Consider the following 144,179-nt stretch of genomic DNA (forward strand, 5'->3'; position numbering starts at 1 on the left):
TTTGTCAGCAACATAAAACACTAAATACCTATAAAATAAGAATTCACAAAAAGAATGACAGAATAATACAGATAATACGTACAAGCCTATTAAATGCAAAGTGCTTCCAGGCTTCTTGGAGAAGCCTTAACATACATTAATGCTAATACAAGGGTAATAATGTGCCAACAAACGTTTCTGGAAAATGCAGCCATTCATATTAATTTAAAAGCTAAGGCGTATTATCTATTAAGAAATCGATATTGAAAGGGTAGATTTAACATGTGATATACGATCTAATTCAAAACCGTGTTTAGCAACGGAAAGCACCGATCGTGTGAAAGCGAACGTCAAATGATCTTACATTGATTCAGGGAAACAGCATGATTATGTCCTATTATATATAAGACGTGATCAATTTTAAGTTTGTATAATAAGTAATTGAGACTTGTAATTGTGACCCAGGGTCTAACACGAATAATACATCTTATAACATTCAATATTGCTTTCAGCATGATCAAAGGATTTGTTTTGAACCGCTTGGTATTTATGTTTTTAAATTCGTGGATGACTTCTTATTGACGACCTAGTCCCCTTATACGATTAGGTGTTATTTCTTTAGCATATTTACGCAGGTTTCAATATACTTTTATAATTGTTTGATTCTTTTTTAATGCTTCTTTTAGCTTCGAGTTCTTTGTTTCTTTATTAGTTTTCATGCAATTAAAAAATTAAAACTTTTCATTGTTGGTATATTGGTATATCTCAGTAACTTTATGACAAATATGAAGCAATTCATACGCTTAAAGCATGCAGAATAAAATAATGCTACATTCTGCACTGAGTAGCTTATGTAATAGAAACTTTAACTTTGATACATTGCTTAAGACATGTCGAAGTACATGAAAGGCTCTTTCGTGTATTGTTTGATGTGTTTGGTGTAGTGGATGTATTGTTTAATGAAATCTAGGTTCAAGAAAACACCCTCGTTTGTATCATAACAATAGATAGAAACCATACGCGTTTACCATTCCCTAGCACTTTCAAAATGACACTTCAGTTGAGTATCATGGTACTAAATATTCGTAATATTACAAACACTATGCATTGAAGTCAATATGTTTTATAGCAAGCTCCCGGTGCAAAATGTATTTGTAAATTTAATACTACCCAACTTCCACAAACATTGTTGCAAAATGCAATCTTACACAATGGATTAAGCATCAACAGATATTACTCTTTTAGTATCTTTATATAAATACCAAATAGAGCATGGTATCAATTACACTCTCTTAGAGCTTGATGCAGAACGTTAAAGACAGATGTAAGACTCTTTAAATGAACAGCGCTTGGGTTCAGAAATCTATTACATATACTGTTAACGAACTTGAAAGTCAAACTATGTACACTTAAGATAAAGAATTTCACTCTTAGTATAATATTACTAATACGATGGAATAGCTGAAAAGGTTGCTTGACAAAAGAATAAAATCATGTACACATTTCATAAAATTAATAAGACACCAAATCTAAATATTCTATAATGAACTATCATTTTCAAATGTTGCAAAAGCATTGAATGCTTTTATCTGTATGGATCTGACCACAAGTGCGATGGTGTAAATTCCTTATGACTCTGAATGATCTCTAAGAATAGATAACAAAACGTGGTTTCAGGGACCATGATATCCCCGGAATAGAGATTGCGTCTGCAGATAAATGTCATTTCAGGAAAAAACAGAATGCATATGTTTGGTTAGAGTTGAAACTTGTGAAGACTTGACTATTTATCCTTTTCAAATTCAAGTATTTGTCTACTTCTCATCTTGGTTTATTCTTTTAGTTCAAGCACACGTACTTCAAGTATAGGTTGTTTCATCTTTACACGTACTTCAACTGTAACGTCGTCTGAAAGCCGTGTGTTATGATGTTACATAAGTTATCTTTGCAGGCAATCTTGTCTATTGAGAATAGTACAAGATAAACAATATTCCTACTAATTATATTTCAGGATGTTTAAGTAACTTCATTTTCCTGTAAGAGCTTTGCTTTTTTATGGAATATCAAACAGAACTTATGAAATATCACATAAAAGATTGTGACCAATTTCATTCATAGTGTTTCACCTGGCTACTGATTAGTTTTCTCTCTTTTTTTTCTTTGAACAAGTTCATTAGGAATGTTGATTTTAACTGTAAATTGTGTTCATTTTGAACAATTCTTACAAGAAACGTAGGCCCTCGTCTTTGTTAGAGTGTTAACAACATCTTTGACCAACTCATCAAGTCCTCTACGATGCCTCCTGTTACCCATAAAAGGAAACAGTCAGATGTGATGAGTTGCCAGTCTGATGAAGCCACTATAGTAGTAGTGAAACGTTACTAAAACGTGAGTAAACAACTTGAACAAACTTTACAGTGATTAGTTTTCTTTTTAATTATTTCTGATCTTACAGTACAGGAAACCATTTCAAGACAGGACATTTTATACACATGATATTCCTTATTATCTTTATTATTTACGAGTGATTATGAATTTCGTTCCACCTCCCAGTTTAAACATTGTACGCATACAGAGTTTAAAATTTCTCAACAATATTTTGGAGCCGTAGGGCGCCATTGTTAAAGAAGCGCATATAAGAGAAGCAACGCGATATACCCCAAATTCCTAAGGCACTTACAGATCATAGATTGCTAATTAAGACATATTATTCTACATGCAAAAAGATCCTCACAATATTTATCCAACCACGTTCATAAAACAAAAGCAAATAAAAAAGCACTTATTAAAATCTAGAACTTAGCCCATTTCCGTAGCAGAAAACGATGTTTTCGTTTGAAATAATAAAGGGTTTAATCAGCGGCGCGATGTCAAACTTTTTCGTGTCGTACAAATTGAAATGTTCCACAATCATCTCTATTTTGGTGTTATATTTAAGTACGATGGCTTCAGGCTGCCATAGACTATTGTGTTAACCTATTTACCATATTTATCATATTCAAAGTTAGGAAAAATGCAAAGGAAACAAAAACCGTGTTATGTTTGTGATTCCTCAACGTATATGTATGGTGTGAATGATATATTCGGCTCAAGACAAAGCGGCGTACGAGCTTATTTTTTATTAAATAAAGCTGTAAGCAGAATGTATTTTACTTAAATCGAGATCAAATTAATATTCGCATTCCGTGTGATCCACCCATGTACTATTGAGTCTAGCATTGTCTTACACTCGGTCAGGGTGACGCATTAGGTTAAATACCACTAATTATGTATTACACGTGTTTCAATGGGAAAATGCCTAATTTCGGGTGGAATTTTCTCATATTCAGAACTCTCACAGTTCAATGTCACCAATATCAGGTGAAACTATATGATTTAGATGCCAAATGATCAAAAATTCAACATAGGTTGACCTGAGACTTTTCTTGTTTTAACGCACTGAACCGTAAACACCTTAAAATGACAGTGCGCTCTCGAAGCTGAAAGTTACAATATGATAGGGCGACTATTTACTAAAAACCGAAGCCGTGCGTATGAATTTTGGTACTATTGCATCAAAATGTCATATAATGAGAGAAAATGTACCATTTTGAAGCATCAAACTCTAAAAAGTACTTTTTTGGCTATATAACTTGATCAATTTCAGCGATTTTAATGCAGTCTTTTCGAATGCCATGAAAACAAATAGTTCCTCGTCGTATTTCAATGTATCGCCCAGGCCTATTGGTGGTCTTTAACCATTAGGTCCATTCACTTCTAATAATATAACTTAAAATTTAACCACTTGAAATAACCAGTATCTATTCCTTTAAAAGCCTACACAAGACATTTACACGAGACTGTAAATCAAATTGTGTTTGTGCCTGAATAAGAGCTGTAAATTGATACCGATATGTGCTTTATATTCTCGTCTGTATAGATTTCATGTTGTAATTCATAAGTTAGAAGACTTTTAATCCATTAACGTATTGATTATATCTATATAAATGTCATTTTATAAATTTTGCTCCAATCGTAACACAAAAAACCTCCGAGTTAGCAAGTGTAAATAAAATCGTACGTTACGCTCATCAGAGTCATCTGGACATCGCCACTTCCTCGGTGTACCAGTTTTGGTTCACTCTCCTTATCTATGTATTGTGTCAACATCTTTAATCCTTAGATTGATATTTGTATGCAGTTTTAGTTAAACCGGTACAAATTCTACATCTCAATGATGTTCTAGTTTTAAGAAGTAGAACAACATGTTGCTTTAAGTCGTGCTTAAATAATCTGCATAATGTTGAGTCATTACTATAGACAATCTTGCAGAATGATCTCTGGACAATAGCAACCTTAGTAATCATTTGCATGTTGAAGAGACAAAACAACGATCAGCATATAGCACAATAATTTGTACCTATTGTACTTGTACTCGCCAGCTGTCAATGATTACTTATAACCTACAAAGAGGCCTTTCTCTTTAACAAACCAAACCAAACAAACAAACAGCAGTGGCTCGTCTCACACTGTTTTAAAGCTAATTTAAACTTCAGTCTTTAGAGCGATATTTGACTGTAATCTGACCAATAAGCTAGCTGATTTCTTACTTTGTTTGGAAAATGGATCCAGTTCATACGTCAATCGTGCATACAGTTTCGGAGTATAAAACCCTTTCCGATTGTTGTTACTTACATTATTAGATTACAACGATGAGCCCTGTTATATTGGAATTGTAGTTTGTTAGCTAATGTAGAGGTTTGATCTTTTCAAGATAAAAACTCCCTTAAGTCTTGACGTGTAATAATATAATTAGACAATGTTGTATTCCAAAACAAACACAGCTGATACCCCGTGAGAATTACCAACAACAAAATCTATTAGACGAATATAGGTTAAAGTTTGGACGGAAGCTAATTTAGCTTACACGAGCAAAGAGCCTACAGCTAGAAACGGAAGCGTAAGAATTCAAACATTTGTGTTCTACTTTGTGTTCTACACTTTTGTCTGCTATATTCTTGTTATGGTGTTTATTGATTTCTAGCTAAATTTTCGTCATCTATCTTAGTAGAAGAATACTCGATATGTTATGCTTTTGTTTTTATTGTTAATATGTTAGTCCTAGTCCAACTCATAGTCTACACCAAATATGGGGCCTGCTTCAAGTGAATTCAGTTCTCTAAATGAATATTATCCTAATTGGTGCTCTAAGCTAGTAACTTTGTAACTTTGCTTTGTGAGAGTCTTTGTGAGACTCTACATAGAACTGTCTTCAGGGCACACACGAAAGGGCCGACCACTATTCCGCTTCTCTCTTCAAGGATGTTAAAGCGTGACATGAAAGCACTTGACATGAACTGGGTCACCTGGGAATCTACCGCTAGCGACAGGAAAACTTGGAAGCAAGATCTCTCTGTTTAGAGGGGTAGCCACTAGCCAGCTCTGTTGGTCAAGGGAGAGGAAAAGAAATAGCACAAAGCAACAGAGCGATTCTTAGGTGGGATCTCGCTTGGGTCTTATTGGTTCCAGGGGCGAAGCGCCATAATATAAGCTCTTTAGACGTATGCACTCCCGTTTCCAGTTTCCCTTCCCTTTTCTCAGCATTGGCATGTCGCCCGCCCTGCCCATCACTATATGCCACCGGTAGGTTGTAATGTTGGCAGTGCTATGTTTTGATAGTCCATATTTGATCGAACCTTTCAAAAAACAATAGAAACAAAGATTTTTTTTACTTATTTATTGATGTTTTTACTACCTGGCAATCAAGCGATAGGAACATGTTATATTTCATTTTAAATTAAAAGATCATTCCAACAGGTCTCAAATGTTTTGGACTACCCATTTTCAAGGCCACTGGGCAAATACAAAGAAGGGCCAAAGCCAACAAGTGATGATGGCTGTATAGAAGTTGGCATGACAAAGATCTGGGGCGCCAAGGCTAAAACTGAAATTCGAGCCCTGCGTGATAACCCTGAACTTCACATTTATCATAAAAACACATCTGTTGTCATTTTGGAGCTCTAATATTTTAATATCTAATGAACACGGATACTATGTGCGTGATGAGCTGGTTATTTAAGCTTGATGAGATGTAACAAGCGGCTCCTAATTTAGGCATAAAGAGACAGGATTTTCATTATCAAGAAATCAGAGCTGTAATATGACAAAAGTTGACTGCTATGATGAATTCGAAACACAAAACCTGCAATTAAACTTGTCAATCAAAAACAGCCTACCATGCATAGAAAGGTGCATTCACTTAAATCACTTTCCTCTAATGTACTTCTTTGTTTGTCTTCAGTACTTTCTATAGTTTCCTTCCTTTCCTCTTCAGGCTCCCATTTCTTATGATTTTAGCCCTATTGATTTTACTTTTCACTCCTTCTTTTCCCCTTTCAGGGGGATGATTTATATGTTGATAAAATAATGCCTACGTGTCACTTGCTTAGAATTGGACTCAATAATGCACGCGCTCTGAGATGTTGATGAACATGAGCCCTGTGACGGAAGGGCATTGGACGCATCAACATTCAGCGTATGTGTATAACTGTGTATAATTGTGTCCAATCCCTCAAACAACAAGGGCTGTGCATTTTCCCTCTGACAGCATTGAGTAAATTGAGAAACTATTTGAGATACTTTTTACATAGTTCATTACAGTTCGCAATATATTCGCAACCTGTTTTGCAAGCGCAATATGCATATTTTACCATATTTGTAATTACGAAAACATTGTCTAACAATCAGTTCACAATTATTGTATGTAATTTTAATAACAACATTACTTAAACAAATTATAACACCAAGATTATTTATGACTGTGTAAAGCTGGAGCCTTCCAAGAAATCATAATGAAAAACTCGTTTCGCGCGTAGTATAAAGGACATTTTATCCTTAACACACAACAAGTTTGCTATCTGTTGTCATTGAGTTCATTGTCAGACGGACTTTGTACGCTTTCCTCTTCTATACTATCACTTTCTCAGAAATTGTATTAAATGGTCACAACCGATCACAATGTCCCATAAATTGTAAGCAAGTGCGACATCTACTACAGCTCATAATAAATTGAAGATGAGATTAGCGTGTTCATACAGGTCAAGTAAAAATAATATGTGGTGAATTCAATCCAAATTGTGATATTTCTTCTAGTTTTATTTGTATGGATTTACTTCTCAAGACACATAATCTAAAAATATGGTAACTTACCGTCTGACAGCATTGAGTAATTTTCAGATTCTATTTGAGATACGGACTTTCATAGTTCATTTAAGTTCGTATATTCGCAATAATTTTTGCAAGCGCAATTATAAACATTATTATGTTTTGATCAGTCTAAGTGTGTAAAATTACTGGATCCAAAACATAATAATCATAAAATTGGATGCTTTACGCCCAATATTTATTGGTCTCGCTATGTGTTTTGAAATATTGGACTCGACTAAAACTCACTCGACCAATAAATAATTATATGGGCTCAATCGATCCAATTTTATATCAATATTATTTGGTAATTATATCACGCACACGATCTTTGAAATCAGTTGACAACAGATCATTATTGATAGTATGCAACTAGTATGCAATAACAACTTTACTTACATATTATAATACCAAGGTTATTTGTTACTGTGTAGAACTAGAGCCTTCCTAGGCTTAAAAAATTAAAAACTCGTTTCACGCGTAATATGAATGACATTATGTTGTAAACACGCAACACAGTTCAAGAACCCGATGTAAAGACAACAAGATGGTGGTTATGATGCATCAGTAATGCATTATTTGTTACCAAGTCTCTGCGTTCATTCTTAGCCAGACGGGCTTTCTACTTTTTCATTTTCCAGACTATCACTTTCTCAGAAATTGTATTAATCGGACCATCGTCACATACATAAGTTGCAATATAAACTTCTTCGCCAGTCACCTTGAACCTTTACTTTGAATTGGATGAGTTGATACTTGTGACTGAAACAATTCTGAAAACACGTGCGAGTATGCGGCCCATCTTCTGTTTGTTCCATCACTAGACCAATGGGATGTAACGATGATGTTGTGCTGAGTCGCGAGAGCCCGCCAATTACATCAACGCTTTCATTGAAAGTTCAGTGGCCTTCAAAATGAGTTCCGCACAATATAAGTTAAGCGTCAACCACTCTTTACAATTTACTCTGCACCTACTATTACCACTTAACTTAGCTTTCTACTGTCGATTTTGATATACCAAGCAGGAGAGAAAGTACTCAAAACGATGCGAGGATTACGTAGGATTGAGTTGGCAACATCTGTAGCACTGTTCAGTATCGTAGTGGCTATGTGTGGGGCTCCTTCGGAGACAAATGGAGGTAATACAATCCTCTTTTTAAAATATCGATGCTCTTGATCGGTTTTATTTTTCATTGTGAAAAGTTGATAGTTTGAATAGGAAGGTAATAATAGTGGACTATATCAGCGTTTGTATAACGCCATGGGTACTGCCAGACCCAGATGTTCAAGGTTAGCTATAGTTACGAAAATCTGTGTCTGTACAAAACGTTCACAACTGGAACCAAGCATCGCGTACATAAGGTTAACGTATACTTGGTATCGTCTGATGTGTTCCGATACTTTAGCTTCAGATTTAAAGTTGCAATAGTCTTAAATTTGGACTGTTGAGTGTGGCAGCTTATTCCAGCTCTATTATAGTTTGTGGGAAATAAGAATACATATATATCTGATATTTTCTGGCTACAAGAACTATTTGAATTTATTATTTCTGTTTACAAACCCCAGGAGTATGAATTTGTAGTTTTGTTTTGTTTTGACGACGCCTGATTCTGCGTTTTCACAAACAGCAAGGGAAATAATTGATTGTCAAGTAGATGTTCTGCAATTGAAAGTGTTCATTGCGAAAAGTATAATAGTCCCAACACATTCGTTAAAAGCAGTTTTAGTTTTGACGACGCCAGATTCTGCGTTTTCACAAATAACAAAAGAAATAATTGATTGTCAAGTAGATGTTCTGCAATTGTTTTCACAAACAGCAAGGGAAATAATTGATTTTCAAGTAGATGTTCTGCGATTGAAAAAAGTTCATTTCGAAAAGTTATAAAAGTCCTAACACATTCGTTACAGTTTTCATTTAAGTTCACATACCCTGTTGATGTGCAAGATATACATTTTTTTGCTTCTTATAGCCAATGTGAGTCTGAATTTAATTGCCCTTTAAACAAAAATAAAAGTAATGGTTTGATTAAAGCTCTACAGATGAAAGCGCGTAAAGCGATAATTGCATTCTATAAAATAAATGGAATAAAATAAAATTAATACAATGCAACAAAATATATCATAAATGAATATGCAATAATGGTTCCTGGGAAATCTAAACATGCGTAAATGTACATATCATTCAGGGAATAATGTTCCTCGAACTAGTATAATGTTGATAGGTATCGCCGCAATAAGCTATCTATTGTTGTTGATCCCAAGGAACATTTAGTCAAGTGGCAAAACGAATACACATCATCATACATTGTCCTTTTTGTAACGCGACCAAAGAAGGGGCTTCCCCTTTAGATTATCTATATTAGATGTCATACTTAAAATCTTATATTTAGTAGCAAATGTATGTCTAGTGATACCAAAATAAGTACAACAACTCCCCACTTAAAGGGCATCATAATGTAAGGGCGCCCTCTCATAATTTTAAAATTTCAGATAAAAGACAAAGTGAAGATTCATAATATATATTTGAAATACGCTCGTATAAGAATCTGAACACGTGATTGGTCATAATCAAACATAAACATTCATATTAGAATTCAATTGATTCTTTTATACGCATTAATCCCTGAATAACAATATGTATGCGCTGTGGATAAAGTTTGTTTAGAACATTGACGCACTACTGACAGTCTTAATAATGTCATGGTGCACACACGGGTGTAACTCTTGAGAGCTGGGCAGCTTTATTTAGAAATCCACGAATGTTTGGAATACAACACTTGTCTTAAGTTATAGATCAAATATTTCAAGATTCCAAAAATACTCTCCGTTGCTTACGTTTTTGCTGCGGCTACATTGATTATTACATGAACAGTATTAAAAGTAAATATTGGGTGACCGTGACACTTTCAGTGTATCATGAATTGCATGTTTCAGTAGTAATCGGGTCAATCTTGAAATTTAAGGGGGCTGAATTTTGCAACATTGTTCTGTAAATATCAAATATATTAGGATTTGAGGTGATTGCCGTTACTTAAACAGTAATTATCGTCAGAACTGAAGTGCACTGAATGCGATATATGCGAGTTTGAATGACTCCCTGGTATCAATGTTGTTGATCCCAAGGAGCATTTCTGGACATTAATACCCGTGACAGTGGAGCCCGCAGTAAGGGCAACTAAGATAAGATGTGATATTACAATAATGCGGAATTATGGTTGACCAACTTTGGTTACCGCAGAGCTCTCCGATAGAGTTTACAAAAAAATGTTCTTATTCTTCACAAGGCTATACATTTCAATATAAACCCCATACTTCGTCTACAATACCAAAGAACTGGACCTTTGTTCGAGCATGTTTATGTTATTCGTAGTTTTTGCTGTTGATATTGATATAGAATGTCCTTGTACCTTGCAAATATGCCTCGTCTATCATATCTGATCATTTGCTATGTGAGCAATATTGACATTTAAAATGGAATTCCAAAAGTGGAGTCGCGACCATCACATCTCAGCCTCTGTAAATGATACTCCTTTGATATTTTCCGTGTTTATTAAGTGTGTCTACTTTTTTTTTTAAATTTTTTTTTAGGCAAAACAAAAGTGAAACCACGATTTACTGCATCTGAAACGGACAGATATTTAAAGGGATTACGTAAGTATACTCAATTGAATTTACTTAAACTATACCATTTGGTACACTAAGATGGTTTGAATCAAACGAAAACCTTTAAGACACACTTGTTCCTGTCATCAAAACCACTGCAAAGAGTAGATCAGGATTGTTAGAAAATGCTCTTCTCGAAAATGGTCCAAATATATTTATGAAGAACTTGTCAGTAATCTTGGTATAAAAAGAATTGATTAAGTGATTCGTTGTCCGTTGAGTGCCAAGAAAACTAATTTGAAAGTAGGAAATATGTTGTTGGTGTCTTTATTAATTAAAAAACACCCGATATTTTATATAAAGGCCATAATTCAGAATGCCTATACAACACACATATCCCTTCCTAATAAGACTTTGTGAATTAAAATCCAAAAAAGTATATGGTTTCAACAAAGGCCGGCACAATGGGCCTGGCCATTTAAACAAACAAGTGAGATGAGAAGAATAAAGACCTTGTTTTGATGACAGATATATATAAAAGACTGACGACAATTGCCCTCTCAGATACTGTATTTTTGTAGCCTGATCCAATTTTATACCGTAGTTCTAGTGTAGTGCCTCGTCCAGAGCCCATGAATTGTTCATGAATGTGCACGTGTAATTTCCATGAGCTTTAGGTTTGTTTCTACACGGACAGAAAACTTGCCGTGACTGAGCTCACATATACCTAGCATGCAAAGCTCTGTGGTATTCTTTGAATGATGGACACTGTCCATTGGACAGGCATATGTAAGCTAAACTTTATATTATGAATATGGATTAAATAAGTATGCAAAACTATTTCAATCGGGCAGCATGTGTTATTCACTATTTTCACAGACAACTTAAAACCTTAGACTTGTTTTGCATCGAATACTTTGACATTTATCTTGTAAGCAGATGCTTCTGCTCCAGGGCGAAAAGTTCTTGTCATCGTCACCACAATTCTGTCTTCTGCAACGCATACACTTTGCCAATTAAAACTGATGTCTTTGCATACAAATTCATATTACAATATCTTAGAGGTCCGGTAAGTTCAGGAAGGTTACCTTGAACATGATTTGGAATTACTTATTAAGTCTTGTTGACTCGAATCACCTGCAAGTTAAATCCAATAAGGTGCGGACCCCTAAACTTGAACTTTTTGGCCGGCGAATTGGCTTTCGGAAATTCGATAAATAATGCATCATACTCACAGATTATCTTTATTGAAAGAACAAAATGAACGACAAGATCATGTTTAGTAACTGAGCTGAATATAAATAAGATAGCAAAAATGTTTTATTCAAAAAATATTCACGTTGAATTGGCTTATTGGGCAAAACTTCACTTTCTTACCGTACTCTCGTATCATCTTATAAACTTCTATGATAAAGGAACACGTAATGACAGTTTCACAACTTTTTCTCTTTTAAACGATAGTATGAAATCGACTGTACGTGACTTAAAGTTTAAACGAGATGCAAGTGTGATAGGTTCTTGACAGACTGACTCTTAAAATATCCCAGTTTACTAAAGGTAAAGAGCTCATGATAGGTTTCACCTGTTGTTAGCCAAATTCGTGACTTGTTCGATTTTTTTTTAGTAAAAGGAAAAGAGCTCATGACAGGTTTCACCTGTTGTTAGCCGAATTCGTGTCTTGTTATAATTTTTTATAAAATTGTCACTAGGGCTGGGATTGAGTGTTATAGGTTTTTCCGATGAACCAAAACGCTCTAACCTTGGAACCATCTCCTACGCGAATTTGTTTTGACCTACCACTTAACCCGGGGATAAGGGGAACCAGCGATACATGTTTCACTGTTACAAAATTATGGTCCAGCTGCAAAAGTATGTATTACCATTTCTTAAGAAAAATACTAAAAAAAACCACGTTGTGTATTATTAGTTCCAGAATATCATAAGAATAATTCGGTTTTTAATTTAACAATCTAACAAACAGGTACTGGTCAGGACGATAGGTCCAACCATAACCAAGTGATTGACAAGACTTGTTTTACTGAAAGATACAATAATGGATGTATTGACTGATGAATATAAACAAAAATTCAGATCGTTGGCTATCGGGGCAATATGTTTTATTCACAAACTGTATGATAGGTTTTAAATGTTTTGCATGGAATGTTTTGACATTCAACTTTGCTTAATACTCCAGGCAATACGGTCCTTGTCATCCACACTTTCAATCTGTCCTTTATGCATACTCTCTTCTCATTAAAATCTCATCTCTTGCATACAAATTCCTTGTAGATAAGATAAATGACACAGAATCACAGTTTCACAGCATGTGCAACACATTTCTGTAAGCGATAGCATGGAATTCACTAAACTTTATTTCAAGAGGCGCCCGGGAAGAGGCGGCTTAGATTTAGTGTAATACGCTTTTAACAAATTGGCTCTTAGTTTCATCGTTTCAGGAAGAAAGAAAAATGAATCATGACTATCACTACCCAGTGCCAGGTTAGACGGTGTTTATACCCAAGTTTAACATTTTGCAAGCTAAGCTCGTATTTAGATCATGTTGGGTATTGACCTATTGGGTTTGTCAGGCATAAAATCATTATTTCAAGGTCATAGCAAATTGATCCTGGAAGCCTCTAGAAATCGTTCGTATAGTTCCATTTCTCTACACTTACTTACGTACGGTACCCTTCGTAAGTGATAGGGATTTACTACAGGGACCCTTCGTAAAGTTACGTCTAGTATTTGGTATGCGCAACTTTACGAACGGTTACTTGATTTACGAAGGGTTTTAAAACGTTTAGTGAAATGGACCCCTGATCTTTGAAGGTCTAGGCTATATTTCTCTTTCGTCGAATGCTAACAATGTTTTCTACCTCCTACTTCTTCGCCTCTTGATCTTGGTTTTCTTCTTCTACTAATTCTTTTGGTTTTTAATCATGTTTAGTTTGTTCTTTGAAATTCTCATCAACTTCGAGCATCATATTCGAAATTGATGTGTAGATGGCACGAGAAGCGTCTAATGACTGTAATGATAGAAAGCATGTATTTGGGTCGTATGTGTGAGTTTCTTTTATTTCATTTATTTTCGTTCATTTATTACAAACCAAGAAGGTGACACAATAAACCAAACTATCAGGAAGACTTATAAAATTGATCAAGTTACTGATATGCTAGACATAAAAGGTGGAAACAGATTAATATTTCGTAATTGTTTCAAAGATCTGATTTTTGAATCGTATTGTCATAGTCGAAGGTGGCCGGACTATGTCTCACCAGACAATGTTAACTTTGATTATTCAGATAAATAATATAATAAACTCGTTTGTTATTTTGTGTTTTTTGCATTTGCGAACAATTATTTCTCAGGATGAATATTTGAATCTCTTTTTATTTTGACCGAGCTTGTGGTTTGGCGTTGCAATGATCTTTGTAAGACAATTTTACTTGAATAAGAATTTGAGCTAAAAACCAGGTTATAACTGGGTTAAGATTGATATAAAACAAGAGATAAAGAAGTACTGAGAGGGCAAGAGAAGTAATATTGTTAGTTTCCTTTTCAGTGACGTTCTTACTGATGTTGAGCAAATTGAATACATTTTGTTATTCCAAAACCAAACATGATTTCCAGTTGAACATGATGAAGTAAACCAAAATTCGGCGGTATTCTCCCCGATTGAACAAAATCAATAACTGTTTGAAACAAATATTTTGTCTAGATAAATCATTTTCATCAAACATCAAATGTTAAATAATGTCCAGCTTCCACAAACATCTGACTGATTAAAAGATATATTGCTAATATTTTCCAATCAAACCGTCAAACCTACAAGCAATCTGCATCTCAGTATCCATCAATAAAAGACATAAACATCATTTGAAAAGTATTCCCTTACTAGGAACATCCTATTATGTAAACACAAAACCATACAATACAAAAACATAATCACAGTTTCACAACAACCGTATTTCTGTAAGCGATTGACTGAAATCGACAAACGTTTTCTTCAAGAGGCGGCTCAGATTTCAAACAAGTTGCAAGCCTGATAAGCTCTTGACAAAATGGCTCTTACGCTTTATGTGTGCACTGTGCAATAAAGGAAAAAGACTCATGGCTATTACTTAGGGCCAGGTTGAGACAAAAGTTAACCTTTTGCAAGTCTGCGATCATTTTAAATTAACCCCGAGTTTTGACTAATCGACAAATCGTCATGTTTCGTGACTTTACCGAGGCACGTATACCAAGAAGAACTACTGTGCAACTAACTTTAAACACACAAACTCCAGATCATAGGCTTTTACTGTGCGTAAGATTCTGTGACGTTGCCGTAAAGATACCAAGGTCAAACATTGCGACCCATCAAAGAACTGCTGTATGTAAAATGCTTATCTCTGCTATTAAACTCGAGCCAGCTTTATCAAGAAGATTAGCAGGTATCTTTGCGCAAATATGTCAGCAAGATGCTAGTTTCATTCTGTTGTAAAGTGTTCTGAGGCCTGTGGATCAACGTCTAGGCGTTGTGCCTGTGCGTAGCGCACCATAAATCACTGCGCTTTTCTTTTTTTCTTTTTTTATATACCAAAATGACAGGTCCTCATTTATAGTCAATGAATTTGATGTAAAGATGAAACTTTTGTTTAGTCTTTTCAGTGTAACCTCATTTTTTTCAATTGAAGTGAAATCAAATATATGTAAATTTTGCATACATAAATTGTAGGTTAACTATATTCGTAATATTTAATTTCCGCCTTGTCGCATATAAAATATTTGCGTAAAGAAAATGTAGTAACCTAAATTATTCCTGTTATTTTCAGAACTCTTACGTAGTCAACTCCCGACAAAACCATTAGTTAGTTAGCAGTTTCCAATTTCAGAAATTTGACTCCCGACTGAGTTTGCATTTATACCTGCGGATGAACGTACATGTGACTTTATCAACAACGTTTTACCACTTTGAACATTAGTAATTCTTGTATATGTCACTTATCATCTCTTTTATTTCAGAATATTTTACATTGGAATAAAGATTGCCTCAATCTTTCACTTTTAACTACTTAAGATCGATTTTCTGAATTTAATATCGTTAACACTTATAATCCCTATCAAACACCAGCAGATTTCTTAATGTTCCCATGCTCGGTAAGTATAATCTTTCAAATAATTATGCAGTTAATTTAATAACTACTTTTACCACTTAAATGAAAAACAAGCAGTGCATTACGTCAAATCTACTGCCTACGAAGTGGGTTACATAACTTTTGGGTTACATGTGTGGCAATCATTTTGATCGTGGTTCAGGTTATGAGTTTTGTGATTGGTTTCGGTTTTGGTTACTTGGTTTTCTATTGTCCTACCTAAACTCTTGATGGATGTTATTACGATGCCTTTGTACCCTTTGTTATGAACCAAAAATTTGTAGTTTCGGTTTTCATTTGAGTTTCTTATGTAATCGTGTGACCGCAAACTTTCTTATTTTGAAGTCAACTGATCAAAGTAGACAAAATAAATCTTTAAATTTCGCAGTGCAATATTTACGAGTAGAGAAATCGACCAAGTCCATCTAAATTTAAAAGCGTTGTCTACATATTATGTCTCTGTGAAAAAATGAAACCATGGAATTATTTGCTTTCGCAATTAATACAAATATTTATTTCAACGTATACACTCAAGTGAAGATACCTATCTATTCATTATAGATATCGCATGCGGGATTTGCATTCGGGAAGGGTGAAGCTATTATGGGTATAATATAAGAGTTGAATTGCAAAACTGCTTACATCCATTTTTGACTTTTTGAGAAAAACATGTTTTTTTAACTGTGCAATAATTACTTGTTCGATTTGATTCATTTTGGTTTTGTAATGAAACTCATTTACCCTATTTCTAAAAACATCTTTAAAATCAGAGTTGAGCCCATCTGTTGGTATGGTATTATGTATCTTGATTAATGCTTTCAAAATCAAAAAAAAATTTAAATATCTCATTTACTTTTTTAATTATGATTTTTTAATTAAATTCGTCAAAATGTCACTTTCGGCCATTTTTTGAGTATTTCCGAAGTAACATCTTTTGTTAATTAAAATTAAATTTTTCAAACATGGCGACTCAAAAACAGCTAATTTTGGTTTTGAAAGTTAAAGACTATTGAATGCTACCGTAAAACATCAAAAAAGTAAAACAACATTATTTTTCGGAGATTTTATAGCCGTTATAAGTCCGAATTTCCAGAAATTCCCGAAGATTTCCGAAAGGGGAAATTTACGATATCTCAGGAACGGAAGGTGGTATGAAAGTCAAACAAGTACCAAAATGTGTATTTTTATCGGCATTATAACTTAACATCAAAAACTCAATTTTGAAATGGTCCCTAAGCAGTTTTGCAATTCAACTATGATATCCGACAGGGTGGAGAGAGAGTGTGTGTGTGTGTGTATGGGGGAGAGAAGGTTAGGGGAGGGCGAAAGAGAGGGAGAGGAAGGAAGGGGACGGGAGAGCTCGATAATGGAATGGTGTAGCGTGTAGGGGAGAAGGGTCGGTAGGAGGAGAGGCGAGGGGAAAGAGAAAGAGACAGAGGAGGAGAAGTAACAGGAGGAAAGTAGGTAATATAGGTGGGGAGAAGGTAGCTTAGTAAGTATGGGTTGTTCTTTTCAGGGACAAGAAACTAATTTATAATCAGATTATATGTATCATCATCGCTTTTGTCTCAGACAAACAAACAAATAAACAAACAAACAAAGCAATGTTTTTTATGAATGCATCAGTTGCCGCGTGTGATCGATCTACTACCTCTCTTTCTACCCGGGCTTTCTACCTTTCTCACAGTACTCTCTCCCTCCATCCTCTTTCTTTGTCTCCCTTTGTCTCTTTAAATGTTCGAATAATATCTTATATTTCAAACCCAAGGCAAATATGTTTGACAAACTTTTATCGGAAGGGAACCATTCAATATACATGATTGATGTAGGGATATTACATTGCATATTACTCATACGGTATTTAGCCGATTTTGTGTATATCTGTAACATACAAGTAGAGGCTTTGAAAAGGTTAGATTAAAAGACATTAATACCTGACACATTTACCACTTTGAAGTTGACAATAATGTTTCGTCTGGGAGATCACATGGAAGTTTTATATCGATGGATAACATTGAAATCTTGTTATCTGTTATCGTACACTTTGTAGTAGGTGTGTCTTGGTCCGAGGCTTTTGGAAACCTCAATGATCTGATTCAATTGCGCCATAATAGAACCGTGGTGTTGTTAACATGAAAATTTGAAAGGACAAACGTATGCCTCCAAATGAACAATCTTGATATATCTAATATATACACTAAATATAAAGGCTACGGCAATACGACACTTAATCCTACTTGTTGTAAAAATGTGGATGTGGAAAAAACATTCATTACTTCACATCAGAATAAAATGTAGGGCCGCCTGAGTTACATTTAAAGTAGAAATAACAGGTCAAATTCTACACGAACCTATTAAAGGACGGTAAGTCACGACCATAATGACAACGCGATTTGGACTATTGACTTAGGTTCCTGCCTGAACAGCAAAAGCGATCTCAAATGACAGCAATAACGCGCAGATCGTTTATTTCCGTTTGAGGCCAATTCAAGTGCACTTTGCCAATTTCAAACGGTTTACTTGGGACCTTTCTAGGCTAATGTTGCTTTGCCATTGACTTGTTGCATTTATTAGAGAAAAGTGTCAATGTCCAATAGAGTATACAATTTCTCAAAAACCGAATTAAAAATAAAGCAATTAGCTCAAAAACAGTAATATTCCAGCAACCAGGAATTAAATACAAAATGTAAAAGTGCACCTATTAGCTTTATTACTATATAGCCAGTGTTACTCAATTTTGAGGCTAGAGTAACAAATAGCCTTTGCGATATAATGCATTGTGTTGCCGTTTCATATCACGTATTCATAGAAGAACAAAGATGCTTAATACCAACGGATCAAGAAAATGATTGTGTACAAGAGGTAAAAAATAAAAATGAAAATCAGGCAGAACCGAATTTTGAGCCGTTTTAATCTTTGAAATGCAGTCCTCCGGACAATTTGTTTGAGATCTTTAGACGTGACTTAAACACCATACTTGTATGCTACAGTTTACTGCGGTTCAAACACACCCGCACAATTTTTTTTTAAACACCATTGGTATATGAGGACCATCAGTCTAACCAAACCTATGGCGCTGTATTTCTTGTACATTTTAGTCTTTTTCAGTTTGTCACTCTTCGATCAAATAAAATCTCTTTTCTCTACCCATTCCGCCTTTTTTCATCTCGCTATTCCATCTTCCATCTCTCTATCTTCCCCTTTCTGGCAAATGTTCTTCATTTTTTAGTACAAATAATTTTGAAAAAACGTTTGTCGTAGCATTGATGAACCGTGATTATGAAGTCGGTCATCCGTATTCACGGTAGCTGTCTTTCTGACAACTTTGAATTGAAAAGGTCTATCAAGAGGGAAGGGGGCTGTTTTATTATTGCACAACAGGGTTTTTGAAAGTTCATGCAGATTTGTTTTCAGGCTAAACAGTTACTCGTGTGTTACCGTTGATAAACCGTAATTGGGCTATTCCAGAAATTAACGGAACCTACCCTAAAGAAGACATGGGATTCCCAATAAGTTTGAGTTTTCCCATGTCTTCTTTAGGGGTAAAAAGCCGTCCTCAGCAATTGCGAGCACCAACATGCGAGGGGGGTATACACCCCCCCCCCTACACGCACACACACACTTGAACATGAGAGTCCGTGATCATTATTTTTAGAATCCAATTAAATATTCATAGCTGATTGATCATTGATTATCGGTTATCGACTATCGATTAACACCATCTCAAACGCTGCTTACCAGCGTGCTAAGGTAAGACTGTGATGAAATCCGTAGGCATGATACTCTATGTACTACTGCTGGCTATGATCTCTCCTTTGTTTTTTCTTATTTCATTTGTCTTATGATTTACGAGGTCAGATCTTAAAAAGATTAAGATTTTCCCATGTCTTCTTTAGGGGTTGAGCCAAAAATATCTGGATGCGCCCATTATAAACTGGGTCATCCATAAACAAACGGCAGCTGTCTTTTTACATTATATCAGGTTTCAGTGATTCTTTTTTCATATTTGGTCACCATACGTATAAATGCAAATATGAGAAGAAATTTATTAAGACAATGTAATGGTATCAACAATTCAAGAAAAACAAAACAAAACAAAAAACCAGAGCATGAAATTGAAATACATATCATTTGTCTGTTTATAATACTAAATAATATTTATTCTATATACCTTGCTTTAAGGTTTGCCAAACAGGTGAAACGCCTTTGTTCTTTTAATGATAAATTTAATAATTACTCTATTTCGCGCTACATTAGACTTTCATGCTCAGAGAGTAGTGTGTAGGGGAGAAGAGTCTGCAGGAGGAGAGACGAGGGGAAGGAGAAAGAGACAGAGGATGAGAGGGAATAGGTGAAGAGGAGGTAGTATAGGTGAGGGGAGAGGTTAGCCTGGTATGTATGGGTTGTTCTTTTCAGGGACAAGAAACTAATTTATAACTAATTCATTTCTATCATCATCTCTTTTTTCCCATACATTCTCATAATATTTATATCTTGAAATGCCAAAATGGTATGGCCCGAGTAATGTCAAATAAAGAGAAAAAGTAAAGAACATAATAAAAAAAAATTCCACACCAGGAGTGACACTCCTATAACACTAGGTAAATATTTCTATTTTGGGTCTATATCTCGAAATCCTAAAAAGTATGAGCAGAGGTATACCACAATATACTACCGCATTCCTATAGGTCAGCTATGCTGCGGTAACCGCTCTAGTTTCAATTGAAGCGAAATCATTTTACCAATACTGCAAATCAAAATTTTTAATGCCTAAATTGTAGGTTAAATATATTCGTAATATTTGAATATAATAACCTGAATTATTCCTGTTGTTTTCATAGTCAACTCCCTACAAAACCATTAGATAGTTAGCAGTTTCCAATTTCAGAAATTTGACTCCCGATTAGGTATGCATTTATGCTTGCGGATGAACGTACATGTGACTTGATCAATAACGTTTTAACACTTTGAACATTCTTGTATATGTCACTTATCAACGCTTTTATTTCGGAATATTTTACATTAAAATAAAGATCTTTCACCTACTTTTAAAATTGATTTTCTAAATTTGATATCGTTAACAGTCATAATCTTCATTTATCAAACATTAGAAGATTGCGTATTGTTCCAATGTCGATAAATATATTTTGTAATAATTATGCAGTCATTTAATACCTACTTTTACCACTCAAATAACAAACAAGCAGTGTATTATGTCAAATCTAGTGCCTACGAAGTGGGTTGCGTAACTTTTGTATTACATGTGTGGCAATCATTTTGATCGTGGTTCAATAGTGAAATCCAGTTGACATAGTGATAACCAGATTTCACCTTAAATTTCAAAGTAAATTTCTACATATCCACCTAACAGGTGACCCACTTCCATTCAAGATTTATTTAATAATTATCGAGAACATTATTTAACAGCTGGTGTTGTTTTGAATTTCACTTATTCGTTAACGTTTGAATAGCACAATACTTGTTTTGAATCTTCATCGAAATATGAAGCATGTTGTTTCATTGTCAATTAAAAGTATCTCTAAATGCTGCATATTTATGCCTTATATGTTAAATTGTTTACTGGGATGAGCTTTAACAACATCTAAACATCATGCAATAATCGACTTCCTCTCTCTCGGTACATTTCTCGCAACACTCTCTCCCTCCATCTTCTTTCTTTATCTTATTTTCCTCTTTAATTGTTTGAAAAACATCTAATATTTCAAACCAAAGGCAAGAATGTTAAACCTCGGCAATTTGACGCACTTTTATCGGAAGGGAATCTTTCAATATGCATGATTGATGTAAGGATATTACATTGCCTATCACTCATACAGTATTTAGCCGCGTTTTTGTACATCTGTAACATACAAGTCAGCAAGTAGAGGCTCTGACAAGGTTAAATTAAAAAACATTAATACATGAAACATTTACCAACTTGAAGTTGGTAGTAATGTTTCGTCTGGGAGATCACATGGAAGTTTTATATCGATTGATAACATTGAAATCTTGTTATCTGTTATCGTACACTTTGTAGTAGGTGTGTCTTGGTCCGAGGCTTTTGGAAACCTCAATGATCTGATTCAATTGCGCCATAATAGATCCGTGGTGTTGTTAACATGAAAATTTGAAAGGACAAACGTATGCCTCCAAATGAACAATCTTGATATATCTAATATATACACTAAATATAAAGACTACGGCAATACGACACTTAATCCTACTTGTTGTAAAAATGTGGATGTGGAAAAAACATTCATTACTTCACATCAGAATAAAATGCAGGGCCGCCTGAGTTACATTTAAAGTAGAAATAACAGGTCAAATTCTACACGAACCTATTAAAGGAAGGTAAGTCACGACCATAATGACAACGCGATTTGGACTATTGACTTAGGTTCCTGCCTGAACAGCAAAAGCGATCTCAAATGACAGCAATAACGCGCAGATCGTTTATTTCCGTTTGAGGCCAATTCAAGTGCACTTTGTCAATTTCAAACGATTTACTTGGCACCTTTCTAGGCTAATGTAGCTTTGCCATTGACTTGTTGCATTTATTAGAAGAAATTTTCAATGTCTTATAGTATAAAATCTCCCGAAAACAAAATTAAAAAATTAAAAAATAGCTAAAAAACGGTAATATTGTAGCAACCAAGAACTAAATACAAAATGTAAAAGTCATTAGCTTTATTACTTTATAGCTAGTGTTACTTAATTCTGAGGCTAGCGTAACAAACAGCCTTTGTGATATAATGCATTTTGTTGCCGTTTCATATTACGTACTCATACAAGAACAAAGATGCTTACCAACGGATCAAGAAAATGATTGTGTAAAAGAGGTAAAAAATAAACAAACGGCAGCTGTCTTCTGAATATTTTTTTTACAAACAAAATTTCGTTGATTCTTTTTTCATATTTGGTCACCATGATAGGTAAAAATGCAAATATGAGAAGAAGTTTGTTAAGACTATGTAATGGTATCAACAATTCAAGAAAGAGAAAAAAACAGAACATGAAATTGAAATACATAATCATTTATCTGTTTATACTCGATAACACTTACTCTAGCTTGCTTGAAGGTTTGACAGGTGAAACGCCTTTGTTCTTTTAATAATTACTATATTTGCGCTACATTAAACTTTCATGCTTAGAGAAAGAATAACAGAGGCGTAATCATGTAACATTTTTATGCCGAAAGTGTAGTTACTTATCTACATAATGCTGTTGACCATTTAACATCGTATTGAGCAATGTTAAATATAACTTCGTAATCTCTACAGTAGTGATTGGTCAAAATTTCCTGCACAAAAAACAAAACTTGTATTGCCATTTGATAATACCGATGTTGGGTGAATTACCTAAACACGTATATATCACTTTTGGTTAAATACCACTAATTATGTATTACACGTGTTTCAATGGGAAAATGCCTAATTTCGGGTGGAATTTTCTCATATTCAGAACTCTGACAGTTCAATGTCACCAATATCAGGTGAAACTATATGATTTAGATGCCAAATGATCAAAAATTCAACATAGGTTGACCTGAGACTTTTCTTGTTTTAACGCACTGAACCGTAAACACCTTAAAATGACAGTGCGCCCTCGAAGCTGAAAGTTACAATATGATAGGGCGACTATTTACTAAAAACCGAAGCCGTGCGTATGAATTTTGGTACTATTACATCAAAAATGTCATATAATGAGAGAAAATGTACCATTTTGAAGCATCAAACTCTAAAAAGTACTTTTTTGGCTATATAACTTGAGCAATTTCAGCGATTTTAATGCAGTCTTTTCGAATGCCATGAAAACAAATAGTTCCTCGTCGTATTTCAATGTATCGTCCAGGCCTATTAGTGGTCTTTAACCTATATAAGCACAAAGGTGCTCCAATCTCGGTAAAATGACATGAATGTAAACATTGACATTTGCAATACATGTTTTAACAAGAAAATTTCTGGAAAACAGCATGACGAGTAAAATATCAATGATTTTCGGACACCCTGTATGATGACTGTTTCGCTGTTTTGCTTCAACCTAGGACCATATCTGGAGATTCGTATCTGTAGCCTGTCCTAGCACGATCAGATCAGATTAAAATTGATTTAGGGTTAGTGTTCCGATTTAGGCTTGCTGTTTAGTGTTAGAATTGTTGATTAGGGTCAGGTTCGCATTAGGAATAGGGTTTTTATAGGGCTAGGCTCTTGGATAGGGATAGAGATACGGCTAGGTCCGAGGATTAGATATGGGTTTAAAATAGAGTTATAGATCAAGTTAGGGTTCCGGCTTGAGTTAGGATAGAGTGAGGCCACACAGGATGCTGTAGAGGCCCATAGACAACGTGTACACAAAGACTAGGTTTTATTTTACACGTGACTATAGGCCTTACATGCGCCTTAAAGCTTAAGCAAAATGCCTAGCCTAGGCCTATACTGTATTTACACGTATAGGTCTATGTACGTTATTTAGGGCAAGGAAATCACCAACAAAATGTGCATGTGGGTCTAATTAACAAAGTGGCATGTCTATATGATCATCAACATTGATTTTTCATCATCATTAAGCTTTCTATATGTATACGCAGGCAAGCGAAGGATGTTGAATTTAGAAGCCCTGAAATCACAGAAACCAGCCGTAATCCCAATACTAATGCCACAAGCCCCCCCCACTCAACCCGTTAGGGGCCTACTACCTCAACGGGTTCTAAAAACATACCTTAGTAGTCGAAGAAGATGCACGTTTTCTTGCCAGGGCAAATACAGTTAAATATTGAGAAATGTAAGCAAGAAATAGCTAGAAAAGTCTCCATGACGAATATCAGATCCATATAATTCAGTGTTTCTATAGGTTAAATACCACTAATTATGTATTACACGTGTTTCAATGGGAAAATGCCTAATTTCGGGTGGAATTTTCTCATATTCAGAACTCTGACAGTTCAATGTCACCAATATCAGGTGAAACTATATGATTTAGATGCCAAATGATCAAAAATTCAACATAGGTTGACCTGAGACTTTTCTTGTTTTAACGCACTGAACCGTAAACACCTTAAAATGACAGTGCGCCCTCGAAGCTGAAAGTTACAATATGATAGGGCGACTATTTACTAAAAACCGAAGCCGTGCGTATGAATTTTGGTACTATTACATCAAAATGTCATATAATGAGAGAAAATGTACCATTTTGAAGCATCAAACTCTAAAATGTACTTTTTTGGCTATATAACTTGAGCAATTTCAGCGATTTTAATGCAGTCTTTTCGAATGCCATGAAAACAAATAGTTCCTCGTCGTATTTCAATGTATCGTCCAGGCCTATTAGTGGTCTTTAACCTATATAAGCACAAAGGTGCTCCAATCTCGGGTAAAATGACATGAATGTAAACATTGACATTTGCAATACATGTTTTAACAAGAAAATTTCTGGAAAACAGCATGACGAGTAAAATATCAATGATTTTCGGACACCCTGTATGATGACTGTTTCGCTGTTTTTGCTTCAACCTAAGACTATATCTGGAGATTCGTATCTGTAGCCTGTCCTAGCACGATCAGATCAGATTAAAATTGATTTAGGGTTAGTGTTCCGATTTAGGCTTGCTGTTTAGTGTTAGAATTGTTGATTAGGGTCAGGTTCGCATTAGGAATAGGGTTTTTATAGGGCTAGGCTCTTGGATAGGGATAGAGATACGGCTAGGTCCGAGGATTAGATATGGGTTTAAAATAGAGTTATAGATCAAGTTAGGGTTCCGGCTTGAGTTAGGATAGAGTGAGGCCACACAGGATGCTGTAGAGGCCCATAGACAACGTGTACACAAAGACTAGGTTTTATTTTACACGTGACTATAGGCCTTACATGCGCCTTAAAGCTTAAGCAAAATGCCTAGCCTAGGCCTATACTGTATTTACACGTATAGGTCTATGTACGTTATTTAGGGCAAGGAAATCACCAACAAAATGTGCATGTGGGTCTAATTAACAAAGTGGCATGTCTATATGATCATCAACATTGATTTTTCATCATCATTAAGCTTTCTATATGTATACGCAGGCAAGCGAAGGATGTTGAATTTAGAAGCCCTGAAATCACAGAAACCAGCCGTAATCCCAATACTAATGCCACAAGCCCCCCCCCCCCCGTTAGGGGCCTACTACCTCAACGGGTTCTAAAACATACCTTAGTAGTCGAAGAAGATGCACGTTTTCTTGCCAGGGCAAATACAGTTAAATATTGAGAAATGTAAGCAAGAAATAGCTAGAAAAGTCTCCATGACGAATATCAGATCCATATAATTCAGTGTTTCTATAGGTTAAATACCACTAATTATGTATTACACGTGTTTCAATGGGAAAATGCCTAATTTCGGGTGGAATTTTCTCATATTCAGAACTCTGACAGTTCAATGTCACCAATATCAGGTGAAACTATATGATTTAGATGCCAAATGATCAAAAATTCAACATAGGTTGACCTGAGACTTTTCTTGTTTTAACGCACTGAACCGTAAACACCTTAAAATGACAGTGCGCCCTCGAAGCTGAAAGTTACAATATGATAGGGCGACTATTTACTAAAACCGAAGCCGTGCGTATGAATTTTGGTACTATTACATCAAAAATGTCATATAACGAGAGAAGATGTACCATTTTGCAGCATCAAACTCTAAACAGTACTAATTTGACTATATAACTTGAGCAATTTCAGCGATTTTAATGCAGTCTTTTCGAATGCCATGAAAACAAATAGTTCCTCGTCGTATTTCAATGTATCGTCCAGGCCTATTAGTGGTCTTTAACCTATATAAGCACAAAGGTGCTCCAATCTCGGGTAAAATGCCATGAATGTAAACATTGACATTTGCAATACATGTTTTAACAAGAAAATTTCTGGAAAACAGCATGACGAGTAAAATATCAATGATTTTCGGACACCCTGTATGATGACTGTTTCGCTGTTTTTGCTTCAACCTAAGACTATATCTGGAGATTCGTATCTGTAGCCTGTCCTAGCACGATCAGATCAGATTAAAATTGATTTAGGGTTAGTGTTCCGATTTAGGCTTGCTGTTTAGTGTTAGAATTGTTGATTAGGGTCAGGTTCGCATTAGGAATAGGGTTTTTATAGGGCTAGGCTCTTGGATAGGGATAGAGATACGGCTAGGTCCGAGGATTAGATATGGGTTTAAAATAGAGTTATAGATCAAGTTAGGGTTCCGGCTTGAGTTAGGATAGAGTGAGGCCACACAGGATGCTGTAGAGGCCCATAGACAACGTGTACACAAAGACTAGGTTTTATTTTACACGTGACTATAGGCCTTACATGCGCCTTAAAGCTTAAGCAAAATGCCTAGCCTAGGCCTATACTGTATTTACACGTATAGGTCTATGTACGTTATTTAGGGCAAGGAAATCACCAACAAAATGTGCATGTGGGTCTAATTAACAAAGTGGCATGTCTATATGATCATCAACATTGATTTTTCATCATCATTAAGCTTTCTATATGTATACGCAGGCAAGCGAAGGATGTTGAATTTAGAAGCCCTGAAATCACAGAAACCAGCCGTAATCCCAATACTAATGCCACAAGCCCCCCCCCCACTCAACCCGTTAGGGGCCTACTACCTCAACGGGTTCTAAAAACATACCTTAGTAGTCGAAGAAGATGCACGTTTTCTTGCCAGGGCAAATACAGTTAAATATTGAGAAATGTAAGCAAGAAATAGCTAGAAAAGTCTCCATGACGAATATCAGATCCATATAATTCAGTGTTTCTATAGGTTAAATACCACTAATTATGTATTACACGTGTTTCAATGGGAAAATGCCTAATTTCGGGTGGAATTTTCTCATATTCAGAACTCTCACAGTTCAATGTCACCAATATCAGGTGAAACTATATGATTTAGATGCCAAATGATCAAAAATTCAACATAGGTTGACCTGAGACTTTTCTTGTTTTAACGCACTGAACCGTAAACACCTTAAAATGACAGTGCGCCCTCGAAGCTGAAAGTTACAATATGATAGGGCGACTATTTACTAAAAACCGAAGCCGTGCGTATGAATTTTGGTACTATTACATCAAAATGTCATATAATGAGAGAAAATGTACCATTTTGAAGCATCAAACTCTAAAAAGTACTTTTTTGGCTATATAACTTGAGCAATTTCAGCGATTTTAATGCAGTCTTTTCGAATGCCATGAAAACAAATAGTTCCTCGTCGTATTTCAATGTATCGTCCAGGCCTATTAGTGGTCTTTAACCTTTTATGTCAAAGGGGTTATGGATTCAACCAGTAAAATCATGTATACTACCTACACCGAGACCGAAATTGATACCCGATGTTTACTGATTTAACGATAAAACTAACTTACCTCCCTTTATTGAATAATGCATCATTTCAATAAAGGTTTGTACCTATCAGTTTACATTTTGGCGTCAACTGTCTAACTGTAAGTGCCTCAGAATATGAGATGCAGGAAATGTCGATAATTATTACCTTTTATAAATATGTAATGGCAGACGAAAGAGGTATATTCCTTCAAAATACATCATTGACTTGTAAATGTGTTAATGGGCAGGATATCACAAGAGGTGTCTGGCAATTTGGATGCTTATCATATATTACAAATTGGGATGATTAATGTATTGGATAAGCACTGTTTTTACAAACAAACACAAAACTTCTAAAGATTAACCAATTGAAAAGATGAGAGAAATAAATATACAAAAGTATGTAATAAAAATAAGCTGCAGAAACGATTATAAAGTGAATATTCATAATACTCGTATATAATATTTGAAATATAACAATCGGAACACATGAAAGTCAGGAAATTCTATAGCTGCAAAATAAATCATGAAATTCTATGAAAAAAACACGATAAAAGAAAAATAGCTCAATATTCCGAGAGACAGGTTCCGAGAAACAGCAAACAAATACAAAGACATGAAATTACATTCATTACAAGGTTACCTCATCTTTTATTGAATTGTATGTTGAACTCAATGCACTTTACATGTTTTTAATATTTTAATTAATGCATCATAATTGGATTCTATAATTGTACGTGTACTTGACATCTGTAAACAAGACCTTAAAATGTCCTATTATTACAGATGTTCAATTTGTATTGTTACATTATCATAATCAAACACAAACATTAATTAAACTCAACTGATTTTTTTGTATACATGGATCTTTTAATAACAATCTGTATACGCTGTGGATAACATTTGTCTAGGACATTGACGCACTGCTGAAAGCCTGGATAAAATTCCGCATAAAGGCATGTTAATATCATAGCGCACCATAGATGTAGATCTTGAGACCTTGGCAGCTTTATTTGGAAATAAAAATAATTTTTGGAATACAACACTTGCCTCGAGTTATAAATCAAATATTTCAAGATTCCAAAATATTTTCCTGTTGTTCAGAGAATGCTTTATTTCGGCTGCATTACCGAACACTCCATGAAAGAAACACTGAAGAAAAATCACACAGTTGAAATAAATGACCAATTAGGCCTACATCATGGAAGCTTTAATTATTATAACAGAAAGACAATACCATTTACCAGCTACTTTTGATGTTGTTTGTTGATTAAAAACACTCAAGGTCACTTGTTTATTGGGGGAGAAGTGAAATGTATTATATAATTACTTTTTCACCGATCACACAACAATATTTTGACAGTAGGCACAAACAGATATTTAAAAAAATAAAGTAGAGACTTCAACAGAAACAAAACATATTCTTTAATGGACCATAATCTTTTATTTGCCAAAATATCGAGAAACACATGTAAATACTGCTCATGGTTATAGAGCAAATATGAAATGAGGTAGTTGTTAAAAATTGTTGTATTTGCTGCTCATGGCTATTTCAACGCGTTACGATAATTTGGTATCATAGCAGAGTGCTGAACCAAATTCGCCTTCGTACTCATATTCCTATATGCGATGTCTGGCTCTAATTAGATAGTATCTTTATTCTTTATGCTAGAGTTTCACCATAAGTATCCCGAACTGTGCGATAGTCCAGCGTAGTTTTATCCTAAACACTGTGGCTGTCTTTCATAATATCCTTCAACTTCGTCAGATATGGTAACGTGTACTGGTACATATTCTAACTCTCTCTCTCTCTCTCTCTCTCTGGGTCAGATGGCGCAGGATTGCGCTGCTGTGGTCTTCACAAGCCAAACATGATGCAGTCATGTCTACAGTAGAATTCATCTCGACCTTTGCAGGACTTAACCCCATTAAAAGCTATTAAACCAAGATAACACTCATTGAAACAGCTCAACTGATTAAATCGGATCTTCTCTGGTTGTGCACAAGTGACTGTTTTCATGTGCGATATCGCAATAAAGCTGGTATTCATAGCTTCAGTTGGGTAACCGATTATAAAGGAAACGAAAGGAAACAATGTTATGTGTGGCTTTGTTCACGAAATCAGACAATGGCGTGCTTTTTGTAAACCAGCATTCTTGAAAATGAGCAACATAATGATTTTTGACTTAACACGGTTTGGAAATAATTTCTTCATATTTTTGGTGTTATCTGTCGTTTACATGTCCTTCCTAAAACACAAAAGTACGACCCTCTCCAAACACCTAAATTAGCTAAAAATTTAGGACATGTTACAAAACTATATTGTCTAGAATTTTAGAAGAGTACTTTTAATATTGGCCGGTTATTTTTCACACAGCGACGTTAACTAGGCAATGTACTATTACCTATAACATTAACTAAAACACCAAAGTACGAATATTTCCAAACATCTAAATTAGCTAAAAATTTAGGACATGTTAAAAAACTATATTTTCTAGAACTTTAGAAGAGTACTTTTAATATTGGCCGGTTATTTTTCACACAGCGACGTTAACTAGTCATATCCCCATACTGTTAACGTAGGGCTATTTGTAAAGGTCACGCGTCAATGGGAAAGAGCACTGTGTATTGTGTATAGGAAAACGGACAGTAACTGCAGTATGACGTGTTGCACCATACATTCCGTGTGATGAAACGTTCTTCACATCATTTGTCCAAGATGTTGATGGACGTCCCCTTCCACGATGGCCTTCCACAGCTCCCTGAAGAATCTGCTTCTCAACTCCACCATCCTTTCTTACAACGTGGCCAAAGTAGCGCAATTTCCTCTCAATGATGGACTTTCTGATGTTTAAGTCTGTGCCAATCTTATTCAGGACCCAGATATGTGTCTTCTTGTCTTTCCAAGATACTCCCAACAGCCTCCTATAGCACCACATCTCTAATGCATCTATCTTCTTCCTGTCATTCTTTGTCATTGCCCAGGATTCGCACCCGTATGTAGCAATTGAGAAGACTGTTGCACGGAGTAACCGTACCTTGAGGTTGATTGATAAACCACGACTCTTCCAGATCTTTGACATACTCTGAGTTGTTGTCCTTGCCATAGCTAATCTTCTTTTGATCTCAGATGTGCTATCACCTTTGTTGTCTATCATTGAACCTAGGTATTCAAATTGTTTAACCTCCTCGATCTTTTGACCATCTATCACAAAGTCCTCTCCAGTTCCATTTCTATCAATAACCATTACTTTAGTCTTCATGGCATTTAGCAGAAGGCCTTTCTCCTCACTGGCTTCCTTGATGCATTTCAAAAGGGCCAGCAGTTCCTTTCTACTGCTGCATATTAGGGTGGTATCATCAGCATAGCGTAGATTTGTGATACTGCTACCGCCAAATTTGACTCCACCAGTAAACCCGTCCAAAGCTTCTCTCATGATGTCCTCTGAATAAATGTTAAACAGGTTTGGTGACAATATGCAGCCCTGTCTCAGCCCTCTTCCAATCTTGAACCATTCAGTATCTCCATTACTTGTCCTGACTGCAGATTCTAACACAAGGTGGTATTATCACAATCAATGATTCTGACAAAGCTGTTGATTTTGTTTCTACCAGTACCTACATTTCAGTTGCATGGGTTTCATTTCTGTGACATTGTGATAGTCCATGTAGGGTTTGGATCCATATGCTATACACAATCTATCCAGAGGTCAGCAGTAAGAATGACAGGTATCCTTGTATGTCTGTGATTCCTGGATTGTCCTGCAAATTAGACCTGACCACCTCGTTATCCTCTGCATTAACATTCCGCCACATCATCGTTGTCTTTGTGACTCTAGCAGAATCTTCAGGTACAACATCTAATTTGATCCTATAGCGCTATCGGTGCCACGATAGGTACCGATGGATCTTTGTATCGTACCCTGAACATTTGTATAGCGCTTTCGTTTTTTATTTGAATTGAAAAATAATAACACTCTATAAATGTTACTTGTTATGCTTGATACAATGTATTGTACATTTTAGGATGTGATGTTAAGAGTCATCTGCGAATTTCAATTGCTGGTAGGACTATCCTGAAATTTAAGAATTTTAGTTAAGAATGGGTTGCACTTTAACCTACGGGTTCTTGTCTTGACCTCTGAAACCACTATACATTTGTTTTAAGCCGTGTAATCTTTATCTCCCATAATATTAAAAATAGTTAATGTTGCAGAGCAAGTTCATAATCCTTATCACAAAAAAGCTAATCACTGGATAAACTGTTCAATCGAGAATTATGTGATACAGGCATATTTGAGTTACAAAGCATATTATAGTACTATTATAATATCATTTCTTTTAAAGGCAAATAAAAGGCTGTGTTGCAAACATTCCCGTCACGTTCTGTCACTCCCATAAGAACAACAAAGTAGTGAAAACTTTGCACTACCAACCGATTCCAATCATGCATGTTTCAGATGTCATTATACTGCGACAATTTGTTGACCCTATGGGACAGCGAAAAGTATTTTGTTTTGCGCCTTGCTGTTTGTTTTTGTTCTTGATGATTTTTTTTTCAAGAGAAAGCATTAGCTTAAACAATATCCTATACACAGACTTAGTAATTTTATTTAACAAGATCAAAGTCGGTTACATAACGGGCTTAAAGTTAAACGTAATCGTTCTTGTTTTATTGTTTTGTTTTGTTCGTCCACTTATTTGTTGGTTTATAGCTTCCTTTGTGTATCTGCAGCTATGATATATAGATCATGGATAGGTGTTACCAGGTGTTGTAAGTGGTTTAAACAAAATATTTACATCAAATTATGATACGGAGAGTTAACTCAGCCTTTATGAAAGACACCTGCTCGTACAAAAATGGTTTAAACATTCAAATCTTGTTTTAACGCATTTTAGTGTTTTTGATAACACACTTTGTATCCCTACGATTAGATATGAGTTTGTAAACCACAAAATTTTGCATTCAGCTAACATTCTTTATGAAATATAGTCGAATTTTCTTGCTCCGAGACAATGTCTATGCTCATTTATTTGGTTGTCAAAATGATCTATAACTAACATTACACGGTAAAATATTGTTCAGTATTATCACAACATGTCGATGCATTAATCTTTTAAATTAATTGCGCACTGGTAAACTGATGCATTACATATATCAAAATGTAGAAATATAGAACTTTGTGTCTCGTAATTCTAGCTGAGCGTAATCGTAGCTTACCTTTGTATGTGATTTGAATTCTGATCACGTTTTCATCTGCAGTCAAAAGTAATTTTTGAACATTGACTTGAATATCATATTTTGGCATTGACGAATACTTGTTTATAGTTGATATGAATATTTACCATGACGTGATGTAATTATAGAATAACATTAGTGGAACAGAATGTAGATAATGTAACACATGTAATGATTAATTTTTTATCATATTTATTTCTGACATATGCAGAGCAGGTTTTAAAAACAAGGCGCCATTCATCAGTCCCAAATAAATGATAGATGTTTTTGCAGAAGAAAAGATTTTGTGTGAAGAAAAATACTTTCTTCTCGGCATGGTCTTTTTTCTGATATATTTCCTTTGCTGTTTGGTGACATGTCATGCATGCTTTTCCAACGTCAAATAATCGAATGAAATATTACCATTCCGTGGTTAGTCCTGTAAGTTCTGAATAGAGGATCAACGGTTTTGTATTCTCCCCTTTTTGCGTCTTTCTTCTGTTCAAAGCAAATCTTTTAAACCTTGGAAAGTCTACCGAACGATAACATCAATGCGGTAGTGTTTTTACTTCTTTTTATCTCAGACATTTGTATTTGTTTTGCCAGCCACCGAAAAGTTTACATTTGTGAGTAAGGCGATATTCCTGTTTCTTTTTCATTTGCCCTCAAAACAATTGAGTCCTATCTTTCATAATGATGCAAGGGTGTATATATCAGTCAGTCGGGCGAAATGTACCCAGTCGGAGGAAAAAATGCGTGGACCGAATTGTTTTTTAGCAGTCGGGTGAATGGAGATCCCCATGGGCGCCCACTTTGAAAAACCTGCGGACGCAACTGGTGTATAATGGTGTATGTATGTTGGGTGGGGCGGGATGAAGGGTGAGTGTGCTTTGTGTAAGTGTTATTGTTTGCGGCAGACTAGCATTATAAAAGACAAGCATCGATTGACCGGGCCTAGTTTCTCCATGAAAAGAATGTACCATGGTCATTGTGTTCTCATGTATGCAAAACAAAGCAAAGCAAAACAAAACATTTCAGGACATAATCAACTTTGCTAGATTTTTCCAAAAATATCGCAGTATTTGACAAACGTAAATGCATTAGGTTGATGAAATGCCCTAAATATCGCCAGCAATACAACCTTAGCGATTAATTCAAAACCTCGGAGACTTATAGATGGAAGCAAAAATCAATCCTGCGGTATAACAATCTATGTACTCGGCTGGTGCATGTTATGCCGTCTACAAACCAAGCGAGCAAATCTTAAACAGAAAGCAGTTCAGGACATGCAAAGTAATGGCTAATAATGTTGAAGGGTGTTATGGGACAACTCGAGGACCATGTTATTACCTAGTTCCCATTAATGTTCTCCTTGGTGCTCTATTTGTTGTTTAATGCAAAGATTACTTCAAAATTTTATTTTCAGTGCTGAATTGGTCAATTTGGCGTCCCTAAGACGGCGCCTAGGGCACCTTTCCTCCCTGCCCTGCCCAACCCCTAGCTACGCCACTGTTTATGTACCATCGCCATATCAAAGCAGATCATTGGTAAAATGACTATGGGTTTACATCATTTTTCATCATATCATGTATGTCGTAGAAGCAATGATCTCAACAGTGACTAAGAATGATATTTGCAATAGTTCGCGTACATAATAGTCAACATTTTGTTTGATCTTGTAAGGCTTTGATTTTAACCCAACAGACACAAATGATGGTGATTGGTACATGTATTGATCTCATTACTTACAATGAGTGTATGCAATAATACTTATTGGCTTTTTTTTGGGGGGGGGGGGTCAGCAAGCCGCACGTTCTATAGAATATTAAAAATATGGGTCACATCAAATACTATCCTACCTAACAAGACAATGGTATTTCACATTCACAAGTTTTTGACACAAATGTAGCGTGCATGACACTTGTCACAGGTCGACATCACTGCTGGAATGATATTACAATTGGTTGTTTACCGAGGCTGACGTTCCAACAGATTGTTTGTTATTTGTCTACAGCTTCTAGAATGGATGTCAGGTTTTATTAAGCTCGAAAATAGAATAGGACTAATAAATGTACTTTCAAGGTATGCAGACATCTGTAAGTTCGAAGGTGTCTATAATAGTAGGGCGTAGATATCAACTATTCTCTCATAAGTTGTATAATCAATTTTGTACGTAATGTAAAACACATGATCATTTTATTCAGCTATTCGCTAAATCTGTAAATCATGGTATGTGCCTCCAAAATATTCTATAATATTAGTTAAAAGTTATGTATTTTGCCATCATACATTTAGTTTTCACTTGTTCTGATTATTATCTCTATTAGTTTGTACGTGGAATATTCTAGAAATGCAACTAGAAATGCAATGGAAAATGCTAGTAAACAATCATACATAGTGCAAACCACTAGAATGCTCATGAGAACACGGGATGAAGTGATGGCGCTATTACAGTAACAATGTACACAGGTGAATGATTCTGATTGGTTTGTGTTAAGGTAATGAGTTATTTTTAGAAATGATATAGTATGCTGTAATGTGCCATAAATAGTGATGATAATTCTAGAATGGTAACAAATTATATACAAGGCCTGGAAATTAATTAAACAAAGGGCAACAGTGTAGAGTTATAACAGGAAACTCTGTGAAACTTATATTAGCCAGTCGTGGTACAAAGTTGTGTCATGTAATTGATTTTTAAGTAGTTTGGAGAATAAAGACAATGAAAAGATCGAGAGTATGGGTTAACAGAACGAAAATGACAACAAAGTGGTTTATGGAGCTTATGTCATATTCATAAATCATGCATAACTCACAAACATAAAATCGAAATCAACTTAAATTTATGATTAAGCATTTTTTTTAAACATGCCAAAAAGACAATGCTGGAATCACAAAATACTCCTTTGAGATAAAACTCTTGCAAGGAAGAAAACAATTCTCGAAATATTTTCATTACTGTTGGAACTAAATCTCTTCCGCAATAAATAGCTCTAAATGCCTCGCGTATTTGGCCAGTCAAGTCAACAATGATGTCAATCAACAGATGCTTGCTGCAAAAATTGCACCATTATGGCATTATGGGCAATCGCTCCAGTGATGGGACCCACCCTCTTCCTAAGGCTAAAAAATTGTTATGTCTCAAAGCCCACGCGCACGTTCGTTTTTATTAGCGCGTCCATGTCAGCTGAAACGGCAATTTTTTCATGAGAATGTGCTTCTCACAAATTGAAATTGGAACTTTATCTTTAACTTCTTTTGGATGACGTTCGTTTGCTTTACACAATATACAGCCTGTCTCAAAAAAAGTTGTGCAAGTGAAAAGCGCCCGCTTTGGCAATTAGAAAATACCGTTGTGACACGATGCTTACATCAACGTGACGGGCATTGTCTTAGCTCTCAAATACCGTTTGTTCTGTTCAATTTGCTTTTTTTAATCTCGAGATATGCTTTATTAACGACGAAAGGGTAAAATCACAATTGTGCCACTTTTACTAGGGAAGAGAGCTTTGCATGTAAATAAGCGATAGCATCAAGTTTATCAAGAGTTCCTTCGTGAAATCAAAAGAATGCATCAATTACACAACACAAATGTTTTTTTACTGTTTTTACTATTTTATCATGATGCAGGAATAATGATTCTCTTTTTCCACAAAAAAGATAAATAAATATTTCACATTCTGCTGCAAAATTAAATATATGTGCATGTCAATGATTTTATCATGGTAAATACTGTTCTCTTAGAAGACATGTTAAAAGACAAACAAATATTGCACACTAAGGTCCGTATGCACAAAAGAGTTAGAGAGGGTCTAAAGTTAGACCTAGTCTAACTGGAATTAAGTTCCACCAGGAATGGTCCTTTACTCTTATTTCCTTCCTAGAGTAGCTAGCAAATTCTAAAGATTTTAATGCAACGTTCAAAAATAATACAAAATAACATAAATGTAAATGTAAAGGAAAATGTCCTTTCTCATGGTACTAAGTTCCACTTAGATCAGGTCTAACTTTTACCCGGTCTAACTCTTTTGTGCATACTGACCTTATAAGTTTATATTACTTGTTGGGAGAGAAATTAGACAAAATAATGCACGCGCGCTGATGTTGATGCGAATAATGCGTCTAATGCACGAGCCCCGAAGGGAGAGCGCGTCAACATCAGCTATATCATTGATTTACATGTACAGCTCTCTTCCCTAGTAAAAGTGGCACAATTGTGATTTTACCCTTTCGTTGTTAAATAAACATATCTCGAGATTGCAACAAGCAAATCGAACAGAACAAACGGCATTTGAGAGCTAAGACTGCGCCCTTGACGTTGATGTTAGCATAGTGTCACAACAATATTCTCTAATTGTCAAAGAGGGTGCTTTTCACTTGCACAACTTTTTTTGAGACAGGCTGTACATTAAAGTTATATTCAGAAACTTTTCATACAGTTAAAGTAATTTTCGGCATTAACTTATACTTATACTATCAATAAAACTTTTAAATTAGGCAAGTCACGTATGTCCAATCAAAGATTTATAATTACTATAGTCATTTGAATTTATCTAGCCACACTTTGTCGGTAATATAAATAGATTTTAAGCACTAAATTATTTAAGAATGTCCAAAAACTATGTCATAAGTTATTAAGTCTTTATACAAGCACATTACATGACAAGTTGGCGTTAATTTCCTTCCCGGTAGGCTTGGAGAAGCCTTAACATGCATTATAGAATGTTAATATATAATGGTACTAATGTGCCAACAACACTTCGGGAAATACAGCCATTAGATTAATATAAAAGTTGTCTACAAATAAATCGACATTAAAAGGGTGTATTTTACATCTGATCTGTGCGCAAATTCCAAATTGTGTTTAGCAGCGGAAAACACCGGATCGTGTAAAAGCGAACGCCAAAGGTTCTTGATTTGTTTAAGGGAAATGGCATAATTATGTCCTCTAAAACCGCATCTTTTTAAGTTTGTATAATAGGTAATTGGGACATATAATTGAGACCCAGAGTCTAACACGAATAATCATCCAAACGCGTGACCAAAATTGCATCTTATAATATTCAATATTGCTTTCAGCATAATCCAATTATCAAAGGATATGTTTTGAAGCGCTTAGCATTTATGTTTTGTAATATCTTGGAGGACCTTAACGACTACTTTGTGTCTCACCAATACGATTACCGCATTAAAAGTTTCCTTGTATGAAGATTTACTTTTTCATATACTTTTTTGTCAATTTTTAAGTAGGGAAGCAATACGATACTATTTTACTGTATAAATCTATATAGAGAAATCAGTAGGAACAACCTGGGAAAAGTAGGCATTCAGAAATAGCAAATAAGCTGGGATTGTGTGAAACTCTACTGCCTGGGTGAAACATGTTCCGATCTTATTGATATTTCAGCACAGTAGTGTTATGTACCCTATTAAAATTCTCCGAGAGCTCTAAGTCGATCAGAGAAAAAAGTGCTTTTCGCCATACCCTAATATACAGCTATTATGTCATAAGTAAGTAAATTTAACGTTAAATAGCTTCGAAGCTTATTGTTATGTTTTACTTATACAAAAATGGCTGAAGAAAATATGAATCCAAGATCTTTGTGCCTAAACAATGCATCTGTAAATGGCGGGGTAAAATAAAGTCTTGTTGTTGCTAAATGATAAAAAAAAAAATAGTATGCTAACTTTAATTCTGGTTAATCCTTGTAGGTTGCAACAGAACAGGTATAACCTCAAAGCTCACTCTTTTGTTATTAAAAATATTTTCAAATTTACGGTCAGATATTGTTTATTCTCGAAACGGAGTAATAAATATAAATTAAAAAGTTCAAAAGCGGAGACTTTGCTCTTGCGCAGAGTTTCTAATAGCCTTACATTGTAAATTTGCAGCATCGAAGATCCATACACTGACAGAAGTCCTAAGGGAAATATCTAAATTGCCCAGTTTAATTTCAATCTGCTTTTAAAATATCGTTAAAAATAAATCTTCGCGTTGTTTCTATAAATTTACTTTCTAGATACCGCAAAACACATGCGTTGATGTATCGCTTAAGGTAGTATGAACGGCTACGGTGTCATGCTCAGATTTGGTTGAAAATAATACAGAATGTGTAGATGGGTGAGAAATCTTTTTATTTTTTCCAAATGAGCGTTTTTGACTTACGTAATTGTTTGTGATTGAAAAACTCCATAGACTTTACACATGGAGTGTTTTGGCATGTTGCCAAGTTCATCAAATCAGCTTAATTTATGAAAACAGATAAATTGTTTAAATGTTATTTTTTCTGTATAAATCAAATCTGGTTTTTGATTTATGTTATTGCAAAAATGCTACTTAATAAGGACAGTGATTTTTTCCAAGATTTTAGTCTTAACAAAGGAGATATTTAATGGTAATGTTAGTACTTTTTTTAATTTTCTTGACTTTTTCTAGAAACACTAAATTACCTAAATTCTATAATTTTTTGAGCTAACTATATTTCCAATTTCAACAAACAAGGTGTCATATGAAAGGTAATCAAATTTAGAAAATTCTCTCGCCATCTCTTTTTAATTAAGTGTTTCTATTTTAAGTTATAGGTGTTTCTAAATTTCCATAAAATCAAAAATTTAAACATTAATTTTCTAACAAATTAAACACTTTATCTAAAAAAGCTGGCGAGAGAATTTAGATATTAAGCTTATACACCATCCCTGAAACTTTGGATACCATGGCACACTCCATGTAGGCTAAAAAAATTAAAATGTGGAAAATTTAGGTAATTTTCAAAAAATAAAGAAATACATAAGAAATGTTAGAATTTGTATGAAGCACTAAAAATAGATGGAATGAAGACTTATCTTTAGTTTGTTCTAAGTTTTAAATTAATACATAATTCTGATTTGCTACTGTGGCTATTTTGCTGCAAGCCTGATTAGCCGTTCCTGGAAGTCAAATATCAAACTGTAGTATATTGTTTAAAATGTCAGATTACAGGAAAATACAATGTTCCATGTATTCACTGTACAGGAAAACGCATTTTTGATGTCCCATACCGAAAACTGACCATTGTATTGAATTTGGTGGCGAGATTTGGTGTCAGGAAAAAGACACACTCTGCTTCAAGAGGTCCAGGTACAGGCAAATGAATCTTTGATGTGTTGTATACGGAGGTCCAGTTACGGGGATATATTGTTTCACGTGGTCCAAGTCTAGCTAAACACAATCTTTGAAGTATACTTTGAGGAAATCCTGGCGCAAAAGCACTCTTTGCTCTATTGTTTCGGGAGGCCCAATACCATGAATACAGGCAAATCCATTCTTTGTTGTATTGTGTAAGGAGATCTATGTGCGGGTATCTGTCGTTCATTGGTTGAGGTATACTTTAAGGAGGTTCAGGTGCAGAATAACGCACTATTTAACGTATTGCTTGAGGAGGTCCAGGTACAGGGAAACGCACTTTTGATTTATTGGTTAAGAAGGAAAATGCATTTCCATTTATTTATGTTTTTATTGTTTAAGGTTAGACTAAAGAAAGGTATAAAAACGTATAAAAGACGTATAAAGTTGTTCTCCAAAACCGAGTTTTCTCAGCAATCAAATATCGCAGTATGAGAAATGTTGGTGCATTGGATGTAGCTTTACATTATTTTTATGTGTTTATACAAATTTTTAGAATCCGTTCGTTTATATCCTTTTTACATACCATGTTCACAAGATCAAAAACGCGTTTCATGTTGTTGTTTTTTCAAATGTGCGCCCCGTATAAAACCACACCGAGTGATTGTTTTCTCCTTTTTCGTATTGTACTACAAATCGATCAAAGAAATAATGTTGCCATTTAACAGAACATAATGCAATACCGATTAAATTTTAGAAGCCCGTTTTTGAGAAACATTTTCGAGAATCTTGCACGACAAAAACTGTTTTGTTACATTATCGATATCTTGATTGTGGAACGTTAATTTTGACATCTAACTACCTACGTTGTTTCTCAATTGTCTGTCGCTCACTCCAAATTAAATAGAGCTACTTTTGCAAAAAACTAGGTTAAGAAATTGGTTAATTCTGTAATCAACTGATATATTATTATGAACAATACGATAAAAGTGTCAATGTCATCACGTTTAATTTGTATCTTGTCAACTACGAATTAAACTTATGTTATCTATATTTCATCTTGTCAACGTTGTATACTCGTATATATTATTTTCCCAGAGGTGTAGTTTGGATTATTCGTTATCAGATCAAGTCGTCGCTAGCTTAAAGCGGGATTAGAAATAGTTTGTTCTTTTGCATAAACTGCTTGTCATCAATACTTATCAGCAGCACATTATAACTGAATACGCGGATTTAGGGTTTCTCTACCGGAAGCGTCAATTCACTTCATTCCAAGTTTGAAAGAAAGATCATTCAACACAATGCGCACTAGTGGTTAACTGTCAATGGGCTTCATATTTTGTTATGTGAAAGCGCTTTCATTCTTTTTAAACAATCTGTTTCTTGTAAAACATTTAATTAGGTTTTGTTCAAATTTGAAAACCTGCACGATATTGAAAATAAAGGCTTGCATGTAAGATGATGCTCGGCACTTAATTTGTAAATATATTTTTTCGTTAATGTTGATATATATAAATGTTGTATAAGAATTCCAGCTGGCTTTAAAAATTTCTCACACACATTAATGTTTTTGGAATATTTCCAAGAAATTATAATGCAAAGTTTAAATCTTTTAAAACTTCAACATTAATGTTGCATGGTATCAAAATCACACGTAAAGCTGTAAGTACTTGATCATAATGTCATTCTTGGCTCAAATGTTCTAACATTTTTGCACAACATAAAGAATTAAAGTTGGAAAGCTTCCAATTGCAGAAGTCAAAGTTTTCTCGGACAAACTGTTATTCATCTTCAGTGAAAGCACGAATGACATAACACCGTCGGATTATAAAATATATAATGTGGACTAAATTTGATGAGATATACCAACTTTAGGAAGCGGTGAGCGAGTATGAAAAAAGCGCCTGTTGATCAAACTTGGAATGAACTGCATTGATGCACGCATTATGTAATCGTTCGTTTCTTCGCAACCAGTTTTTTTAAATTCTATTTCTCGACTTACGTTCAATTTTATTCGCTCGGTAATTTTTTCTGGGACACCCTGTATACAGAAGACCGAACTGGTAAAAACAAATCCATAGTTGATTTTCTTTTCCAGATATGGAATATTTATCAAAAAACTAGCGATACTACTTTTTTCAAATGACCTGGACCATTCTTTACAAAAAGTACATGAAAATGGCACTTCATGGGTCACACGGTAATCATCCACAGCTGGCGATTGCAGAGCAGTAAGTGTATTTTCCTGAAATTTACAGATCATTGATCTGTCGATGACTTCTGCAGATGATTTCAAATGGTTGTTTTTATTCAGGGTTATTCTACAAGATTGTCTATAGAGATGGCTTCCGGGTAATAGATTTACATTATGTATATGATTTGAGCACTACTTAACGAAAACAAACACTTGTTCTGTTTCTTTAATGCTCTGCATGCTAGCCATAGGTTTCAACATAAGAAGTCCCAAGTTTTGAGATATTTTCCTCAAAATATCAAAAGCTATCTCAAGAACCACTGAACCAATACTAGGCTTGTTTGTACTCATTTTAATGCATTTTTCATGCCGATTCCAAATATGGTCATGAAAATTCACATTTTTGGACTTTAAAAATATTTTTGAAACTTGTCGTCTGCATGCAGTCGACACCCGCGTGAAGAGAATTAAGCCTCTAAAACTAGGACTTACATCTCTGAGATGTAAAAATTGTACTAGTTTTACTACAACTGCACAACAACACCAATCTAGGGATTAAAGATGTTGACATATATAATGAGAGTGAACCAAAACTGGCACACCGTGGAGGTGTCGATGTCCATGTGACGATATGAGTGCTATGTAAGACGTGATATTTTGTATACACTGGTTAAGTGGGTTTTTGATTATAACTTATTTTATCAAATAAGCTTTGATGAAGATTGCTGACAAATGCAGGAACAAAAGCAACTTTGTCAGATAATTCAGGTCGCATATTCTTTGAGGAAACACAAAAATACGTTTTTTTCATTTGCATTTTTGTTCCCAACTTTGAATAAGATATCAAGTATGGTGAGTAAATTAAATAAAATAGTCTATGACAGCCTGAATCCATCGTGTCTAACTAACAATGTCACCATAATACAGATGATTATGGTATATTTCAATTTGTATTCACCACTGATTAAACTTTTTTTTTTTTTTAAGAAAACGTATTTCTTGATACGGAAATGTGTCCAGTTCTATATAAGTGTGCTGACGCTTGTGGATTAACGTCCAGATACTATGCCTGTGCGTAGCGCACTATAGATCACTGCGGTTATTGGTTAGAAAACTATTGCATTGTATTTGATTGAACTGAAAGCCTATAGAAAACAACATCACTGCTCTTCTGCATCTGACTCATTAGCTCAGTTGGTAGAGCATCGGTCCGGTGATTCGAAGGGCCCATATTCAAATCCTTGATGGTCAGTGATTTGTAAGAATTGTAAGGATATTTTAGACACTCTTGAATTAACTTCTTGTGGGGTTTCGGCACTTCTTCCGAACAATGCATCTGTTTCATCCCTGTTTGTGCTGGTACGCATTCGTATACCTGGGTCATCGCTCAAATCGGACACAACAGATAAATAGATGCTACAGTCCGTTGCTCGCATGAAGGTGACAAGCAACGCACTGAAGGGTCTATTGTTCTATTGTGTCCGATTTGAGCGCTGACATATTGGAAAATGTTGCCAATCAATATTCATGAGAGTGTACAGCGTCCAGTTATCGAAATTGGGTGACTTGTGTTTGGCAGGTGTGAAATATATCTGACTGGGTGTTCTAATTACGTAACGCACTAAGGTTTTGACATCATTGAATGGCTGCCTAGTGCTGTTATATGCTTAGATTCTATAATAATAATTATTATTTTCTTTATTCATTCCTTTCTTTTCCTTTCTCTGCACTTATTCTTTCTTATGCACACACTTAAGCAGTGGCGTAGATGTCTTTTTGGCATGGAGGGGGGGGGGGGTATTTTTTTTAAGTACCCGGTACAGTGAAACTTATGGTACAAATGCGCGCGAAATTTTAGCATAGGCCTATTGAAACTAAACTGGTGAAATATGGGACAAAAGTGGAATAAATTCGCGCGAAGCGCTAAAAATGGCATTTTGTGGCTGAAATGGCCAAATATGAGGTTAATTTCAACAGAAACCAATACACATGCGTCAATATTGGGGGGGAGATGATTACATCGACCACACCCCCCCCCCCCCGGCAAAATATTGGGTTTTTTTATCCCCCCCCCCCCATGCACCCCGATCTACGCCTATGTAATTTAGAGCCCTCTCCTTCTCCCCCTCCTCCTTTTTTTTTTGTCTCCCTCCCCTCCCGTACAATCTCGATCACCCATCCGCTTCTCCTCTTTTCACCTCTCGACCCCTCCCTCACTACCTCAATTGGCTCTGGCTTTTAAAATGGATATTCGTGATATTAAGAAATTCATTTGATTTTATTGAACAGACCTATAACCATGATAACAACATATAGCTGCGAAGTAGTTAATTATAGAAAGTGACACAGATAGACCTAATATACCTGGCAGCAATGACACGTTGTTACGGATAATCGATCAGCAACTCTATTGGATTTATTTAAATGAGGCGCCTAAATTAAGATGGGTGGTAAATAGTTCTATATCGACGGTAAAGTGTGCTTTTGTGTTTGTGCGACAACTCAAGCACACCCTTGGGTGGTATTATAACAAAAGGTACCTCTCGTTCGTATAGGCGCTTTCACGTGACTTTCATTTGATCACTTATTGACAGTAGCATGCCTATTATAGCGTTAATACGCTGTCAGGTCAGTAACCGATTTAATGGCGGAAGCCCTTTGTCCCGAACAAAAGGTACCTCTCGATGAATAGCTTGGCGCAAACTCTAATTGGCACAAAGGAACAATATGCGTTACGTAATCTATTTCCTCTCCTTTCTATATCTAAACCTCCTTGGTGACAAGTGTGTTTAATCTGAGACTAATATTGTTATAACCCTTGACATATTGAAAGCAGACTAGATCATACGTACGGTACTATATTGGTTGTCTTGTCACCAGTATGTAAGCTAGATGACTGTATTAGTAAACAATAAATGCTTATTGATCTTCGACCAATCCAATTTAAACAATGAATAGAACAAAAGAAAAACAACAAGGTCCATGGATACAAAGAAAGGACACAAATGCGCTACATGCATGCCACGCACAATAAGATTGTGCATTCCTAAACTGTGGTAACGTTAGTTGTGGTAGATGCTTCAATGCTTGGAATGTGCGCAACAGCCCAATCTACTATTTTCATAATTTATTTATTATTTATAAAAAAAAGTCACAGATCATATTTTTGATGTGGACAAATGTACCACCAATATTTGCAAATAGTACAGGTACTTACCTTTCAAGTGATGATATTGATTGAAATTCTGAATTTATCCCTCGTCTAACAAAAGTGGTAGATGTTCCCCTCTCCATGTCACAGTAAAAGCCCACACCAACCGCTAAACGTATACCTGTAATTGACTGACCATCCTTGGCGCTTATTTTAGCGAAGGGCAGGTGGGTTGTTGAGCCCAATGTAAACATTTTTGCCCATTTTCTTAAGATATATTAATATTAAAAATATATAGGGACTATGTCTATGTGTTTAAAATGCGCAAGTTTCTCATTAACGTTGTAGAGGTAAACTAGTGGCTAACCAATTGCAACTCGGTACCATAATTTGATTAAAGCAATAATGTGTGATTTGCTCAAAGCTACGCCTTAAATTTTCTCGAATTTCTACTTTTAGCACGATTGCAATAACCAATGGTGTGCTAAATTCCATCCTAAAATACCCTGTATAAAGCCTCAAGTACTTCGATTACAGTAAAACTCTGATTCCCCCATAGAGCTCCTCAGTTAAGCGGCTAAGTGTTGTTGTTATTTTTCTTTTATATTATCTCATTATTACTTTAAAATTTGACCGAAAACATGGTAGCTTTAAATATCATATACATGTAGTAGCATTACATTTTAAACAAATTAATGTTGTATTTAAGCTGCCAACCGCTTTACATGCCAATTTGCTAGTTTCACTAATCAAGATATGACCAAATAATCATCTTCTCACCTCAGATTGAGATAATGAATCCCAATAGGAAGTTAATCAAAGTTCAAATACTCTCAATAGTTTATGTGCATCGACATACTTTAGTTTTGATTATACGTAATGGTTGGTGGAAAGCACGGCATTCCTAGAAATCCAAATGACAAACTCATTTCATTCATGCTACCAGGTTCAATAACCCGATGTAAAAACACAATATGATGGAAGAGATGCATAGGTAATTCATTACTTTTTACCAAGTCCAATGGTTCGCGGTCAGACTTGCCCTCACTTTCTCAGAAATTGTATTCAACGGAACTTGAGCACATATGTCGCAAAGTGTGTTCGCCACTCATCTTTTAATTGATGTAATTCATTTACTCTGAATTGCCATGATATGATATAGGCTATGTAACCAAAACAATTCTGAAAACCACGTGCGAGTGTGCAGCCCATCTTCTGTTTATTCCATCACTAAACCAATGGGATGCAACCATGATGGCGTGCTGAGGCGTTAGAGCCCGCCAATAACATGAGCGTTCTTACTATAACTGAAAGTTCAGCGTCCTTTGAAATGAGTTCCATTTCGCACGATATAAGTTAAGCGTCAAACACTCTTTACAGTTTACTCTGCGCATTTTATGAGAACAGTTCAAGACGTGAGGACATACTATAGCAGCTCTACGTAGCTTTCTACAGTAGATAGCAATATACAATCGGGATATAACGTGTTCACAATGGTGCGGGAAATACGTAGGATTGAGTTAGCGACATCTGTGGCACTGTTCAGTATCGTAGTGACTATGTGTGGGGCTCAATCGGAGACAAATGGAGGTAATACAATCATCTTTTCAATTATTATTATTTGCTTGAGATATTGATGCTCATGATGAGTTTTATTGTATGGGTAAGTTGTTTGAATTGGAAAGCAATACCAGTGGACTATATTAGAGTTTGTTAACGGCATGGGTACTATCAGACACAGACATTCCAGATAGCCAGTTTAACATAGAAAAACACATTTCGTTGCAAAATTTATTTCGTAAATTTCTCTGACAAGATAATGCACCGATAGCTTTTAGTTGGCATTTATCTGATGTTGTCTACAAAATATAAGAGATGATTACCAAAATAACTTTCTTTACCAACCCTGTTAGTATAAAATTGTGAAGTATTGTGGGTCATACACACACACCAAAAAATAAAATAAAAAATAAAAAACTGGCTGCTCTCGAGTTTTAAAATTGCCAATTCGACGTGTTGAATTATCTGAAAATGGTAATCGTGATAAATGTATAAATCCAAGCATATTCGTGTAAAAAGCACTTATAGTTCTCATTTTAAGTTTACATACCCTCTTGGCATTCACACGTGCAATATATACTTTTAGTGCTAGTCATAGCCTGACGTTAAGATGAATTTTGTTACAAGTAACACAGAAATGAAATGAATTGATTTGTTTAAGGTGGCTGTGTACTCTCAGATATGCATGTAGTAAAAGTGCAATAACTTTGTAATTATTCGCGCAAGATATATAAAAGTATACATTTTTATGAAGGCAAGACATCAATAAATCTTAATATAAATACAGATTTGGGGTAAAAACAACAATTATGAAGAAAATCACAAAAAGTGAGTTTTTGGCAATATTTGTTAGGTACATCATAACAAAAAACACTCTTTCCAAAATATTTTATTTTGTTTTTAGCTCAATCTTGAGGCTCCATTCCAAAAACGGTTTTTTATTTTTTGATATTGGCCTTATTTTTTGAGATATTGACCATATAAGGCATCAAATTGAACTTTTTAAAATTCACAAACGCCTATTTGCACAAAATGATGCCTAAAATCATAAATAGACCAAAATATAAAAAAATGAGAAAACCGTTTCTTGAGTCGATCATGCTTTTACGATGATCATATTTGCTTACCTATAGATGTTGTATTTATTGAGTTATCGTGTACCTAAATCGTCATTTTACCGAGAAAATGAACATTGAAAGAATGGCCGTTGAAGTTTAAAGTGGTCACATTATGCACTTTCATCGAATCTTACAGGAGAATGCGGCAGTTTTCGTTTTTCTACCTTGTATAACGTGAACATCGGGTAAATCCACAGCCCCTTGAGAGGTTTGAGCGAAATCCATTCATAACTTGATATTTAAATCGGGGGAAAGAACTTGAAAAAACCCACATTTTATCAGCTAAAACGGAGCCATTTGACCGCTAGGTTTTTGTGAAATCAGTGCTTCCGTGGTGCTTCCATAAGATGCGCCGCGCATGTAGATACGCGTTGCGTATGCGTAGCGTATTTGTGCGTTAACAAATTGCGCGATACGCAACGCGATGCGCGGTTGCGCGCGTGTACCCTGCTGGTACAACAAAGATTTTCTTTCCTTTTCAATTTCAAATACGAGTGGAATAGTGAAATAAAATCCTTAAAATATTGCAGTTGGAGTTTACAAATCTGGATTTTCATTCCTTGTATTTATAAAAAACATAACAAAGTACAAACTTATCAAAAAAGCTCAATTTTGCGAAAGAAACCATGTCTAGAGTACACAGCCGCGTTAAAGCTCTACAGCAATGACACGCGAATGTTATTGGAAACTCCAAGGTGATAATTGCATACAATGAAATTAATTACTTGCAACAAAATAATATCATAGTGGATTTCCTGGAAAATATCACATGTCTAAATATATGCAGTATTCGTGTAATACCAAATATTAAAATATACCGCCCAATTAGCCGTATCTGTGGATTCTTAGGGACATTAGGACAACTTACAAAATAAATACACCTCATACAGAGCGTCCTTTAACACTAGTCCTAATGGGGTAAATTTTGTATCACGAATACAGTTACAATTCTCATTGAAGTTTGCACACCATTTTGACATGTATACGTGAAATATACGCTTTTAGTACTCGTCATAGCCGTATGTGAAGATGAATTATGTCTCCTTTACACAAAAATGAAATTAAATGATTTGGTTAAAGCTCTACGGCGATGAAACGTGATGCTAGTTGAAACTTAATTGAATCCGATGAAATCAATTACATGCAACAACATGTCATAAATGGAGATTTAAAAAAAAGGGTTCCTGGGAAACAGTTTATTATTTCTTATATTTACGCATACATACACACATGTGTTGTAACACATGCGAAAATTTACATGTATGTAGCATTCAGAAATATGTTGTTTATCATCATATATAGTCGTGTAATGTCAACTATTGAAATACAACGCGACAAGCTGTAGTTGTCGTTGGTGGTCCTTATGAACATTCAGAGAGATCGTAGAACAAATACACATTCAGACAAAGTGCCCTTTCAATAGCTACCGCCTATCAAACACCCCTGTATAATATAATCAAAGCATCAATCTGCTTTCATGTCGTCTTGTGAATGTGTCAAGTTCAAATTGGCCAGAGATGGAGAACATTTCATTCCACGGTGCCATGACGAATTCTGCAGTGTTGGAAAAGGGTCATCATAAGGGCATAATGCTCTAGACCACATAGTTCATGTGTGACCGAAGAACAAAACAAATTAATATCAGTTTAATAGTAATCCGTGTCCAAGCAGTATGCTTGGTTTTTTCTCGCAATCTTTCTTTCCTTATTTATTTCGGAAAGTTAAGTGTTTGAAATGTTTGATCAGAAACCATTCATGTCTTCATTTATGTCTTCATCCTGTGAAGGATAATATAACACTTTCCCAAACGATAGGTTAGTTTTATTCCGGTTGTCCAAAATTCCAGACCAAAAATTAGTAAAGCTGGGTACAGATCATCTTAATTCATCCTATTACCAAATTTGAATTACAATGAATCTGACAATGTGAACTCGGACTTTTTAGAACACGTTTTTTATTGCACGTAATATTTGCAATCAATATATATGTTTATCCTGCAGAATGTAATATAACAAATAGCCTATACCATTGAAAAAAATATAACTTTACATAAAGATAGAAATAGAAGCATTTCCATCAAATTACATGAGTCTGCTTGTGATGTTTGTCTAGTATGCCAAGCTTGACGAGTATAGGGAAGCTTACACCACTCATATCTGTGTAATAACATCTAAAATCGTGCATATTACATATAAAATTTAAAGTTTCTCAAGACATTTCATGGGTTGATTACAGAAATACTTTGTAAGAATCAAATTTTTCTGCTGCTGAATCGAATAAATTGGATTAAAAATAGTTAAATGGATAAATCTAAGTCGACCTGCATTGACTGTAGAGGCAAGACCAAATGTCATAATGGATTATCCATCCATATTGTATTTGCTACATACTGTCAATTTTTAATGGTTAATTTATAGACGTTTTACATAATCTGACAATGCTCATCGTGATCAACGTGTTAATCATAATACATTCGTTAAAATGATTTATAGTTCTGATTTAAGTTCGTATACCCTCTTGACATTCACACTTGCAATATATACTTTTAGTGCTAGTCATAGCCTGACGTTAAGATGAATTATGTTACAAGTTACACAGAAATGAAATTAATTGATTTGGTTAAAGCTCTAGTACAGCGATGACACGCGATATTATTTGAAACTTTTAAGCAATGATTGCATCCAATGAAATAAATTACTTGCAACAAAATAATATCATAGTAGATTCCCTGGGAAATTATCACATGTCTAAATATACGCAGTATTCGTATAATACCAAATAATAAAATATACCTCTCCAACAAGCCGTATCAGTGGATTCATAGGGACATTCGGACAACTTGCAAAACAAATACACCTCATACAGAGCGTCCTTTAACACTCGTCTCTAATGGGACAAATTTTGTATCACGAATACAGTTGCAATTTTCATTTAAGTTTGCACACCTTTTTGACATTTATAGGTGAAATATACACTTTTAGTGCTTGTCAGAGCCGCATGTGAAGATGAATTATGTTGACGCAAAAATGAATTAATTGATTTGGTTAAAGCTCTACGACGATGAAACGTGATTTTATTTGAAACTCTTTTTAGTGATAATTGAATCCTGTGAAATCAGTTTCATATAATAAAATATGTCATTCCCTGGCAAATAGTTTATGATTTCTTACATTTATGCACTGACACAAACCTGTGCTGGAACACGTGCGTAAAATAATGTACATGTATGTAGCATTCAGGAACATGTTGTTTATCATCATATACTCCGAAGTCGTGTAATATATTGAAATGCAACACGACAAGCTGTAGTTGCCGTTGGTGGTCCTTATGTACATTCAGAGAGATTGCAAAACAAATACACATCAGACAAAGTGCCCTTTAAATAGCTACCGCGTAGGAAACACCCCTGTATAATATAATCAAAACATCAATATGCTTTCCTTTCGTCTCAAGAATGTGTCAAATTCAAATTGGCCTGAGTTGAAAAACATTTTACTCTTCCACGGTGACATGACGAATTCTGCACGGTAGGTGGAAGATTACCATCTAGTAATGCTCTAGACCACATGGTTCATGTGTATACTAAAGACCACAACAAATTAATATCAGCTTAGGGAGTGTTCATAAATACTCTGGTGGGGGGGGGGGCTGGAAAATATGTAGGGGGTCAAAACATTTTAGGAGTTCTGAATAGGGGGGGTTAAAAAATGTTTTGGGTGTATGAACAGGGGGGGGATTCAAAAGTTTTTCGGCATGTAGAGGGGGGGTGTAAAAATTTCTCGCGCTGCGCGAGCAAATGTTCCCATATTAATCCATAACAAAAGTACATTTGATCCAGTGTTAAAATTAGTCGTCTATAACTTAATTTTGAGGTTTGTGTCAGTTCTTTCTGGTCAGCTCTTTAAATCACTAAAAGCTGCAATATCTTTGCTCTTCTTTAGTGTTGACAATTTTTACAATAATGTTTCATGTAGTACAGATTATCATGTCATTTATTAATACAACTAAATCATGTTGCATTACAATTATAGGCGGAGGAGGCTTGGAGAAACGGGGTACACGTCCTCCCCTCTAATTTTTTTTCCATGGGGGGACATCCCCTAAAAATCCTTAAAGAAGAAAAAATAAAGCAATAATAATAATTGCCATGTGCAACTTTTTTTAGCACACCGAAAAGCACCATGTTTTGGGCCCAAATAGGGTAAAATTGCAAAATTTTGCGCTATGCGAACTGGCCCATCAATTTAAGAGCAAAACACACCATTTCGGCAGTAGTGTAGACAGGGGGCGGAAGGGCCCCTGACAAAAAATGAAAGAGAAAAGTGCCCCTCTGACAAAAAAGGAGATTAGCATGGACAAATGAAAATTATACGATGCAACAAACAATGCAATGCTATAGGGCCTAGACAATATTCCATATAAATTCAACCCGATCATGGGCCAAAATAGTGTAAAATACAAAATGTTTGCACGCTGTGTGCCCACATTGTCACAATAAAGGCATTTTCATCCCATCATGGGCGAAATACACAATTTTTGCACGCGTATTGTCCCAATAAAGCCTTTTTTTGAAGCTCAAATACATGTACAGTCTCTCTAAAAACAAAACCGGTATATGTATTTGCAACTGCAATTTATTTTCTCGCCTGTGTCCCCGAAATTTATGGCCCGACCAAGAAAACTTGCTACGCCCCTGTATTTTGGGCTAAAATACATAGGCGTAGTAAACATACGGTATAGGCGTAGATCCCGGGGGATGGCACATTCAACCATTTCCCCAATGTTGACGCTTGTATGTGTGTTTCTGACCAAATTAAGCTCATATTTGTCCATTTTAGCCCCCAAAGTACAACTTTTTGCGCGCTTCGCGCCTATGTTAGCTTATGTTATCCACTTTTAATAGGCCTACATCAAATTTCATTCGTTTAGCTTCCACATTTCCACATCAATGACATGCGTACAATTTTATTGCACTTGAATACAAATTTTAATACCATTAATGCCATTTGAATGGTAGTAGAATTGTATTCGTAGAATGGTACATTATGATGGGGGTCAAAATAGTTTTGAACCTATATGAGGGGGGGTCAAAAAGTTTTAGGTCCATTAAGAGGGGGGGTCAAAAAGTTTTGGGTTCGCGAAGAGGGGGGTTAAAAATTTTCGACATGAAAAAAATATTTTCCAGCCCCCCCCCACCAAAGTATTTATGAACACTCCCTTAGTAGTAATTCGTATCCATGCAAGCAGTATGCTTGGCTGTCTCTCGTCTGTATGATTAGAACAAATGTTTCGGAAAGTTAAGTGTTGTGAAATGTATGATCAAAGCACTCATGTCTGAGTATTGCAAATGAAGTTTTTATGGTATATACAACTTTTGTAGATCTAAACCATGACGACGATGGGAATATCAAAAGTACCATAGGAAACACCAAGAATTACACAGCCATTACATCTCCATTTGTTAGCATGGAAATTGGCAGTTATATCACAATTATCATATCTTTTAGATTAAAAAATAACACAAATTTTTAAAATACAACATTTTTGTAAAGGATAAAACAACATTATCCTAAAATTAGGTTAGTTTTATTCCGGATGTCCATAATTCCAGACCAAAAAAATAGTAAAGTTGTGTATAGATCATCTTAATTTACAATGTAGTGTACTTCTTCAGGAACACATTTGTATGTATTGTACGTATATGTTCAACAAGAAAACATTTCAGCCATGCATTTACTGCAAGGTGAAACTTGACCTCCGCAGTGGTACTACTTTTGAATTAGAATGAATCCAACAATGTGAAATTGGACCTTTTAGAGAACACTTTTATTTATTGCACGTACTATTTGCAGTCAATATAAATCTATATGTTTATCCTGCAGAATGTAATAAAACAAATATACCATTGAAAAATAAAACTTAATATAAAGATAGAAAGTGATGAAGGCATTTCCATCAAATTACATGAGTCTGCTTGTGATGTTTATCTAGTATATCAAGCTTGACGAGTATTACCAAGCTTACACCACTCATATCTGTGTAATAACAGAAGACTAAAATCGTGCATATTACATACAATATTTAGAGTTTGTCGAGACATTTAGCCTTCATGGGTTGATTACAGAAATACTTTGTGAGAATCATATTTATCTGGTTGCTTGGATCAATTGGATCAGTCAATGGTCTATATAATATAGATACTTCTTAAGTCGACGTGCATTGAATTATGTAGAGGCAAAACCAAATATCATAACTTGCCGATTTGAGGTACGGGAGCTGCCGTCAAATTGCATGCTTGGATACCTTTAACTGCAGATATGGACCCGACTCACTACGGATTTGACACACTGCAGATATCTGACGGTTGCAGATATGAACTGCAGATATGTGCCTCCCCTAAGTTAATGGATTATCAACCAGCCACGTTGTATACCGGTCCTCTTTGTATCGGTTTTCCACATACCACCTGTATAAGCTTTCGTAGAAAGTAATTATCTTTGCAAAACATACAAGAGGACAATACAAATGTATTTTTTCATACATTATAATATGTAATGTATTTACTGTCTTTGGCAAATGACATGCCTTAACAGCAACCAAATTAAATCGTGGGTTCTACCGTAACTGTAACAGTATTGTAGCATGGTTTGTGTGTTTGATGTCCCAACCGATTCTTCATAACTTTAATTAACACTTCAATACAATAAATGAATATTTTCAACTGTGCTACAATGCACCAGTGGCAAACAATGCATAATGTGCCGCGAATAAACATTATTGCATGTCTGACGTAAATCACTTATACATCACCAGCAAAACAAAGCACAGCTATTAGGCAATTTCGATATCTACAAACCTTAATGTGAATGCCGTAGCTCAGATATCTAAATAATCTTCCTTATGTCCCTTGTATACAAGCAAAATGTTGACCGTTTTATGTGAGACTAATCTTTAAGGTAAAAGAAAACGATACAATTCAGCTTATAAATTAGCCAAGCATCAAAATTCTCATCTTTATTCTAATTTGTAAGTATTTGTGAATATCCGCTGTTTCACCAAGTGATGTTTGGGGTGTCTTTCTTTCGTGTAGTTTTATAATTTGATACCATCTTTATAATATTAAGATATCGGCATATCGGCATGACAACATTACGTATCATGTTGTCATGTCCGTATTGCTGTTTCTTCTGGGAATTGTATTTGAGTTGCAATATAATATGATTTCGAACATGTTCGCGCTTCAGTGAGGATATTTTTGACCTGACTATGTGAATAGTGTTTGAGGCTACGGTCATGGTAAAGAGTAAGTCGTTGTGTAATACTGAAATAAATCCCGGAAATACATGTAAATCGAATCGAATGTTACTTTACAATGGCGCACAAATGGCTGCTTCCTAAAGTGCAACTAGAAGATGATATGTCAATATTCACAAAATATAATTTATTATGCAGGGAGATGATGCGATCAGTCGGAACTCGGCAATCATAGTTTAGAGATATGGGCCAAATAATATGTGACCATCCAGCACAACTGAGCCCTGAAGTCGCCAATCATCATTTTTGAGATATTCAACCAAAATATTCTGCTTGAAATTGGCTTTAAAATGATGTCTATAGTACTTGACATTTAAGTAGTGAAAAATCAATAAAACAGTCAATAAATCCTTCGTTTCCTATTGTTTATTGTTAACTTCAATGCTTCAATGGAGCATATCTCAATAGTGACACTGGAGACACCCGGGCTCAGTTGTGGTGGATGGTCACATATGTGTAGGGGTGGAAAATCGAAATTGACTTTTTTGCAACAATGGTAGGGAAAAACATTCTTTTTACACACGAAAATATTTTTTGATGAAATTCCGAAGGAAAATGTTTAACAAAGTGACTTTTTTGACCCCCATCCAAATTCGATAATCGTCAAAAATCATGAAATTATTCCAAAACAATCTCGGATTTAGCGTTTTGTTATGCCACAAATTTTGTAGCCATATCTTAAACCAAAGGTATCGTTGCTAAGCTGACTAAGTATTTACATGTATTTTAGTTGTGCTCGAGTCTTATACTTGATATTTTTTTTCATTTCTTTATTTACCGGTGTTCAAATTGTTGTAACTTTGTACCCACACGTAGTATTGACATGGGGTTTTCACTAATGTAAAACTTTGAATACGCTAAAAATGAAAATGTAAGAAACCCAAAATTGACTTGGGCCTTCTTCATGATTTTGCTTGATCGCATCACATATATCGAAAATGTATATTTTAATTTTTAATTGCGTTCTTGATACGGAGATTAAATAACACTGTCATGGTATACAAAATTATATTTATGAACACTTTAAAATAGGTTTTGCTCTGAAGATGCATGGGATGCTGCACTCGTGTAAACAAACAGAGGAAGTTCGTATGATCGGTCATAGCCAATATTTACCTTGCTCTGAGATCTTGTATAGTTGTAGTCTTCAACTTTTGTGATAATACCACGCTCTAATAATGAAAAAGGTAGCATTTCTTTTTCATAAGTATTTAAGCTTTAATAAGGTAGACTTCTCGCTACCCGCATTGTCAAGCTTTGATAAGGCAGGTTTGGATTTATTCATACTTCAACCTCAATAATGTACGCCAATCTTTAAATTCCAGTCATCTTGTTAATATTTAGCTGACTTTTGTGATGGTAGTTTTCTGTTTCCGCATGTTAAGACTGCACAAAAAGTAACACAGCTGTTATAAATACGCCTATAGCGTCAGAACTAATAATTGTGTTCACAATATTTCAACATAGAAAGAAGGATGATTTATTTACGCGCATTTTGATACCCCATTTGTCCAACTGCGTTCAATATTAACAACACAGTGGTGTTTTGAAAGAGAAATACCCGAATTTAAAAGTTGCAGCTATTTGCATTGATTTGAAGTTATCGCGAAGATAATGGAGGGTTTTACGTGCCACAATGCTTGCGTAATAACCATTGATCGCTGTAAACTGCAACTTTTAAGGGGGAATAATACCCTGATCTTCATCAGTACCCCTCTTCTTTTTTTTCTTGCAAATTTATGAACTACATAAATATGTTCATCATCTCATGTCCTAAACTTATAAAATATCTCTACCTACAAAGTGATTTTAAACCATTTTAGAAAATCATTTTAGCCCTACATATTTTTTTGTTTACTGTAACATAGTAACTGAGATGTGTGTTTCATAACAAACCATAATTTATTCTATTGAACATGTCCAAGTAGAATACATGAATAGAATACATTAAATCCTTTGTTATACTATCTATAGAAATGTACTCACTGATTATAACACTGAATAAATTAAATAGGCTTAATCTCTTCCACATAGACAATTTAATACTACACCATTTATGTATCTTCTATAATGTGTTGTTAGGAAAAGAGATTAAAAAAGCTATAAGGTCATCAAAGGTCAGGTTATAGGTCAATTGGTTCAGGTCAAATTCAGGCATCAATTTTGAATACATGTGATAGTCTGTGATATCATACATGTCATAATGAGGGATCAATTTTGATATTTTGTCTGTTACTGGATATATAATGGAAATGTGTGAGGTGGATATACTAAAATATCTTGGGATGTAAATGGTGAGTACAATTTAGATTGCCTAGTTGAGATGGATTGGGCAAATAAATATAAAATAGTTACCAAAATCACAAAAATGAAGTTTACGGAAAACTACCTAATATGGTGGTATAGGTGACAAAAAATACAATCTTTTTCAACATTGCTGTAGTGTGGTTGTGGTAACCTGTTACCTATGGCTTAATTAAGTTTCAGTGAAATAGTGTCTCAAGTTCAAAATACAAAATATAGCTCAACATTGAAAATAGAAGCATTTTAACCGGTTCGTTTTTTGATAGTTGTGGAGCACCAAGTTCATGAAATCATAAAAGAAATCAGGGACCGCTTATTCCCATTTTACATATCAACATTATTTCCCTAATGTGTTAGCAACACATATCCAAAATTTTAACGAAATCCGTTGATAGTAAGCTTTCCAAAATGAAGTGAATTTAAAACATCAGTGATGTACCACTTTTTGGCTTATACCATTAGAAGCATGTACGCGTCATTGATACTGATGCCACCAATTGAACGAGAAGATTTGCCCTTCATTTTGCATACCACTTTGTCCAATTTCTTTTCTCATTTCTTCACAAAATGCAAAAAATGCAAAAAAAAATGCAATGGGTGCAGTACCCCCTTAAATTCGGGTATTTTTTCTTCAAAGGCACTACTGTGTCATTAATATTGAACGACATTTGACAAATGAGGTATTAAAATGCGCAGAAATAAATGCGCAGAAATATAGTGGATACACTTGTTACTTCTGATGTAATGGGCGTATTTATAACAGCTGCGTTACTTTTTGTGCAGACTTTATAATGCATTTATACTCATCAATCTACAATTGATTAATATGTATTCAACGATGTCTTTTATACATCGTCAACACAGATTTGATTATGCGGTATCACGTGGGAAACGTAACTTGTATCCTTTAAAAATTAATTGCATATATCTTGGCATTACTGACAACATCAAGCACATTGCTTGATGTTGAGAATAATTTTATAGCATGATGTTGCAAAAGCATTAATCTTGTTTTCCGTATGACCAGATATTACCCAGGATTTCTTCTGCATCAAGCACACATGTAACCTCAATAATTCCATCTCCTACTAAATCCTTCTCAATTTTAATGGTAATTTATTACCATTTATAAATGCTTACACAGAATTAATCTTTACATTATGTTACTGTTTAAAAGATCAAATCACTGCTATTTGATATATTAGAGGTTTTCTAATTTAATCAAATGTCTCACGTTTGTCTTCGTTGGGTACACAACGGAAACCAACACCGGAAATCAACGCGTTCTATTTTACTGCAACTTAAGCACATGCTGCAGCTCATTTTTGTTCTTAGTGCTTGCCAAATTGTATATCGTATATTGTGATCGACTATATGTGTTAGGAATCACGGTGGTTTATTTACTGTTGCTCACTTGATTTTATAAGCAAACCTCGTAATTTCAGGTTCAAAAATGTGGCTAGCTTTGCTTATTTTTTATTCTCTTTCCCTCGCGGGACATATTGCAATTTTGTGGATATATCTGTCAAAATTGGTGCCCTGTTCAGTCTTCGACTTACTACACTTTACGTTTCATAATCATTTTACCTATTTCTTTCTTTTAGGAATGAACAAATTTCCCAGCAGATAGCAGTGTTTTGATTCTTGAACTGTGTTACAAAATGACGACATAACAGAAACACTAAAACGTAGGTATGCAGAACAGAGTTGTATTAGCAATAACAAAGTATGTGCAAAAAGATTTGTCTTTGGCATGTCGCTTTTTTGAAATATCACCAAAAATATCAAATTTGGGAAAAACGCCCCAAAATTTAAAACAAACACGAACCTTCCAAAATAAATATATATTAACACCCGGCGGCCAAGTCACTACCTGTCGCTGTGATTTGGGGTAACTCGTTGCTTCCCTTCTCCAGATACCTGTACTTCAAGGTCGCTCATACCCCACGCCTTAAGATTTAAAATTAATTCCGGTCATCACAATTGTAAACTTTTCTGTTCATATACACATAAAAAGAAACATTCGTTTGTCTTTATTAACAGAATGCAACAATTGTTGTCCTTATAAAGCGTTCCTTCAAGCAACAATTCAACATTTTTGGCATGATATCCCTCATGCAATTGTTCAAAAATAAGTAGCTTTAATGAGGTAGTCTTTACACTACATTATCTAGTAGTAGCAACTGCTCAACTCAAGTATAGGAACGCATGTGGTATATTTTACAAATCCTTCGAACAAAGTGGGCATATTACACACAATAGATGTTATCCGTGTTCTATAAGCTGCATATCCTATCAGCGACTGCTGTACCTTGTTCAGGATTTTCAAAAGAAGTACCTGCACATGCTTTCAAAATAGCCCGCCAAAGTTATGCAAGTAACTCCGAGGTCGTGCATTGAATTGGTTTGAATGAGGAACACTACGGGAACCAGCGCCTTTTGTTAGAAGTCACACATGAGTAATAACCTCTATACTATGGAACATACAAGTGACACACCTGAGTTTATACCTTATAGCCGTTGTTCACAATTGCAAAAACATAAGCTCAACTTAATATCATACATGTAAAAGCGACTTTAATGATAAATCTCTGCATAGCCCTTTGAGAAGATATATGATATCATGGCGTAAATGACAATTGACAAGAACAAATATGTCTTAGAAAAGAAAAGAAAAATACATTTATATAACTGTTTTTTATAGAATAGATTGGGGTATTTTCTAAGAAAAGAAACAATAAGTGTGCAAAAATATCTTTGAGAAGATTTATGATATCATGGTGTAAATGGGATTGACAAGAACAAACATGTCTTAGAAAAGAAAACAATAGGTGTACAAAAATATCTTTATAAGTCTGTTTTTTCATAGAATAGTTTTATTTGTTTCTTAGAAAACAAAACAATAGGTGTACAAAAAATATCTTTATATATCTGTTTTTCATAGAATAGTTTTATTTTTTCTTAAAAAAGAAGACAATAGGTGTACAAAAATATCTTTATATATCTGTTTTTCATAAAACCGTTTTATAACCTGTGCATTTGTCATCCATAAATGCATTAAGTTGTCATTTTAACTAACTACACTCGTTTAATAATATTTTAAAACAAAAATTGCACAAAAATTGTCCAAAGTATTTTCAATTTTAAAATTAAACAAATATCATTTAAAATTGCAAATTATTGGGTTTATTTTGGTTTTGGTTTTTATCAACTACATTTTCCCACTGTAAAAGCAATGTGAACGCATTCCCAGTAATTTGGCCACTTTTTAACGAAATCTACCGGCGAAAAATAAAATGTTGTAATGTAGTGTTTTTTGTTTTTTTTTAGAAAATCCACAAGCATCCAGTTAATTTGGAATTTGTTATTGCATCATGAATAAATATGCGACCACGCTGCACTTTGATGTAAAGCGAGCAATGTATGTATTCCTTCAAATGTGGCTTATAATCTATAGGCACCATACATACTCTATACGCCTGTGTCATGCCCATAACACTTCAGTGTGGTATTGAATGTAACCCCCCAAGGAATCTTATGTTATATGCCATATTTCAAGTTCATTTGAATACTTAACGTATGTTTACATGTACGAATCTCTTTATCGTGACTATTATGGTTTCCAGCAATTTGAAGATGAGACATCACGATCTGCAATAGAGGCACAAATTGATATATACAATTGATATATAGTACGTGATGTACGTGATTTTTTCCCATTAGAATAAACGTAGAAAAGTTAGCGATTTTTATCATTATGCCATTTACGTCGTATATTGATAACTCGACAAGATTGGTACAATTCTAACCATCAGAAACGGCATAATGGAGAGAACGCTGAAGTACTTTGGCCATATTGTCAGGAAACATGGAGGTGTAGAAAAACAAATTTTGCAAGGGGCTATGGAAGGCCGACGAGGAAGAGGACGTCCACCAACATCTTGGACAAATGACGTGAAGCTGGTTTCTAACCAAAGAATGCAAGGTGCAAAGCAACGCACTTGGCATCAGATCGAGTGAGATGGCGTACTCTTGTGAAGACCACAGCAGCGCTACAAAGCGCCACCTGACACAGAGAGAGAGAGAGAGAGAGAGAGAGAGAAGAGAGAGAGAGAGAGAGAGAGAGAGAGAGATTGAAAATTCAACAAGCCCTGTCTTTGATGCCTCTTAATCTTTTTTCTAGCTTTATCACCGGGTTGAAATCTTAATATCTTCTCTGTAAGCATTTTATAAACAGTTAACAGTTAAGCGAGTTAAGTCGTTATTAGTCTGTTCCTACTGTTGAATTGAATTAGTCTATTTCTTCTGTATCAAGCAAATGTCAACATTTAACCTCAATCATCCTTCGATGCCTGAATCCTTCTTATTTGCAATGGTAATAAATATTAACAAAGCAACAGAATTAATCTTTACATTATGTTACTGTTTAATGTATCAAATCACTGCCATTTGATATATTAGAGGTTTTCTAATTTAATCAAATGTGTCATGTTTGTCTTCGGTAGGTACACAGCGGAAACCAACAACGGAAATCAAAGTGTTTTATTTTACTGCAACTTTAATAAGCACGTCATGCTGTAGCTCATTTTGATCTTAGCGGCAAATTGTAAATCTTATATTGTGATCAAGTATTTGTCATTAACTGGCAATAGCAATCACTGGTCTTTTATTTACTGCATCTAAATATCTGTCGTAAATTACCAACGTAATTTATGGTTCTTAAATTTGTCTACCTTTGCTCATATGTTTATTTCTTTTCTCTCTCTCTCTCTCTCTCTCTCTCTCTCTCACTCGCAGGATATATCTATTAAAATGGGTGCCTTGTAAAATCATTTAATGCGATTTCCACCGTCAATGCTTCATGTGCCATAATTGCTGGGAAAATCCGGTATTTCTGTTAGCATTGAAACAAATTTCCCAGCTGATTCCACAGGTTTTATTTTCTTGAACTCTGCGACAAAAAGACGACATATCAGAAGAACTCAAAATTAATGATGATCGTCAACCGTAGGGTAAAGTGAATTTTCAATATCCGGTAGATTGTGCCTATCGGCGAAGATAGTTTAATTACAGGAATCGTTGTATCAGAATAATAAGTATATGTTGCTCTTTGAACTTTGATAAATTTATCAAATGAAATATTCATTTGGGAAATGAGTTAGAATGATACACTGAATATTTGAAATTAATTCTGGTCATCACAATTGCAAGTTTTTCTTTCCATCAAAAATTATACACCTGAAAAGAAACACTCGTTTGTCTTTGTAAATATTTCAACAACTGAATGCACAAATTGTTATGCGTAAAGCGTTCCTTCAAGCAACAATTTACTATTTTTATTTTCTATGATATTTGTGTCGCTGTTCCAAGAGGGGCATTGCTTTAATGAGGGGATATTTCCACTTCCTGCGTTACCCCATAGCAAGTAGCAGGCGTGGTGTATTTTACAAATTCTTGTCACTCATGAACTGGAACAAGAAGAGCATATAACACGCAATGGGATATATCAGTTGAAATCCACACAACCCCTGTGAAAGATTTTGGAAATATCTTCCATAGGGGAGTATGTTTTTCAAATATAATTGACATTTTGACATGCACCCATACTCCTCTCTATCTTCTATAACTGGAGTGAGTATTTCAAATGGAAGTTACCCGATTGTCTATTCTATTCGAAACTCATACTCCCTCTATGGAAGGCTTGATCTAAGTCTGCCACAGGGGTAGTATAAATATTAAATAGAATAGCCCAATGCTTGTGTCACATACATGTCACACAAGACTGGGAAGACTATTAAGTACTTTATATCTATTACCATGGATGTTGCTCACAATTTCAATTTATTTGCAAAGTATTTTTAAAACAAAAACGCGATGTGAAAACATAAGCTTAATTCAACAATCATAAAAGCAACTTTCTTTTTGCAATCAGTATCTTCAAACATAGCCTTTTGAGAACTAGCCGAGATATAATGGTATAGATGGCATGTAACAAACGTTTCCTCACTTCTTGGAAAAGAATTGAGGAAAACAAAAGATGTATAAAAATAGGGTACGTTACTTCAAATATCTGCTTTTTCATAGAACCTGCCTTTGTTTTATAACCAGTGCATTTGTCATCCATAAATGCATTAAGTTGTCATTTTGAATTAGGTCATTAGGTTGTTTTTGAACTATTGTTTGTATCTCTCTACATTCCCTTGAGTACTTTCGCTAGCAAATCCCTTGATGTTATTAACATTCAGTAGGTTTCAGTACATGTTTTACTACATCTTTCTCAGATTTCGTCATAATTTTACTTTTTGTACAATAATCTATTGATTTTCAAAGTGGATTCAGGTGTAACCGTAATAATTCCCATAATCTTTCTGCGATTCCGTTGAATTCCCACGATACAATTAGTATTCTATGGCAATATATCATCAATTTATCCACCCTTTCTATGTTTTGATCGAAATTACCTCTCCAGCTTTCCTTGTACTTTGCTTTAAATCTTTTCGTTGAAGATTATTCAGCTGTAGAGTTTTCCGATTTATCTTGATTTGAAGTTGGGTTCTACATCAAATACGACCCATTGATAACCAGAACAGAGCACCTTAGGAAAGAACCTTTGGAAATTCCGCAGGTAGCGCAAGGGAGACAAAACATTTTGAGGACGTCATTGAGCTATTTTGGGGGAAAATACAGAGATGAGCACCAGCTAGCTATCAACTTACATTTTATATGAGTAAATTGTAATTTGCATTGATTCGTCTCAGCACTCAAAATTATCTTCACATTCACCATTAAACTGTTCTCTTGTACATTTGAATTTGGGGTTAGAAGATACCTTCCCCTAAATAACAGCTAATAACAGTATTGCGAACCATCAGCATCTATGGTTCGATGTAGAGAGTCTTTCCTATTCAGAGGAGATATTGCAATTACACACCTTATTGCCTTTTAACAATAACCAATGACACTAGCACGTAATTCCAGTCAAGCACCAATCTTTAATCCTATTATTGAAGAGGATAATAAGCTTATACTTATGTATAGCATTAGTAAAAACCTTAAAAGTCTTTGTTTGCTTTGGCTAAATTCTGTTCAAGAGAGGACATTCCTGAACCTCGTTCAGTTGGGGATGATTTGAAGTAACCGCCAATTATGACCATTTGATATTTAATACCAAAAAAAAAAAAAAAAAAAAATAATGTAGTGCCAAAATAATGTACCCTTTTACGGAAGGAGCAAAGTTTAACAAGTTATAACTCCGCTTCTGCAGTACGAATGTCAGCGGCGAATGTCAATTTATTATTTTGCAGGCAGCGGTGGGAATCGATCTCGGTACCTCGCGGTTAAAAAGCACTGTGCAAGACTACTAAGCCAACTAAATATCTGTTGTGCGATGCTTGACATTAATCTTTGATATTGCTTAATGGAACAAATCGCGGAATTAAATTAGTAATAAAAGAAGTATATAGATTCTTATTTAGCGGTCAAATTGGATAAAAGGGGAAATATTTGTCCCTGCTCTAAAGAAAATATAGGTTAGAAAATTATCAACTAAATTTAAATTAAAAATTGAGATTGTATATTTATTTCTTTCACGAGGCGGCATTATCACAGACAAACACTGTATAAGCTAAAAACTCGACCCTCATCACTAGATGCTGTCATAGCTCAATGGTAAAGCATCAGACTGCTAATGTCATTATCGTTGGTTCGAGTCCTCCTGCCAGCAATGGTGATATTTATGATTTTAATGCTACGCTACAATTTGTTCCATTTTTTTCGTTTATTTATTTATTTATTTATTTATTTATTTATTTATTTATTTATTTATGTAAATAATTTGATATATTTGAAAGAGGTATTTGAGCAATTGAAATTTTGATTTTATAATCCTATGGGGTCATTTTGAACCCCCCCCCCCCCAACTTGCCAAACGCACAACACCTATGAGTTTGCATCATTCATGTCATCAAAAGTCTATGTATACCTGACGCCGGCAACTAGACTACTATACAAAAAAATAGTATCACATCTTTCCTGCTCAATCAATATAATACTTGCAAATAGATCATAGTTTACTAATCTAATCCTATATCACCTGTATTTGCATGTAGAGTCTATACATGGTTTGTGTATGGTAGGGATTAGTGTCCGATCTCTGTAATGTAATGTAAATGAAGCATATTGATATGCAGGAAGACTCGATCAGGGCGCTATCTATTAGGGAAAGATAAACACTATTCAAAATATCAATAGACAAGAAGAAAGGAATGTAGAGATTTGTAATTGAGTCATGCATGATTTAACAGAAGGTTCTTTCCAAAACCCAAACGTAATGTATGGTTCAGTTGAGGAATACTCCTTTAATATGTCATTAATTTCCTTTTTCTAGAGGTTGAGTTTTGTCTTTGGAGAGAATCCTTATGACGTGAATCATGAGACTATTAATTTCAATCACCGATGATGAAAGCACGTGAAATGCTAGGTTTCATCACATCTTGTAATATCTTTGATGTTAAGTAAAAACTTTTCATCACTACAAAGCCACAAATATTCTTTGTAAAATAAACTAATCGCATTTCTAAATAAAGATTTTGCCTCTGGATAATTCAATAGAATATAATTTATTAGAAATATTATTTCGTTTTGAAGTTCATTATTTTGTCCCTAAGAAAGCCAGAGGAATATAATTTAGATTCCTGAGCTTGGTATGTCACAAGCACGGTTTTTTTTTCATTTGCGAAGAGTATGCGCATTGGTGTAGTTACGTATAGACCTTTGGTTGGAATGTACCCATTTCATTTGGAATGGACAAACTTAAGGGTACAGCAATATTATTTGTGATCAAAGTCAAAAGTTAGTTGAAGTCATCAATTATACTGGCAAGGAGATTTGCCCTCAATCTATGCTGATTCTTAATGAGAAATACTGACTTGAATGACTTAGACTAAGACTTAAATGTGATTATGGAAGGCGGGAAGTGCATCTCGAGGATACGAATAGTTGTTTTGTATTGTAAGCAAAATTTTTAAGATATTGTTTTGATTAAACCTTCGAAAATCGCGATTCTGGTCTTGATGCAATTGTCTGTCCGAGCCTCTTATCTTATCCATAATTGACCAGGCGCGTGTAAGCTATAAGCTGAAGCCCATAATCAATCAAACCAGTATTTTAGTATTGTAGGAAATATTCAACTGTAGGTTGAATTTGGTGTTATCTAAAGGTTAAGGTATCTCAATTGCTAGCTTACTTTTATTCAGGGACGTCTATTATAAATTGAATAGAGCCATCGAAGATCCGAGTAAAATGAATACAAAATGTATCACCTGACAGGGTTTGAACCCGGGACCTTGGGATTGAAATACAACGATTTGAAGGCAACTTTGTGCTACGTCGATAGCTAAAATTCAATGGTGGTAGCGAGTGTGCAAACGCTACCAGCGTTTAATCACTATAGCGATAATTGAATGGCACGCTGCGATCGCTAGTATAATATGGGGTTATAAAGCTTCGAAGATATAAATGCTCGGGTAATTGATTTTATGATTGGAGCTAGTCTCTACCTGAACTCTAACATGTCTACCTAAAGTTGTATCTTTTCGAAACGGGGAGGTTTTTTTTAACATTGTTGATACTTTTTGCCATTCCCCCATTGTGTCACATTTACCCTGTTTTTACTTTTACAGATTTTCAGTAAAGTTGATTTGAGCGCAAATGTTATCTTTTGCAGTTTGTTAATCAAGAAAATAAAGAACTTCAATAGTATCAGAACTCCAAAGGTCGCCATGAATAGAACAGGTTTAGTAACCTCATATTCCCACGATAGCGGCAGTAGTAGCAGGCGGTGGCGGATGCGATACCGCCATTTTTGACGTCGCCATTGGATTAACACATAATCATGAAATCTTCACAAACAATTCTAAATTTGTTATGTGGTGTCAACGCAAAATTATCTTACTCTAAAACCGTTGTGGTACGACAATGTACCACACTGTAAGTATGTTGTTTTTCAATTTATAACTGCTAACCGTGTATTGTGAATGGGACTGTCAGCCTTGTATTTTTGCCAGCCTCGAACGTCACGTGTCGCGTGTCCTATGCCGCCTGAGTAGTAGCTTAAAGCCATATTATAATATTTCTGTAAAAATAGATTAGTATTTATTTTCCATAAAATGTTAGCTTTAACTGTCAGATATGTCCCCTTTTAATTTTGAGCCGAACAAGTGAGGTAAAGCATAGAAAATTGGAATTTACTACTAGCGCCCATGCATGTTACTCCCGCGGTTGTAATACGGTACGATCCTCGGGGTGTGTGTGTATGTGTATCCCGCACGCCGTGTACGTACTGTGCATACGTGTTCGACTAACATTTCCATCGTAATAATAAAATGCCGGTTCCATCGTTTTATTCAAAATCTCGGATTTTGACAAAACTACAGCACCTAAAGTCTTGATTTTTGCAGAGTAACTTTATTGACTAAAATACATTACAATCGTGTAAAGGGCGTTCTCCTCAGCAAATGTTATAATATGGCTTTAAATAGACTTACGTAACGTCCATTACTGAATTCATCGAAACGTATAATTACTCCACGTGTCTTTTCTTACAATCAATAATAGAAACCTTTAATGGCTTTAGGTGTCATTGCTAATAGAGCTATTAGCAACGTCATTAACTCTGACGAAATAGAAACATTGACCATGGGAAGAGTAGATAATTAAACCATTACCTATACCGTAGATTACATGCACGTGTTACTACTTGCAATACCCGATTCGCTAAAATTGATCTCAAATTCAAAGAGCTTTGAAGAAACTAACATGTTGTATTTAACCTTTGTTTAACTCAGACATATATGTAGCACGTCTAACAAAGGGGTGGGGAGGGATAATTGCATCCCCTGCCTCTCAAGTTGGACGGCCTACAAAACTCTCGGATAAGGTGGTAGTGTCAAATTTATTTTGCTAAAATGAGCTCAAAGGATGGTCGGACTATTACCCGGGGTCGTTTGGCGTTTTTTTAGCATTTTACGGAGACATACAAATCCATATCAAAAGGATGCACTTGTCGGCTGCTACATGTGTCTCATTTCACATAATAACTGGGAATAAATGTCAAACTCATTTCAAGTGGGGGTTACTTTATATCATCCCCAAGTCACATGGCTTATTAATACAAAGAACATTCCATAACTATGTCACTTGGGGATGATTTGAAGTGACCTCCACTTGAGATGTGTCTGGTATTTGTTTCTAGCTATTATATGAAATGAGGCACATGTAGCAGCCGACAAGTGCATCGTTTTGATATGGATATACACTTTATGCTTCTACCATACCCCCCCCCCATTAGATGAGGGTTAATGATATTGGTTCAGTCGTATTTGACAAATTAACATTAAAATCATATAAAAATATAGATGATTTTAGTAAGAAGCTGATGGGTACCTCGTCATGAAACAAAATTAGGAAAATGAACCAGCCAACTTTATTGGAGTTTCAATGCATTACATCAAATGTGAAAGTATTAGACTTTCAATTAACTTGTTATACATGTAATGATCAATCATATTCAGAAGGTCTATGTCCAATTCTTGTTAATTATTAAGTGTAATGTGTTGAGAATGAGTGAATGTGAATTCAGCAGAATTGAAACAACATTTTCCATTGCAAAGGTTGACGCATAAGGTTGCAGGTGGTTACAAAAGCAAATGATCAGAATGTATTACCCGGGATGTATTAAGGCTCGATGACCCTAGCATTAAGCATAACAAGACTTGTTTATGATCAGGGGCGTACCAAGGCCATTAAGCGGAGGGAGGCGAAATTTCCATATCGCCCCCAACACCTACTAAAATGACGCAGACTAATGTTTATTTATAACATTCTGCTGAAGCCATGCAAAGTCCAATAGTGCTCAGAGGCTACTAAATTCAAGGGATGCCAACCGAATATGACGGGACAAGGATATTCGAAGAAGACCGATTTTAGATACAGGATGAAAACCAGAGCATCCCTGCTCGTCCTGCAAGGACGAGCATGGATCGGCAACCGAACGCACGTGTGGCAACGCGGGAATTGAACCCGGCCCGCAGTGGTGAAAAGCGAGTGAAAAGACCACTACACTAACCCGGCCTCCCATGTGGGCTAACCCAAAGGAAGATGCACGTTACATGTATCTTTTTTTTTCAATTTCAATTTTTGTCCTGGTATTTTGAGCCAGGGGCAACAACCCCGGTCGTTACAGGTTATGGTTATAAACAAACTAGTATTGGTTGACACAGCGCCAGCAGTTGGTCTTAACAAAAATCACTTCTTCAAGTTACAGGGAAAGTCGTTAAAACGTTTTTTGCGGATAATAAATCTTGATTTATCTTGGAAGAAACTAGTTATGATCAATTAATTTAGTACGATTTGGTTCAAAGAATTTCTAAGTGTGCTGCAAGATTGGTTTCTTTTATCTAGCCATTAATCATATTAATGTGTTGGACCAATACATTTTGTAATCTCTAAGGTATATCGCAATATTCACTGGCTATGATTGATATGCTATGGGTAAATTGTCAGATGGAAGCTCATAAAATTATAAATTATATCATCTGTCATGTCACGTAAATAACGAAGACTTATTCATTGCCATGAATTGATAGAATGTTCTACAGTATACAATTACTGTCAGAGAATCACAGGACCGTATCGTTGAGAAATAGAAACAGAATAATGAAGACAAAGAATTAATACAACTCATTTATTGTAAGCAAGTAAAATGATGTAACTGAAATGACCACACAATGGAGTACAACATTACCATCTCACTCTATTTAAGATATAAAGGGTAATGCAGTCCTTAACACCCTCACAACTTAATTGATGAGGCGCAGCCGAACCCATTATTTAAACGTTTTTACTGCCCAGGACACATTGTTTGGGTGTAAAGGATAATGTTATCATATTTCCATAGAATAGTGCAATTTAAAGAGAAAAAAATAACTTTTATGCCCCAATATTTTAGGTTGCTTACTTCAAGACAGCGCTGGTCGCGGATATATTGTACGCGTAACCAAGGGTAATACTGTGTGTAGAATGTGTTACGGCGCTTGCAACCCATTATTTGTAATACGGTACGATCCTCGGGGTGTGTGTGTATGTGTATCCCGCACGCCGTGTACGTACTGTGCATACGTGTTCGACTAACATTTCCATCGTAATAATAAAATGCCGGTTCCATCGTTTTATTCAAAATCTCGGATTTTGACAAAACTACAGCACCTAAAGTCTTGATTTTTGCAGAGTAACTTTATTGACTAAAATACATTACAATCGTGTAAAGGGCGTTCTCCTCAGCAAATGTTATAATATGGCTTTAAATAGACTTACGTAACGTCCACTACAGAATTCATCGAAACGTATAATTACTCCACGTGTCTTTTCTTACAATCAATAATAGAAACCTTTAATGGCTTTAGGTGTCATTGCTAATAGAGCTATTAGCAACGTCATTAACTCTGACGAAATAGAAACATTGACCATGGGAAGAGTAGATAATTAAACCATTACCTATACCGTAGATTACATGCACGTGTTACTACTTGCAATACCCGATTCGCTAAAATTGATCTCAAATTCAAAGAGCTTTGAAGAAACTAACATGTTGTATTTAACCTTTGTTTAACTCAGACATATATGTAGCACGTCTAACAAAGGGGTGGGGAGGGGTAATTGCATCCCCTGCCTCTCAAGTTGGACGGCCTACAAAACTCTCGGATAAGGTGGTAGTGTCAAATTTATTTTGCTAAAATGAGCTCAAAGGATGGTCGGACTATTACCCGGGGTCGTTTGGCGTTTTTTTTGTTTTTTATTGAGACATACAAATCCATATCAAAAGGATGCACTTGTCGGCTGCTACATGTGTCTCATTTCACATAATAACTGGGAATAAATATCAAACTCATTTCAAGTGGGGGTTACTTTATATCATCCCCAAGTCACATGGCTTATTAATACAAAGAACATTCCATAACTATGTCACTTGGGGATGATTTGAAGTGACCTCCACTTGAGATGTGTCTGGTATTTGTTTCTAGCTATTATATGAAATGAGGCACATGTAGCAGCCGACAAGTGCATCGTTTTGATATGGATATACACTTTATGCTTCTACCATACCCCCCCCACATTCGATGAGGGTTAATGATATTGGTTCAGTCGTATTTGACAAATTAACATTAAAATCATATAAAAATATAGATGATTTTAGTAAGAAGCTGATGGGTACCTCGTCATGAAACAAAATTAGGAAAATGAACCAGCCAACTTTATTGGAGTTTCAATGCATTACATCAAATGTGAAAGTATTAGACTTTCAATTAACTTGTTATACATGTAATGATCAATCATATTCAGAAGGTCTGTGTCCAATTCTTGTTAATTATTAAGTGTAATGTGTTGAGAATGAGTGAATGTGAATTCAGCAGAATTGAAACAACATTTTCCATTGCAAAGGTTGACGCATAAGGTTGCAGGTGGTTACAAAAGCAAATGATCAGAATGTATTACCCGGGATGTATTAAGGCTCGATGACCCTAGCATTAAGCATAACAAGACTTGTTTATGATCAGGGGCGTACCAAGGCCATTAAGCGGAGGGAGGCGAAATTTCCATATCGCCCCCAACACCTACTAAAATGACGCAGACTAATGTTTATTTATAACATTCTGCTGAAGCCATGCAAAGTCCAATAGTGCTCAGAGGCTACTAAATTCAAGGGATGCCAACCGAATATGACGGGACAAGGATATTCGAAGAAGACCGATTTTAGATACAGGATGAAAACCAGAGCATCCCTGCTCGTCCTGCAAGGACGAGCATGGATCGGCAACCGAACGCACGTGTGGCAACGCGGGGAATTGAACCCGGCCCGCAGTGGTGAAAAGCGAGTGAAAAGACCACTACACTAACCCGGCCTCCCATGTGGGCTAACCCAAAGGAAGATGCACGTTACATGTATCTTTTTTTTTCAATTTCAATTTTTGTCCTGGTATTTTGAGCCAGGGGCAACAACCCCGGTCGTTAAAGGTTATGGTTATAAACAAACTAGTATTGGTTGACACAGCGCCAGCAGTTGGTCTTAACAAAAATCACTTCTTCAAGTTACAGGGAAAGTCGTTAAAACGTTTTTTGCGGATAATAAATCTTGATTTATCTTGGAAGAAACTAGTTATGATCAATTAATTTAGTACGATTTGGTTCAAAGAATTTCTAAGTGTGCTGCAAGATTGGTTTCTTTTATCTAGCCATTAATCATATTAATGTGTTGGACCAATACATTTTGTAATCTCTAAGGTATATCGCAATATTCACTGGCTATGATTGATATGCTATGGGTAAATTGTCAGATGGAAGCTCATAAAATTATAAATTATATCATCTGTCATGTCACGTAAATAACGAAGACTTATTCATTGCCATGAATTGATAGAATGTTCTACAGTATACAATTACTGTCAGAGAATCACAGGACCGTATCGTTGAGAAATAGAAACAGAATAATGAAGACAAAGAATTAATACAACTCATTTATTGTAAGCAAGTAAAATGATGTAACTGAAATGACCACACAATGGAGTACAACATTACCATCTCACTCTATTTAAGATATAAAGGGTAATGCAGTCCTTAACACCCTCACAACTTAATTGATGAGGCGCAGCCGAACCCATTATTTAAACGTTTTTACTGCCCAGGACACATTGTTTGGGTGTAAAGGATAATGTTATCATATTTCCATAGAATAGTGCAATTTAAAGAGAAAAAATAACTTTTATGCCCCAATATTTTAGGTTGCTTACTTCAAGACAGCGCTGGTCGCGGATATATTGTACGCGTAACCAAGGGTAATACTGTGTGTAGAATGTGTTACGGCGCTTGCAACCCATTATTTTGAATAATGGGTTGTGAGGGTAATAGAATATTCATCAATTCCTTTCTTTTGAAAGTGAATACTATAATATCCTTCTGTCCACTTTCTATTTCACTGTATCGGAGACGAGGAGTAACACCGTTGGCAGGCTTTTGTTCACTCTTTTACACAGAAAGAGATTGATGAAGAAGACAGTTCCAAAACTCACCTTTGTATTGATTTTCTTAAAGCAAATTAAAAGCTTTAAAGAGAAAGATCATAAATTCGCGTACTCGGAGGGTGTACGTAAATCTATATATTTTAGTATATTTTGTAAATAGAGAACTGAAACTATAATCAAACTTGGACTCATTTTAGGGTGGGGTCTGGTTTGTGGAAACGTGTGACAGATTCCGGGTAAATTAGCAGGTTTGTATGTTTTTTAGCTATGGGTCACAAAAAAACTGATTAAGGGGTTAGGGTGAATTTTCAAAGTTTTTCCAGAAATCAAGAAATAATTAATAATTGTCTTTATATTTTTAATAAAATTGCGCGAACAATGTATTAACACTTTCGTTAACTTTCCAAATCTTCAACTTAGTCTACCGACAAAATAATGAAAGTTATGATGTAACTTTCGTTTCTTCTTAGATCTAGTTATTTACTTTAACTGTTTGCAATATTTGTTTTTGCCTCATGAATAAAGCGAGTAATCCTTCAAATGTACCGCATAATCGATAGGCACCATACATACTCTCTAAACACCTATGTCATGATCATAACACTTCAGTGTAATATTAAATGTTACCCCAAGGAATTTTGTGCCATAATTGAAGTTCATTTGAATGCTTAACCTGTTTACATGTATGAATCTCTTTCTCGATGACTATTATGTTTCCCAGCAATTAGAAGATGAGACACCACTTCACCACGATCGGCAGTAAAGGCATGAATTAATATGTCATTTGAATAGATTGTACGTGATGTTTCACCCATCAGAAACTAACTATAAAGGTTATGCTGGTTTAATACTTTCCTACCGCTTGCCGCTTTGCCGCTCTGAAGATGATTTTGCTTCACTGCGCAGTCGCATCAAAAACGCTAGCGGTGACCAACGGTAAGTCGATCACTCCACCGCTTTGCCGCGGCGGCAGCACCGCTGGGAGTTAAATTCAAGTCAACTCGGACATGTCGGAGCGGTGCCGCTCTGACGTATGAGCACAAAATACGATTTTGGAGCGGTGTGCCGCTCCGCTTGCAGACAAGTGCAGCGGCATGATGAAGCGTCACGCGGCTCAGCGGCAAGCGGCAGAAAGTATGAAAACAGCATTAGCAATAGTTTGTGTCACATTTCTATCATTATACCATTTATATGGAACATTTCACAAACTCTGTCTCTATTTTTAATTCGTTTTTCTTTCTTTCATGTCACCAAGTGTTGAAATTGTTAATTTTAACTGGTGTACTGATTGTTTTATGCAGTTACAGAACATAATGTCGTTCCATTGTTACATCTGGAAGAATTAAGCCTTAGTATTGAAGAAAAACCAATATGGCTGTCTGTTCCTTGGGTGTTTTATGATGCACATAACTGGGGTTTTGTTTCTACATTAATGTAAGATAGCCGAAGTATGTTGACAGCCTGTATTGAACTCTACATAGAGTAAGGAAGACCAAGCTAAGATACTTGTAGGGTATCCTCTCTAAGAATGTATTGCTCTAACTGAAGATCATCAACGATGGTATCACGTCATTGAATTCAAGAGCAATCTTTCAGCCATGACAGGAGCGAAGCAGCCTATGCCGAATCGGTATTGGGCAGTCACTCTTTATCTGAACACATCTGAGACGTATGATATCATCTTCCTGACAATGTTGTTTAATGTACCTGCCTGACCTTGGCAGCCTTCGCGAGTGCTGTTAGCCAACCTGTTTCCTATTGTCTACTTCTATTTAATGTTGTCGTCTTTTTTCTGATCTATTTCGATTGTTTCCCATATCTATCTGTCGCATTTATTTTATTTCCTCTTTGGTACATCGGCTATGTTGTCGCCTGAAATGATATTAATTTGGTTATGTTTCATCAGATGTTAGTTCTGGTTTTTTTAATGGATACAAACGAAACGAATCCTTGCAATATGTGGACAAGTGAGCAGGGAACTAACATTTCTATCCATCAAATTAAATGTGATGAACAACATTATCAATAGTAACAATTCATCACAAATGCAATCTGCATTCACATAACAATAAATGTAATTTCATCTGATGACCTGTTTGAAAGGAGAATGTTCCAATCAACAACCGCATCCTCACCATTTTTAAGATCAAAATCGAGATGTTGGTATCAGTAGAAACCCCATATTGTTTCTCAGTGATCCAGTATATTTAGGGCTGACATTTTTTAAGATACACATAAAAATTTATTGAAATGATTGGGTTTTTTTTTAAATTAATTGATGGTCCAATTTCACTATGTGCCATTTTCCCCATGGTTAAATGTTCTCCTTTCCTGGACTTTGTTGCATACTCAATATTAGACCAGCTTACTGTCATCTTGAGTTACCCCCATTTTTAGCTCCTCTATTCACCTGACGTATGGTATCACCTCCCTGACAACTTTGTTTTAAAGTTCATGTCTGACCTTGGCAATCAAGACTGCTATTGACCAAAATATTTCCTATATATTTCTTCTATTTCATATTGTGTCAATTCTAAATTATCATCCATCAACTTGTGACTCTCTCCTTTCGTTAATTTCTTCTTTGGTGTATTGGACTACTTTGTATGTTTTCATAGTATTTACATGTATTTTAAAACTCTTATCTTAACTTACGCATTTTTATAACCGTGGATACATGTAGATACTTGCGTACGGAAGAGATACGAATGAACAGATAAAAACATTGCTACTTCATCGAATTGAGTAAATGTTCAACAGCATCAAGATTCTGGTAACGACCCATGAATAAATAAACTAAATTAGTATCTGAATTCAATCAACAACAGGATAATCAGGCAATTGAACTCTGGGCTGTCAGATGACACTTGAAGACGACTAGGGATCACAAGCGTCACATGACCAGCACAGATGGTCAGTTGCTGGATGAAGTATGATGGTATTAGCAAGTGGTAAAAGTAAGTTCAAGTAAAAGATGCTATTCAAAACTTTGTGATTTTAACGACTGGATGGCGGAACATTCACTATCCTCTCTTGAACTTCAAAGGTAGAGTACCCGTACTGTTTGCGAACATTGACGCTACATTAACGTATATTGATATTACTTTAGAAGTTACGTCCATTAATGTAAAGGTCGATCAATAGCACCTATACCATAATGGAAATCCATTACGCAAAAAGTATGATGCGCATTTTCCAATAGCATAGAAACAAAGCAAATATCGAGTACTCTACTAAGATAGTGCCAAATTTAGCCAGAAATCAATCAACGTCATTTATACAGAGTATAGCACACAAAAGTGTTTCTGCTACTAAAGTAGAGCATATATGTTTGGCTTCCTTTCGCTTCCGTTTCTGGATGTAGGCATACGTCTCAGTTAACAATTCCATCACCTTTGCTCGTGTAAGTTAAATTAGCTTTCGTCCAAATTTTAACCTATAAAGCCTAACAGATTATGTTGTTGTAACTCCCACGGGGTCTCAGTTGTGTTTGGTTTGCATATCTAAATGTATGTCAAGCTTTTTAAAGGATGTTTAAGATCAAACCCTTTAAAGTGTGTACAAACAATAAACGGACTTGTTTTAGCTCAAAGGTGTTTAGCACTGGATCCAAGCGATTAAGATGCAGTTTTGGATTGGATCCATCGTCTAAGAGCATGACCAGAACGAGAAAAGAGCCAATTTTGGTCAAATATCTCTGAAGTCAACTGATATTGACTAATAATCTCAATCTCGATAATCTCAGTAGTCTGGAACAATCTCCAGAAAAGTATAAGAATGGCGACAATTCATTTGTTACATTGAAATCATCCGTAGCTAGCGATTATAGACCAGCAAGTCGGTCGATCTTTGAGTTAAATCTCCAGCATGCAAATGATTAAAATGGTTGCTTTTATCCAGAGGTTATTATACCAGATTGTTTCTATAATGGCTCAATGTATTAATGTAGATGATTTGAGGCCAATACACGTTTTCTTCTTTCTGTTTCTTCTGTTTCTTCAAGATTCTTAAAACTAGGACTCTCCTCCTTGAGACGTGTGATGTATACATTTTCTTACAACTACACAACTACCTCAATCTAGGGATTAAAGGGTATACCTTCATAGAATGATTATCACGAATTCTAAGGTTTGGTTTTAGAATTTAGGATAAGATGTTAGGGTTTGAATTAGTGTTAAGGGTTATGGTATGGGTTAGCGTTAATGTTATGGTTATGGATATGGTTACGGTTAGGGATAGGGCTATAACAAAAATCGTGATACTTACATACACTGATTAAAGATGTTGATATATGGAACGGATGAAAGTTACCCAAAACTGTAACATCGTGGAGGTATCAATGTACATGCAGATAACGATAGCTGACAGCTATGCAAAAGGTACAATTCAATATGCACTTTCTTAATGTTTTTCCTGTTGCGATAAGAGCAAACATGATAAAACTTTAGATACAGTCAATACAGTTTACAACTTATTATAAAATAGGGTGATAACCCCTACAGAATAGAGTAGTCTGAAGCACCTTCGATATCAATTTGTAGGTCATGCGAAGATCGCAAAGAATTGAGATATTAAGTTTATAAGTTTTATATTATAAGTTCATATTATAATTTACTATAATTATTGACGAAAGCAACTGTTTCTTTATTAAACGGGATAAATCACATTCAGTACAAATATTCGTAGAGAAACACAAAACAACGAGCCTTTTGTTTCATTTGTATTTCTTATATCAACTTTGAAGTATAAAATATTGAAGATTTTGACTTCAGATTCAATTAAAACTTGCAGATGAAAAACCAAGTGAATAAATAACGTATTTCCAAAATAGTCAGACAAAAGTAATAATTACAAACATAAATAAACCAGTAAGCTAGGGGAGATAATAAAAGCTATTAGGCATTGTTTCATCCGTTCTATTAGATGTTCTATAAGAAAATGAACCGTTCAGCAGGAAATGCACTTATTGAAACAAAATGGGTTTTTCTTAGATTTATTGTGTACATTACACTATTTTCCCCACACAAGATTATCTGCATCGCTAAGGTTTGTTACTGCCTTACAGACGGGAAGTACGTGTATAGATGAGGAACATATACTTGAACTAAAAGAGTAAACCAAGATGAGAAGTAGACAAATACTTGCAAACAAACATTGGCATCCTGTTATTTTTCTCGAAATAACATAAGACTATTAACCTGCAAACATACTGATCTATATACCGTGTATATCCTGTTACCGGGAAAATACGTTTTTGTCTCTATTTTAGGGAGCACCAGCAGGTCTCGGAAAATGTACTTAAGTAAAAAGCAATATCCGTATGGCCTGAATGGGTGTAGAATTTGGAGTGATAAGGGGTTTATACAATACCACTTATAATTGAGAATGAAGATAAGCTAAAGAGCATTTAAAACTTTGTCAACATTATAATATGACATCGGCTATAAAACATTGATGCCTCATTTTACGACATTGTAAATTCAGTTCTTTTGTCAAGTACCCTTTTTAGTTTTCAGTATCTACTTGAGTATAGAGTTCTGCTCTCAAGTTTAGTTTTATTTTAACAAATTTGTGAAGTAATGTAGTGTTCATTTAAGAATGTTTATGTTTGTCTTTACCAGTTTGCTTTAAGTTCACAGTGTCATTGATACAATGGTCTTCTTTAAAGACTATATTGATACTTGATACTAAGACGGTGTATATTGATGCTTAATCCGGTGTGTAAGCTTACCTATGTCTGTATAATGCCTATGCCTTGTAATATATAAATGCATTCATTATTGACTCAATGCACAGTGTTTGTAACCTTACGCGTACATATACACGCTGTGAGTAGCGGTAATTGTTTTACTTTTACGATTAGATTCAAGAATAATATTGAACTTCCCCGCTTGGATAAGTTAAGCCTGATGTAATGTATTGTTGCAAGTATCATCACTATCATGCTATTCAATTTGAAAGTATCAGAGAATAGTGAACGTGCGTTCAGATGTTTATCAGAAATATATCTTATTTATAATGGTACATACAAAAATAATATTGACGACAAAATTATCAAATTGCAGATCAAGTAAGTTACAAACAAAAAGCAGCAAACACAACAATAACGTTCAAATATTGCTCCTTTGGAAAATATCTCTTTGCAGGTTCAATTAGTGGGCAAACTCTAATTTGAAAGTCAGCTTCATTCAGTATTTATTCCTTTTTTATATTGTTTTACAGTTTACCAAACTTTCATGTCAAATATCGTGAATATATTATCCATTTTACCGAAGTATCTCTTATCACATAAATCTTTTCTATTGATGAAAGAGACATATCTTGAAATAGGATAATTATAATCATTTAATAAACTTTTCATACAATATTGTTTATCAATACACCAAAGATTGCGTTTCATGCACCTGGCCTTCCACAAACAATGCAAAAGCTCATTTTCCTGCACCTGGATCTCCTCAAATACCGTAAAACCTCGTCTACAAGCATATGGAGTGCTTCTGATAAAAGCTAAATTAATCCAGGTGCCATTATGGAATTAGAGCAAATAAATTATAGATCCAAGCACATACAAGCAAATATTATTGTAAGACCAATCCATTGTATTGGTATATTTACGTAAGTATCGTATTAATTTAACTTTCATCAAAGACACTATATATGCTTGTAGACGGGGTTTTACGGTACTACATAAAACAGCGCTTTTCTTATACCTGTACCTATGATACCTATAATAAAAACATTATATAAAAAAAAAGTGAATTTTCCTAAACCGGGACCTCGACAATGTATCAAGAATACTTTTTCTTGTACCAAGACCTCCTAAAAACTAGTACAAGTGTAGGTTTTCCTAGACCCAGACCTTCTCAACATTAAATGAAAGAGTGCATTTCTCTGATACTGGGTTGCGTTAAACAGTACATTATAGAGTGTGTTTTAGTACAAAGTTTAAAAGTTAAAAGGTTTTATAAAGTTTTATTGACACCTGAAAAGGTTTTATAACGTTTTATTGACACCTGAAAGGTTTCATGTCAGAAACCAGCTGCCCAAATAATTGTGCGTTAGTAGTGTATTAGCTGCGTATTTACAACTTTATTTTAGGTAAATTTGCAATTTGCTTTACCTTTTATATTGGATTGGATTATTAGCATTCCATAATATATGTTAAAACTTCTCCAAGACTGTAGAGAAGCAATTTACCGCCAACTTGTCAGTATATATACTTGCATAAAATACAATACGTCATACTTTTTTAAATGGGTATTAAGAGTTTTATGTTGCCGACAAAGTATGGCCAAAAAGTGAAATATACTCATGTGACTATGATAATAATAAATCTTTGATTCGCCATACGTACCTCACCTAATAGAAAGTTTCATTAGTAGTAAGTGGTAAGCAGTAAGTTAATGTCAATGTTTTATTATTTTAAAGGTTTACGCTCTAGTAAAAAGTTGTTGACATATAACTTTGATGTTAATGACAAAGTTTAAGACCGGGTTCAATAGAAACACGAATTTAAACACGAAACTCCGATTTAAATATTATGAATATACCTAATCTTAGGACACAGTCGGCGATTTTCAATTTAATTTGTTTGTAATGTGAGAAAAACATCGGGAAGACTGCAGTTTGATCCTCATCTTCAGAATTGAAAATACATTAGACATTAAAACACATTGTTCGTACATTGTAAATATTGTCTTAACATTACCGCAAATCTTTTGACAGATGGAATAAAACAAATTATCTTGTAAGGCATACATCATAAAGTGTTTATTCCCTAATGACACAAACGCGGAATAAAGTCAAGGCATTGCACCGGTAGTATAACCCTCCACTCGCTTGCTTAATATCATGCTAAGATGACATTATCATGCTATTTTCGATGATTTTCGAAGCACTTACGTTTTGCTTTGAAAAGTAATCTATTGAGTAGAAAACAACGATGACTTATCAACTGGTATTAGATACCTTAAGATGTGTAGCAAAAGAACAACAGGTCATTCACCAGAGTAAGGCGTGCTATTTTGTTAGCATGTTACAATATTAGGTATTCTCCTAACATTTAAATTCTGCCATATAATCCTAACTTTAGAGACAAACAAGTTTTTTTTAGAAAATAGTGACATGACAATAGTGACGTGATGTCGACCTTGTGGCACTTTTATTCTATTACCGTATCAGATGAGAGACAATACCAGATAAGAGACAATACGTTATTTTATTGAAGTGCTCTATTTAAATTTATAATAGAATTTATAATAAGACTTCTTTGTTCTTATTCTTTTCTATTCTTTGTTTTGTTTTAGGTTATTATGCTCTTCAAATTTCTCTGAACAAGACTTTTTTATTCGTTTAAACAAATAAAAGAATTAACCATTTTAGCTTGCTTCTACTTTTACTTAACTTTACACCACGATTCAGATTTTGAACAAGCAAATAACAGAAAAATTTGGAAAGCTATGGAAACAAAGAAAGATCATTATTTTGTTTAAATATTGTTAAGTTCAAGCAGAGGGACGTTACAAGTTAGGTTATTTGATTAATTAAATATTTAAATTGTCAGAGAAACATTTTCAAACAAATTAGAGCATTTGGGTTCATATTAGTGTAATGTAATCAGGTCCTCTATTTATTTGCTTGCTTGATCTTAAAAAAAAAAAAAAATTAAAATGATTTTATATTTTTGTTCAGTTCAACTAGTTCAACTTGTTGACTATGGTGTCCTAGAATTGCGAGTATTGCCCTACGCTTATTAATTGAGTCTTTCCTCCAATAAACTTGTTATAAAACGGTTGTATTGATAATGAAAAATCTAATATAAGGGTGAATCTTTATTATGTTTGACTGACATCGTTTATTTTACTAGGCTAAATACGCGAGGCATTAGAGTTCTAGAAGAGCTTTATTGGCAAATGTCAGCCAATGTTTGCTGACTGTAATAAACGTATTTCGAGAATTTCTTCATCCAAGCGTATTTGTTTGGATTGAATCTATACATAAATTAGTATTGTAAGAGATTGTCAACATAAACCCCCGGCACAAACCTTGCTTCATCTTGACTTGTTTTGTTATAAATATAAAATAAAGCACACACTTTGCTCAATTGGTTTCAAGCCCCGTGAATATGTTAATTTGCTCGCGTTAAAATATTTCCTGTGAATGTTCAATGTACAGCACTAGTAATTCCAAGTGTTCGGGTTTACCGGCATGAAAACTCGTGGAGCAGATTCCAATTGATCGAGTTTTAGATTGTACGGACTGGCGTTCCTGAATACTGCTTATTTTTATGTACCGAATATTGTCGGCCACCAATTACTTCTGTGGAAGGTTAAAACAATAGCATCTAAAATCCAATGTAGTGTGTTGTATCTGATGTTATCTGAATAGCATCAGCTCATACTTTCCTTTGTTACAACTTTCTTTACCTCCTCTGCTCTGCAAGTATATTGCACATTGATGTCTCCGCAGACGTTGCTCTTCCACTCTTCTTTCTATATATCTCTCATTTCTCATCCTATGTGCCTCGTTCCTTCATTCTTTTCGTTTTATTCTTACTCTCCTTCTGTGAACAGAAAATTGAGTATTTTGCTATAGATTCCTCTCTCCAAATCGTCCCTCTCTCCTTTTCTCACCCTTTGCGAGCTTTAAATCTTCACTAACTTGTCTCACTTTCTCATCATACATTATAATACATACTCTCATTCCTTCTGGGTTTATTTTTCATTATCTCTCTCGATTTCGCTCAAAATTTCTCTCAGCAACTACACTATTTTTCCACTTCCAATTGTTATTCTCTAAACTACTTGACTTTACTTACGACTTTTTCATAGGAAAAGACAACAGATCGTGGATGCTATTGCGTTTCAGAGGCGTCAAAAACAATGCTGTAGGGAATTGACCACAGGCCACACTTGAATACAAGTATCATGTCACCTGTTACTTATTCTAGTACTACCCGTGTCAATAAATATTTTGTGAAGGAGTTGGTATATAAATAATAATAACTCAACAATAAGTCAATATTAAATGCAAATAAAGAAAACAGTGACATTCATGTGAATGAGTTTGTAGAACATCCGATATTTAGAGGAATATTCTCTACGTTATAAACGACATTATTAACATGATATGTTGTTGTTGATGAAGTCAGAGCCACATCTGACGAAAGCTTGACTAATTTCACACAGTGAGTGGCTGCACCAGTACTGTAGTTTTCACACATTGACCGGCTGCACGGGTAATGTGATATCCGACGGCGCACCCGAATAAAAATCAATTGTTATTGTAACATGTTATTGTACTCCTGAGGACAGAATATCCAATATCCCATATTTAGTATATTTACCATGTGATACCACCTGTATTCATGGTATTGACTTGATGTTTTGTTGCAATTGACTCACAACTACCACTTGCACGGAATAGCTCAATCAAAAACCGTATGTTTTCAGCAAGATTATGATATAAAATACAATATTCTTAACTTTCTTCAAACAAAATATCAAGGGACTGATAAAAATATATATATACCTTTTAAAATACATTTACGAAATGACAAAATCGAACGTAGATGACTCCTTGACTTTATTAATCCTATTCTATTTTTGAGCTTGATATAACTTGACATGCGTTCACAAGTAGCTAGAAGCTGTAGACAAATAACAAACAACCTGTCGGAACGTCACCCTTGTAAAACGACAAGTATTAAGTCTGTCTGTATCAGTATCCAGTAAGCATAAAATTTCACGTGTCATGTATTTCACGGTCCATATAACGTATATTATGAGCTTTGCTGAAAAGAAGAATACTATTCAAATAATACCTGGTGAATACGGGAAATAAAATCTACCTGAAAGCGCAAAAAAAAAAACCCGCAGTGATTTATAGTGCGCTACGCACAGGCACAACGCCTAGACGTTGATCCACAAGCCTCAGCACACTTTACAGGTTGTCGCTGACCACTACGGCCCACATCATTCCACAAACCATTTCAGAGACTTTGCTGCTTCAAGACCGCACACCCTAGACATTCCACAAATAACCTACGCAACCAGGATCAGCTCCCCGAGTTTCGTACGGGTTACAACGAGACAAATTAGCAGTGAGTTCCTTGTCCAGGGGAATTTCAAGCTAACTCAATTTTTCCACGAGAGCGTACTAGGCACCGCCAGGGTTCGAACCCGCAACCTCTCGCACCATAGTCGAACGCTTGTCGATTGAGCTAACTTGACTGCTTGATCTGCTAACTATACGGTAGAAGCAAACCGTAGTTTAGCATGGCCATTTACTAATGATCTTGCTTGATTTGTCAACTAAACACAATATTTCGAAGCCATCCTTGCAAAGAACAGCAACTTATAAGCCATCGAAGAGAACATGAATGGAAACTAGGTTATTACATTTGCAGGTAACTGCCAAATCAAATTATACGTCATGTGCATTTGTTTATTCCTCACAGAATGTCCTCAAGTTTCCCCTAAACACCCTTCAGTATTATGAACCTGTTCTTTTGCATGTCCTGAGCCACTTTCTGTTTAAACTTTGCTCGCTTGGTTTGTAAACGGCATAACACGCACAAGCTGAATACATATATTGTTATACGGCAGGATTGATTTCTACTTCCATAAGTCCCCGAGGTTTCAAATTAATCGCAAAGGTTGTATTCCTGGCGGATGTTTAGGGCATTTCATCAACCTAATTCATTTACATTTTGTCAAATACTATGATATTTTTGGTATTATCTAGCAGCGTTGATTGTGTCCCGAATCTTAATTTTGTTATTGCCTCATGTACAATATTAGACCTCGCTGTGCTATAAAGCGAGTAATCCTTCAAATGTAATCGATAGGCACCATACATACTCTCTAAACACCTATGTCATGATCATAACACTTCAGTGTAATATTAAATGTATACCCGAAAGAATTTTGTGCCATAATTCAAGTTCATTTAAATGTATGAATCTCTTTCTCGATGACTATTATGTTTCCTAGCAATTAGAAGATGAGACACCACTTCACCACGATCGGCAGTAAAGGCATGACTTCATATATTGTTTAATAGATTGTACGTGATCTTTCACCCATCAGAAACTACCTATAAAAGTTAGCAATAGTTTGTATCACATTTCTATCATTATACCATTTATATGGAACACCTCACAAACCCAGTCTCTTATGACTCTTGGTTCGTTTTTCTTTAATTCATATTACCCAGTATATTATTTTCCTCAATATAAGCACTTTCCACTTCAGCAGATTAACAGTCAGTTCCTAAACTTTCAAGTTCAAATTCAATCCCACATTCAATGATATTAATTTTTATCCCATTAAGTTAATCGGTGCTGCATTTGTGTGGACTGGTGTACTAATTTTTTTATGGTTACCGCTGCAGTTACAGAACATAAAAGCTTGACAAGAAGTAACTGATTTTCAATTCATCAGATATTAAAATTATACTTGTCGTTTTACTATTATACATTTGTTATTATCATTAAAACAACAAAGCTGCGTCACTATTTATTCTGCTATTGATAATATTGTTCTCGCAACCGTGCAATGTTTGTCAAAATAAATTTAAACAGCCTGCCACAATACACTTTGAGCTACGCCATCTGAGACTTATGGTATCACCTTCCTAACAATGTTGTTTAATGTACCTGTCTGACCTTGGCAAACTTCAAGAGTGCTGTTAGCCAACCTGTTTCCTATTTTCTTTACTCCATTTTATTGTGTCGTCTTTTTTCATTTCTGTTCTATCAATTTCAATTGTTTATCATTTCTTTATGTCACTTTTACGTATTTCACTTCTCCTTTGGTACCTTGGTTTTGTTGTCGCCTTAAATGGTATTAAATTTGTTATATTTCATCGGGTGTTAGTTCTGTTTTATTTTAACAGTGGATACAACGAATCCTTGCAATATGTATACAAGTGAGCAGGGACAATACCGGTCTAAAATTTATTGAAATGATTGATCTTTTCTAAAAAGAAGGATGGTGAAATTTCACTATGTGCTATTTCCCCCATGGTTATATGATCATTTGGCCTGTACTTTGTTGGGTACTCAATATTAGACCGGTTTGCTATCATCTTGAGTTACCTTGAGTAATCTATGTACCTGACTTATGGTATCCCCTCCCTGACAACTTTGTTTAAAATTTATGTCTGGCCTCGTTCATTTCTTCTTTAGCGTATTGGGCTACTACGAATGTTTCTATAGTATTGATAATCTTTTGTCTAAAATCTCGCATTCTTGCAACTATTGCTATACACGGCCTTGCGAAAGAGATATGAATGAAAAGGTAAACACATTGCCGCTTCATCGGATTGAGTAGATGTTCAGCAGCATCAAGATCCTGGTACCTATCCATGAATGCATTAAACTGAATCAGTGTATGAATTTCAATCAACATCCTCTCTTGAACTTCAAAGGTAAAGTACCCGTACTGTTTGCAAACATTGATGTTACACTAGTGTATATTGATATCACTTTAGCAGTTACGTCCATTAATGTAAAGGTCGATCAATAGCATCTACACCATAATGGAAATCCATTACGTTAAAAGTATGATGCGCATTTTCCAATAGTATAGAAACAAAGCAATATCGAGTACTCTTCTACTAAGATGGTGCCAAATTTAGCCAGAAATCAATCAATGTCACTTATACAGAGTATGGCACACAAATGTGTGTCTTCTACTAAAGTAGAACATACATGTATGTTTGGCGTCCTTCGCTTCCTATTTTAGCTTTAAGCATACGTCTCAGTTAACAATTCCATCACCTTTGCTTGTGTAAGTTAAATTAGCTTCCATACAAACTTTAACCTATATCCGTCTAACAGATTATTGTGGTAACTCTCACTGGGTCTCAGTTGTGTTTGGTTTGCATTGTCTAGTAATTGTACGTCCAGCTTTTTAAAAGGTGGAAAAGATTAAACCTGTAAATTGTTGTGTACAAACCATAAAATGGACTTGCTTAGCACAAGGTGTTTACTGGATTTTAACAGATGTAGAATAGATTCGTCGTCTGAATATCATGACCAGAACGAGAAAAGAGCTACCTAATTGGTCAAGTTTCAGTCAAGTATCTCTGAAGTCGACTGATATCGAATAAAGTTTATGATAGTTGTAAAACTATTTCTCAAGGATCTGGAACAATCTCCAAAAGAGTATAAGAATTGTGACACTTTGTTTGTCACATCTCTCCTCCTTGAGACTGGCGATGTATAATTTGTCTACAACTACCTTAATCTAGGGATTAAAAGGTTTAACATTCATGTAAGGATTGTCACGAATTCTAATGTTTGGTTCTAGGGTTTAGGGTTAGAGTTTAGAGTTTGAGGTTAAGGCTAGTGTTTAGGGTTAGGATAAGGGTTAGGGTTAGTATTATAGATAGATTAGGGTTAAGGTCAGGGGTTTAAAAATTCGTGATGATTATATGAAGGTAACGCAGATTAAAGATGTGAATATATGGAACGGATGAGAGTGAACCAAAACACTGTAACACCGTGGAGGCACAGACCCTATAGTGGAGGTATCAATGTCCATGCAGATAACGATAGCTGAGAGCTATGCAAACAAACGGTACAATTTAATATACACTTTCTAAATATTTTTACTGTTGCGATGAGAGCAAACATGATAAAACTGTAAATATAATCAATACAGTTTACAAATTATTACAAAAATAGGGCGATAACCCCTACATAATAAAGTCTGACAGGACTTTGATATTTAAAAAAAAGCAGTGATTTATAGTGCGCTACGCACAGGCACAACGCCTATAGACGTTGATCCACAAGCCTCAGCACACTTTACAGGTTGTCGCTGACCACTACGGCCTCACATATTCCATAATCATTAAACAGCAATTCAGGGACTTTGTTGCTTTAAGAGCGCACACCCTAGACATTCCACATAAAACCATCGCAACCAGGATCAGCTCCCCGAGTTTCGTACGGGTTACAAAGAGACAAATTAGCAGTAAGTTCCTTGTCCAGAGGAATTTCAAGCTAACTCAATTTTACACGAGAGTGTACTAGGCACCACCATGGTTCGAATAATTAATTTATAGTGGTACATTAAGTGGGAAGTTAAGTGCACTCTGCTTATTTCATAACAAAATAATTATGGTTGATGAAGATTAGATTACTATAATTATTGATGAAAGCAACTTTTTCTTTATTGAACGAGATAAATCATATTCAGTACGCATATTCTTAGAAAAAAACACAAAAAAGTCGAGCCGTTTGTTTCATTCGTATTTCTTATGTCAAGTTATATAAATGCCAGGTATACAATAAATGCAAAGTAGGTTTATAATACAAGTCTATACCAGCCTGGAGCCATCATGTTTGACAATATCACAATGATACAGATGTTATCGGCACGTCTCAGTTTTATGAAAGGGGTTTGACAAGCACGTCACTGTATATACTATTTTTATAATTGCAAATGAAAGCAACTTTATCTGTAATAGAAATGTTCTATTGGAAGGGAGAAGGAAATGGTTAGAATGTGTTTGGAACGTGGAATGTCGTATGTCAATTAACAAATATTATTGTTAAATGCCCTAGGAATGATACTTCATAATACTACGTTGTTTCAGCTATGTGCGCTTTCTTAACAATGACGGTATACGACTGCAAAAATAAATTTTCTTGAACTTCTCTACTGTCTTCTAAACAGAGTGTTCATGTGATAAATGAGTAAATATGAAAGATGACCAATTCAGTTATATTCTTTCCTGCATACTTGATCCTTGGTACACTTGGTCCTGATGTTTGAAGGGCTTGACCTCAGATATATATACAAACAAGTGAATAAATAATGTGTTTCCAAAATAGTCAGACAAGAGTAATAATTAAAACAAAAATCAGTTATTAACTTGGGGAAAGATAATAAGAAAAATGCGGTTTTTGTTGCCATGTTTCAAAAAGTTCTATTTCGAGGACTTAGAGCAAGAACTAGCTATGTCCACAATTACATGTTACTCATTTCGGCAACAAATGGATGGTTAATTCTGCCCTCCATAATAAACGCAAGTGACTTTGGTCGAAATCATTTTGAAATCAGGTTGACGTCTATCAGGTTGAAGTCCATTTGCAAATACAACGTGATTTCAACCTGATTTTAACGTCGAAATTGATTTCGATGTCGAAATTTCAACATGATTTCAACGTCAGGCGTGCCCACTGGATAACCTATGTTACAGCATGCATAACAGACGTGAAGTACATGTAAAGATGAGGCAACATAATACTTGAACTGAAAGAGTAAACCAAGATGAGATGTAAACAAATACTTGTAAACAAACATGTACATCCTGTTATTTTCATGAAATAACATTAGACTATTACCTGCAAACATACTGATCTACATTCCGAGGATATCCTGGTACCGGAAGAAAATACGTTTTTATCTCTATTTTAGAGTGCACCTGTAGGTCTCGGAAAAATGTACTTAAATAAAAAAGCAATATCCGTATGGCCTGAATGGGTATAGAATTTGAAGTGATAAGGTGCTTATTCTGTACCACTTACAAATGAAGATAAGCTGAAGAGCATTTAAAACATTTTCAACATTATAATATGATATTGGCTATAACATAGAAACACATATGCCTCATTCTAAGACATTTGTAAATTTAGTTCTTTTGTCTTTTAGTTTTCAGCGTATAATTCTATACTGGAGTATAGAGGTCTGCTCTCAAGTTCGGTTTTATTTTATGCAACAAATTTGCGAAGTAATGTAGTGTTCAGGAGTCTTATGTCTGCTTTTACCAGTTCCCAGAGTGTCATTGATACAAATGTAAGACTGTCTTGGTACTTGATACTAAGACGGTGTAATATATCGATTCGTAATCCAGTTTGTTTTAATATATAAATACATTCGTTATTGGCTCAATACACAGAGTTTGTAACCTTACGCGTACCTATATGTACGCTGAGAGTAACGGTGATTGTTTAACATTTACGATTACATTCAACAATGATATTGAACTTCCCTGCTTGGCTGAGTTAAACCTGTATGATGTTTTGTTACTAGTGTCATGTTATTCAATTAATGTGTCTATTTGAACTACAGGAAATAGTAAACGTGCTTTCGGATGTTTAGCAGAAACAGTTTTCAAGTTAGCAGCCCAACGATAACGATCAAATATTGCTTCATTAGAAAATATCTATTTTAGTGTGCAAACATTATATTGAGATTCAGCTATTCAGCAGATTTTTACGTTGTTTTACAATTCACCAAAATTCCATGTCACATTATTATTTTGTTTTCAATTCATTTTTCCAGGCTTTGCTCAAACAATCTCTTATGAAATAAATCCGTTTTACAAAAGGAAGAAACATTTTTTGAAATAAGAGAGCAATATCAATTAATACAGTTTTTATATCATACAATATTACAATTCAAGAGATCGAAATTGTCCTTTCCTGTACATTGATTTCCTTAAACAATACATAAAAGAGGGCGTTTTCATGCATCTGGAGTTCCTGAAACAAGCAAGAGCTCATCTTCCTGTACCTGGATCTCCTTAAGTACTACATCAAACAGTGCGTTTCCTGTATCTGTACCTCTAGCAACACTATGCCATGGAGTACGTTTTTCTAAGTAGGGATCTCCTCAACATCGCATCTAGAATGCGTTTTCCTGGATATTAAATGAAAGTGTGTATTTTCCTGTGCCTGGATTGCATTAAACAGTTCACCATAGAGTGTGTTTTTGCTTCAGTGGGCTTCTTTATACAATAATCGACGATTGCGAGTTTTAGACACAACTTCTAAAAAAAAATTTAAAATTAAAATTTTGTAATGGTTTATTGACACCTGAAGTTTATATACCACTAATAGACCTGGACGATGCATGCCAATGTGATGAGGAACTATTTGTTTGCGGGCCATCTGAAAAGGCTGCTTTAAAATCAGTGAAATTGACCAAGCGATAGAGCTAAAAAGTACAATTTGTGTTGTGATATTTCTCTATTATATGACATTTTTGTTGAAATATTATTCAAATTCATCCGCACTGCATCGGCTTTTTTTAGGTATCAAATACAAGTCCCAATTATCTATTGAACAAAGAGCAGGTTTTAGAGGACATAATTATGCCGGTTCCCAACACGCTGCTGCATTTGCTTGCGTATTAGATGTATTACAAGTTTCTTTGTCTTAGTTTTTATATTAACAGAAATGGCTGCATTTCCCGAAGCGTTTTTTTGATAGATCAGTAACCTAATGCATTAGCATTCCATAATGTATATTAAGGCTTCTTCAAGCCTATAGAGAAGCATTTTAACGCCAACTTGTCAGCTTATAGAAAATATTATAACTAAATTCATCTAAATTCGTAAATGGGTTTTAAGTGTTTAAAAACCGATTTATGTCGCCGACATATCGCCTAAAAAAATCATGTGACTAGAATAATAATCAATCTTTGATACGACATACGTGACTAATGGACAATTTTTATTAATTGATAACTTAATGTCAATTCTTTATGTTTTTAAAGGTTACACTATTATTAAAAAGTTATAGACATATAACTTTGATGTTAATGACAAAGTTTAGGAACGGGTTCTATAGGGCTCCGATTTGAATATATGACCCAATCAAGAAATTTAAGTCAAAATCAGCGATTTTTTATTTAGATTTTTTGTAATGTGAAAAAACACCGGGAAGACTGTAGTTTGATTTTTATTTTCTGGATTTAAAATGCATTTGACATTAAAACACAGGTTTCGTACATTGTGAATATTGTCTTAACATTATCGCAAATCGTTTTTACAGATGGAGTAAAAAAAGACAATTCCGGAAGGTAGATATTGTAAAAACAAAGTGTTTATTCCTAATAATACACGTGGAATAAAGTTAAAAGCCATGCAACGATAGTTAAACTCACCTCTCACCTCGTTACCATAGCAAGATGACCTTGTCATTCTATTTTCCAGGATGATCAAAGCACTTAACAACCAAGTGATCTATTAAGTAGAAAACAGCGATGGCTTGTTAATAGGTGAGACTGCTATTAGATACATTAAGCATGTTAAGATGTGTAGCAAAGAACAACAGGTCATTCACCAGAATAAGGTGTGCTTACTCGCCAGCGTGACACAGTATCGGTATTAGGTATTCTCCTTATATTTATTTGCGCCATATAATCCTAGCTCTAGCATTATGGCACTTTTATTCTATTACTGTTTCAGAAGAGGGATATTTCATTGATTGAAGTTGGTATGAATTTGTAATAAAATATACACTTCATTGTTCATAATATTTTGTATTTTTTGTTTTGTTTTAGGTTATTTATGTCCTTTCCATGTCAGAGAAACATATTGATCACTTAGTATTTGAACAGATTACAGCATTCGGTTATATATTTGTGCAATGTGATCAGATCTTCTATATTTTTGCTCATTGAAGGATAGATCTTAAATAGACAAATTAAAACGAAATTATACCTTTGTTTAGTTCAACTAGAACTTGTTGACTACGTTATCCTAGATAGCAAGCGACAATGCCACAGGCTTATCAATTGGAACATGTATTTTCTTTTCTCCAATATACTTGTGATAACACAGTTGTATTAATAATGACCAGATCTAATATAACGGTGAATCTTTACTATATTCTACTGACATCGTTTATTTAACTAGGCTAAATACACGAGGCTTTATTGACAAATGGTTGAGAACCTATAGAGTAATGTGTACTTGAAGCAATATTGGTTGACAGTAATCATGGTAATAAAGTATTTCGAGAATTTGTTTCTTCATCGCAAGCGTATTTGTTTCGGATTGAATGTACACAAATTAGTATATCTTAAGACATAAGCGGTTGTCTACATAAACATAGCTTTACCTTGCCATGCTCTGTTATAAATATAAAACGAAGCAGACATGTTAGCTCAATCGGTATGTCTCAAGCCCAGCGGATATGTTTAATAGTTTGCTCTCGTTAAAACATTTTCTGAACTAAGAATGTACAACTTGGAATTCCAAAAGTTCGACTTTACCGGGATGAAAACTCGTGGAGCGGATTCAAGTTAATCGAGATTTAGATTTGTATTATCGATATAGTCGGCCATCGATTACCTTCTGTGGAGGGTTAAAACAAATAGCGTCTAAAATCCAATGTTATATGATGCAATGTAATATGATGCATTTCATGATACTTGCTTTTGTTACATCTTTCTTTATCTTCATTGCTCACTCTCTCCAACTCTTTATTGGTTTCTCTCTCCTTTTCTCACAGTTTAGTTTGTACGCTTTATATCTTCAAATGTGTCACTTTCTCATCATGCATTAGAAACATATTTTCATTCCTTCTGTTCCCTTTTCACTATCTCTCCCGTTCTCGCTCATAATTTCTTCAACTTTAATGATCCGCTGCCGTCAACGTTGTATCTTTATTCTCTAAACTACTTCATTTCGAGTCATTTCATAAGACGCTCACACCTTTCTCATAGGAAAAGAAAACATATCGTGGATGGTATTGAGTTTCAGAGCCGTTGAAAAACATTGCTTTAGGTAGTTGACCATACAAGTATCATGTCACCTGTTAATTCTCGTACTTCCCGTGTCAATAAATATCCTCTGATGAGTTGGTATTTTTAACACATCAAAATAATAATAAATCAACAATAAGTTATTATTAAATGCAACTAAACATAATGAGTGAGACATGGAAAAACAATGACATTCATGTGAGTGAGATTGTAGAACATCCGATATATAGAGTCATGAAATTTTTCCTTCCGTATTCTTTAACTATAAAAGACATTCATGAAAGTTCATCTGTGTTGGTATAAATCATGATTTTGATTTAAACTTTTGATCCAAACACAAGGAATTAATTCCTACCTCGGAATTTTGAAAAAACATTGCTTTAGGTAGTTGACCATGCAAGTATCATGTCACCTGTTACTTCTCGTACTACCCGTGTCACGACCTGATACAGTCACTCTCTCGCTGATGAAAGATGGAGTACCATCTGAAAAATCCGAGGTAGGAATTAATTCCTTGTGTTTGGATCAAAAGTTTAAATCAAAATCATTATAAAAGACATTGTTAACATGATATGATATACACCTGAGAACAGAATATCCAACATCTATATATAGTATATTTACCATGTATATATAATAGTATGTCGAATCGTTTATGAAAATATTTTTAAGTTCAAACAAAGAGGATGTTATAAAGTAATGTTATTTTTCTTAATTAAATGTTTTCCATGTCAGAGATACATACTGATCACTTAGTATTCGAATAGATTACAGCATTCGGTTATATATTAGTGCAATGTGATCAAATCTTCTATATTTTTGCTCATTGAATGCTAGATCTTAAATAGACAAATTAAAATGAAATTATACGTTTGTTTAGTTCAACTAGAACTTGTTGACTACGTTGTCCTAGATTGCAAGCGACAATGCCACAGGCTTATCAATTGGAACATGTATTTTCTTTTCTCCAATATACTTGTGATAACACAGTTGTATTAATAATGACCAGATCTAATATAACGGTGAATCTTTACTATATTCTACTGACATCGTTTATTTAACTAGGCTAAATACACGAGGCTTTATTGACAAATGGTTGAGAACCTATAGAGTAATGTGTACTTGAAGCAATATTGGTTGACAGTAATCATGGTAATAACGTATTTCGAGAATTTGTTTCTTCATCGCAAGCGTATTTGTTTCGGATTGAATGTACACAAATTAGTATATCTTAAGACATAAGCGGTTGTCTACATAAACATAGCTTTATCTTGCCATGCTCTGTTATAAATATAAAACGAATCAGACATGTTATCTCAATCGGTATGTCTCAAGCCCAGCGGATATGTTTAATAGTTTGCTCTCGTTAAAACATTTTCTGAACTAAGAATGTACAACTTGGAATTCCAAAAGTTCGACTTTACCGGGATGAAAACTCGTGGAGCGGATTCAAGTTAATCGAGATTTAGATTTGTATTATCGATATAGTCGGCCATCGATTACCTTCTGTGGAGGGTTAAAACAAATAGCGTCTAAAATCCAATGTTATATGATGCAATGTAATATGATGCATTTCATGATACTTGCTTTTGTTACATCTTTCTTTATCTTCATTGCTCACTCTCTCCCACTCTTTATTGGTTCCTCTCTCCTTTTCTCACAGTTGAGTTTGCACGCTTTATATCTTCAAATGTCTCACTTTCTCATCATGCATTAGAAACATATTTTCATTCCTTCTGTTCCCTTTTCACTATCTCTCCCGTTCTCGCTCATAATTTCTTCAACTTTAATGATCCGCTGCCGTCTCTTTCAACATTGTATCTTTATTCTCTAAACTACTTCATTTCGAGTCATTTCATAAGACGCTCACACCTTTCTCATAGGAAAGGAAAACATAAGTGGATGGTATTGGGTTTCAGAGCCGTTGAAAAAACATTGCTTTAGGTAGTTGACCATGCAAGTGTCATGTCACCTGTTAATTATCGTACTACCCGTGTCAATAAATATCCTGTGATGAGTTGATGATATTTTTAACACATCAAAATAATAATAACTCAACAATAAGTTATTATTAAATGCAACTAAACATAATGAGTGAGACATGGAATAACAATGACATTCATGTGAGTGAGATTGTAGAACATCCGATATTTAGAGTCATTGTAAATTTTCCTTCCGTATTCTCTAAACTATAAAAGACATTGTTGACATGATATGATATACTCCTGAGAACAGAATAGCCAACATCTATATTTAGTATCTTTACCATGTGATACCACCTGTAATGTGCGAATTGACGTTTTGTCGTAATTGAATCACAATCAGATACCACTTGAACGGAATAACCTGATTTTTCGATATTAAATGGCCTAATACATGTAACAAACCGCATGTTGCCATCAAAAGTAATAATGATCTAAAAATACAATAGGACTGATAAAAAATGTACACCTTTTAGAATACATTTACGCAAAATGGAACGTAAATGACTCGTTGACTTTATTAACCATATTCTATTTTTGAGCTTGATATAACTTGACATGCGTTCACAGGTAGCTAGAAGCTTTAGACAAATAACAAACAACCTGTCGGAACGTCATCCTTGTAAATCGACAAGTATTACATCTGTCTGTATCATTATCCAGTAAGCATAGAATTTCATGTGGTATAATTGCATGGTCCATATAACGTATATTATGAGATTTGCTGGAAAGAAGAATACTATTCAAACATACCTGTCTGCTGCTAACTATACAGTAAAAACAACCCGTAGCTTACCATGGCCATTTAACTATGATCTTCCTTGATTTATCAACTAAACAAAATGTTTCAAAACCATCCTTGCAGTGACCAGCAACTTATAAGCCATCGAAGAGAACATAAATGGAAACTAGGTTATAACATTTACAGGTAACTCCCAAATCAAATTATACGGCATGTGAATGTATTTATTCCTCACAGAATTTCCTCAAGTTTTCCCCAAACACCCTTCACTATTATGAACCTGTTCTTTTGCAAGTCTTGAGCCGTTTTCTGTTTAAACTTTGCTCGCTTGGTTTGTAGACGGCATAACACGCACAAGCTGAGTACATATATTTCTATATGGCAGGATTGATTTCTGCTTCCATAATTCCCCGAGGTATTGAACTAATCGCTAAGGTTGTATTCTTGGTGGATGTTTAGGGCGTTTCATCAACCTAATGCATTTACATTGTCTTTGGAATAATCTATCAGAGTTGATTTTTTCCTGAAATTTTGTTTTTGCTTTAGAAACAATTAAACAAACAATGGCGGGCAATGCAGGAAACAGAACATATTTTGTACCTGTTTTTTATGTAGAACCCTAAAATACATGATTTGGCCCTTATATGATTTCAAAAAGCTAGCCCAAATATTTAACTAACTTGGCTTTTATTATCAGTATCAACAAAAGGATTAGGAGTGAGCTAAAAACAATACTGTATTTTCTGGAGTAGTTTGCCACAGACAATGATACATGCACCCAAACCCTACCAGACACCCACACCCTAGGTTGCTTTAAAGTTCCATAGTGTGAATGGTCCTTTTTTGTAATTTCTATTCTTTTACTCTTTTATGTTCTTTCAAAACATCTCTGAACGAATCATAACAGGACATACTCAATTGTTTTTAGGGAAAATGAAACAGGGATGCCGCCTTTCTTGCAAGTATGACATTTTAGTGGCTGATTAAACAAAATACAATTGTCTAAGATACATCACAGCCGTATTGATGTTATTGTTCGCTAACAGTTTCATCGTTTGTTTAATTTCTAAAAATATCTGCTTTGAATTGCAATGTTTTGCCTAAACTAACAATTGTTCGTCGTATCATAGCAGACTTTATTGAGTAAATGATACATAACAAAACGGATGTTCCTCTATTTCAGGTATTGAAAAAGATAACTAGGAGGCAATCACATTCAATGCTTACGATGTTCCTGCTTTCTGTTAATAATATTTAAAGTGCCAGGAATGCTACTGAATAACAAAAACTAATTTTGACAGGAAATGTATCCAAAAATAGAACGTGCATGAATAATCACATTTACGGATTCTTTCAACATTTATCATTTATGAAATATTCTAGGGCTGATGAATGGCACCTTGCTTTGAACACATGCTCTACATATGTCAATAATATATGATAGGTAAAACATTCAATTCAAAGCAGATATTTTTAGAAATTAAACAATCTGATTTAAACATTTGTTCCACTAACATTATAATCAAGTTTAATGTTCATGAAATATAGATGATCCGGAAAACATCAAGAAATTTATTCATCATTCCAAATTTGATATTAAGGCTAGTGCTAAAACATGACTTTTGACTGCAGATGTAAACGTGATCAGAATTCAACTCACATCAAAGTGTAAGCTACGATTACGTTCAGCTTACATTACAAGGCACAAATTGTCTTCCTATAGTGTTTAGATTGTAAAATTTGTAACGCATCGGTTTACCCGTGTGCAATTAATTTGTGTGTATTATTGCATAGACATCAAGGTGTGGTTTTCATTTGATCGTAATCTTTGTTATGAATCATTGAACAATCTGACAACCAAATAAATAAGCAAATATTTTGTCTCAGGGCAAGAAATGTCCTATACTGTTAAGCTGAATTTATACTCGATCGCCGAGCAATTGCGATGCACCGCTTTTGGAAAGCGATGGACAATTGCCGAATTTAGAGGTGCATCGCTCGCCGCTTTTTCACTTATACTAAAAATCAAAATATTCAAAAGGCCACAACATACATTTGTAGAACATCCATTGCAAATCCATGTCAATGTACGATTTATTTGGATATTACTAGCAATAACTTTCACTTTCAGCTACTTTTCTTCTGCAAACCATAAAACATTGGAAATATGCGTGATGGGTTATCACATTCTATTTTTTATGCTCCTTCGTTATAAACAAAGCCTTGCTACGAGGCACCAATTTAAAACAAAATATACGGCTCAAGATTTTAATGTAAGCTCTTGCATTGGCACTTTGATGCATGAAATCGTTCCGATCACCGAAATTAAGCCCTTTAGATGAAGTCCCGTTATCAACATCCTTCAATCTAAGAGACCCTAGTGTGTAATAATAAATTGGTTAGAAAACAGTCAGCACGTTCTCCTTTGCATACAAAAACGGTGCAAAGTACAGGTTTAGTTCAACGGGTAAAAAAGTAACAGTTTTTATTCACAACTTACTCGTGCAAATGAGAATAAAAACGAATGATGAATTATTGAAGATGTGGTTATATTACAACCGGATATTGCTATAATGTGTGCCGTATCCCGGTGAATTTCAATAGAAAAAGGGACACACGCAAATGAGGAGATATAAAAAACAGAGCAAGAGCTAGAACAGAAAACAATTTCCACTTTGGAAACAGTAATTTGCTCTTTCCACTTCGCTTTATTGTATGCACTCTCTTAGAGTAGAATTCAATTTGTTTACATTAGCAGTGAGTGATATATGATGAGCGGGAAAGGAATGAAAGAGTGAAAGAAATCTAGACAGTCAAAAAGACAAGAGAAAATCTGTAAAGGGGGAGAGTCTGGGAAAATGAAACAAAGAGATAAAAATGCACTGGTGTACGAGAAAACAAAATAATTTGATTTGATAGGTTAAGGAAGATTGATAGTCCTCATAATATCAATCGTGTTCTTTTTTTGTGTTAGTGGGGTTTTACCGAAGTAACTGTGGCATTGCACGATGTTATTTAGGTCACGTATTGCGAGTTCTATTGCCCAGACGACTGAAATTTCACAAATATAGCGCTATTTTGCTGTTTGGTCTACGATTTTTAAACACTTTGTTTTTAGACATGTATTTTCTCGATGCTTTGGTGAACAACTTTTTTCTTCTTTGAATATGTATTCAGCAAATAAACGCAAAGGTTCTTTGTTACTCTTGGGTTTACCCCAATCGGAACTGACTACAAAGTAGATAAGAATAACATAATTATATTTTTAAAAACACTCACCATAAAACATAATAGTGGGCGGATATTAATATAGCTTTATTGAATACGAGCGTACTTGCTTTATATTTATTTTTCTGGAGATAAGATCACATCGCAAAAATAAAAAGCCAAACAAAAAGATTACATTGCATAATAATTAAATTTACACTTACAGATGAAGATTATATCCAATTCTGGCCAAATCTGCTTTTGGTCAAGTGCACTGGAATTGGCCTTAAACCGGGAAACAACGATTTGCACTTTATTACTGTCATTGGAGGCTTTTGCTGTTCAGAAAAGGACCAAAGTAGCCAAGGTCAACTAGTAGTAGTTGGATCTCAAAGATATAGATAATAACTAGATGACGGGCACTCCTTGGATTTGAACGCGCTTGCTGGATCAATGGCGGCTATGTACAAATTAGGAGATTGGTGTTTATTTTTTGCCAAAATTATTTGTGCCGAAAAATAACGGAACATTTGCACTTTTCTTTCCATTACTGTTATTACATTGGCTGACTCCTTGACTTTATTAATCCTATTCCATTTTTGAGCTTGATATAACATGACATTCGTTCACATGTAGCTAGAACCTGTAGACAAAATACAAACAACCTGTTGGAACGTCAGCCTTGTAAATCGACAAGTATTACGTCTGTCTGTATTATTATCAAGTAAGGAGCATAGAATTTCACGTCTCATATATTTCGTGGTCCATAGAATGTATATTATGCGCTTTGCTGGAAAGACGAAGACTATTCAAACATAACTCATGGTGAAAACGGGAAATAAAATCTACCTGATAGCTATTTAAGAGAAACAACCCGTAGTTTACCATGGTCATTTTACTAACGATCTTGCTTGATTTGTCAACTAAACACAATATTTTGAAGCCATCCTTGCACAGAACAGCAACTTGTAAACCATCAAGGAGAACATGAATGGAAACTAGCTTATTACATTTGCAGGTAATAGCCAAATCAAATTATTCGTCATGTGCATTTATTTATTCCTCACAGAATGACTTCAAGTTTTCATCAAACACCCTTCAGTATTATGAACCTGTGCTTTTGAGCTCTTTTGCAAGTCTTGAACCGCTTTCTTTTAAAACTTTGCTCGCTTGGTTTGTAGACGGCATAACACGCACAAGCTGAGTACATAGATTTCTATATGGCAGGATTGATTTCTGCTTCCATCATTCCCCGAGGGTATCGAATTAATCGCTAAGGTTGTATTCCTGGTGGATGCTTAGGGTAATTCATCAACCTAATGCATCGACATTGCAAATAATATGATATTTTTTGGAATTATCTAGCAGCGTTGATTGTGTCAATTTCGGGAAGTATGGGTCAACTTATAAATGCAGTTACAAGATATTACACAAGTCTAAGCATTCAGAATCTGGAATATTATATGGGCTATGATACCATTCTTATTTCCACTGGTTGTTTGATGCTAATTTTTAATAATTGCTTATAAAATAGAACAGTAAATGCATTTGCTAAAAGTTGAAGTAGAGTGCATGCATGTCTAATATTACAGACTTTGTACACGTTCTAAGGATTGATTGTCACAGCAGATACTAAAAACACCAAATTAAAATGCACGTTTTGGCCCTTATTTTTCCAAGATTGGTCCAAATGAGTCCCAACAAGAGAATGGGAGTGAGCTAAGAACAAAACTGTATACTGGAGTAGTCTGCCGCAGACAATGATACTCACACATAAGAATGACACTGTTCATTGACAAGAATTGAATTCATCATACATCCCCTTACACACTGAAATACCCATCCCACGCACCCCAACCCTACCCTAAACACATACCCTAGGTTGTTTGAGAGTTACATAGTGTGAATGGTCCGTTTTGGTATTTCCAAAACATCTCAATCATCTCAGAGGAGAATGAATGACACTGTTCATTGACAAGAATTGAATTCATCATAACAGGACAGACTCAATTGTTTTGAGAGAAAATGAAAAAGAAACAAGGATGCCGTATTTCTCGCAAGTATGACATTTTAGTGGCTGATTAAACAAAATACAGTTGTCTAAGATACACTACAGCCGTATTGATGTTATTGTTCGCTAACCTTTTCATCGTTTGTTTAATTTCTAACAATATCTGCTTTGAATTGCAATGTTTTGCCTAAACTAACAATTGTTTGTTCGTCGTATCATAGCAGACTTTATTGAGTAATTGATACATAATAATACGAGTGTTCCTCGATTTTTGGAAAATATAACTAAGAGGCAATCACATTCAATGCTTACGATGTTGCTGCTTCCTGTTAATAGTATTTTAAGTGCCAGGAATGCCACTGAGTAACAAAAAACCGACTTTGACAGGAAATGTATCCAAAAATAGACCGTGCATGAATAATCACATTTACGGATTCTTTTAACATTTATCATTTTCCAGCACTGAAATATTTTGTGGCTGACGAATGGCACCTTGGTTTGAGCACCTGCTCTATATAATATGATCGAAAGAAAAAACGGTTTCATATCTGTTCCACTAATATTATTCTAGAATTACATCGCGTCAAGTTTATTATTCATGAAAAATATGGATGATCCGGAAAACATCAAGAAATGTATTCATCAATCCAAATTTGATATTAAAGCCAGTGCTTAAACATGACTTTTGACTTCAGATGTAAACGTGATCAGAATTCAAATCACATCAAAACGGAAGCTACGATTACGTTCAGCTTACATTACAAATTGTCTTCCTATAGTGTTTAGACTGTAATATTTGTAACGCATCGGTTTACCCGTGTGCAATCAATTTGTGTGTATTGTTGCATACAATAAGGTGTGGTTTTCATTTTATCGTAATCTTTGTTATGAATCATTGAACAATCTGACAACCAAATAAATGAGCAAAGATTTTGTCTCAGGGCAAGAAATGTCCTATACTGTTAAGCTGAATTTATACTCGATCGACGAGCAAACGACAATCGCCGAATTTTGCGATGCATCGCTCGTCGCTTTTTCACTTATTCTAATCACGGCGATCGCGATTGCGTACGGCAATTAAAATATTCAAAAGACCACAACATACATTTTTAGAACATCAATAGCTAGCTGTCAATAATTATTTTTTTAAAGTAAGTCATTTCCGAAAGTTAATTTCAGCTTGAAGTTCCGAGAACAGAAGTAAACACTGAGCATGCGTGAGAATTGTTTTTCTATAAAAGCAATCGAGTATCAGTAAAGCTTGTATGCAGTAATATTGTATTCTATTTTGATTTACCTTGCGTACTGAAACGCACAAAAATAATACTTTTGCATCGCAAAATTACATTAATGTTGATTACTCGTAGCTCTAAAATTCCATAATGTCAATGTACGATTTAATTGGATATTACTAGCAATAACCTTCACTTTCAGCTACTTTTTCTTCCGCAAACATAAAACATTGGAAATTATATATATGCGTGAAATGGTTTATTACATTCCATTTTTATGCTCTTTCGTTATCAACAAAGCCTTGCTACGAGGCACCAATTTAAAACAAAATATACGGCTCAAGATTTTAAAGTAACCTCTTGCATTGGCTTTTTGATGCATGAAATCGTTCCGATCACGGAAATTAAGCCCTTTAGATGAAGTCCCGTTATCAACATCCTTTAATCTAAGAGACCCTAGTGTGTAATAATAAATTGGTTAGAATACAGTCAGCACGTTTTACCTTCCATACACAAACGGTGCAAAGTACAGGTTTAGTTCAGCGGGTAAAAAGTAACAGTTCTTATTCACAACTTACTCGTGCAAATGGGGATAAAAACGAATGATGAATTATTAAAGATGTGGTTATGTTTGAACCGGATATTGCTGTAACGTGTGTCATATCCCGGTAAATTTCGATAGAAAAATGGACATACGCAAATGAGGAGATATAAAAAATAGAGCAAGAGCTAGAACAGAAAACTCAGACATTTTCCACTTTGGAAACAGTAATTTGCTCTTTCCACTTCGCTTTATTGTATGCACTCTCTTAGAGTAGAATTCAATTTGTTTACATTAGCAGTGATATATGATGAGCGGGGAAAGAATGAAAGAAATGTAGACAGTCAAAAAGACAAGAGAAATCCCGTAAAAGGGGAGAGTCTGGGAAAAGAGATAAAAATGTACTGGTGTAAGAGAATACAAATGAAGACCTGAGCACAAGAAGACCGTAAGTCCACTTGGCCCCTCAACATGTATACACTAAAGTTACGTATAGTTTCTTAGGGTTTTATAATGTGTAATACATGTTCCAGAGTGAGACATCATGAAAGGTTGTGAAAGATTTGTTTTGGCCCCTGAACATGAATAAAACATTACCAAACTATACGAAACTATACGAAACTTTAGTATATACATGTTGAGGGGCCAAGTGGACTTACGGTCTTCTTGCCCTCAGGTCTTCAAATTTGATTTGATAGGTTAAGGAAGATTGATAGTCCTCATATATCAATCGTGTTCTTTTTTGTGTAATTGGGGTTTTACCGCAGTAACTGTGGCATTGAACGATGTTATTTAGGCCACGTATTGCGAGCTCTAACAAATTGCCGAGACGACTGAAATTTTAAAAAACATTGCTGTTCTGTTAGCGATTTTTAAGCACTTTGTTTTTAGACATGTATTTTCTCGATACTTTGGTGAACAACTTTTTTCCTCTTTGAATGTGTATGCAGCAAATGTATTCAGCTTGTTCAAGCTCATGTCTGTACAACATTTTTAAATTCTATGCATAATGCGTAATGTTATGCATAACTTATGCATAATGTGTTCAGATATACTTTTAATTCATAATTAGATAGTATGCTTCATATTTGATGAAAGTTGAAAACAATTGCTGTGCTATTCAACTGTTAATGTATAATTGAAATTCAAAACCACAACTCAATTATTGGAAATGCAAAGGTGATTATAAAACACAAAATGTTCGTGCTTCCCGGGTGCACATGACTCATATACCCACCCTAATAACCTTTAGAAGAAAGTCTTTAAAGTAGCAGACAAAATACAATATAGACAGTTTGACAGTTTGTAAATTAATCCATCATGCCTGTGTTTGAGTTAAGGACCAGTACGATAGTCAATATAATGCTAACATGGGATGATCCCATCAGAGGGTTGCTGAGGTTTATCATTTTTGCTCCAGGTTTGAAATCTGAGATGTCACTTCAGCATTTTGAATAAAATCTGTCTATTTGATGCTATCGCTCAATCAAGTTTCTCACCATTTTTGCTTGTGGTTTGAAATTTTAGACGTCATTTGAACACTTAAAATGGCCAAATAGAAATACATTAGGCCGATCAAGGGTGTGTGTGTGTGTGTGTGTGTGAGTGAGTGAGAGAGAGAGAGATGGTGAGGGATAAAGATAGGGGAGGGAGAGAGAAGGGTGAGATCAGGAGAGCAAAGTAGATTGAAGGTATCGCATGCATAATATTTAAATCTTGTTTACGCGACATTATAGAGTTAAAATCATGTTGGTAGTTAAGGAAATAGTGTCACTCTAATGATGTTTGTGGTACCGAACACAGACATTTCTTATTGGGCCGCATGCTTTGTATTTTGACAAGGGTTTGAATTAACTGTCATTCATCTTAAAGGTTAATAGATAATTAAAATGCGATACTTCAATGTCTGTTGTAAACCTGTTTAGATACGTCATTATACCCAAACTAATAACCTTCTAAACGTACCTCTTAACTAATATAATACAAAAGAATAGCCCTGTCCCATGCACAGGAGAACACTACTTTTGTTTTCATCGTGATACCTTTCTGTTGTGAGCGCAAAGGATGGACAGCTATTTATGTGGAGCTGCTTAGCGGTTTGTTTGGTCGTTTTCCAGTGATAGAAAATCCAGACGTTATACGCGGATAAGTGCATCTTCCACCCTTCATGTCTGGCATATCAATCATATGTCCGACTATGTATGTATTCTTACTGTTCGATCTGTCCAGTTTGGTTCTTTTTGATTTGTAATAACCTACTTCATACCAACGACCTAGTTTTGACATTATATGAATTAGCATCGATTATGTTTCTTCCATCTAGTGTGGTTTGAGATCGTTTGACCCCTCAAATGATCGATTAAAAGCCTCTGGCCTGCTTAAACGAAGCATCAACTCCCTCAAATTCAAGTTATGAATACATTTGGATTTCTTACATTTTATTATGTACTTCATCTTCCCAAAATGAATATTTCGACTCTCTCACCATACACACCACTGCCACACAGTTCGTCACTTTGACATTGGTGCCAGTTATCCTCTGATTTCCATAATATACACAAAAGAACAAATAAGTAATTTTAGAGAATTTTTATGCTGATATACAGTGTGGTCCAGAAAGAACTTTGCCCGATTTAAAAGGTAAATGTCTTCAAGTTTAGAGCTCCTATTCTCAAAAGTGTAACATATTCCAAATGTATATGTATGTCTTTCTAAAAATATGTGGTGAAACAATTAGAGAAAATGAAGATAGAGTAACGAAATGGCAGCAATTTTGCGTCAGAGGGTCCAAATTCACTTTATCCACACGTAATTTAATGGGATGTTTCCTATTACCAACTGTATCGCCACTGACAACTGTAACATTTCGTCAATATCTATTTAACATTACAACCTCAATCTGGCATTGGGAGTTCTTTTTGGAAACTGTATGAAATAAAAAAATGTTTACGGCGAACAGCTACTAATACACCAAAGTTTACTATTATTCCGTACAATCAGCGTTACATTACAAAGCCACAGTTTTGGTCAAAATCGTTAAAACGAAACTCTAAAGTTCTAAAAGTTATAAGAACTAGTTTTTCTGAATGGCAAAATGAGCTTTGTACATGACTTACCTGACTTTGTAGGCAATAGGCTAAAAATGTTAAACAAATATGTAGCAGGACAAATAGATGTATTTATTCAATAAACACAATTGACGTTCGAACTAGTCCCACCACTGGTAACTTGATCCATTTTGAAAATCTCCCTAATAGCTTGGTTATGCTGTTTGATCAGAGTGCTGTTTCACATTCTTGGGTTGTATGGAACGATGTAAGTAACACGTGTGACCCAATTCCTTTGCTTTCTAGCATTACAACCATTTGAATCGTTGCGTACCATCTATACAAGTACCAAATGCCAGTCTTGACGCTTTTCAATTATTAAAATTATTAAACAAACAACAAGATGAAGAAAATCTGCTATTATGCAACAATTTTGAAGTGATAGAAAATACCTTTAGACGTGTACCCAGCATTATCTAAAAACGAACTTTGCTTGCAAAATGTTATACTAGAGTCTACATCCGGATGATCCGGCACTAAGTGATAGTCGTGAGCCTCTTTCCTTCCTTACACGGTGATACTAAGAGCCAATTTGTCAAGAGTTCATCACACTTGCATATCGTTTGAAATCTAAGCCGCCTCTTGAATTAAAAGTTAGTGGATTCCATGCTATCGCTTACAGTAATGTGCGGCGCATGTTGTGAAACTGACATTTGTCTTAGATCATGTAACCGGAATTTGTGTGCAGCAAAAAGGTTTTAAGAGAGAAGGTAGGAGCACAGATACAGGAAAGAACGTGTAATGATAAGGACCTTTTGCTCTGGGGTATACAGTTTAATGTCAAGGCATTCCATGCAAAACATTAAAAGATACCCATCGTCCATTAATAAAACATTTTGCTTCGACACCCAACGATTTATGGATATTCATCAGTCTATAATAGCTCATTTTATCTTTCAATAAAACATGTCTTTTCAAAGAGCTTACCACTCTTATATCTTTTTTTTAAAATTAAGTCAGTCACTTTAAAGAGCGTTGACTGACATTTCGTGTTCTTTTATGAGAGATATTATAAAAGTTACATTTTAATAATACGAGCGTATGCTTAAAAAAGGTTGAATGACATAGACATTTTGCCTGTAGCAATGTCAAGGAGAATGTAAGAACAAACTTACAGGTATCATATATTTTTGTGAATAAAACATTTTGTCCTTTTGTCAACAATAAAATAAAACGTTTAGCATGTACTTGTAAACATTTAAATTTGTTATTCTCTGAATAACACTATGCGTACCATGCATTTTTTTTTTCAAATCTCCTAATTATTTTGAATAATGTTCGCATATTTACAAGATTTTTGTATACTGACATTAATAGAACATCAGAAAAATGAATAACAAAAAGCAACGAACAAATTTGCATTTTCAAATTAAAGAAAGATGCCAGCGATGCTAATTTTGCAAGTGCCCTTACATTACTGAACCAATATTAAAGGTCACTGTTACGATCCCTCTGGTTACGATCTAGAAAGACCGAAGACCAAAACCATCTTTTCCCAGTTCGCAGTAATAATACACTGGTTGTTTAAGTTAACAAAATACAAATCTTCAACAAAAGGTATAGTATGATTGGATAATGATCTTTGTATGAACATTCATACAATTATCACAAATTTTAAGTACTGCCGATATTACCAACTTTTTGTTCTTGATACGATTTTCTGATGCACTTTAAGTTCCGGACTATTCGCTGACTATAATGTCCATTTCTAACTTTTCTAACAATTATTCCACGGCAATATAAATCCTTCGGGAATGATGACACTAAAATGATGCTACTTTCACCATACCTTGCTCTTCAGGAAGAGCTCTCCATTCCGGTTCACGTGACAGATTTTAGTTTATTGAATCAGTTCTCAGCTTGACGACGAACACCAAAATAAATCCCTCTTTCGGGATGACTGTGTACTTTTGACGTAATACACATTATCGCCTCCGTTTAGTAATAACATTTTCGCCTCCGTTTAGTAATAACATAACCCTTCATTTTATGAACAGCTCATTCCTTTACATTACAATCATGTTTTAATATTATATCATCTAGGCACAATGCACACTTCGTACAAACGTGCCTGCGTGCGTATACTGTCATATTATAGTCTTTCATTCTTCGAAGTATGTCTGATTCTGCGTCTGTATTTGTTTTGTGTGTCCGTAGGTTTCGTTTGAAGAGGTTATTTAACAGAAAATTATCGCGCAGGGCATATAGGCTTTATGAGATGTCGTGTTGAAACAATAAGCAGACATCGAAAAAGATCAACAATGTCATAATAAGCTGCCATTATACACTGTATATAACAACTATCTTTCTTTTCATACATTTCACTTCAGATGACACCTCTGCAAGACTTACTACCAACTGCACTTATAACATCTGTCCTCAAGGTCATCAAAATGCGTCTTCAAGTAACTCCACCAGTGGAGATGAACTATTATGTTACTGCGATGACCAATGTGCCTTTTATCAAGACTGCTGCTCCAATTACGAACACCCAAAGTTGCAAAGACTCAGAAGTCTTACCTCGTGCATTGAATTAAATGTAAATTATACTAATTACAACGATATGATATCTGGAATTATGTTCGGTAATATTATCCTCATTCCCGGATACCAACTGATCACTAAGTGCCCTTGGACGTGGTATGATGAAGTTCCTAGAACTCGTTGCGAAACGCCTGATTTGAGTGATCCTATATCATTGACGCCGGTTACTGGTACTCGCAATATCACATACGCAAATGTCTACTGCGCTATATGCAATTACGTACAATTAACTGATATAATATTTTGGACTTTTGATCCAGTATCTTGCGAATTGCCGGAAATGTTTACAGAATTTGTCAAAGATGACCAATGGAACGCGGCAATGTATAACGCTATAAATGAATGTAATTCAAAACAGTTCACTGTTCCAAAAGGCGTGCAGCTAAGACATTGCATAGTAAACCAAATTTCTAGCTGTCCAGATGACTATCAGGATACTGATATTGCTGAATCATGCCGGTCAAAGATAGCATTAGTGACGCATGGAAAACAAATTTATAAGAACTCATTTTGTGCTCAATGTCATGGATTAGATAAAGCGATCATTCAATCATGTAGTGCATTAGGACTCAGTCCGGGCCGTATTATCCAATCTCCACCTTTGAGCATATTGTTTGGATTCCAGCCACATCAAACTCAGATGCTATTGAAAAATGACGAAAGTTCTACTGCATCAGGACGTCTTTGTGGAACAAATGAAATGTTCGACCCATTTGATGAAAAATGTCGTCTTCTTTATTGTAAACATGGGTTTGTTCTAAAGCATGATCGATGCGTTCCTCGAATACAAAATCAAGAGAACTGCGCTTTCAATCATGGAACGATTACCGCTAAGATCCGCGTTCCTCAGAAACCAGGCACTGGACAATGTCGACAAAGTATGCAGTACCAGTGTCCAGCAATGGAAAGGCTGTTACAACATGGCGATTTCGTCCTGGTCGTTTGTACATCCGCGAACTTGACCCCTGAGGTTTATATTCAAGTTAAGTTTAAAGCTGAGAATATTTCGCTTGAAGCCATCGAAAAGAAACTGGTCTTTTCGCTTCAGGAAGAATATACTAACCAATGCGAGCTTCAGGAGTTAGAGGTCATCACAAGATGTTACGGGAATTGGTCTTCGCATTCATCCTGTCAAAATCAAAGTCATCGTGTGAGTGATATAACTTTACTCAACAATTTGGCATATGTAGCAAATTCATCGATAAGATACAATTTAAACGAAACTCCATTCGAAATGGTATACACTTTCAGTGATGCAAAACAATCTATTGAACAGAATTATACTTTTTATATATGCAATGAATTGTGTCCTGAAGCACGATTTGAACCAGGCACATTCCAACTAAACGGGACCAAAGTGATACTTATAAAGCACGATATTGTTTTGGATGAATCCGAAATCAGATGGCAAGATGATAGTATATTTGTATGTCAGGACAAAATATCAGGACCAAAGTCGATATTTGAATTCGATACAGTTCAGGTTATCCTCACAATCATAGGTACGATACTTTCTCTCATAGCTTTGTTGTTAAGCTTGATAACATACGTTGTTTTCCCGGCTTTACGCAATCTTCCAGGTAAATCAGTCATGTCATTGATCGCGACTCTATTTACAGCCCAACTTTTGTTACTTTTCGTCGGGAATGCCACTGAAAACCAAACCTTTTGCACTGTTATGGCAGTCATTCTCCATTACGTTTGGTTAGCATCCTTTTCGTGGACCAGTGCAATTGCCTTTTATCTTTCAAAAACTCTTGGTACACAAGCTCGACCGCAAGCAAGGGAGCATAGAGATTGTGATATGAAGTTTTTGCAGTTTAGTGTGGTTGGATGGGGTGCACCTCTTATAATTCTTATAGCTTGTGTTCTTGTGGAATTTTGTTCACATGTACCTATTGTGTATGGTACAGAAAGAGTATGTTGGATTGGAGACCGACTAGCCTTGATGACCGCATTCTTCTTACCAATTGCTGTTGCATTATTGGTCAACGCAGTTCTATATGCAAGGATTCTGATATTTTTTACATTTAGAGGAATAACATCTAGTGGACCAAATATGGACAAATTACGTCGCAAGAGACTGAAGAGGGATTCCATGGTTTCGCTAAAGGTAACGTATTATCTTAACCATATAACTCTTCCCTTGCGCCGAAACATGATAAAAAATGAATAAAATCATAAACACAAATAACTACTCCTGATACCAGACAAATGCATCACAATGTTGTTTTGATTGAACAAATATTTTCCTGTTTTGTCAAATTAAACATAACTAAATCCTAATTGGAATTTATTTAGAACTGGCACAGGTAGGTCAAACTATGTCACAGGTAGGTCAAACTATACTTTTCTTGAATCCTTGCAATGAGAAAAATAATTTGGTGTGCTTGTTAAAGGTGAACCTCATTGAAAATAAAGTTATATATCAATGAAAAGCTTATGATGTCAGGATACTAAAAACTATTTTTCCCGATTTTTTTGATGGCCAATAAAGCTGAAAAATTAAAAAAACGAATGAATTTTTGGTCTTTTTTAAGGCGCCCAAAAAGCACCCAAATCAATCGTCTATGACCTTGGGAATGCTCGTGACGTAAGCTCAGGGTTCGCAGTCACGTGATCCTGCTCGGAAACATGTAAACAAGACTTGCTTCCTGTACTTTGCAAGCTGCCCGGCAAGTCTGATTTTCACAATAAAGCTTGAAATTAGAGGAATCTTCAAGTTTCTATATATATATTAGAAATAATAGAATTACTGTCAACACGTAAATTTTCCGTAAATTTTTGACAAAATCAGTCATAACTAGCTGGGTATAATTGGGTAATTGAGTTTGAATTTCGCGCTGGGATCAATTCCATGCGCAAATGCTTGCTGCTCATGCTGCCGTTCATGTCATGGACTGAATAAACATGATCGAATAACAAATTAAATACTTTCATGAATGTATCTGTGTTGGTATAAATCATGATTTTGATTTAAACTTTTGATCAAACACAAGGAATTAATTCCTACCTCGGAATTTTCAGATGGTACTCCATTTTTCATCAGCGAGTGAGTGACGGTATCACTCGCTGATGAAAGATGGAGTACCATCTGAAAATTCCGAGGTAGGAATTAATTCCTTGTGTTTTGATCAAAAGTTTAAATCAAAATCAAAATTAAATACTTGTTTGTGACATTTCCTATTCTTGATTCATTTTAAAATATCTGATTAAAAAAATATCGTCTTGCAGTAATCAAAAAATTAATTAAAAAAAAGCCGCCGATTTCATCAAATCCAGCCCATATAAACTTGGTTTTCATATTTAGCGCATTGCGGTAATACATTCTTTCCACACAATCACGATTGAAAGAAACACATATTTTATTATAAAATAAATACAATTTGGGCTTGATAGACCATTATTTGATGAAATTCTGAAATCTGAATAAAATTTAAATATTGTCACTTGTGTCACGATTCTTTAATGATAGTACAATCAGTATACGGTACTGAAAAGTGAACCATTCATGTTTTATGGATTACCGCACATGATGCGTAAATTGCTGCTGAAGAAGGGACCCGACACGCGACAGGTGGTTCCAGGGTTTATGCACAAACACAGCGACTCGCTTCGTCCTGCTTGCGTGTGTTTCAGCAGATTTGATCAATCGTTATCTTATATTTGGAACATTTACAGGAATAAATGTTGCTGATGAAGTAGCAATAAGTTGGAAATATCAGAATGTGAATATAAAATCGGTCATTTTGTCTGCAAGTACAGTACAGTCGCGGATACTGAACACTCGGCGCCGGACTCGGCGACGTGAGTCTCGGTCAGTCACGCACTGAGTTCATCCCGTATGCATGGTATGTATCTCACGAGTTCGTCTATCATACATGACCGGTTGTAAAGCTAAGAAATAATTAAAAAATCCTGTACATGTACCTTATTCTATTCCTTCATTTTCTCATTGTGATAAGTTCATCTCAACTTGGTGTGACGATCTGAACTGGTAGCACTAGCAGTTATTTTTGCAATCTGTTTTCATTCCGGTTCTTCGGCGAATCTTTGCTCTTCGTAACTGTAATATTCCCTATCGGCATATCAGTGATATCGTGGATGGCTTGGCCTATCCCAAATCACCCCGGCCAGCACTTTTCCCATTTTTAAATCCACACACTTTATTCAGGAACTTCATTCTTGATTTGATCATGATGTTTCCTTCATGTTATTCTTATTTTATTGAAGATATTTTTCATGTAAAGTAAGTTGACAATGACTGAATTCGTGCATTGGCCCGATGCATGCCACAGTAATGCATGGACATTGTGTTTACAATCAAACCCGGAAGTAACTGTGTGTCCCCGGGCTGACGTCATCAACGAAAGCACCCAATTTGAACGATTTCGTTTTGTTTTTTAGGGGGGGGGTGCCAATATCCAATCTTTGCATGGAGATTATGTCTAGCCTGGTACGTTAGGCAAATAAAAAATATTCTTTTCTGCTTCCTGACATCATAAGCTTTCCATTGATATATAACTTTATTTTCAATGAGGTTCACCTTTAACGAGATTTGAGCAACTTTGAAATTTGACTACTGCGTTGACCTTGAACCTTGCATATGGCCGAAGTGCCGGGATTTATTTGTTGTTAACATCTTGAATGTGTTATAGGACGCTAAAAAAGTTTGATAGAATCCTGAGGGTGCACATTAAACCCTGGTATGTACTGGACTTTATGCAATGATGACTGTTTCATTCCAGCTATAGGGCATTCAAATGTAAGAAAGTTCATTTACACTAGGTCGTGTTGGAATCTTATCAGAGTAAAACTGATCACGCAACAACAAAGAATTTATATCCGTTAAAATCTAGGGTATCGTGGAATGGTAACGCTATGGCAAATTTGTCATTGCAAATATCTTAGTGGTATTTAGTAGAGCATATATTATGCTAGGAATCCAGGAAGTGGAAAGACGAACTTATTGAGGATAGGTCATGAAGGAAATAAGGAGGATTTTAATTGACCTTTTCACAATCGAAGTTGCATGCTGCTAGCAATAATGTCAATGATAAAGTTGAGTAAATGATACAGAATAGAAGCTTGATTATCAAGCTGCGCCATGTATACAACTTATAAGTTCCTCCATAAATACTTTTTAAAATAAATCGAAAAATATTTGACAAAATAAAAATTTGTTTTACAGATATGGACCAAATTATAGCGTCATACGTCATTGCGTTTAGTCACAATGGTTCATTATGTAAAAAAAGAGACCGTTTTAAACAGTGTTAAAAGTTGCATCTGAGTCCATAGGAGTCAGCTCTCAAACAATTCAGTAAGTCAGGTCTATTCACGTGTTTGTTAAAGAAAACTTGACTGCTATGGACTCAGGTGCAACTTTTAAAACTGCCACTTTTCGTACACAATTAACCATTGTGACTGAACGCAATGACGCGTGACGCTATAAATTGGTCCACATATTTTTGGACTTATTTAAAAAGTATTAGGGGGAACTTATAAGTTGTGGGCCCTACAGGATAAATAGGAATACGTCCATGTTGGAGTTTTATCACACAGGCAAAAATAACTTCATCATTCGTGGAAATCACACAGTAATCAGGCTAGTACTGACAATACTACCTTTACAATATGGTTTGACCTCATTCTGATGTTAAAATACTACGTAAGAGGTAAGGACACTCGAAGGTTGATTAGAGCTAGACTACTCTGAAAGTGGAAAGATTAACATCACATTCAGTATTTCCACACTTTTTCCATGACATACAGACTAAGGGATTGGTTATTATCGTGTTGCTTACAACATTGATATTGCCTGTAAATTTCACTACGCATCCGATATTGCTGAAGCAAGTTTAAACAAATTGATTTACTCATGGTATAATATGGCTGAAAGTTCCAGATGGTCTTTTGCAACATTTAATAGACTATCATAATATGATTCCTCCATTTTAATTTGTCCCATCGTAGCCATAAATCAACAATTAAGATACTATAAAAACAGCCATGCCTTGCGTGCATTATATGTGATGCAATCAAGCAAAATTAGTCGGAACTCGGATATATTAAATTTTCAGTTTCTTATAGGATAGTAAAAAGCATTTACAAATCTGGATTTTGCAGAAAACCCCATTGAAATTGAACAACCAGTTGCAAATATATGAGCAATTAAAGAGTTTCCAAAACAAGTGAAAACAAAAGGAAATATTTCCTTTGTTTGGCTATATCTCAAAATCAATATTTCCGAGTTCCGACTGATTTTGCTTGATCACTTCACATATATTGTGTCAGGATTTGACAGATTTATGGCATCCGATTTGAAGAGCTTAACCAAACGAGTTTAATAATTGATGATCAGAATACAAGTTTAATCCATTAAATACAGTAATTTTGTAGGCTTGGTTCAATTTGATAGCAAAAAATTAATCGGTTTTTAATTGGTAATGTATTCTGATATTAAGGTTAGTAAGTATTTACTAGCCTGTTTCAATTTCGTCGTTCTCAGCATCATGCGAATGGTAGTGAGGTTTGCAAAAATTGATTATTTCATAGCGAGCGCGTATAAGGATTCAAATATCACAGCTATATCTTTGTAGGTCCTGTGGTTCTTGAGTTATGCTGTAAAGAGGGCTGAAACCACATCACCTTAGTAAAACTCATTAACAACAATAAATCAAGCAAGTATATGATTTGTAGACTGAACTTCTGCAAAACCTCAAGGTGTTATTTTTCAATAATAAATTGATTTAGACAATGAAAATCGATCTTTTGGCTGCACAATCCAACAATACTTAATGCATTCATTGACTCTTTGAAGATGTAACTAGATAAATGAAAGGCACGCTTGAATAGCGTCAACGTCTTACTTGATCTCAAAGAGTTAATTGATAACGACACTTCGTTACACATTGACTGCTGGGAGAACGCATCGAAAAGAAGGCACACAAAAATGGGAATATTCATCAATTCATACAAACTTAAAGATACATAATCTTTCTAATCATTTATTCATTTCTTATTCTGTCATGTTTCATTAATTGTTCAAACATTAATGGTTTCGCTGCAATTAAACTGGAGGTAACACGAATTAGACTATTCCAAATAAAGGCGAGAGTTCAGTAAGTTAAAAAAATCATTCAATCTCCCATTATTATCTTTTTTCACACCCATTAAAACGGTTTTGTATGATCAAAAAGCATCATCAGAATATTGATTGATGATCGCTTCATCTGGTTGAACGAATCCCGACCACAGAAAGTGTACAATTCTCACTCAGTAGGGAATACCGCACACCGACATCGCCCGGTTAATAATTACATTATACAGCAGAGACACTGCAATGAATACACGGGATCGATACATGTGAATGTGCTATGCACGATTTGATATTCAGACGATAACTCTTTGAATACCGGGGTAGAAAATGATGAATATCTCCCGTAATTTATTTAGTCTAAAGAAGCCAGATTTTGTTCCTTGCACTTGAATGTGTTCAACGGATATGATAGTCGTTAGCTTGCGTCTTGAGAAAGAACCATTGAACTCAAAAACTGACAAAAATATTCTGATTTTATATGTGCCGAACTATACCGCAGCTGCACTCACTCGTGCAAGCAGTCTAAAAGCATATGACCATTGACCTCACCATGGCGTATACATGCTCACTCACACACAGAGAGGTCAATTACCAGGCTATTGTCACTATCCTTAGTCGGATGTCCCTCGGCTCATTATGCGTCTCAAAGGTCGGAACAAAATGGCCATGCGTGGCTGTGGATTCAACCTACCATGGCGATTTCGGCCATGAAGATATCGGGGCGATGACACTGTGTACCGTGGCTTCAAAAATTGTAATTTGTTCACCTTCCGGATACCCTAATTTCAATAAAGTAGTCTATCAGCCTCCCAGATGTCCTACGTTGATCAAGTAGTTTTTCCAAGTTGCTTTGTTAATAGAGTAGTCTTTCTACTTTCCAGATTCCTAGCTTATATTTAAAAAAATTCAAAAAAGTGAAATAGGGGAGCGTGATGAAAGCAAATATGGCTGAAAGCTCACCCAATTAAAATAGCATAACTTACACAATAAAAACAATTTACGTACGCAACAAACTGAACTTCACAAAGATATACCCGCATACCCTAAGATTAGTAACGTAAGTTTCATAGTATGAAGTTACTTTTTTCTTAAGCTGGTAATGCAGTAGTTCAAATAAGTTTGTTTGCAATTTAGAAATTGCATAATAATGTTTTTTATATTTTCTGTCTCACAATGACGTGTTTTCTTTCTTTCTTTCTTTTTTTGCATTTGTTACTTTTTAGGTTGCTTTCCTGATGGGCTTCACGTGGGTATTTGCATTTATAGCATACTACACGGGACAACTATTCATATGGTATGTCTTCATAATCTTTAATTCCGCTCAAGGAGTGTATATATTCCTAGCTTTCACATGTACTCCACAAGTTATTGCTCTATGGAAAAATAAACTGGACATGGGTGTTAAACCAGACGTGACTAGCCCTGGTGAGAAACATCGTATGGTGACCAGGACATCAAGTCCAAATGACAATGGAAAATTGGACAACACTTTCTATACACAAGGAAGCCCAACAGGGACTCCTAAATCAACAGGGACTCCAAAATCAACAGGGACTCCAAAAGCAACGGGGACTGTAGCTGCTGCAGCGGTTATTGATGAAACGGCGGCAATTAGTAATGTATAATGGAGGCATTCGAAGAGTAATGTGTGTTCTCTGTGGTACTATTTTAGATTCACTTGAAAATGAGAATAGTTGATCATACTTTCTAGACATCGCTGAATTCGATTCACAAATCTCTCACTTGCGCCAAAAACATGGCGCTTTCATATCATAAAGCAACTCTTGTTATATGTTGTAATTACATCACTAATATCAACTGAAATGTAATTGTACGTCTATTGAATTGTTGTTACGTATGACTCTTGAACATTTATGCAGCAACAACATTACCACAACTGTATATATAAATCGTGGTCAGCTCGAAATGAATAGGGTTTATAAGCTACGGCAGTTCAAAACTATCCTGCAGTGGTTTGCATAGGATATCCGAGACTTACAACGCAAAATATACTGGGCAAATAATCGATGTACATTTATACAGCAGCGCTGATGACGAACTGGGCTCTAAAATTATGGTAAATCTGAAATAATTATTTCAAATGTGGAGCGAAGTGGGAATTAAACAATATGATATATGCAATCTTGCAGTGTTATCGCTTAATACATGTTTTAAAAGAATATTTATTTTCAATATGCAGGTTTGATCAACTTAAATAATTCTTCTTTGAACAAGTTCATTAGGAATGTTGGTTTTAACTGTACATTTTGTTCATTTTCAACAATTGCTTAACTCGCGTTTTAGTGACGTTTCATTTGGAGCCGCAGAAAAGGACATGACACTCTAAACAAGGATCTTTGTCCAACTCATCACGCCCTCTACGGTGCTTCCTGTTACCCATAAAAGGAAACAGTTAGATGTGATGAGTTGCCAGTCTGATGAAGCCACTAGTGTAGAGGTGAAAGGTCACTTAAACATGAGTTTTGTAGGAATTTATCAAAATGAACAAAATTTAGAGTTAAATAATTCTTGATCTTTTTCCATTAGGCAAAGTTAATGCTTAATATACTTAAGGTAAAACAAAAGATATTGTTTCACTATTAATTGAATATAAAATTCCGAAGTGCCCTTTTATTTAAACCAAAATATGCATTTTTTGTCTTGAATTTGCTAATCCCTCTCTGTAAAGTAAAATAATAGAAAAAAATCGGCATGAAACTCTAAAGATATTTAATCTGCCACGAATCTTTACAATTTGTGGGACGTTGACACAAAATATTTTCTACTGACTATGTTCTTGCATTGTTTTGTTAAGGTGGCACACAGGATCACTCAAAGTGGCAAATTTTAGACATTGTTTTGTATTGTATCTTTAAAAGTAATGATGATAAGTACATAAAAGTATACATTTTCAGAAAGGAAATGATGCAAGGAATCCAACTAGCACGGCAGATAAATGGCATATCTGTGTTCTAACGACACAAATCTAGAATGTGCTTTCTCAAATTTATGAATTTTTTCTTCGTTTTGAAAATATACCTTAAATTATCTCAAATTTTGGTCCAAATTGAAAAAAAGTCAAATTTTCATCTTTTTTTACCCATATTTTTACAACGAAGAAAAAATTCAAAAATTTAAGAAAACACTTTCTAGATGCGTGTCTTTAGAACACAAATATGCAATTTTCATTCATTTTGATATTTTGGGTAAGTTGTTATGGTGGACCGAAAAAAATTGGCATTGGAAATCAATTTTGTCGCTTTTCTCAAAAACTGCTCATTTTTGCAGAAATCTGCCGTGCTAGTTGGATTCCTTGTGTCATTTCCATTCTGAAAATGTATACTTGTATGTACTTATCATCATTACTTTTAAAAATACAACACAAAATGATGTTTAAAATTACCGACTTTGAGTGATCCTGTGTGCCTCCCTTAAATGGTTCATATTCTGTTTTTTCTGTCATTGCCAGAATATGAATTTATTTTATTATTATTAAGGTATCGTTGTTGGACCAAATGTGTATATTGCTGTAACTAACATTTTGAAACGTGTATTACTTAATTTATTTTACAACGCAAACTGTATATAACATTTTATTCGGTATATTGTATATTTCGTTTTTATGTACCGATATTTAGATTGGGTGGTCATTAAAATGTCCTGTGTAAAAAATGCACTGGTGTGAGCTGCCGAGTTCGACCTGTCCGAATTAAAGTTGTCTGATGCATTCACCAGGTCATTTTTCTCAGATACCCTTCGTGCAAATTAGTTACGTCTTCAATGATTATGAGACGCGGTAATTCTAAGAAAATTATCTGATGAGAGCAGAGCAGAGAAAGTCTTTTTAAGTTTGTTTGTTGGGCAGTACTTTTTCGCCACTTTATGTGTCTATCATAAAACGAGTAACCAGGCAACAAAAAGCCTGAAGAAACGGTTGGTTGAAATGTCACCAAATAGTAAAATATAAAACTGCTAAACTTGTTTAATGTTCGCTTAATTTAACAAGGGTTTACTCAAACAATTATGCCAACACTGATCATATTACTCAATGTGAACTAGGACGTTTATATTTGTATGCAATGGAAGCAACAGAATAGTCAAGATGATTAGCTTTTAAATGCGTTCATCGACTTAGAGCAATAAACAGGCACCAAACTAAGTAATCATGTGTTGGTAATCTCAACACGCTTGTCAACTCTGCCGTATTGCTGCAAGATTGTGAATAGTGACAGAGTTAACACTATGCCATACACATTCCCTGCGATTCGTCGCCTAATGACAAGACAAACACACAGCCCGTATATTTTCATACTTCCTTGACATCAATTTGATTAATGAAACTGTGTAGACTCTCATTCATCTGGGTATGTTGAAATTAAGATTTAATTTAAATCTGGTCAACCAGACATACCTATTTTTGACGGACGAACCGACGTTGCGACTGAAACCTTCAGTCTTCAGCTGGGTTGTGATGCAAATGACCTTGAGTACCGGACACTTCCGGTATAGATGACAATCGACGAGGAATGTCAAATTGCTAAACGAGAGAGTTAGACAGGTTAATTATACCATCAAAAATCTGAACAACAAGAAATCTGACATTTTCCGCGAATTGGGTGATCGGTTACCAACGGAGATACACAACAGGGTCAGTCAGTTCACGGAGCATGCGCAGTTAGCACAGCACGAAACAACAAAATCTAGACAGGTAGAGAAATTCGGCAGGCTTGCAACAGTTTCACGTGCCGATAAGGATAAGAATTGGAGACAGAAGGATAATTTAATTGATCATAACATCAAGGATAAATGGGTCAGGAATTTATCGGACAGGCAGCTCTCGGGAAGTGAACAAAGTTTACTCGAAAAGGGGTTAAACTTCGCTGTCGCATCCAAAAGAATTCAGGTGACAGACATTATCACTGCTACTGAATCGGCGATCAGAGGTGCTTCCATCGGTCCAGATAAAGCGGAAGAATTACGTTCGCGGGTGAGTGCGAGTATTAAAAGTGCTAAACCTCCTCAATATAATCTGAGCAAGAATGAGTATAGTGCGCTAGAAAGCTTAAAGAAGGATGAAAACATCACGATCCTCCCTGCTGATAAGGGGCGTTGTACTGTGGTTTTAAATAGCAAAGACTATGATCAGAAGGCTAGAGCACTGTTAGATGATGCCAAAACTTACACTCCCCTTAGGAAAGATCCAACGAGTGGTATAAAGCGGAAGTTGACTTCAAAACTAGGCGAACTTGAGAAAAACGGGTCTATTGATTTCAAATTAAAACATCAGTTATACCCGACATCCGAAACCATCCCGGGTTTTTACGGCCTCCCGAAGGTTCACAAGGACACCATCCCCTTGCGTCCTATTGTGAGCAGTATCGGCTCGGTTTCTTACAATATCGCCAAATATTTGGCTAGAGTTTTGAGTCCTGTGGTTGGCCTATCGGACCACCATATTCTCAACTCTAAGGAAAAAAAAAAAAAATCCAAGGCTTAGTGTTAGAACCTGATGAGACTATAACATCGTTTGATGTCACCGCCCTCTTTACCAGCATTCCTCCGAAGGACGCAGTCTCAGCAGTTCGCGAAGTTCTGACTCAGGATACCACACTTCATGAACGGACAAACTTATCTCCTGACCAATTATGTGATCTACTTAGTCTCTGTTTAGATAACACCTACTTTTCGTACAGTGGAAAATTCTACCAACAATGTCATGGATGTTCCATGGGTTCGCCCGTCTCACCGATTATCGCTAACCTTTATATGGAAAGATTTGAGCGCATTGCTTTGTCAACGTTTCCCGGTATAGCGCCATCTAGATGGTATCGATATGTGGATGATACTTGGATTTTAATTAAATCCAACGAACTTGATAGGTTTTTCAACCACATCAATCAAATTGATCCCCATATCAAGTTCACGCAGGAAGGGTTGTCAAATAACAAACTCGCGTTTCTTGACTGTTTAGTGTCTGTGGAAGAAGATCGCTCCCTTGCTGTGTCTGTTTATCGAAAACAGACACACACGGACCAATACCTTCAATTTGGTTCCAATCACCCGCTCATTCATAAACTCGGCGTGGTCAACACCTTGTTTCATAGAGCTGAGTCGATCATCACCAAAGACTCCGATAAGTTTGCTGAACATCAACATCTTCGCAAAGCGCTGGGTAACTGTGGTTACCAGGACTGGGCCATTAACAAGGCCTTAAACAAGGACAACAGCAAACCCACCGCCAGTAGCACGAATCAGACGGGGAGAACAACAAGTATTACCATCCCATATCACGGAGATTTATCGGAAAAACTCAAAAGAATTTATCGCGACCACGGAATTACCACCCACTTTAAACCCACGAACACGATCCGCCAGTCCTTAGTGCATCCCAAGGACAAACAAGGGAGGATCAGTGGAGTGGTATACGGGTCCGCTGTTCTGAAGAGCAAGCCTGTCAAGACTCTTACATAGGAGAAACCGCCCAACCTCTTCACAATCGCATGTTACAACATCGCAGAGCCAGCTCAGGTGGAAACGACTCATCAGTGTACTTACATTTGAAAGCCACCGGACACCATTTTGACACCAAGGATGTCCGAATCCTAGATCGCGAGCATCGTTGGTTTGAGCGTGGAGTGAAAGAGGCAATCTGGGTGAGGGCTGAGCAACCATCCCTCAACCGCGGTGGCGGTGTCCGGGCCAAACTATCACACGGCTGGGACAGGATCATAAAGGACATTCCTCGTCGATTGTCATCTATACCGGAAGTGTCCGGTACTCAAGGTCATTTGCATCACAACCCAGCTGAAGACTGAAGGTTTCAGTCGCAACGTCGGTTCGTCCGTCAAAATAGGTATGTCTGGTTGACCAGATTTAAATTAAATCTTAATTTGATAAATGGTTTCACAAACGTGCGAGACATTTGTAGAATTTCAAACACTTCGTCCCAGATATACTATTGAACGGAATATGTCTTAACATCTACAATGTCACCCTTTTAACATTCATTTTGTTTCATAAAAAAGGTCTATGCATGCATCATTTTAGCACTGGTATTTCGTTCCATTTCTGTAAACTCTCGACTATAACATGTCTTATATTACATTTCGCACATTGCTGGTGACGGTTTTATTGTCAGGATGGTGTCCAATCTGATGACATGTAATAAAGTGTTCTTCCGTAGTTGAATGTCGAAGCTCAAAGTAGAGATGGATTACTAGTATTTCAGCACGTTGCTTTTTAGACCAGCGGCAAGATGAAATTTTGGCTTTCACCTTGGTCTGGGGCGGACATTTTATAAATGAATTTAGAAGGGCAGCAAGGACACCACTTGCATTACATTCCAGATGTTAAATCTACATCATATGCAAAATTTGAGGAAAAATGAACAAGTCAGTTTTATTTTAGGGCCATTTGTCTATAACTGGTCTTTACACGAAGCCCTATGGAGAGAGTGCCCGTTAAGGGTGCTATTTTAGGAACAAAATGTGATTTAAAAACAACTGACCCGTGCGAATTTTCTAAAATTTGAGTATGTAGTATGAACATGTAGAAATATAATCAAGTGGTTGCCCTACCTGCTCTTCTCCGAAAAAATAAAAAGTCCTACACCTCAATGATAATGAAACCTAGGTGGTATAGATGAGGTGACATGTGTTTACATTTGATACGCCCTCTGTTGGTCTGTGATCAAAACTATCAGGCAAAAAACACTATAGTTAACATGGAAGAAGTTGATTTTTATTCATTAACTTTGGTTTCAAAGCAAATAATACTAAAAATGTTATCAATCTTGTTTATAAATGCATCAAGCTATATACATAATATCACACAAAACTTCAAAGGTTTTTAAAAGTTGAGTTTTAAAGAGATTTATGTGGTCTGTCATAGACACTCCTATGTTATTTTGCCTGACTTTAAACAACAGAGGGCGGTCTGAATGTAAACATGTGACATCATAGGTCAACTCATCTATACACTAAATTGTAAATGTGTCGGTTTTTATTTTCGCTACTCTCGCGGGCTACCCTATCCCGGGCTACCCTATCCATAAGTTCTGATAATGTAGACATTTTTTATTCCAGTACTACAACATCATGGGGTGTGCATTCTATATATAAGTGTATGTTATCGCACGTGATAGCATATACCCGTAAATCCTTTATTCCGGGTATACGTTGTAATATGAATCATCTGTGACTAGATTGGCAACATAACCACCGACGACATAGAACATTATCAGGTATTCTGCGCACGTTTTATGGATTCACGGAGGCTAGTCATTTTGCCTGTGGCTAGAATCCCGGCCAACCAATAAGAAGGTACAAGATTATATTAAAGCTGTTAAGATTGAGTCTTGGGACGTTTCTGCCTATTTCGTTTGCCCTTCGCAGATTCGGTTTAGAGAATAATCAATCAAAAACTCAACAGACGTGGATAACATGTTTGAAGCTGTACTTGGACAAAAATAGTGTTGAACATACCAAAGAAATCAGTATGCAAAGAGACATATTGAAACAAAAACATACCCTTTGAAAACAGTAAAACAAAACAGCTTGCCCTTAATATTTTCCAAATATTGTAACCTTTACAGTACTTTGTTCATGTTTTATTTGTTTGTTATTGTAAAAGGCATATACCACAAAGGCATATAAACATTTGGGCACACATTTCACTAATTGTAAGGACCCATATAAATTACTGCTGTTAAATGTTCAACGTTAGGTTGGAAATAGTGTTGAACATATCAATGAAATTAGTATGCAATGAGACACATAGAAAAAAACACAATGCCTTTGTGTATAGTAAAACAGTAAACGCTAGCACTTAATTTTTCCAACCGATCGAAACCTTTGCAGTAGCCTACTTTTCGTTTAATTTATCGTAATTTCAAAAGGCGTATAGCAAGCATTCGTGCAAGTAGTCCGGGGTAAGCATTTCACTGATTGCACGGACCAAAATATTACTGTTCTTCAGCTTTGAAGGTCATTTTTGGACTATCAAATTTAATAGTTTATAAAACAAATGGATGAATCAAAATAAATGTGTTCTCCTTCACTACAAATATAATATATCAATTTGTTTGTGGATGCACCAAAATCAAAAGATGTATAAAAATGAATATATTATTCCACATCGATTATATTAGTTTTATTAGTTGGAAAATTATGGTCTTAAATATACTTTAGCAACAAGGGACACGGGAGGACACGTACCTCGAAGCTTAGTTAAAATGAACTGTGTAGCCCGGGGAGGGTTGGACTGAGTTTCCCTCAAGACTTTTTTTAGAGTAAATCGTTTTTGCTTTTGTTTTTACGAAAATAAACAATTATCAAAGTTATTGTTAGCCTATTTAATTTTACATATCTGGTCCAATTTACAATGTCACAAATTGTGATTTGAGTAGCAATGGCTCATTATGTATGAAAAGATATAGTTACACTTTTGTTCCATTCAACTTTGACAAAGCATGCAGTTTGGAAATCTAAATGTTAATCTAATGTAATCTTAATTCTGCAACTTTCAAAATAATGCGTGACATTGTTAATTAAACCAGATCTATAAAACAAAATTTCTGACGTATTTAAAAGGAATTTTAAGGGGAACTTGGAACTTGTCGACCTTTTACACACATATAACGAGCAAATATAACTTTTATCGGTTCTAGTCTGTGTCGTTAATCTCGCCTCTAGCCGATATTCACGAAACATTTGTGTGTAAAACAGTAACAATTTTTGTTTACAGAAAGTTTAGAATCATATTATAGGGCAAACTATGCGTGATATATAGCCTAAATCATATCGTGTTCTGATCCATATCGTCCATGCATTACCAAGTCATTGTATTTCAACATTTCAAACACGTTCAAAATGTATAGTAGTTTAAGAATGAATGCACAGGTTGCTTTCTCACACATCATATCAACGATGTAATATAAAACAGTTTTGTGAACTTTTGAGTCATTATGTGAATAAAACACACAGTTGAGAAACGAAAACCAGTATCACTTGTTTTACTTTTGTAAGAAATCATAATATATTGTAAATTTGTGAGCGTTTGGTAGTTAATTTTAGATCTCTAAATTTTTAAATAGCTTTCTCAAAATATTACACCATGGACAATATCTTCAATAAATCTATTTGATTCATATATAATCATTTTGTCATTATCATAAAGATAAAAAACGGCGCGAGGTCACTATTTTGTCTGCTATAGATAATACTGTTCTCCCTACCTGCCATATTTGTCAAAAACTTCTGCAACCTCAATATAAGCCCGGTCTTTTGTCATCTTCAGCCACCCCATCTGAGCTATTAAGCTATATAGCTAGCTCGATATCACCTTCCTGACACTGTACCTGTATGATCTTGGCAACTTTCAATAGTCGGTCGTTTCAAGTTATGAGTTTTAAGATTGGTTTTGGTTTTGGTCACGTGGTTTCCTATTATCCTGCCTAAGCTCTTGACTGACGTCATTACCGAAATTACAAAAGAGTAGACACCCGAGTGATGTTATACACATCACATCTATTCATATGCATAAATATTATTTATTGTTCAAAAGAAATTAGAAAGAGAGAAGAGAAGGAGAGATAGTGTGTGTGCGGGGAGGGTTAGGGGAGAGAGAAAGAGAAACAGAGGAGGAGAGAGGAAATTGGAAGAGGAAGGGGAGAGGAAATATCGAGAGTGGAATAGAAGTGTGTGTATTGGAGGGGAGAGGCTAGGAGTGGAGAACGTGACACTGGACCGATGAAGTAGCGCCGCTTTTCCCAACGCAACAATAAGCGCTCTACCTCATTGGGTAAAAACCAAGGTAAAAACCAATCGCTGTCGCTCAGCGATGTATAGTATAAATTCAGCTTTAGATGTTATGATTGCAGACAAGTTCTGCCATCTTTTTAAATCCGCTGATTTTTGGTTTCTGAACAAAAGAGAAACGAAAACTCATACCCTGGAAGTGCTGTTAGCAAAACTGTTTCCTTTTGTCTTTTCTCCACTTCAACTGTTTCCCATTTTCCTATCTTTTTTATTTAATTTCTTCCTTGGTGCATTGGTTTTGTTGTCGCTTTAACTCCCATATTAGTAATTTGGTTAGGCACAACATCTAATTTGGTCCTATAGTGCTATCGATGCCCCGATAGGTAGCCATTTTTCCATGGAAACTGGGTAATAGGCAATTAGTAGTATTGAACCTATGGGTACTTTGTATGTTTTCATACTCATATGTGACGCGATCAAGTAAAATCAGTCGGAACTCGGAAATATTAAATGTTCAGTTTCTTATAGGATAATAAAAAGCAGAAAACCCCATTGATTTTGAACAACCAGTTCTCAAAATCAATATTTCCGAGTTCCGACTGATTTTGATTGATAGCATCACATATGTAGTATTGATTACCTTTTATCTTAAATTTCGCATTCTTATAACGGCGGATATACACGTCCTTCCGAAAGAGATATGAATTAATAGGTAAAACATTGCTGCTTCATTGAATTGGATAGATGTTCAACATCATCAAGATCCTGGTAACGATCCATGATCAATTAAACTAAGTTAGTAGCTGAATTGCAATCAACGTCTTCACTTGAACTTCAAGGGTAAAATTCCCGTACTGTTTGTAAACATTGGCAGATTACATTAGTCTATATTAATATCACTTAAGAAGTTGCGTCCATTAATGTAAAGGTTTATCAATAGCACCCACACTAAGCTGGAATTATACCATGCACATTTTCCAACAAAACAATATTGAGTACTCTTCTTCTAAGATGATGCTAAATTTAACCAGAAATCAATCAACATCATTTATACAGGGTATTTCTTCCACTAAAGTAGAACATATGAATACATGAATACAAAAGCCACCTAAGTCCATAGGAAGTGATTTTGAGAGAAAAACCTGTGTATCATTTTAATTCCTTCAGTTAGATTTACCTGGTCAATATGGTAAGTTTTACGTGCAAATGAGTGGATTAACCTGTATTAGGTATGACGATTAGCATTTCAGGGACTTCGTGGGGTTCATTTTAAATTTTGGACTTAGGTGGTTGTTTGAATCATATACAAAGACAACAATGTTAGAATGAGATTACCACTAGTAAGATAATACAAAATAAAGCACACAGGTATGTATAATGTTGATAAGCATTCTGCCATGTAATATAAACCACCAACTTTCCTTTATTAAACCCATTTTTTGTTCAAAAGTCACTCTCTAGCAATGAATGTGTTACAAGTGGACTTTTATACATACTGGATTTCAATCAATGTGTTACAAGACTCAAATCATGGAATTGGGTGATTCTTTCATACATGCTATTTTTTACATGCTTAATAGACACAGAGAATGAATTTGAGTTCTTCTTTCATACATATGACAGGCCTATGTATAGCAACAATTTCCCATGCTTAACTCAATTTGGCCGAAGTATGGACTTAGGTGGTTTTTATATTCATATATTCATATGTTTGCCTTTCTTAAGCTTCCGTTTCTAGCTGCGGGCATACGTCTCCGTTAACAATTCCATCACCTTTGCTCGTGTAAGTTAAATTAGTTTGCTTCCAAACTTTAACCTATATCCGTCTAACAGATTATATTGTTGGTAACTCTCACGGGGTCTTAGTTGTGTTTGGTTTGCATTGTCTAGATGTACGTCAAGCTTTTCATATGGTGTTTAACCTCTAAGCTGTGTATAAACAATACGATGGACTTCAGATATATATTTATCAATCTTGTGTTTATACTGAAGTATAAACAATGGCAAAAGTTGTTTATCATTGGATCTATGCAATTTAAGATGAACTGGATTCATCGTCTAAAACAGCTTAGACGGAACAAGAAAAGCGCTAGCTCATTTGTCAAATGTCAGTCAAATATCACTGAAGTCAATTGATATCGACTAAAGTCAATGATAGTTGTAGAAAAATTTCCCAATATCCTGAACCAATCTTCAGAAAAGTATAATAATAATGACACTTTATTTTTCACATTGTAAGTACGCACAGCTAGCGACTATACCAATAATTGAGTCGATCTTTGATTTTTAAATGTCTTCAGCATGTAAAAGATTAAAATGCTTGCTTTTATCCAGAGGTTATTATACAAGATTGTCTTTAGTAATGCCTTTCCATTATGTAGATGATTTGAGGCAAGTAAACTTTTCGTTCTCTTTCTGTTTCTTTAAGTTTCTTAAAACTAGGGCTCTTCTCTTTGAGACGTTTGATGCATAATGTTTCTTAGTAACTAGAACTGCACAACTACATCAATATAAGGATTAAAGATGTGGATATAAGGAATGGATGAGAGTGAAACAAAACTAGCACACGGAGGAGGTGTCAATGTCCAGAAAACGATAACTGAGCACTATGCAAAACGTGCGATGATTCAATATACACTTTCTAAATCGGATTTTTTTCCTGTTACGATGAGAGCAAACATGTATACAATTTCGATCAAATCAACACATTTTACGTATTAAAAGGTCTTCTGATGTATGAATTATTTAACAAAATGACTCGATAATCCCTACAGAATAGAGTCTGAAGCGCACATCGACATCAATTTGCCGCTCTTATTCAGACATTGGGTTTACAGCCTTGTGTAAATGTATTTCAAATTTCAAATTGCCTCTACGGAGCTCAAACTTGGTGGGTGTGTGGATCTTGGACTAACAAACAAACGTTTCCACGGTGACCTTTTCGTCAGACCTACGGTTAAGAGGTCATAGGTCAAAAAAAGGTAGAAATTTAAAACTGCCCCTATGGAGCTCAAACTTGGTGGGTGGGTGGATCTTGGACTAACAAACAAAAGTTTCCATGGTAAGCCTTTCGTCAGGACTTAGGTTAAGAGGCCACACGACGCACATGTGGTCATTTCAAATTGCCTCTATAGAGTTCAAACTTGGTGGGTGAGTGGACCTTGGACTAACAAACAAAAGTTTCCACGGTGACCTTTTTGTCAGACCTACGGTTAAGAGGTCATAGATCAAAAAACGTAAAAAATTCAAATTGCTCGTATAATGGAGCTCAAACTTTGTGGGTGTAATATGTGAGTGTAACTTTGGCCAAGGAAGCTCAGGTTTGCGTTAGTTAGGTCATCCGTGGTCAAAGGTCAGGTCAAATTTCAAATGAAGGGCGAAAGGCAGGTAAAATTTCAAAAAGCTGCAATTGAGCTCACCTGTAAGGAAAGTGATCCCAGCCAATGGACACACCCTGATTTTGAGATCTGCAAAAGCAAATAATCATGATAGCCGAAAACCGCGAAATACGGGTAACCGCCTAGTATTCTTAATTTCAGGGCTACTTGCTATATAGTTATTGACGAATGTAACTGTCTCCTGAACAGGATACATTACTTTAAGACGCATATTCTTATATAAAATAAACACAAAACATCGACCCTTTTGTTTCTTTTGTCAACTTTGAGTAATATATTATATGGAAAGTAGGTTAATACAATAGTCTATTGCAGCCCGAAGCCAGCAATTTAAACAATAATACAGATGTTTGCGGCACGTCTCAATTTTGTTTGTATGACGACACGAAAAGGGTTTGACAATCACATTTATACTATTTATTATTTCAATTGATAACAATTTTATATGGAATTGAAATGTTTTAGATTATTATAAACAGGAGTTTCAGGAAAGAGTTAGAAAAATATTGGTACGCAGAATATCGGATGTTAATCACCCAATATTATTGTTAAATGCCTATAGCAAATGATACTTTATATAGTGTGTTGCTACAGCTGTATGTGCGTACTTAACAATGACGCCATAAGGTGCCAAAATAAATGGATAATTCTGTTTCGTCTTCTCAACAGTGTCTATTTCATAAAAATAAAGATGAACAAATTACGCAAATTCTTTGTTGCATGAGTGTCTCGTTTTGTATTTACAGTGTCCTGATGTTTGATGCGTTTAAGCTCACATACAATTAAAACGGTGAATACATTATTTAATTCACCGTTTGTGTACAATATTGCAATTTGGAGATAAAAACAAATCCATGATCCGGTATGAATAATTGAATGAATAATATATATTATGTGTTTACAAAAGTAATAATTAAAACAAAAACTCAATCAGTAATCCAGTGGAAATTAATGTATGAAATTATGGACGGCTTTTTATGTCGGGTTTCATATATTCTATTTGATATTCTATAAAAGAAGTGAAGCTCTCACAGGCAATGAACTTGCTGAAATATTTTGAAATACCATGTGTATATTATTTAGATTTATTGTTTGCATTGCACTATTTTCCCAAGACAATATTTTACATAAAAAAAATTGTTACAGCAGAACAGACGGCTTTCGGTCGACGTTATACTTGAAGTACAAGTAAAGATGAAACAACCTATACTTGAACTAAAGGAGTAAACAAAGATGAGAGGTAGGCCTAATACTTTTTCCAAACGTTTAAACTGACTTTCAGCACAAAAATTCACTAACCTTGAATTTTCGATGTGTGACACACATCTTCATCAGAAGAAGTCCTAAGATGTTGTGATGGACTTGCCCTTTTGTTGATCATTGGCAACTTTTGGTCGAATGAGGACGTTGTATAAGGTTGGCAATTCCAGTCCTTGATCACGATTTAGTTCTTCTTGATCTGGATGGCCTCCCGCACTAAACAGGGGTACTCTCTATCATCCTTGGCTAACACCTTTGTGGATTCCCAGTCAATATTGTGGTGAGACTCTGTTTTGTGCTCTGCAACAGTAGAGGGTTTGCGGCTGGGGGCAGTTGACTTGTGCTCCTTTTGGAAATTGTTTATTACCAGCACGTATGAACTTACATTCGAGAAGTAATACTGAAAAGGATCAATATTTAAATCTTGACAGGTTTGTAAGCAAACATTCGCATCCTGTTATTATCTAAAAATAACATTTAGATTACTACTTGCAAACATACTGATCTATATCCGTGGATATGCGGATGGAATTACACCGAGAATTACCGGGAAAAACGTATTTCAAAAACTTTTATACAAATGAAAAGTAATATCCGTATGGATATTTGGAGTGAAAAGGGGTTTACAACGTATTACTTACAATTGGAAATGAAAATAAGCTGAAGAGCATTCGAAAAGCTGAAGAGCATTGGAAGCTTTTTCAATGTATTATAATATGATATTGACCATAAATAGAAACAAAAATAATTTTTTGTTTCATGCAAGAGCGTATTTTCCTGCACCTGCATGGACCTCCTCAAACAATACATCAAATAGTGTGTTTGCCTGTACCTAAACCTCTAACAAAACTAGATCAAAGTGTTCGTTTTCCTCAGCCGGAACCTTCTCAAGCAATGCATCAAGAGTTTTCTTGTACCTAGCTTGACCTCTCCAAAACTATACTAAAGGGTTCGTTTTCCTGGACCCAGATCTCTACAAACATTAGATGAAATAGTGCGTTTTCGTCTAACTGGATTGCATTAAACAATACACCAAAGAGAGCGTGTTTCCGTACGAGGACTTCCTTTATTACAAAACTCCGAAGTTAAAGACAGTTTATTATGGTTTATTGATAACTGAAAAGTTTCATGCCTGAAACTATTAAACTGACCCAATGATTGTACCTTAGTAGCGCATTGACTGCGTACTTACAACGTTAAAAAGCTAAATTAAATAGCTATCAGTTCAAAATGAATCTTCATACAAGTACACTTTTAATGTCACAAACCAAATGGTGGGACAAAAGTCGTCATTAGGAAGTCATCCAAAGAATAAAAATCATAAAACATATCCCTTGATCATGCCGAAAGAAATGTTGAATATGTCCAATCAATAACCGGAGGAAGGATATTGAATGAAATTGAGCCCGGCTTGTTATGTCAGGTTTTATAGGTTCTATTTGATGTTCTATAAAAAGGTGAAGCTCTCACAGGAAATCGACTTACTAAAACATTTTGAAATATACATTTTTAGATCTATTGTTTGCATTACACTATTTTCCTCAGACAAGATTATCTACAAAAGATAAGCATAACAGGCGGCTTTTAGGCAACGTTATGCTTGATGTACTTCTTGAGATGAAACAACTTATACTTGAACTAAAATGTGAATTAAGATGAGAAGTAGTCAAATACTTGAATCTGTAAATGATAAATAGTCAAGTCATTGCAGATTCCAATTATAAACAAGCATGTGCATCCTGTTATTTTCCTGAAATAACGTTAGACTATAATTACCTGCAAACATACTGAACAATATTCAGTAGATATCCTGATACCGGAAAAATACGTATTGATCTCTATTTGGAGCACCAGCAGGTCTTGCAAAACTTACGCAAATGAAAAGCAACATCCGTATTGATATTTGGAGTGATAAGGGGTTTACAACGTATCACTTACAATTGGAAATGAAAAACTCAGGATCATTCGAATAGCTGATGAGCATTTGAAGCTTTTTCAATATTATATGATATTTGCCATAGAAAAAGATTCAGTTACTTCCACAAACAACTCATGAGCGTATTTTCTTGTACCTCCATAGACCTCCTCAAACAATACACCAAATAGTGTGTTTTCATGTAGCTGAACCTCTAACAACACTACACCGAAGAGTACGTTTTCGTAAGGCGGCCGCTTCTCAGAAAATGCATCAAGAAAGCGTTTTCTTGTATCTTAACCTCCTGAAAACTACATTAAAGGGTGCGTTTCCCTGGACCCATAACCCCTCAAATATTAAATGAATGAGTGCATATTCTTATTCCTGGATTGCATTAAACAATACAGCAGAGTTAAAGATTGGGGGTTTGTTTAGTACAAAACTCTGAAGTTAAAGGAAACCTGAAAAGTTTCGTGTCAGAAACTGACCCAATGTCAGCTGACCCAATAATTTTTAAAATAACCTTTGTGTCGTATAGACCAGTGGCGTAGCGTGGGTCATCACATGGGGGGGGGGGGAGGGCACCGACCATGATTGGGGGGCACCGGATCTGATTGGGGGCCCAAGAGGTTTTTCGGCAATTTTCCTATGGGATTAAAAAACAAATTTTAGATCGATTTGGGGCACGTGCCCTGCCCCCCCCCTGTGCTCCTATGACGCTACGCCACTGGTATTGACTGCATACTTACAACTTTAGTAAAAGAACTCAATTAATTAGCTATCAGTTTAAAGCCATAATGTGTGATTTGCTTCACAGCGACGCCCTCAATTTTACTCGGATTTCTACTTTTTGCATAATTATAATGCTCAGTGGTATACTAAACCTGAAGTGCTTCAGTTACTTCCACAAACAACTCATGAGCGTATTTTCTTGTATCTCCATAGACCTCCTCAAACAATACACCAAATAGTGTGTTTTCATGTAGCTGAACCTCTAACAACACTACACCGAAGAGTACGTTTTCGTAAGGCGGCCGCTTCTCAGAAAATGCATCAAGAAAGCGTTTTCTTGTATCTTAACTTCCTGAAAACTACATTAAAGGGTGCGTTTCCCTGGACCCATAACCCCTCAAATATTAAATGAATGAGTGCATATTCTTATTCCTGGATTGCATTAAACAATACAGCAGAGTTAAAGATTGGGGGTTTGTTTAGTACAAAACTCTGAAGTTAAAGGAAACCTGAAAAGTTTCGTGTCAGAAACTGACCCAATGTCAGCTGACCCAATAATTTTTAAAATAACCTTTGTGTCGTATAGACCAGTGGCGTAGCGTGGGTCATCACATGGGAGGGGGGGCACCGACCATGATTGGGGGCACCGGATCTGATTGGGGGCACAAGAGGTTTTTCGGCAATTTTCCTATGGGATTAAAAACAAATTTTAGATCGATTTGGGGGCACGTGCCCTGCCCCCCCCCCGTGCTCCTATGACGCTACGCCACTGGTATTGACTGCATACTTACAACTTTAGTAAAAGAACTCAATTAATTAGCTATCAGTTTAACTCTCTTCACGCGGGTGTCGACTGCAGACGACATGTTTCAAAATAATTTTAAAAAATTAAAAATTTCAGAAATGTAAATGTTCATGACCATATTTGAAATCAGCATGAAAAAAGCATTAAAATGAGTACAAACAAGCCTAGTATTGGTTCAGTAGTTCTTAAAATAGCTCTTAATATTTTGAGAAAATATTTCAAAACTTGAACATTTTCCGTTGAAGCGCATGGCTAGCATGCAGAGCATTAAAGCCATAATGTGTGATTTGCTTCACAGCGACGCCCTCAATTTTACTCGGTTTTCTACTTTTTGCATAATTATAATGCTCAGTGGTATACTAAACCTGAAGTGCTTTAATAACAGTAAAATTTAACTTTTTGTATTAAAACCGGGTCGACCCGGTTCTATTCAGAGTTCAACGATCGAGTACTTGCTAACATGTACCGTGGATGTCAGCTTGTATGTACACACGTCGAGCGCGATGCGCCGTGCAGTTACATGTAATACGATCGGCGAGCGTAGTACACGCATTGTAAGCGTTGGAATGAATCGCAATTTTCTTCGTTATACCTCATTTGTTTGGCTCGAAATTAAAAGGGGGATAAAGTAATCAGTGAAAACAAACATTTAGATAAGAATCTATTCTTTATGCAAATCACACATCATTGCTTTAAAATGATTCTTCATACAAACACACTATAATGTCACATTCATTTAAAAAAGTCATCCAAGGATTAAAATACATCAATACCAATCACCTCAATATACCCTTTGATCATGCCGAAAGCAATATTGAATGCTATAAGATGTAATGTTGGTCACGCGTTTGACTGATAATTCTACTCTTTCTCTCAATTACAAGTCCCAGTTACCTGTTATACAAATTTACAAAAGATCCCAATCCCGTTATATACCTTTTTCCTGAGCGAGAGCAAGAACCCTTGGCATTCGCTTTCACGCGATCGGGCGCTTTCCGTTGTTAAACACGGTGCTGAATTTGCTCGCAGATCAGATGTAAAATCAATATCGATTTTCTTTTTATACCATTTGTCCTAGCTTTTATATTAATATAAATGGCTGTATTTCCCAAAGCGTTTTTCTATAATGTATATTGAGACGTCTTCAAGCCTAAAGGAAACTATTTAACGACAATTTGTCAGGTTATAGGCTTTAATAAAGACGTCATAGTTTTTTTAAATTCTTTAATAGATATTAAGTATCTACAAAGCGATTTATGTTGCCGACAAAGTGTGGCCAAATAAACTCGTGTAACTACACACACTACGCAAAAGTATTGCAACATGGCAGAAAAATCGTGAACTGTAAGTTGAACATTAATCTGATATCTATTACAGTGCTTAAAAATAATGACAGAAAGACAGAAATTCGTTTGGATGCAGAGACAAAGAAACTTTAGTCCACATAATGTCCCGATACCTTTACATTGCTCTCAAAATGGTTTATTCTGCAAGTTTATCAGGGAAATGGTGGTGGAAGAATTGGAGAATAAAGGTATTGTTTTTAGCCACTGGAGTGCATCTATCATCTCATATAACACGGGCGACATCATTATTTTAAGTAAAACAACGAGGCGGAGCCGAGTTGTTTTACGCCAAAAATAATGATGTCGCGTGTTATATGAGACGATAGATGCACGACAGCGGCTAAAAACAATACCTTTATTCTCATTCTTAAACACTTCAATTCAAATAAATATATTAATTATAAGTATACCAAATTTTAATCAAATTAAATCCTACATTTTACAAGAAATTACCTTAGGGGGGCACAAGAGGTTTTTCGGCAATTTTCCTATGGGATTTAAATTTTTTTAGATCGATTTGGGGCACGTGCCCTGCCCCCCCCGTGCCCTTATGACGCTACGCCACTGGTATTGACTGCATACTTACAACTTTAGTAAAAGAACTAAATTAATTAGCTATCAGTTTAAAGCCATAATGTGTGATTTGCTTCACAGCGACGCCCTCAATTTTACTCGGATTTCTACTTTTTGCATAATTATAATGCTCAGTGGTATACTAAACCTGAAGTGCTTTAATAACAGTAAAATTTAACTTTTTGTATTAATAATAATAATAATAATAATAATAATAATAATAATAATAATAATAATAATAATAATAATAATAATAATAATAATAAGTCGCACTTATTAAGCGCCTTTAACCCAAACAGGGTCTCAAGGCGCTTTACAAACAATGAAAAATGCAATCTTAAAACTACAAATAACTACCGGTTCTTAAAAAAAAACTACACAAAAATATTTTCCAAGAAACAGAAATACCGGAGGGACTGATTTCGCCAGACCGCAGCGCCAACGCAGAAAAACAAAAGAGAGTGCATCACGGAATGGCAGGAACCCTCGCTCCAGCATCCCTATTACATATTACAATATGGTCGACCCGGTTTTATTCAGAGTTCAACGATCGAGTACTTGCTAACATGTACCGTGGATGTCAGCTTGTATGTACACACGTCGAGCGCGATGCTCCGTGCAGTTACATGTAATACGATCGGCGAGCGTAGTACACGCATTGTAAGCGTTGGAATGAATCGCAATTTTCTTCGTTATACCTCATTTGTTTGGCTCGAAATTAAAAGGGGATAAAGTGATCAGTGAAAACAAACATTTAGATAAGAATCTATTCTTTATGCAAATCACACATTATTGCTTTAAAATGATTCTTCATACAAACACACTATAATGTCACATTCATTAAAAAGTCATCCAAGGATTAAAATACATCAATACCAATCGCCTCAATATACCCTTTGATCATACCGAAAGCAATATTGAATGCTATAAGATGTAATGTTGGTCACGCGTTTGACTGATAATTCTACTCTTTCTCTCAGTTACAAGTCCCAGTTACCTGTTATACAAATTTACAAAAGATCCTGATCCCGTTATATACCTTTTTCCTGAGCGAGAGCAAGAACCTTTGGCATTCGCTTTCACACGATCTGCTCGCAGATCAGATGTAAAATCAATATCGATTTTCTTTTTATACCATTTGTCCTAGCTTTTATATTAATATAAATGGCTGTATTTCCCAAAGCGTTTTTCTATAATGTATATTGAGACTTCTTCAAGCCTAAAGGGAAACTATTTAACGACAATTTGTCAGGTTATAGGCTTTAATAAAGACGTCATAGTTTTTTTTAAATTCTTTAATAGATATTAAGTATCTACAAAGCGATTTATGTTGCCGACAAAGTGTGGCCAAATAAACTCGTGTAACTACACACACTACGCAAAAGTATTGCAACATGGCAGAAAAATCGTGAACTGTAAGTTGAACATTAAACTGATATCTATTACAGTGCTTAAAAATAATGACAGAAAGACAGAAATTCGTTTGGATGCAGAGACAAAGAAACTTTAGTCCACATAATGTCCCGATACCTTTACATTGCTCTCAAAATGGTTTATTCTGCAAGTTTATCAGGGAAATGGTGGTGGAAGAATTGGAGAATAAAGGTATTGTTTTTAGCCGCTGGAGTGCATCTATCGTCTCATATAACACAGGCGACATCATTATTTTAAGTAAAACAACGAGGCGGAGCCGAGGTGTTTTACGCCAAAAATAATGATGTCGCCCGTGTTATATGAGACGATAGATGCACTCCAGCGGCTAAAAACAATACCTTTATTCTCATTCTTAAACACTTCAATTCAAATAGAAATATCATAAGTATATTACAAATTGTAATCAAATTAAATCCTACATTTTATAAGGAACTACCTAGGGCTTAAAATCGATCAGTCCCGTTGTTGCTATTCGCCTCCCGATTGGTTCAAATAGCGAGCACGCGTATCGCGTTGATGCACACGCGCTGACCCGTGTGATATCGTGTCATATCACACGGGTAAGAACCAATAAGATTGCAAGAACATTCTCAAGTGTTTAAGAATGATTTGTGGATGAGTTGGGTTGAAGAAATGGGCCTCATGGAAGAACAGAGGATACCTTAAAACATCCACTGAATGAGTAACCCAGGCAAAAAAAGAAATAAAACAAACAAACAAACAAACAAGTTCCTTCAAGGCTTGGAGGACTCAGAAGAAAGAAATGTCACGTGGCTAGCCCATGACCTTTAATCGCATCAGAAATATTGTCTTGTTTTTTCATTACGTATATAAATGACATTATGTCTTTTATGGAGTAACTACGTACGTGACCTTATTATTCCCAAGTCCATCAACCCATTGTAAGCTCTGGAATAGGCGTATGATGTCACACAAGTGACACCTTCAATCTCATTTAATAGCCTAATCTTATCTATTTCATGAAAAGAACATTTCTATGCGGTACGTCATGTAAAATTTATATTGGATCAATGTTCAACTACAGTTTGCGTAATTTTTCTTTTTACGCCAATACTGTATATTATTAATAAATCTTTGATTGGGCATATCGTCACTGGGCGGGGAAAACCTCATATGTACTTTTTGCCCATGAACATGGATGAAGCAAACCATTCAATATAAAGTCTACACCTACAAGACTTTATCCATGTTCAAGGGCCAAAAGTTCATATGAGATTTTTTTCCCGCCCAGTGACGATATGTACTTAATGGAAAGGTTACACATTGATAAAGAGGTAAGTTAATGTCAATGTTTTATTTTCAAGGGTTTTTTGATGGAAAAGCACGAATGGAATAAAAAGATTACCGGGAAAGGCAGGCATCAAAAGAAAGTCCGTATTCCCTAATAATGTAAATGCGGATTAAAGTAAAAGCCAATTCTAGTAATAAAACTCACCTCTCACCTGGTTACCATGGCAATTGTGACAAAGATGACCATATCATGCTATTTCGATGAGAATCAAGGCACTTTTAAAACAACAAGGTCTCACTTTCAAAGGTAATCTTCTACGTAGAAGACAATGATGACGTGTTAACCGGTGAGACTGTTATGTAGCAAAGAACAATGGGTCATTGACCAGACATTAGACGGTTCACAGTATTAGGTACTCATCTTGCATTTTTAAATGGCACACATTCAAATGTGTGCTATTTGATCCTAGTTTATAGCAAAAACATGAGTAAGTCGTTTTTTACAATAGTTGCATGATACATAGATCTTATAAAACTATTATGTTATTTTTTACTATTATTATGTTGCATCTATTTTTTTTAAATGTCCCAGTTGACTTATTGGAAGTTGGAAAGATTATTCATAATAAAGATATCGGCTTATTCTTTCATATTCTTTTTTAATTTTTTTTTTGAACTTCCAGTTTCTCTGAGCACGACTATTTTATTTAGTTTAAAAACTAATCAACTTAAGCACTACCAGCTTACAGTCTAAACATTTTGTTTATCTTTTATTCAGATTTCGAACGAGTAAAGAACAGAACAATTACGAAAACCAATTTAAAACGAAACATCATGTGTTTTATAATCTGAAACTTGGAGCTTATAAAAACAAGTGTTCGATTATCGAAATGATTAAGAGACGGAAAGATCTTGCTTGGACAGTCTTCTGAAAATTAGAGTACCTGTGGAAAAGTTCTACCATCCCAATTTCTACCAAAGGTTAAACTCTTTCACACAATCTGCGTCACAGTTTTACTATATGGTTGTGAGTCATGGGTTATCATAGGATATGAAAAAATAAAATCAACTCATTTGGTACATACATCCTGCTACAATCTACAATCTCACAGAGACAGCACCACTTGTTGAGAAAGCCAGGAGTCGTCAACTGAGATTCGTAGGGCATGCTCCGCTTGCGCTTGCCTGTAATGAGCATGTTCCATAGTATACATTGTATGTTCCAACTCATGGCAAGAGGAAACCCGGACGGCTATGAACTTTGTTCTGGAAAATATATCCAGTGTCTTTTGGGGGATACGGACAGTATGCTGAGTCAAGGAAACGTTTGGTCGCCTGCTCCGCAGCCGAAGGATGATGATGATGGTGGTTAAGTAGGATGTAAAAAGTAAGGTTATTTATCAATTTATTATTTGCCTTGTCAGAGAATTATATTACTCAAGTAATCATTATTAAGTATTCAAACAGATTGCGGGATTCAGTTTCTTATTTGTACAGTGTGAGCAGATTCTTTATTTGTTTGCTTATTTGATTTGATATACATGCTAGATCTTAATATATATAGTAAAATGAAAATGAAATTATATGTTTGTCAAGCTCTATTAGAACTTGTTGACAACACCGTCCTAGATTTGCAAGCGGCAATGCTATATACTTATTAATTGAAACATACATTTTCCAATTACGCTTGTAATAACACAGTTGTATTAATAATAACCAAATCTAATTATAGTGGCAAAACTTTAATGTAACTGATATCATTAATCTAGGCCAAATACGCGAGGCATTCGAGTTCTTCGTACGGAAGAAGAGCCTTAGTGGTAAATGGGTGAGAAAATGTGCGTTGACGTTAATAAATGTATTTAGGGAATTTGTTTCTTCATTGCAAGAGTATTTGTTTAGGTTTGCGTCTACGCAAATCATTATCTTAAGACCTGTCACTTACTTGGCTCACTTTCTCATTCCTTTTGATCTATTCTCACTCTCTCTCTCTCTCGCTCACACAATTTCATTTTACCAACGGCTCTATGTCTTTCACTTGAATAATCCGCTAACCTCTCTTTCCACATTGTATTTCTATTCTCTAAACTACAGACTCCTTGAATAAATAATGTTGAAGTTATAGGCAATTTTATAGAGTTAACCGGAGGCCACACTTGAATGTATTCCAAGTATGTCACTTGTTGCTACTACCTGTGTTATTTGATCTTTTAAGGGCTCAGTATTTTGACACATCAAACTAGTGTCTAAGGGTGTGCCGTTTATATAACTCAACAGCAAATTGAGAGCATTTCATAAGAATCGTTTCTTAGCTTGAATCGGCCCGTCGCGCGGTTGAGTGATGGTTAGCTGGTTGGTCAAAATATTTGACCAGGACACTAGATACTTTGAAAAGGATGGGAAGGAGTCAATTTACATCAGAGTCAAAAACTCATCACTCAACCGCGACTGGGGGCCGATACAAGATATCAAGAGTGTACGACCAAGTTTTTGGGCCAAAAGGTCATTGATCCCGAACTTGGGTTGTAAGTCAAAATTGTGACCGAAAATTTGACGTACGTCTTAATTATGTGTTGAGATAATTAGTATAAATTAATAGTTATCCAATGGTTATTGCTATTTGATACCACCAATATTGGTCGAGCTGACATAACACACAACAGGGGAAGCAAAATGTTTACCAGAGCCGTTTAATTAATGAACTGTTCTGCCTTGTTATCTTAACACAATATTTCAAAGCCATCCTCGCAGTAAACAACATCGAATAAACTCAAGCGGAACGGTATAACAATTGAAATGGCAGCCACGTTGGTTCTAAGTTTTAAGTGACAGAGGGACAGGTGTCTAGTTCGATTCCAAAACCATTCATACCTATCACATGTTTTATTGTATTATCTTGCGAATTGCCCTGTGGTACCTTATGGTGGACAGAATTTTATTTAAATGAGGACGAGTGACGTAGTATTCGATAGGGTCTATAGACCGCCCAGGAGATTATAAATAGAAACTGTGTTACAACATTTACAGGTTACCTAACAGAATGTCCTCAAGTTTCCCCTAAACACCCTTCTGCATTATGAACCTGTGCTTTTGCATGTCCTGAGCCACTTTCTGTTTAAATGTGCTCGCTTGGTTTGTAGACAGCATAACATACAGAAGATGAGAACATAAATTGCTATGTGGTAGGATTAGATTTCTGCTTCCATAAGTATCGAATTCATCGCTAAGGTAATTGTATTCCCGGTGGATGTTTAGGGCATTTTATCAACCTAATGGATTTACATTGTTAAATAAACTGGCCTCAAAAAGAAACTTATAAAAATGAACAAAAATTGCACACAGGATTACTTCAATACTCTACTCTAAACACTGGTTAGTAACCAAACAGTTGTCCAACTGACACAACAGCAAAATGCACTGACATGGAACACCTTCCTGGACCACATTCACAGC

At 35.3% G+C, this 144,179-nt stretch overlaps 1 protein-coding gene across 1 annotated transcript; it reads left to right on the forward strand.

The window, feature by feature from the left end:
- The first annotated feature begins 47,284 nt into the window (after window positions 1–47,284).
- LOC140151123 (uncharacterized) lies at window positions 47,285–119,538 on the forward strand. Its single transcript, XM_072173346.1, has 3 exons — window positions 47,285–47,498; window positions 109,940–112,266; window positions 118,479–119,538. The coding sequence occupies exons 1-3, from the start codon at window positions 47,402–47,404 to the stop codon at window positions 118,878–118,880; spliced, it is 2,826 nt and encodes a 941-aa protein (XP_072029447.1). The 5' UTR covers window positions 47,285–47,401; the 3' UTR covers window positions 118,881–119,538.
- Window positions 119,539–144,179: the final 24,641 nt, after the last annotated feature.

Source organism: Amphiura filiformis, chromosome 4 (assembly GCF_039555335.1).
Source record: "Amphiura filiformis chromosome 4, Afil_fr2py, whole genome shotgun sequence".
Taxonomy (NCBI): Eukaryota; Metazoa; Echinodermata; class Ophiuroidea; order Amphilepidida; family Amphiuridae; genus Amphiura; species Amphiura filiformis.

What these genes read in the sequence shown, in the direction of transcription:
- LOC140151123 (XM_072173346.1), top strand. Translation starts at nt 47,402, where the DNA reads ATGGTGCGGGAAATACGTAGGATTGAGTTAGCGACATCTGTGGCACTG. An exon ending in TCAATCGGAGACAAATGGAG is followed by an intron (nt 47,499 to 109,939) that starts GTAATACAATCA and finishes ATTTCACTTCAG; the next exon opens with ATGACACCTCTGCAAGACTT. An exon ending in ATTCCATGGTTTCGCTAAAG is followed by an intron (nt 112,267 to 118,478) that starts GTAACGTATTAT and finishes GTTACTTTTTAG; the next exon opens with GTTGCTTTCCTGATGGGCTT.